We start from the raw sequence: 121,896 nt of genomic DNA on the forward strand, positions 1-121,896 counted from the left end.
CATATTCTTGCAATATTTCTTCTGTCCTGATAAGCAAGATTTGTATTTTATCTTTCAGAAGTTATATGAATTTCTTGAAGTTCAGAAACAGCTTGTTCCAGAAAGGAATTTAACACTTGCTGCAAAGTAAATCAAGACGTATGTCTCTCTCGCTGCGTGTGCTCTTATCTGTCCATCTCTCTCTCCTCTTCTCTCACTCTGGCAGTCTGTGCAGAGTATCTGAATGGGATGTAACATGGTTTGGAAAAGAAGAAAAATTCTCAGAGGCAGAATAAAAAATCATTATTCTCTTCTCAGTCAGATTCACAGCTTAGACTCACATTCAGACAGAAGCTCAACTCCATACTTCTCTCTATCCTCACAATCCAGAACCAGAGGACATTCAGACAATCAGTGCTGCTACATGAATAGTATCAGACAGAACAGCCTGGACTCAGGTCACATCTCCCCCTTTTCTCCTTCCTCACAGCCTCTTAGAAACACAGAAGAGCTCCTGGTTCTCCTCTCTGTGAACTGGGCTCAGGGGTCACTGACCTGGCAGCTGTGGGCTCTGTTCCAGGTCAAGAGGCTTCTATTAACCCTTTCCAGGACTTCCAGCCCTTCAGTATTACTTTCTTTACTGTATGTCAGCCGCCAAACATTTTTTTATAAATGTTTTATAACGCAGGTGAGTGTGGAATTATCTTAGTATTTATTTTATTAACACCAGTAGTGACACTCTGATCAGTATATTGATTATCAGTAGCGAATGGTCCGATGGTCATGTCTACAATAATGACTCGTTAACCAGTCTGTGCAGTAGCTCTGAGCAGCGGGTCTCAGATCACACAGAAGAAAACCTGTCTGTGTGTGATTCCACACCAGCCCTGGGATTCAGCTGCTTTCAGTGTCTCACAGTCTTATAAGTTTACAATTAGATGAAGTAACAGTTATACAGTTAATTTAAACCATCAGACCACCTATGGAACTGAGAGCTGGGTGGAAATGAAACCAGGATACACATTTTAACCTCTAGAATCAGGAGTCTGATCCTCCTGGCTTCTATACTCTGAAGATTCGTGTAAAACCCTTAAAAGCGCTTATTACAGGGACTCGTGCTCGTTCTCTACTGCTACTCTCTACTACTCTCTGCTACTCCACACGGGTACGCTTTATAACGCATTAATCTGTGAAGTAAACTATATATTTTTTCTGTTTAATGAATTAAATTCCTAGGTTTGTTGCTCTCCTTCTCCAACTGTTATGAATAGCTTCTCTTCACAGCCCGGTGTGTTTTGGAGATGTTATATCTGTAAGAAAAGCCCCCCGGGCTCTGGACAGGAGTCTCCTCCAGCGGAGACGCGCTCTGCTCTGTCAGAAAGAGCGCTGTGACGTCACAGACAGCAGCCAGAGCGCCGGGATCAGAGAGCGAGACCGCGGGAGGCGCGCAGAGCGCACGGAGAGTTATTGATCACTTATCTATCGACAACCAATTAATCCAACTGAAGAACCGTAGAATAAACGATTAACTTCACCAATTGGTGAGTACTGAATCTTTTCCCGTTCTTGACCCTGTTTTAAATATCTAGAAAACAGTCAATAAAGACTGTATCAATCAGTTACCATAGTGCATTTAATGTTAATAATGTTTATTCTACGCATTCATAGCTCCCGACACAGATTTAAATGAGTATACGGACGCGGTCACCAGCTACATTAAATACTGCACCGACGTTTGTGTACCAGAAATGAAAATTAGGTCATTTCCCAATCAGAAACCGTGGTTCAACCACGACATTCGCAATAAAATAAAAGATAGATCCACCGCGTTCAAATCGGGGGACAAAGAGCTGTACAAGAAATCACGGTATGCATTAGAAGAAGCCATAAAACGCGCCAAACGGAGCTACAGAGTGCGGCTTGAAATGCAGTGCGCTGACACCCGGAGGCTGTGGCAGGGATTACAGTCAATCACAGGCTACAAGGGCTGCAGCCAGGAGATTGACACGAACAACGCATCCCTGCCTGACGAGCTGAACCACATCTATGCCTGCTTTGATGCTCTGAACACGGGCACTGCTGAGAAGACCCCAAGTGTGCAGGGCGAGTTTGTTCTGAAACTCTAAGAGCAGGACGTGCAGAAGACTCTGAGCAGGGTGAAAATCCGTAAGGCTGGAGGGCCTGATGGGATACCACCTCGCGTCCTGAGGACATGTGCAGCCCAGCTGACCACAGTGTTTACAGACATCTTTAACTCCTCCCTGTCACAGTCCATGGTCCCCACCTGCTTTAAAAAAAACACTATTGTTCCAACCCCCAAAAAGACAAAAGTGACATGCCTGAATGATTACCGCCCAGTAGCATTAACATCTGTGGTGATGAAATGCCTGGAGAAGCTGGTGTTGTCACACATCAACTCCTCCATCACAGAGTCCCTGGACCCCCTGCAGTTCGCCTACCAGAACAACAGATCAGTGGATAATGCTGTCTCCCTGGCTCTGCATACAGCCTTGGAACACATGGACACTAAGAACTCGTATGTGAGAATGCTGTTTGTGGACTACAGTTCAGCATTCAATTCCATCATACCCAGTCAACTGGTGACAAAGCTCAGGGGATTAGGTCTGTGGAACTCTGTCTGCAACTGGCTGCTGGACTTTCTTATCGAGAGACCACAGGTGGTGCGGATAGGCAATAAAACATCAACACCACTCACCCTGAGCACTGGAACCCCACAAGGCTGCTGTCTGAGTCCAAGGTTGTACTCCCTATTTACTCACGACTGCACAGCAAGACACAGCAACAACCGCATCATCAAGTTTGCCGATGACACCACTATAATAGGACTGATCAGTGATGATGACGAGTCCACTTACAGGGATGAAGTTGTACAGCTGCTTAGGTGGTGTCATAGCAATAACCTGGACTTGAACATAAAGAAAACGAAAGAGCTAATAGTGGACTTTCAGAGACACAGGCCACACACTCACAGCCCACTCAGTATTGATGGAACGGAAGTGGAAACAGTCACCAGCTTTAGGTTTTTGGGAATTCACATCTCTAAAGATCTAACCTGGACTGTGAACACTGACTCTATCATGAAGAAGGCTCAGCAGTGCCTTTATTTCTTGAGGTGCCTCAAGCGATGGGGGATGCCAATACATGTGTTGGTGAACTTCTACCGCTGCACTTTCGAGAGCGTCCTCACCAACGGGATCACCGTGTGGTATGGCAACACCTCTTCGCGAGAAAGAAAGGCACTGCAGAGAATGGTCAATATGGCCCAGAAGATCATCGGCTGCGGTCTCACCGAGATTAAACAGCTCTATGAGGACCGCTGCCGTGGTAGAATTCTGGCCATCACAGAGGACAGTCACCACCCCGGGCATGAGCTCTTCACCCCACTGCCCTCAGGCAAGAGATATAAGAGCATACGGACACTTACCACTAGATTCTTCAATAGCTTCTATCCACAAGCAGTGAGACTGGCGAACACATTTAGCCATCCCCCTCGGACCACACCTACACCATCACCATCTACCTCATTGTAATTTATTTATTGTACGTCTCCAGTCATTGTTTACATGTCTGTATTGTTTACATTCAAACTGTCTGCATGTTTACTTGCACATTGTCTATTGTTTGTTTGTACATTGTCTTGATGCACTGTTTGCACTTTGTTTTGTTTTTTACACTTGTTTTACAATCGAGAGACTTTCTGTAAGTAAGAATTCCATTGTACCAGTACCGGTTACATATGGCAATAAAGTTCAAGTTCAAGTTCAATCTGAAATTAAACAATGATTATTCATATTATTATTTAGGTTACTGTATCCTAGAGCTTAGAAAATTATATTCCAAGTTGATAATTGTATGTAAGTAACAGTTTAAATGCATTTTTTCCAGTGTTTATAAATCATAAGTATGGTAACCATGGCGACAGGCGGCATGTCACTGTGCATGTCTAGGTGTCTCGCCTTCGTCACAAAGAGCGATGTGACGTCATGGGTAGCAACAAATTCTAATACAATGTTTGTATTACAAGTGTAATACAAGTGTATTCATGTCAATATTAGAGAGTACAACTGGTAGTTTTCATGCTAGTGTTCATGTGAGTATTAATGATGATAGCGATACTGATAGTTTTAGTTTTAATGTTCATATTCATGTTAATATTAATTATAATTATAGAGTTACTAAGTTAAGTAACTTAAGTTAAGTTAAGTTAAGTTAAGTAAAGTAAAGTTAAGTAAGCGAAAGTGTTCAAAAATTCTTTTGCCCAGTTCTGAGGGCCTGTCCCCATCCTATTCCATAATGTAATTATATGTAATATAATACCTTACAAAAGTGTTACTGTTAGAGTATTAACAGTAGTAGTAGTGTTTGTTTTAATGATAGCTTTACTGTTATTATAAGTAGTTTGTGTCAATGTTATTGATAATGATAGTGTGTGTCTTAGTGATAGTGTTACTGTTGTAATATGAGGAGTTATTTGTGTTAATGTTAGTTATCGTGTATCTGTAGATACCTGTGTATGTGGTGTCTGTGCATGTGTGTCTATAAGTGTGTGGTGTTTGTTAGTGTGTAAGCATGTGGGGTCTCTGAGTGTGTGGTGTCTATAAGTGTGTCTGTGAGTATGTGTAGTGTCTCTTTGTTTCTGTGAATGCATGCCTGTCAAAGTGTGTGTATGGTGTGTGTCTGTGAGTGTTTGGTGTCTATCAGTGTGTAGTTCTATATTTGTAAGTGTATGTGTGGGTATGTCTGTCAGTGTGTGTAGTGTCTATGTGAGTATTAATGATGATAGTGCTACTGATTTGAGCATTAATGCTAGTATTCATGTTAATATTAGTGATAATTATACTGTTCGTGTCAGAGTATTAACACTCATCATCATGTTAGTTTTCATGACAGTATTACTGTTATTATAAGTATTATTAGTCTAGTAGTAGTTTGTGTCAGTGTTAGTAACAATGATTGTGTATGTTTTGGTGATTGTGTTACTGTTGCAAAATTAGCAGTATCTGCATTAGTGTTAGTTATAGTGTATCTGTACCTAAGAGTGTATGCGGGGTCTATGTGTGTATATAGTGTCTACAGTGTATGTGTGTGTCTGTGCATGTTTGTGAGTGTGTGAGTGTCTGATTGTTTGTTTAAATGTGTGTTGTGTCTGTGAGTGTGTGTGAGTATAAATGTATGTGAGTGTGTAGGTGTATATCTGTCTGTGTGTGTGAATGTTTGTGGAGGTGGGCTTGGGCTCCACTGATGGGCTCACACACCTGAAGACACTAACGTTTCTCTCCATTAGAGTATGTGAATAACAGTTTAACCCAAAATGTTTGTAATTGTGATTTTGTTAAAATGCAATTAATCGTCTATCAGCAGTAAGTTTACAGTTCGTATCCTTCGCTTTGTCTTTTAACTTAAGTGTTCAGGATCCAAGCCCATGAGCGGATGGTTGTGTTTCTTGAATCTCTTGTAATCATCAAAAGTCGTTGTTTGAGTCCTTCAGTTTTTTCTCAAGTTGTACCATGGATATTTTATGCGATCCATACTTTTCATGATCTTTTGAATATTCCTTCACTTCCTTCCTTCATGGAAAAAGTTCAAGGTGTTCTTGTCGCTGTGCTCCACATCTACACGAGAGCACTTATAACAGTACAGGACACGCAGTGAGGAGTTTGTGCAGCTTTCAGCTCAGTGCGGAGTCCAGAGGGAGGACTCGCTCACTGAATGATCTCTCAAGAAATCCCGGGTGAGATTCAACAGGTGGCTTCTTCAACAGCCACGACAAGTCTGAAGACTTTCTTCTGAATTTCCTGAATATGACGTTAAATTAGTTCAAATAATTTGGTAGTTAACACAACTAAATGCTGTGGCGGTATATTTAAAGTTAAATTAAGTTAAAAGACAAAGCAAAGGATGCAAACTGTAAACTCTCTTAACGTCTTACAGTTTATTAAATAAAATAATTTCTTACTTTCTTAATTATTTCTTACTGCTGATAGACGATATATTGCATTTTAACAAAATCACAATTACAAACATTTTGGGTTAAACTGTTATTCACACACTCTAACGGAGAGAAACGTTAGTGTCTTCAGGTGTGTGAGCCCATTTCTAAAAAAATAAAAAATAAAAATTATATGAAATTAATTGTTCTACTTTTTAGCTTGCATAGCCTTATGAATATTTCGGTTAAATCTTTTTTTTCTGTTGTAATTTCAGTTGATATTAATATTAGTCATGATTTACAACTTTTGGACATGGTACATCTTGAATAATTTTGTAATTAGTTTCAATTTTGGAAAATCGCACCCAGAAGATACCAAAACTGATAATGTTCATATAATGTGTAATGCAATAGCAGCATTTTGGGTGGGAAAACAAAAAGTATTTCTTGGTATGAATCCCAACACTTCATAAGTGGGGTTCTTGCTTCAGATAAAGCTGTCAAAGACATCATAGATTTTTACTCAATCAATAGCAGTGTTATCGCTACCGAATGCTAAATATAGATCCTGGCAATACTTCGTGAGATCTTCGTAAGAAAATCAAAAATACTACAGAAGCATTCAAATGTATACGTTTCTTTTGGATCTAGAATAATCTAGGATAATTATGAGACTCAAAACATGCCCATCTTTTCTTTTTTCGAGGACAAATGGATTATTGAGGTGTAAAGATAGGTTCAAAACCAAAATCATCTGCTATTGCTGCTGTTTCTTTGATAGTTTCTTCAAATCCTTCAATTGATCATCGATATCAAGGAATAATATTATACAAATTGTGGTTTTCTGTTAATTGCCAATTTTATTGTAATTACATATTTTTTTACAGATGTCTTGCATGTATCACAAGGTATAATAGTCGCCGTGCGTCCTCAGCTAAAATGTTTTAAAAATTACGACAAAAGTACAATTTGCTTAACAACATTCATGGTTATATCTATATTAAAATGAAGGTAAATATACAAAGATATTAAAATACAATTTTACATTCCTAACCTAATAATGCTTGTGAAGTTTTCCAATACATCCAAACTGTAATTTTGAGATCAAATTCAATGAATGAAAATACACAAGTAGTTCACTAAACTGAGTTTCTTCCCCGAAATGATTTGCTTGCGAAGCACTAAGCAGCTTTGAACGGATCGCGGGAATCAAATATACAGATGGGTTCAGAGTGTGCTTTCCAACTTTTGTGTAACATTTTCCTTTGATAGGGCAGATTGTCTTCACAATCTGGGTTAAATAAAAAGGAGTGACATCAGTGTAAAACAGCTTTCCTTCTTGGAGAACAATGGTTGTGTTCAAAATTTCTAATTATTTTGGTTTCAAGATCGCAATTTAGTGTGAAACATAGAAGCCAGCTGGATAAATCTGTTACACGTCATTTACAATGGCCTTTTCAACTAATAGCCTGTGCAGGGCTCAAAGCCCAGCTGTTGGTATGAGTTGCGTAAGGCTCTGCAACATGCAGATGAGAAACTAACCTCTGCTTCTTCATTATAGACACAGTGAGCTATATTTGCGAGCCTACTGCTCCCAACGGGCTCTGTATTTGATTGCGGTACAAGACCGGCCATGGAGAAATGAAGTGAGAAGGGTGTGTACATTAAAAGGCTCATAGCGTTCTTGGAAAGGCTCAAAACACCACCCTTTGGGTTAACAACTGACCCACAAAGACTCATGTACAGCTTAACACTCCTCGGTCTCAGTAAAAGTGATACACTCCGTAAAATTTATGGAGATTCAATTGTTTTTAAAGGAAAATCACCAACATCTACTGGAGTTTTTCATTCTATACTGCGGTTTCTGAATGGTACCCTGTGAAAATACGAGTTTTGACGAGAAGGGATTGACATATAAGGTCAGCAGGCTTGGGGAATTTGACCTTATGATTAAAGCTGTGGGTTCAGCAGCATCAGAACCTGATCAATATCAGTTGACTCCGATATACTTTGAAAATTAACTTTGGGATTTAGAGTCAGACGTGTTACAGTTGCACCATGGGGTACTTAATTAAAAAAATAGAAAACAATCAGTGTTCCTGGATCTGTTATCGAGAACAACACCTGCACAAGAGCTGCGCAGGAAAAATAAAATTTGGTCTGGGAAGAAGAGACTCTCTTCAGAAGAGCGGCGCTACTCACAGGAGGAAAAAAAAAAGTCTTTTTTTTGTGAAGCTGATTTTTCTCCTTTGGGGAATTCAAATCCATAGACAGCTGTTACCTTGTGTGCAGATGTCTCAGACCGGTGTGTCCAAGTGGCTATAGTGGCTATAGAAGGTAATGACCATCCTGTCACTGTGCCTTAGTCGGTTAAAGCGCCTGTCTGTCAAACAAATGAATTCAGGTTCAAATTCAGGTTCAAATCCCAGCCGTGTCTTTCTTCCTATCTTGTGGTACAGAACGTACCATTTCGGGCAACCACAAAGGGCTTGATTTTGTTAAATGCATGTGTTTAGTTCCTTTCTGGAAAACTTGTTTTTCAAGAAATTCACACAGTTTGCAAGAAAATTCAATTCAATTCTTGGTTATCAGTGCAGAAGAAATATTACTTGAAAAGCAATCAGTGGAATTGTTTGACAGTCTCTTGAGAACCTAAGCTAAGTTTTTAGAGATACTTTGTCAGCTTGACATCAAGGCAGAAAACAAAAGCTTTACTGCGTCCTCTCAACCCAAATGCGCTTTGCCACCTAGCGTTATGCAGGGAACAACGTCTGCTGAGATCACTTTTGAGTCAGTGGAAATCGTAGTGTTTTAATGTTGGTTGTGCTGGCGTACTGCTTCTGTCTGTGAAACTTCAATGTTTTGCTTCTTCACGGCAAATCGTTGGCGGGAGTTGAGCTTGTTAAATCTTTGCACACAGCTCCATCAGAAATAACAAATAGAACATTTTTGGAACAACAATAATAATAATAAAAATCTTTCAATCCCTTGATTGCATAAGAGTGCAAACCCTTTACAAAGGGGGTTGTAACTGTTGAAATGTAACCAATCACATCCCAAATCATGAACAAAGGTTATTTGCCTTCGCCAGACATCAATTGTTATATCAATGATTATTCATATTTAATATCAGTTCATCTCATATAACGAACCAGATTTCGGAGAACAAACGTTAAAACTGCACAACAGAACCTGAATCCATCTGCTGATTGTCACCAAAGAATGTCGTTACAAATTATCCGCTGAGCTGTTTTAAGTATCCGGCCACCTCTGTCCTTCCTACTTTGCAGTGGGCACAATTCTTTCAGTTTCTTCTCTTGCACTTTCCTTGCTATTTTACTGTCTCTTTCTTCCACGAGGAAATGGATCCTGTGTTTCTGCAGTGTCAGTCAGTGTGGAGAGAAATACTCGCACAGCTCCAGTGCACCACTGCACCAATCGTTCTCAACAGCAGTGTGCACTGAAGTCATGCCCAGGTTGTGAGTTTCCTGGAGAAGTCTCGCCTGTGTTTTCAGCTGCAGAAGATCGCTGTTGAATTTATGCTGGTTCTTCTGTTACTTTTTCTGCTCGATGGCTTCTATTAAATCAGGCACACCTGCTTCCTCGGCAAGTTACTTTATCGCTTCTCACAAACCAACATACTGCAGGCACCTCTAATACCGTCACTGCTTGTGGGCCACGTGTTCCTGCTGTCAGCCTACTATACCACGTTCATGCACATCTAGAAACATTACTACTCTAGAACAAGAGTGAAAAACGAAACGAAAACACAGCCACTTAAAAAAGGGTAGTGCTTTGCTGTGGCTTAGTTGTTAAAAGTTCTTGCCTAGTAAACAGGACATCCTGGGATCAAATCCAAGTGGTGCCTTTATTCCTGTCTTTTTGTACCATTTATCATTATACACAAGTTTAATGGAGGTGTTCATTTAGTTTTTAGCACAACTTGTTTTTAAAAAAATCCACACATTGTGAAAGATAAAAGCTAATCTTTCTTATCAGTGCAGAAGAATTACTGCCGGCTGGCAAGAAAATGACAATGATTTTTTTTTGCTTTAGTCAAAAATCTGTGAATGTAGAAAAAATACACCATGTGTCAGTGTCTATGGCACACTCAGTCAGGGTGTGCTTCAGTTAAACACAACGTTGGTAGATCAAATGCACCCAGGAACACACTTTGAATTAAACCGATCTAAACATGACCTTCTCTAAATGTGATTGAGTTTCTTTACACATCCTTAGCCATCCTGATGTTTGCAGAGATTTTAAACTTTTGACACAAGTCAAACTACAAGTAAATAGTTGAGTATCTAAGCCAAGATCACCAGGAATGTAGATATAAATGTCTACATGTCTACTTGTTTACTTGTACATTATCCACTGTTTGTCTGTATATTATCTTTAAGCACTGTTTGCACTGTGTTTTTACACTTGTTTTACAATCGTGAAACTTTCTGTAAGTAAGAATTCCATTGTACCAGTACATGTACCGGTTACATATGGCAATAAAGTTCAAGTTCAAGTAAATATCAATATTTCTGCTGTCTCCTGAGAAACACAAGTGTAGAGTCAAAACACAATAAATAATACTATAAATCTATTCAGCTAACACCCAGATGTGACAGAACACATGTAAGACTTACACCCGCTTTAAATATGTATTTCCTTAATATCAGTTCTCTTCCGTCCCCAGGATACCTGCAAATTCACTATCGCATATTAAAGGCTGTGTGTAGGTCTTACATGTGTTCTGTCACATCTGGGTGTTAAATTATTAGATGTGTTGTGTTATTTAATATGATTTGACTCCACACTTGTGTTTCTCAGGAGACAGCAGAAATATTGGGGATTTGCGGTTACAGCGGTTATAAGTTCATATAAATTTGCGGTTATATGAACTTTACGGGCAAATGTAAGGTTACGTTAAAGAAAAAAATATTGTCACTGATGAGAATGGGATTCAAACCCACGTGTGCAGAGCACAATATATTAGCAGTCAATCACCTTAACCACTTGGCCACCTCACCTAGAAACCCACTCCCTTCAGACATGATTTGGCGTCCTTAAGATAACCATCTTTCTGCATTCTTGAGGGTCATTTTCCTCTTCCACCTGTAATTTTACTATTTTCCTTGGGAGATGTCAAGCCACCAAGCCTGTGCTATGCTTCGGTGGCGGGTGTAGAGGACACCCTATTGTACACGGAAAGCACATTGATCTCCTTGGACATGAAAAGTGCCAGATAAAAGCCATTTCTCATCCTGTCTCTTAGTATGGGGGCTGCTAGTGCATTAAAGGAGGCAACTTGCTCGGTGAGTAGGCTCAACGCACACCGAATGCAGATGTCTCATGGCGGTGTGTCCAAGCTGCTATAAAAGAAGAGCGCTCTGCTGGCGCCATGACAAAGTTGATTAAAACACCTGTTTAATAAAGAGGAGATACTGGATCCGAATTCCAGTGGTACCTTTCTTCCTGTCTTGTTTTACAGAACGTGTAATTTGGGACACTCACAGAGGTCTTGGTTTGGTTTAATGCGTGTATTCATTTCCTTTTTGGAACCCATCTTGCTTTTTTTAACCATATAGCTTACAAAAGATGAAATGTGAGCGAATTTTTTATTCACCAAAAGCATGTAAATGAAAAAAAAAAGCAAAGTGCAAGCATTTCTGTGGTGCAATCGGTTCGCGTGTTCGGCTATTAACCCAAAGGTGGGTGTTTTGAACCCACCCAGGGACGCACTTCTTCCTGTAGTAAACAGCATCACCGCAAAAATTTTATTTTTCCGCAAAACCTTAACTATTGTGATATTTGCAGTAGTAAACAATTGAGAAATTGAGTCAACATTACCGGGAATTTCCAATAATTACCGACATCGGCAACTTCCAAGCAGATAATATTCACCCATGTTCATTTATGTTCCAATGGGTGGCGGGAGAATTCTCTTCTACTCCCGTTGCATCTTCAGCTAAAGTAATTTAAAAAACAATGCAAAATTGTTCGAGAACTTGACAAGCAAAAACAACAGATCGCCAGAGTTCTATTTTACTATTTTCGTATATTTACCTTAATTTGAATATAAATGTTAACCGAAGTGCTGTTCAATATAATGTAATGTTGTTGTACTTTTAAAATATTTTAGCTGAGGGTGAGAGGGGGGATATTACACCTTGCCAAACATCTAAAATAACTGTAAAAGGGGATGGCATTTTAATAAAACTGGCAATCAAAAGAAAGTTACAATTTGTATGGTATTATGCTCAATATCCCTCGATATTGAAGGTCAGATGAGGAATTTGAAGAAACTATCAAAGAAACAACGGCAATAGCAGAGGGTGTTGATTTTGAACCAGTGTTTGCACCTCAATAATCCATCAGTCTTCGCTTGAAGGGCTTCCTCAAGATATCCGGTGTTATATACAAAAAATCGACAATTAAGCGCAAATGTGACAAGAGGCAAAGACTGCGGTAGAGGAGTAATAAACTCCACACGATGACTGTATGTATACGTCTGTCTAATATTCGGACCCTGCAAGGGCATCATATTCGCTGAACTGCCTGTCAGCGTGTGTACGGGCTTGTACAGTGCCTTGCGAAAGTATTCGGCCCCCTTGAACTTTTCAACCTTTTGCCACATTTCAGGCTTCAAACATAAAGATATAATTTTTTTATTTTATGTGAAGAATCACCAACAAGTGGGACACAATTGTGAAGTGGAACGAAATCTATTGGATTTTTGAAACTTTTTTAACTAATAAAAAAATGAAAAATGGGGCGTGCAAAATTATTCGGCCCCCTTGCGTTAATACTTTGTAGAGCCACCTTTTGCTGCGATTACAGCTCCAAGTCGCTTGGGGTATGTCTCTATCAGTTTTGCACATCGAGAGACTGAAATTCTTGCCCATTCTTCCTTGCAAAACAGCTCGAGCTCAGTGAGGTTGGATGGAGAGCGTTTGTGAACAGCAGTTTTCAGCTCTTTCTACAGATTCTCAATTGGATTCAGGTCTGGACTTTGACTTGGCCATTCAAACACCTGGATACGTTTATTTGTGAACCATTCCTTTGTAGATTTTGCTGTATGTTTGGGATCATTGTCTTGTTGGAAGATAAATCTCCGTCCCAGTTTCAGGTCTTTTGCAGACTCCAACAGGTTTTCATCCAGAATGGTCCTGTATTTGGCTGCATCCATCTTCCCCTCAATTTTAACCATCTTCCCTGTCCCTGCTGAAGAAAAGCAGGCCCAAACCATGATGCTGCCACCACCATGTTTGACAGTGGGGATGGTGTGTTGAGGGTGATGAGCTGTGTTGCTTTTACGCCAAACATATCGTTTTGCATTGTGGCCAAAAAGTTCGATTTTGGTTTCATCTGACCAGAGCACCTTCTTCCACATGTTTGGGGTGTCTCCCAGGTGGCTTGTGGCAAACTTTAGACGAGACTTTTTATGGATATCTTTGAGAAATGGCTTTCTTCTTGCCACTCTTCCATAAAGGCCAGATTTGTGCAGTGTAAGACTGATTGTTGTCCTATGGACAGACTCTCCCACCTCAGCTGTAGTTCTCTGCAGTTCATCCAGAGTGATCATGGGCCTCTTGGCTGCATCTCTGATCAGTCTTCTCCTTGTCTGAGCTGAAAGTTTAGAGGGACGGCCAGGTCTTGGTAGATTTGCAGTGGTCTGATACTCCTTCCATTTCAAGATGATCGCTTGCACAGTGCTCCTTGGGATGTTTGAAGCTTGGGAAATCTTTTTGTATCCAAATCTGGCTTTAAACTTCTCCACAACAGTATTACGGACCTGCCTGGTGTGTTCCTTGGTCTTCATGATGCTCTCTGCGCTTTCAACAGAACCTTGAGACTATCACAGAGCAGGTGCATTTATACAGAGACTTGATTACACACAGGTGGATTCTATTTATCACCATCAGTCATTTAGGACAACATTGGATCATTCAGAGATCCTCGCTGAACTTCTGGAGTGAGTTTGCTGCACTGAAAGTAAAGGGGCCGAATAATTTTGCACGCCCCACTTTTCATTTTTTTATTAGTTAAAAAAGTTTCAAAAATCCAATAGATTTCGTTCCACTTCACAATTGTGTCCCACTTGTTGGTGATTCTTCACATAAAATAAAAAATTTATATCTTTATGTTTGAAGCCTGAAATGTGGCAAAAGGTTGAAAAGTTCAAGGGGGCCGAATACTTTCGCAAGGCACTGTAATTCAAGAATATCAATGGTCAGACGCTTACAACGGGTGTTTGTGTTTGTATTATTTAGAGAATTGAAAAAACATTTTCAAAACTACAGCTCGAATGAAATTAAAAAAAAGTTTATTTGTCTCTTTGCTGTAACAACTGTGCCAAAACTATTCAGATACATCAGAATAGCATCAGAATGTAATTAGATTGTATTGGATTTTAGGAAATGTATTTTTGCGCATTTCTCTATACGATCAGAATACCTTCCTATTTTCACCGTGTTTATTGTTTCTGCTTATGATCTCGGAAAGAAAGACCCAGTATCTGTTCACCGAAATATTCCAGGAGTTTGATGTGGTTTGAGAGGAGTGTATGAAGGTAATGAAGGAGGGAGGACACGCGCATTCCGCACGGGGAGCGCAGAGCAATGAGTCGCGCCTGCAGCTCTCCGAGTCTTTTCTTATACAACCTCTGAGTCCGGACACAGCGTCTCCAGCCAGTGTTGGAGATTTACAGTTCAGAAAACGGCTGTCTCGAGCAGAAACTGATCTTCCTGCTTTAGTTAAGGTTTGGTTATTGTGGGGGTTTAGCGCTTGTATCTCTCTTCTCTTACTAAACACTATCTACTGTAAAGTATATAAATAGAAGCTAAAATGCAGCTAAAATACTTCAGTAAGGCCGAGCAGATAGGGAAGTTTAATAAAAATGTTCTATGATCTATGTTCTAGTTGCCCATATTTTTTTAACTCTCTGTTCGAGCTCTGATTTAATCCTCTCGGCTCCTGCCGCTGTCACCGGGAGAGTGTCTGCATTCCATAGGGCTACAGGCTGATTTCACAATGCCACATTTAATGAAATACAGGGGAAACCGCAGGGAAAACAATATGTTTTAATACATCTTCTTCTGGATTTATATTTCGGTCTTTCACCTTTGAATGCATACCTTGACCGTAAATCTTTACTCGATTACAGGCACCCCAAACAGTTCTTAAGGGAGAAATCGAAGCCTATTTGACTTTCTGCTAATCACATTGAAGTGTTCACGAAGCATTTCCCTGCCCATCATTTGCCCGCAAGCCGGTTTCTCCATTTTCTTCTTTCTGTCGTTGTCAGCGAGCACAAGAAGACAGGAAAAATGCAAGAGAGGGAAAAGCTGTCAGGAGTGGGATTTGAACCCACGCCTCTATGCAGAGACCAGAACACCCAAGCAATGGAAAGACAGGAGTCCTTGAGTCTGGCGCCTTAGACCACTCGGCCATCCTGACGAGGTACGTCAGTTGGTGTGATAAAAGCACCAGTAGTTCACAAAACTGAGAAATGCTTTGCTGGAGAAGCGCCACGTTGCCTAATGTTGCCTAAACGGATCGCGGAAATCAAATATTCGGATCGATTTAGAGTGTGCTTTACAGCCTTTGTGTAATATTTTAAATTGTTTTAAAAAAGTGTGTACTGTGTACTACGTTTAGGACTAGTTAGTGTGGTAGAATATGGAGATCATCTCCAGCTCTGAGCTCAACTGCAACAACAAGTCGTGCTGAACAAAGTCAGAATTCAGCTGAACCTTTGCTCAGTGTGGTGCTCAGGACTCAGGAGTATTATTGTGGTTCTAATTAGCACGAACTGCAGGGGTCCTGAATCAGAACATTTCAATTTATCTGTTCAGTAAGTTAAAATGCAGGACACATTAAAATCGGATTATTACTGTGTCTCTGTCCCGTTTGTATATAACCGAATGTTTAAAAGATACCAGTAAGGACACACAACTACTAATGCGGTACTTATTGGAAATAGTCCCAAAACAAGTACGTCCGGCAGCTGGTAATAATTTTGCAGTGACACTTTGAAGATTTACACTCTATTTAAATATTAATTTACTAAATTTCAGTTCTCTTTTCTCACACTCCCTGGCATAACTGAACTCTCACTCTCGCATACTAAAGGCTTTACATGCATTAGCTATGATACAGATTCTAATAAAGACAGAATGAAACTGCTTGTTTTGTGTCTCATGGTGATCCTCTTCTCGATCCAAATGAAATGTTTAATATGATCCCTCGAGAAAGAAAGGTGTCAATTTTCGCCTGGAATGATTGATGCTCCATCAAACATTTTGTAATATCTCCAGAAGTTTATACAGTAGAATCCTGGTTTGTGGCTTAAATTCAAGGTAAACAAGACTAAGGAAACGAGTTGGAAACAATGTCGATCTGGGATTTAGATCATCCGGAACATTTCACTACATTGGGCAGTATGTGCCAGGGAGCAGCTCCTGACAACTGTTGGTAGAGTGGAGGATTGTAGTGGAAACAAGAGGGAATCCTTAGGTTGCTGGCTTGACTCCGGCTCGAAGGAAGGTGCCCTTTGTGTATTTCATTCAAACAGTTAAAATAGCCGATCTTTTTTTCACTCAGACTTTGATCAAAAGCTCAATAAACGATGAAGCAGAGGCTCTTGTTCCGAATTCAGCTCACGTCTGATTGTCTTGTTTTGGCCAAGATCTGATCTTTGAATTCAGGGACTACTCTGTCTGCTTTGTACAGTAATTCAAAAGTAGATACAAATGTCACATTTTTATTGTAGATATAAAGGTGTTCTCTGTTTTCAAAGGATAGGTACTTAATTGGCTTTATGATTTGTTTTGATTTTGTATCGTTGTATTATTAAGTTTGTGCTTTTTGTGTTTTTAACATATTGTGAACTAATTTTTGAAATAAATGCTTATAAAGGCAGACATGGCACACATCTGTTTATACCAGCGGTGAATTGTATATTTTTATTAAGTAGAAGCTACTGCGCACTTCTGGGAGTATAACAGGTTCGATATAAAGTGGCAAAAATATATAAGGGGAAAATACCCCAGACTGGGTGTAAAGGCCTCGTTGTGACTGTTGCTTTATTGTTGAATACGGCATACTGTGCACGAAATGTTGCAGAAACACAATCTGATAGTTAAATAATTATTATTTTAATAATTTTGATAAGTATGAGGCCCCGGATCCAAATATTCAGTTCTGAATTTTTTTAAGTTATATCTTCCCTTCCTCTGGTGGAAGTAACACGATGTGAGCAATTGTTTTTTGTTCTTTTTTTTTCACGTTGCGATCCAAAAAGCCTCAGATGCACAGTCTGACAGCAACCAAACCAGAATGGATTCTGCTGGGAGCCGGACTGAGCTCATTCTTGCTCCCTGTGCTGAAAACAGAATTAGCTCTTACCCGAGCACCATCTACAGCTGCTGGATGGTACTCTACGTCCTGCTGCTCCAGCAATTATTTTGACGAAAGACAGATCACTTGTACGCTTTTAACCTTCTCGCAGCTACAGGCGAGACTGAAGCTGGCGATATAAAGGCACGCGCTGGTACACCTTGTCTAACTTTCACAATCGCGATAAACATTCTTTTTAGACCTTTGAAAAACTAGATATAGATATAGATAAAACTAGATAAAAAACATGAGCTTTATCGGTTTTTACATTAATCGATTTTGAATCAAATTTGATCTTTTTACATTGCATTTTACATTGAAATGTAGCATGCATACCTAATCCACCAACGGACAGAGCAATATTTTACGTTGCCTTCCAACGTGTGATGGATTTGTATGGGTGTCTGTATGATACCACTACAGCACTGGCGCAGGTGCAAAATCCACTTTCACACAACTTTTTCAGTGTCTTCTCTCTCAAATGGACCGAAGCACAGGAGCCAATATTAGAGAGAACGACAGGTGTTTAAACAGAGGATGTTCCAATGTCTGGGACAACGCATTGTGATTTTGTATACATGCAAATGGTTTCTCATTTAAAAGCCAACAATATTCTTTTTCTCCCTGGCGCTAATAAGCTACCACACATGCGAGCTGTTGTGTGAAAGAAAATTCATATGTCCATAGGAAGGCAGAATAAAATCCAGAACTATGTTGGTGATATCGATAAACAGGGCTCATGTTCACAACAAAACTTTACTGTATAAAAAGTAAAAAGTCGTACATATATTTTTTTTTTATTATCCAAAGTGTCTGTTAAACCATTCATGAAGGATTTTTAGACAAAAAAACACACCATTATATGAGAAAATATATTTACTATATGTGCATTTAACTCACTTTATAAATTGTGAGCCGATATAAATTGTTGCCCCGCTTTTTTGTCATAAATACACAAGCTTGTTATGTCTTGTGTCAGAAATAAACTGCATGAAATTTGCTAAAGCAACAAAAAGTACGCGCCACAAAGAAGACAAACATTTGCGTTTATAGTGCAATGTTATCTCGAGCCTTTAAAATTACTTTAAATGCAATTTGTTTTTCTCTGTGGCTCTAAGGCTTTGTCATTTACTGTAGTTATTCAGGAGAATATTATGTTAATCGTATAGATGAAACGTTTAATATATTCAGGTGGGTAGCTACGTCAGCATGCGTATCTGCAAAGAACAAGTAATACTGTAGGTTTATTCCATGCTGAAAAGAGAAGAGAGAAAACAAACCTGAAGAAGGTTTCACAGCTGAAACGTTGTTTTTTCTCTCTTCTCTTTTCAGCATGGAATAAACCTATTACTTGTTCCTTTAATATATTGTTCGGTTTGACTCAAAATGCTTTACTACTACAAGAGAGAATTATAGTATGGAGGATGAGACAAATTTATGATTTCTTGGAAGAAAATGTTTTTTCTTTGCATTCGAAATGAATCGAAACTTTAGCGCGACACACAAAACCTTTGCCTTTTTTAAAGATATAATATTTTTAAACAGACAAGTATAGAAAATGTTTTTTTTACTAAGCAATTTTGGCCGGGGGCAATGTATTACTAGTAGTGGCGCTGAGGTCACTATGGTACAGTTGAGCACCGTAAGATTAGGGCCAGTGATGTAATGTATAACGCATCTGACTTCGGATCAGAAGATTGTAGGTTTGACTCCTGCCTGGCTCATGTTGCTTTTTTAAAACGGTACTGTCTGAAGATCAGCTCCTGCTCTGAGCTCAATAGCAATGCAAAACTGTGCGTAACAAAGCTGGCGAGCAGCTGAAGTTGTGCTCAGTAGTCAGTACGGTGCTGAGGGTTCAGTACTGGCGTTGTTCTAATTAGCACGAACTGCAATGGCTCTGAATCTGATCATTTCTATGGAAGCCCATTTCCGCCAGGGAGTAAAAATAAAAATGCACTATGGTATCTCAGAATTCCGACTTACTGAGAATTGCGACTTAAAAACTCAGAATTCCGACTTTATATCTCACATTTGGGACTTATATTTCATTGTCTGTCCTTTTGTTATTGTAATGGATTCGGGTTCCAGGGCTTGTGCCCTCACCGCTCCCACCCTAGTTTGTGCCTCACTGCATTGGCTCGAACCCAGGCCTTGCCAGCTGAGCTAAAGAAGAGTTTCTTTTTTAAGTAAAAAAGGACATACAATGGAAATATTTAAAAAGTATAAGTTTCAGCTTTTATAATTGTGAATTCTTCTGGATGTGAAGTGTCTATTTCTGTATCTTATTTCATATTCTGTCTTCGTTTTTGTATTTCTGGTGTTTAAATAAAAAAAAAAATTAAAAGCCCACCGTCCACTATTCCATCTGTGTACTATGGAAGCCTCACTACCGACAATGGGATTCCATAAAAATTAGTGTAATTAATTTGATTTTTATCAGGTCACTGTACAAGACAAGTCTTCAGGCTTATAGATCCTATGATCTTGTACGATTCATCAATATAGTGTAACGGAACGGCCAACATACAATTTGTAGTTCAGGTGGGTAGCTGCGTCAGCATGCGTAGGCTGCAAAGGAACAAGTAATAGGTTTATTCCATGCTGAAAAAAGGAAGAAAGAAAATATGTTTTGGCCGAAACGTACCAGTAAACTTTACATTAACAATACCAGCCAAAGATACATTATCATTTCACACCGGTTCTACAGGAATCTACAGCAGAGCCCTGAGTTGACTCCCAGAGTCCCACTGAGCCCATAGAATTCCACATCACCCATCACTCCTGCACACAGTCTGCTGAGAGCGCCTGTCCATAAACTACTGGATTGAGAATGGGTTCAAATAATTCCCCATTTTCTTAATTCTACATCAAAGGACTGTTAAAGGTCTATTTGAAGGCATCGATTCGTATTCTTAAACCAGATGAACGACTGGAATAAGTTAATATTACTTATAGTCATGCTACAATACTCCAGTTGAAGGCATGCTTCTAGCTTTGTGGTACTCTGGTGCGTCACAAATTTATGTTTGAATTTCTGTGGATGAACTACTATAGGTGTACCCTCGCTCACTTTCTTTAGCGACAGTCGTTGCTCTTCATCTGAGTGATGTATTTGCCTGTTTTTCAGTTCACTTCCCTGCAAGGAATATTTACCTCAGAGCTCTCTTTCACAGACTGCAGGCACTATGTTTGTTAACAGGTATTATAGTGATGACATCTTTCTGTATGATCAGGACAGGAGCTGCAAGTCCACTGTGTTGTGGCTGCAGTATAATTTTAGTTTATTATTATAATACTTTTTAACAGCGACAGATTCTTAAGATCACGAGGTGTTTACGATATTATTTCAGTATTAAGCTGTTACTACATTCGTTACTGTCCCATAGGATTCAGTGTTCCATTAGTTTGGCACTAAACTGCTTAGTCTATTGCAGGAATTGTACTTAGTCCTGTCCTGTAGTGTCCTCTAGAGAGCAGCAGCTGTTTCCTTGGGCTCATTGCAATTGGGAACATTGTGATTACTGAGCAGGGGACTAAAGTCAGCAGACAAGCGCGTTGCAAATCGGTATTAATCTGGCGTACAGAGCTGCATGCTAATCTCTGGATCATCTCCAGTTAATGTGATGCTGTTCTTACTTTGCAATTGACCCAATCTGACTACTGGCACCAACACCCCTGTTATTACAAATAAACTTTTTATGTACATACAGTGATACATAAGTTTGGTGGAGAGGTTTGGCAGCCCATATTCAGTCAAAGGTGTGTGTGCAGATCACTGTGATATACAGGCATCAACAAACTGACAAATACAATATTAAATGTTTAACTGATAAAACCCAAATGAACCAAACCTGAATAAATTAGTGGTGGAAAGGAGTCTTTTTATATAGCCAAAGGTCTCTGAGCCTTTGGTAAGAACGATGGGTATATAACCCATTGTCCTCAATATTAGAAATGAATCCTTGAGCACTGCTGTTGTACCAATGGTCCATAAAAGCCTAACATTACCCTTTCTTGCATAAATTGTAGAACATGCCGTCACATTTCAGTTGCACCTCAGTAGCAGTTTGATCTATTATCACCCTACTCCCCACCTCATAACCTTCGCTCTTCTTATTCTGGTCTCCTAACTGTCCCCCAAGCCCGTCTACACTGTATGAGTGACAAGGCCTTCTCCTGTTATGCACCCAATCTCTGGAACTCTCTCCCCAAGGATACCAGAGTCACCTTCCCTAAACTCCTTCAAATTCAGACTCAACACCTTCTTCTGTAGAAGAGCCTTTACTGAACTGGTTCCATTCTTTACCACTCTGCTTCTACTTTTCTTAGTACCACCATCCATGGTCTCCTCTGTCTATTGGAACTGTTTTATCCTGTGTATTCTTATTATAATTATGTCAAGTGCTTTGAAAAGCCACCTTTGGAACCATTATATAAAATAGTTTATCCTAAATCCTTGAAGCTTTAATAGGGCAGTGCAGTAGGGCTAAAAATTGACAGTGTTATTGGGCCAGCAGGATTTGTGCAAATTATACAGTGCCTTGCGAAAGTATTCGGCCCCCTTGAACTTTTCAACCTTTTGCCACATTTCAGGCTTCAAACATAAAGATATAAATTTTTTATTTTATGTGAAGAATCACCAACAAGTGGGACACAATTGTGAAGTGGAACGAAATCTATTGGATTTTTGAAACTTTTTTAACAGATAAAAAAATGAGCACCACACTGAGCAAAGGTTCAGCTGAATTCTGACTTTGTTCAGCACGACTTGTTGTTGCAGTTGAGCTCAGAGCTGGAGATGATCTCCATATTCTACCACACTAACTAGTCCTAAACGTAGTACACAGTACACACTTTTTTAAAACAATTTAAAATATTACACAAAGGCTGTAAAGCACACTCTAAATCGATCCGAATATTTGATTTCCGCGATCCGTTTAGGCAACATTAGGCAACGTGGCGCTTCTCCAGCAAAGCATTTCTCAGTTTTGTGAACTACTGGTGCTTTTATCACACCAACTGACGTACCTCGTCAGGATGGCCGAGTGGTCTAAGGCGCCAGACTCAAGGACTCCTGTCTTTCCATTGCTTGGGTGTTCTGGTCTCTGCATAGAGGCGTGGGTTCAAATCCCACTCCTGACAGCTTTTCCCTCTCTTGCATTTTTCCTGTCTTCTTGTGCTCGCTGACAACGACAGAAAGAAGAAAATGGAGAAACCGGCTTGCGGGCACATGATGGGCAGGGAAATGCTTCGTGAACACTTCAATGTGATTAGCAGAAAGTCAAATAGGCTTCGATTTCTCCCTTAAGAACTGTTTGGGGTGCCTGTAATCGAGTAAAGATTTACGGTCAAGGTATGCATTCAAAGGTGAAAGACCGAAATATAAATCCAGAAGAAGATGTATTAAAACATATTGTTTTCCCTGCGGTTTCCCCTGTATTTCATTAAATGTGGCATTGTGAAATCAGCCTGTAGCCCTACGGAATGCAGACACTCTCCCGGTGACAGCGGCAGGAGCCGAGAGGATTAAATCAGAGCTCGAACAGAGAGTTAAAAAAATATGGGCAACTAGAACATAGATCATAGAACATTTTTATTAAACTTCCCTATCTGCTCGGCCTTACTGAAGTATTTTAGCTGCATTTTAGCTTCTATTTATATACTTTACAGTAGATAGTGTTTAGTAAGAGAAGAGAGATACAAGCGCTAAACCCCCACAATAACCAAACCTTAACTAAAGCAGGAAGATCAGTTTCTGCTCGAGACAGCCGTTTTCTGAACTGTAAATCTCCAACACTGGCTGGAGACGCTGTGTCCGGACTCAGAGGTTGTATAAGAAAAGACTCGGAGAGCTGCAGGCGCGACTCATTGCTCTGCGCTCCCCGTGCGGAATGCGCGTGTCCTCCCTCCTTCATTACCTTCATACACTCCTCTCAAACCACATCAAACTCCTGGAATATTTCGGTGAACAGATACTGGGTCTTTCTTTCCGAGATCATAAGCAGAAACAATAAACACGGTGAAAATAGGAAGGTATTCTGATCGTATAGAGAAATGCGCAAAAATACATTTCCTAAAATCCAATACAATCTAATTACATTCTGATGCTATTCTGATGTATCTGAATAGTTTTGGCACAGTTGTTACAGCAAAGAGACAAATAAACTTTTTTTTAATTTCATTCGAGCTGTAGTTTTGAAAATGTTTTTTCAATTCTCTAAATAATACAAACACAAACACCCGTTGTAAGCGTCTGACCATTGATATTCTTGAATTACAGTGCCTTGCGAAAGTATTCGGCCCCCTTGAACTTTTCAACCTTTTGCCACATTTCAGGCTTCAAACATAAAGATATAATTTTTTTATTTTATGTGAAGAATCACCAACAAGTGGGACACAATTGTGAAGTGGAACGAAATCTATTGGATTTTTGAAACTTTTTTAACTAATAAAAAAATGAAAAGTGGGGCGTGCAAAATTATTCGGCCCCTTTACTTTCAGTGCAGCAAACTCACTCCAGAAGTTCAGCGAGGATCTCTGAATGATCCAATGTTGTCCTAAATGACTGATGGTGATAAATAGAATCCACCTGTGTGTAATCAAGTCTCTGTATAAATGCACCTGCTCTGTGATAGTCTCAAGGTTCTGTTGAAAGCGCAGAGAGCATCATGAAGACCAAGGAACACACCAGGCAGGTCCGTAATACTGTTGTGGAGAAGTTTAAAGCCAGATTTGGATACAAAAAGATTTCCCAAGCTTCAAACATCCCAAGGAGCACTGTGCAAGCGATCATCTTGAAATGGAAGGAGTATCAGACCACTGCAAATCTACCAAGACCTGGCCGTCCCTCTAAACTTTCAGCTCAGACAAGGAGAAGACTGATCAGAGATGCAGCCAAGAGGCCCATGATCACTCTGGATGAACTGCAGAGAACTACAGCTGAGGTGGGAGAGTCTGTCCATAGGACAACAATCAGTCTTACACTGCACAAATCTGGCCTTTATGGAAGAGTGGCAAGAAGAAAGCCATTTCTCAAAGATATCCATAAAAAGTCTCGTCTAAAGTTTGCCACAAGCCACCTGGGAGACACCCCAAACATGTGGAAGAAGGTGCTCTGGTCAGATGAAACCAAAATCGAACTTTTTGGCCACAATGCAAAACGATATGTTTGGCGTAAAAGCAACACAGCTCATCACCCTCAACACACCATCCCCACTGTCAAACATGGTGGTGGCAGCATCATGGTTTGGGCCTGCTTTTCTTCAGCAGGGACAGGGAAGATGGTTAAAATTGAGGGGAAGATGGATGCAGCCAAATACAGGACCATTCTGGATGAAAACCTGTTGGAGTCTGCAAAAGACCTGAAACTGGGACGGAGATTTATCTTCCAACAAGACAATGATCCCAAACATACAGCAAAATCTACAAAGGAATGGTTCACAAATAAACGTATCCAGGTGTTTGAATGGCCAAGTCAAAGTCCAGACCTGAATCCAATCGAGAATCTGTGGAAAGAGCTGAAAACTGCTGTTCACAAACGCTCTCCATCCAACCTCACTGAGCTCGAGCTGTTTTGCAAGGAAGAATGGGCAAGAATTTCAGTCTCTCGATGTGCAAAACTGATAGAGACATACCCCAAGCGACTTGCAGCTGTAATCGCAGCAAAAGGTGGCTCTACAAAGTATTAACGCAAGGGGGCCGAATAATTTTGCACGCCCCACTTTTCATTTTTTTATTAGTTAAAGTTTCAAAAATCCAATAGATTTCGTTCCACTTCACAATTGTGTCCCACTTGTTGGTGATTCTTCACATAAAATAAAAAATTATATCTTTATGTTTGAAGCCTGAAATGTGGCAAAAGGTTGAAAAGTTCAAGGGGGCCGAATACTTTCGCAAGGCACTGTACATTTCAATTAGTCTGATCAGTGCAGGACAAGTTAATGTAGAATCATTACTATGTGTGTCTCTTGTTTGTATATAAATGAATGTCTTTGACAACTTAATGTTAGTTTTTAATTTAGTTTTACGATGTAGGTCATGCGTTAACATATGCACGAGCATACGAAATGTCTCACTCCTGATTCAGCTCATGCTCCATAGGAGAGAAGAGATTCCTCCTGCTTTTCGTACAATCATATCAGAACAGAAGCCCGTGTCTCCAGTCTCGATCCTAATACTTCTCATGACTGTCCAATACCACTGCTGTGAAACCAACACCCATAAGACAAGACCTCCGAGATTCTAACTGTACCATTATTCATGGATGTTCACGCACCAGTATTGTTCCTCTGCTAAGGAAGGGAAGGCCTACTTTATAGCAACCCCCTGTTGACAATTCCTTCCTTGTGTTTCTTTTAGTCAGTTAGTGCAGCCTAGAATATGACACATCTCACTCTTACTGGGCACTACAGTAGCAACTCACACTCCATAAGCACTACCCCTCTCGGAAATGGGAGGACTTCCAGTATATTGTCTCTCCCACCGTAAAAAAAAAAAGTCACACTGCCCTGCCCAAGGAATAGTGCGGCCATCTTCCCCCAGTACAATGCTTTATTACTCCAGCCATTTTCAGTCCTCCTTGGCAGCAAGACAGGAAGCATTCTTGATAGGGGAACCCCCACAAACACTTCCATTTATTAATGGGTCTCACTTCCCTTGAATTCCTCCACCCCATTCAAACCTGTAAACCATAAAGAAACAAGGGCAGGCAGAAGGGTCTTTCACAGCTTTGAGATGTTGCCATTACAAGGCGAGTGGAGGCAGGAGAGTCACAAGGGCCAGGCTGGAGCCTTCATTCAGGCACCTGGGGAGGAAGAAGGAGAACAATCAAGCTGAACTGCAGGACACCCACCCCTACAGGAGCTCCTCCTGCCAGACCCTACCTGTCCACTGGCCAACATCTCCAAAGTCTTCTGCTCCCTCCACATCCTCACTGGTGCTCTCAGCATCTTCACTGGAGCTCTGAGGGTCTCCCTCCTCATCCTCAGTCCAGTCAGCTCCCACAGCCAGAGGACCCTCTACTGGTGCCACAGCCACCTGACTGCTGGTCACCAGGCTCCTGGTACCTGTGGACAAGCAGCACCCAGGAGTGAGGGATCCGCTATACCCAGAGTCCCACAGTGATGCTACTCATCTAAACAGTCCCTTTGTCCAGCATGGGATTATTCCTCAGTTGTCCAAGCATGGTTGTCTCTTGGGCAGAGATGCATCCACAAGGCATAGAGAACCAGACCCACCTTCATTCCGGCTGCCAGCACACCTGGACTCACAGCAGGCACAGACCTCATGGTCACCATACAGCTCCTCCCACCTGGAGGAGAGGAGGACAGGTGAGGCCTCCACCTGGCACCCTCAGCAGGCTCCTTGCAGAAGTACCTCTTCGCCTCCCTGTTGTAGGTGCAGGACTTGGTCCCTGGTGTTGCTTTAGCAGGAGCCACAGCCATGACACAGTGCATGTACAGCTCAGTCACTTCATGCTGCAAGAGGGAAGGTCACATCATTAAGGGATCATTCCAATAGAGGGACAGAGAAGGACCTTCTACCATCTGTGAAGTCAAGCTGGCAGCTCTAGGCACTACAGCTGCCACAGTCTGGTTCACATCTAGATCATGGATGGAAAAGCAGACAATGGATCAGTAGAGCAGGAAGGCTGAGCTGCCTTTGAGAGTGGTACCTTCCTGGACAGCTTCTTCTGGAAGAGGAAGGCATCAACTGTGAAGCGAAGCACATCCTTCTGTTTGTAGGGGACAAACCTGGACAGGCAGCCATCTGCCTTGCTGTCCACCATGCACCTGGGGACAAGGACAAGGATGAACCCCTGCAGGCTCTCGGGGCTCCTGCCCACCTCTCCTCCCAGAAGAGGCCATACCCCAAGTTGTCGATCACGGGGAAACGGGGCTGAGAGTGCTGGTCTGGTTTCTCCGTTACGTAACACGAGTGGATGTACAGCCTCTGCTCCGCTGTGGCAAAGTAGGCAGTGGCCTGGAAGTACATGGGCTGACCAAGGAAATACTCATCCTTGGGAGAGAGCCGGACCCAGCGGGCTGGAGAGAGAGAGGCAGCATTACAACTGTACACAGTGCCCCCTGCAAGCAGGAGGAGCCACTTGCTCAAGGAGCTTACAGTTGGTGGTGAGCAGCACAAAGCTGTGCTTGTTCTTCAGGTCCTTGAAGAAGGTCCTTCTCCTGGCCCACGTGGGGACATAGCCAACCTTGTAGGAGTAGTGGAACCTGCAGGACAGAGGGGATGAGGGTCTTCTGGACACTTTCCCCAGCAGCTTCTCAGCAGCAGCAGAGCCCTGCCTACCTGTTGTAGGAGCACTTGACCGGCACAGAGAAGGGAATGAAGCGATGCACAGGTGCACTGGAGGAGGGAGGGGCATAGCGGAGAGTGTTGGAGTACACCAGGCGGCCCTGGACAACCTGCAGGGTCACAGAGGAAGGGATATTCCCAGGAAAGGCAACCCTGACACTAGCCCTACAGTTCACATCGATACACTGCCTGTAGATGAAGACCCGCTTACCGATCGCTCGGTGCCGCACTCGTGGAGCCCGTAGATGAAGTAGAAGTAACTGCGTGTGGTTCGGCTGACGCTGCAGTTGCCCAAGGTCACCTCCGATGGCCGACAGCTGAAGCCGAACAGGAGCCGACTGACCCTCACGTACATCCTGCTGGAGTCGCACCACACAGCCACTCCTCGGGTGCCCCCGATGGCCGGCCGAGCCGGCTGCCGCCCTCGCTGGGGAGGAAACAGGACGCTCTTGATGTAGGCGGGTAAGGGGCGGCTGCCGGCTTCGGGCTTCATCTTCTCCTTGTCGAGGTAGGGCGAGTACGCGTCTCTGGACACGGGAAGGCGGCGGAAGTCGGGAGCCAAGGACTGCGAGTCGTTCTCGCTTGCAGACAGGTCTTCGGAAGGCGCATCTGACAGGTTCAAGTCCTCCGACTGGGCTGCGTCTTCAGGAGCCGGGAAGTCGGCCTGGAGCGCTAATTCCCGAGAGTCCCAGCCAGCCGGCCCGGCGGAGATCAATGCGGGGAGCCCAGCCCCAGCGCACAGGCACAGCACAAAGAGAAACGAGCGCATCGCCAAATTAACGTCCCGCTAAATTGCTACAGGAGTAAAATAAGTAAACCAATAAACTGTGTTGAAGCAAGAAAGCATAAAGTGTGAATGCGGTGAATAGGTTTTTATACTGGCAGGACCTGCTACCACACACCTGGTCACACTACCGCTCAATCAACACAATCAATTACACACAGAGACTCGGATTGTTCTCAGGGTCTAATTAGAACCTGCTTCCAGTCTGAGGCGGGACTCCGTGAAGCCTCCTGAACACTTTCCCGTGTGTATCTGACCTCAGCGGAGGAGTTCCACGCAATTTCGACAGAATTAAATCACCCACACGTGTAAAATTTGCTCAGATTAATTTATTGTTCAATTAGTTTCTAATTTCCGAGGACAGTGTGTTAAACTCGCTGTCAGACAGAGTACAGAACATGCGACATGTCCGTCCACACTTTCTTTTATCGAGGGGGCTGTTCTATCAACATGTACCAACAATAATTTTACTATTTTTCATGTGTAATTGCATGTCATATTAAAATGTGTAATACAAGCATTTCTTTGTTTTACAGTAAAGAAATACTGATCAGCTTTTGACATGATCTGCTAATAATTTGTCTGATTTTCCAGAGATTGCTTTTGTTTCGCAGCACTGAGAACCAATGGAAGCCCGTTTCCGCCAGGGAGTAAAAAAAAACGCACTATGGTATCTCTGAATTGTGACTTAGAATCATAGAATTGCGACCTAAAAACTCAGAATTTTGACTTTATCTCTCACATTTGCGACTTCGAAATAGCCCATATTTCATTGTCTGTCCTTTTGTTATTGTAACGGATTCGGGTTCTAGGGCTTGTCCCCTTGCCGCTCCCACCCTACTTCGTGCCTCACTGTATTGGCTCGAACCCAGGTCTTCCTAGCTAGAACCCGAATCCGTTACAATAACAAAAGGACAGACAATGAAATATGGGCTATTTCGACGTTGCAAATGTGAGAGATAAAGTCAAAATTCTGAGTTTTTAGGTCGCAATTCTGAGTTACTTAGTCGGAATTCTGCGGTACATTACTACAGTATGTAGGACAAGTTAATGTAGAATCATTACTATGTCTGTCTTTTGTTTGTATGTAAATGAATGTCTTTGACAACTTAATGTTAGTTTTTAATTAAGTTTTACGATGTAGGTCATGGGTTAACATATGCACGAGCATATGAAATGTCTCACTCCTGATTCAGCTCATGCTCCATAGGAGAGAAGAGATTCCTCCTGCTTCTCGTACAATCATATCAGAACAGAAGCCCGTGTCGCCCAGCTCTGATTCAAGAGCGACTCGCATCTTCAGCCCTTTTTTTATTCGTGATCCTTATTTTCTTTAGTTATGATCAATATTGAACTTTTTCTAAATAAAACGACAATAATCAATCATGCAGGCAGACTTTTAAAAAGTATTAGGAGCTGACAGGGTGCCCCTTTGGAATAGTTGTCAGAAAATGTGAGAAAAGGAAAGGTACGTAAGCTCTCACACACAGCATTGGAGATTGGCATCTGATTGAAAAAAAAACTACCTGTCTCCCCAGCATTTAACGGTGCTGTTGTTTTGATTTTACATATTGTTAGCATTTTAATGAATTGTTAAAAGATTGATATACAAATCTCTAAATAAGAAAACGTAAAAACCCTAGCTGTAAGCAATTGGCCATTCATATTCCTGAATTTTAAATCCCTGTGTTTTTCTGTATCCGAATGCCTGGTGCAGCTAATTTGAAAGCAGAGTCTACCATTTACTGTATTGCAAAAGCGTATTGTTCCCACCAAGGAAAAAAAATCCTGAGTTTACAGGAGTAAAAGAGGAAACAAATGCAAACACCGTTTAGAAAAAACACACACGTCTCAGGCCTTAACCATGACAAGGATGGGATTTGAACCTAGACGAGCAGAGCAAAATGAATTAGCAATCCAAAAAGTGACTCCTGTTTAATTTTCTTTTCGCTTGCTCGATTTATAGTACGTTCCTAAATCCTTATAACCGATAAACTAAACGGCTTCATGTGCCACAGCATTCTGCTGCAGGTACGGTTTGCACCGTGTATTGGGCCCGAATGAAATATTTAAAATATGTGAAGAATTTCATGAAACCTGAAAAAAGAAGATCACAGCCAATGTCAACAATTCGGAGCCTGTAGGCAGCTTCAACAGAACAAAACGATCTGAAGCCGCAATTTTTTCATTGAGTGTATTGTGACACTCTACGCTGCTGCTTTTACTGCTACTTCTGCTGCCGTTGCTTTAAACTCTACTCAGCGGGCAAGTAAAGTTGTACAAGGAATAGACTACTTTGAGCCGTCCAAGTTCCATTATGTGAATTTAAGCTTTTTTTTATTAATAACAGCATTAGTAATACAATGCGTGCTCAGAAACCTTACTTATTAGCTTATGAAGCAACAGTGTTTCGACAATTTGCGGTCTTCAAAAAGTAAACGCTGAAGTTTTTATACTTCCTTGTGAGCAGATCACCTTTGATTTAGAAAAGGAAAACTTACTCCCCTGTTGCTTTCATCTGAATCGAGACCCAAGCCCTAAGAAAGCTGAAAAATGCAGAAGTCATAAACCCGATTTTAATTTAGATACACATTTTCTAATGCAGCCTTCATTACAAAACAGTCTATTTCTCGAAAGCGTTTTATGTAAAAAAGAGAAAAACGAAAATATGTGGATGACAATATTTAAAAGCTGAAGATTTTACTTTTGAGAAATTGTCATTTTATGTATCTAGACGCTTTTCAACCACTGCTTTTAGAACTTTGCTGTGCTTCCTGAATCATTTTCAGTGTTATAAACTGGGTGTGGAAGTAGCGATCACTTTGTAGAGCAGTTGATAGACTGGAGCTGTTCAGACTACTCTTCTTATTTCTCAAATGCTTCCATCATTTTTCTTTGGTTTTCGTTTCACTGATTCTCATTGAAGATTCGTGAATTAACGACGAAAGAATCAGTTGCCTCGGAAAGCAGAAGGTTTGGTTCTCAACGATCTTGAAGACACGCCCATGTAGTGCAGCGTGTGATATTTGTACTATAAAAGACCAAGTGCTCAAAGTGACGTCTGCGTTTACCGTTTAGACTTTTCATCTCGGGCGCACTTTTAGAAAGCAAAGATAGAGACCGGGGTAAAGTTAGCTCGAAGTTCGAAAACGATTTTGGCACGCCTGTAGCGCTTTCACGAAACCTCTTAGAGTTGCGAGAATGCTTGTTTTGTGTATAAAATACATTGTAGATGCTTTCTCAGCCTTTACTTTTTCGATTTTATGACATTTTTTTGACCATGCACGAATATTCTTTTGTCCATATCTTCGCAATGGAAGCACAGAACGCCGTCAAACCAAATGCATTTTAAAGACCACGACTTGTGGATATTTTCACAGCCTTTACATCAAACTATCAGTGAGCTAATTATCTTTTTTTAAACCTCCGGTTTTTCATCGATGCGTAATTACGCACGAACTGGAACCCGGGGGACCGCTGTGTGCACACGTTCACAACGCGAGAAATACTGTTCAATACGGCTTCATGCGAAAAACCCGTATATGACCATAGGAAGCAGAACAGCGCAGTCTCCCATTACCCAGACTATAAGCACGGGAATAAAGCTTTGTTTGATTTCTGAAACCCTTCCTTTACGCCCTGTTTTCATTCAGGTAAGGGTCAACTATATTCACAATACTACTGACAGCAGGAAGATTAAAATATTCTTTTCTCAGCAGCTTATTAAAAACAGCTCCCATGATGTTCAAACCGATTTTTTACACAGAACACTGACACAGCTTTGCATTCTGAATCTCTTTTTCTCATGCTTTTATTTAATATGGCACAATGCACTGGGATAGGGGTATTCTGTTCACAAACCAATAGCATTTAAACCACAGCACCCACAATGCAGCAAGTGTTTTGCACACTAAGCAGGTCCTCTGACTTTTCCCAGCTTTGTTTTGGGTTGTGGAACCTTTCTTTACATTTTTTAGGATTTTTTGAAGATAACACTACGGGTAATACACTGGGACAGGTGGGTCGTCTTCATGGCTCAAAAGCATTTCAAATACAGCACCCACTCTGCTGAAACCAAGTGTTTTACACACCAGACAGGCCCCCGGACCTCGTACAACTTTGCTGTGGCTGTGGCCCCTTTCTTTAATTTTTTATGATTTTTTGATGATAACACTACAGGTAATACACTGGGATAAGTGGGTCGTCTTCATGGCTCAATAGCATTTCAAATACAGCACCCACACTGCTGAAACCAAGTGTTTTACACACCAGACAGGCCCCCGGACCTCGTACAACCTTGCTGTGGCTGTGGCCCCTTTCTTTAATTTTTTATGATTTTTTGCTGATAACACTACAGGTAATAAACTGGGATAGGTGGGTCGTCTTCATGGCTCAATAGCATTTCAAATACAGCACCCACACTGCTGAAACCAAGTGTTTTACACACCAGACAGGCCCCAGAACCTCGTACAACCTTACTGTGGCTGATGCTCCTTTCTTTATTTTGTAATGAGTTTCTGAAGATAACACTACAGGTAATACACTGGGATAGGTTGGTCATCTTCATGGCTCAATAGCATTTCAAATACAGCACCCACACTGTTGAAACCAAGTGTTTTACACACCAGACAGGCCCCCAAACTTTATATAACCTTGCTGTGGCTGTGGCCCCTTTCTTTAATTTTTTATGATTTTTTGAAGATAACACTACGGGTAATACACTAGGACAGGTGGGTCGTCTTCATGGCTCAATAGCATTTCAAATACAGCACCCACTCTGCTGAAACCAAGTGTTTTACACACCAGACAGGCCCCCGGACCTCGTACAACCTTGCTGTGGCTGTGGCCCCTTTCTTTAATTTTTTATGATTTTTTGAAGATAACACTACGGGTAATACACTAGGACAGGTGGGTCGTCTTCATGGCTCAATAGCATTTCAAATACAGCACCCACTCTGCTGAAACCAAGTGTTTTACACACCAGACAGGCCCCCGGACCTCGTACAACCTTGCTGTGGCTGTGGCCCCTTTCTTTAATTTTTTGTGATTTTTTGATGATAACACTACAGGTAATACACTGGGACGGGTGGGTCGTCTTCATGGCTCAATAGCATTTCAAATACAGCACCCACACTGCTGAAACCAAGTGTTTTACACACCAGACAGGCCCCCGGACCTCGTACAACCTTGCTGTGGCTGTGGCCCCTTTCTTTAATTTTTTATGATTTTTTGCTGATAACACTACAGGTAATACACTGGGATAGGTGGGTCGTCTTCGTGGCTCAATAGCATTTCAAATACAGCACCCACACTGCTGAAACCAAGTGTTTTACACACCAGACAGGCCCCAGAACCTCGTACAACCTTACTGTGGCTGATGCTCCTTTCTTTATTTTGTAATGAGTTTCTGAAGATAACACTACAGGTAATACACTGGGACAGGTGGGTCATCTTCATGGCTCAATAGCATTTCAAATACAGCACCCACTCTGCTGAAACCAAGTGTTTTACACACCAGACAGGCCCCCAAACCTCATACAACCTTACTGTGGCTGTGGCCCCTTTCTTTATTTTATAATGATTTTCTGAAGATAACACTACAGGTAATACACTGGGACGGGTGGGTCGTCTTCATGGCTCAATAGCATTTCAAATACAGCACACACTCTGCTGAAACCAAGTGTTTTACACACCAGACAGGCCCCCAGAACCTCGTACAACCTTGCTGTGGTTGTGGCCCCTTTCTTTATTTTTTTATGAGTTTTTCAATATGGCACCATTAGACAGGCGGTACATGGGGATAGTACATCGTGCTCTTCACGAGTCAATAGCTCTTCAAGCACAACAGCCACAGTGCTGCAACCAGGTGTTTTACACCAGACATTTCCCCTAACCTTATACAACCTCGCTTTGAGTTGTGGAACATTTCTTTATTTTTTAATGTTTTTTTTGACTGTAATCAAGTGTTGTGCTCACTAGGCAGGCCTCCTGACCTTTCACAGTCATGCTTTGTTGTGTGCAACTTTAATTATCTTTTTAGGATTTTTTGAACATGGCAACTTCCACCGAGACGGGTGGGGGGTGTGGGGGTGCTCTTCAATAGCTTTTTCATCTATACACACAAACGGATGTAACCAAGACACTCAGAACCTGTCACGCAGGGGCTGACTGCTGAGGATAGGGATCCAATGCGGTGCCCTTGGTAGGGTTGGCGCGAGACGCAGGCGTAGTCGGAGTAAACAGGCAGGGGCCCGAGTCCGGGAAGGCGTAGAAGTTGCGTCTGTAGGCAGAGGCGTAAATGAAGAGACAGGCTGGGGTCAGGATCCGAGAAAGCGTAAAACAGGCGAAGGTACAAAATCGAGTGGCTAAAGCAGTTGTCGGAAAAGCGGGGTCGAGGTCCAGGGGAGAAGTCATAGTAAGGCAAAAGCGAGGTTAGTAGGTAAGCTCCGGGAGAGAATCTCAATCGTGAGCAATGACCGGGGGACAGATGAGGGTTTAAGTAGAGGACTGATTGACATGTGCACGTTTGGTATGGGGAGAGCTCGAGGGAATGCGGGAGCGCTTGCCTGCGTGAGGGAGATTCATGACAGAACCAACAGAATCAACCTGAACTCATAGAAAAACAAGAATGCCCCCGAGACACCTGAATCCCCCTCCTGGACCACTCTGGTATCAATACCCCCAAACCCATCCATACCAGCTAACAAGATTCAGAATCGGTGCAACCCTCCAACCTGGACCAAGAGCAGGATGGGACAAGAACCTGCACCACACTACGTACACAGGTTTGTATTTTTGGCTGAAGATGAAAATGTCTAACATAGATTGTTTTGGTTCTGGCAAACAATAAAAATAGTTGTTAAAATCCAAACACACATAATGAGATCACTCTCTGTCAGTATGTGTAACATTCTGGGTCTGGGCTCCTCTGTATTTGGGCTAAAGAGAGTTCAACAACATTTATTAAATGCACTGACATCATAATCTGACAAGATCCATTGTTTAGGGGAGACTTGACCACCCACTGTCCCCCTGGTATCGTGAAGCTCATTGTCCTTTAGCTTTCCAAAACCAGAATCACTTGGGACTCCGGGGGGATCGGTGTATGCAAAATATGAATTCCTTATGCAAGAAATTGTATATGGTCAATATAGCGATCATATCTTATCAGCAGATGGTAATCTCCAAGGAACAAGTAATAGGTTTATTCCACGCTGAAAAATGATAAAATGATTGATGAACCCAAGTGATTTGAAAGAAATGTTAAACAACTCAAAGCGAGGTTGTATAAGGTTAGGGGAGCTGTCTGGTGTGTAAAACACCTGGTTGCAGCACTGTGGCTGTTGTGCTTGAAGAGCTATTGACTCATGAAGAGCACGATGTACTATCCCCATGTACCGCCTGTCTAATGGTGCCATATTGAAAAACTCATAAAAAAATAAAAAAAGGGGCCACAACCACAGCAAGGTTGTATAAGGTTCTGGGGGCTGTCTGGTGTGTAAAACACTTGGTTTCAGCAGAGTGGGTGCTGTATTTGAAATGCTATTGAGCCATGAAGACGACCCACCCGTCCCAGTGTATTACCTGTAGTGTTATCTTCAGAAAATCATAAAAAATTAAAGAAAGGGGCCACAGCCACAGCAAGGTTGTACGAGGTCCGGGGGCCTGTCTGGTGTGTAAAACACTTGGTTTCAACAGTGTGGGTGCTGTATTTGAAATGCTATTGAGCCATGAAGACGACCCACCCGTCCCAGTGTATTACCTGTAGTGTTATCTTCAGAAACTCATTACAAAATAAAGAAAGGGGCCACAGCCACAGTAAGGTTGTATGAGGTTCGGGGGCCTGTCTGGTGTGTAAAACACTTGGTTTCAGCAGTGTGGGTGCTGTATTTGAAATGCTATTGAGCCATGAAGACGACCCACCCGTCCCAGTGTATTACCTGTAGTGTTATCTTCAGAAACTCATTACAAAATAAAGAAAGGGGCCACAGCCACAGTAAGGTTGTATGAGGTTCGGGGGCCTGTCTGGTGTGTAAAACACTTGGTTTCAGCAGTGTGGGTGCTGTATTTGAAATGCTATTGAGCCATGAAGACAACCCATCCATCCCACCTGTAGTGTTATCTTCAGAAAATCATAAAAAAATAAAGGTTCCATAACCCAAAACAAAACTGGGAATAGTCAGATGACCTGCTTAGTGTGCAAAACACTTACCTGCAGCATTGTGGGTGCTGTGGTTTAAATGCTATTGGTTTGTGAACCAGTGCATTGTGCCACATTAAATAAAAGCAAGAGAAAAAGAGATTCAGAACACAAAGCTGTGTCAGTGTTCTGTGTAAAAAATCGTTTTGAACATCATGGGAGCTGTTTTTAATAAGCTGCTGAGTAAAGAATATTTTAATCTTCCTGCTGTCAGTAGTATTGTGAATATAGTTGACCCTTACCTGAATGAAAACAGGACGTAAAAGAAGGGTTTCAGAAATCAAACAAAGCTTTATTCCCGTGCTTACAGTCTGGGTAATTGGAGACCGCGCTGTTCTGCTTCCTATGGTCATATACAGGTTTTTCGCATGAAGCCGTATTGAACAGTATTTCTCGCTTTGTGAACGTGTGCACACAGCGGTCCCCCGGGTTCCAGTTCGTGCGTAATTACGCATCGATGAAAAACCGGAGGTTTAAAAAAAGATAATTAGCTCACCGATAGATTGATGTAAAGGCTGTGGAAATATCCACAAGTCGTGGTCTTTAAAATGCTTTTGGTTTGAAGGCGTTCTGTGCTTCCATTGCGGAGATATGGACAAAAGCATATTCGTGCTTGGTCAAAAAAATGTCATAAAAACGAAAAAGTAAAGGCTGAGAAAGCATCCACAATGTATTTTATACACAAAGCAAGTGTTTTTGTAACTCTAAGAGATTTCGTGAAAGCGCTACAGGCGTGCCAAAATCGTTTTCGAACTTCAAGCTAACTTTACCCCGGTAGATAGAGCAGTTGTGTTGAATCAACTACAACAGCTGTTAGCAGAGTGGCGCAGCGGAAGCGTGCTGGGCCCATAACCCAGAGGTCGATGGATCGAAACCATTCTCTGCTATACACACCGTCATTCTAATGAAGTGAATTTAAGCTTTTTTTTTTTCTCTCGTGTGTGTGGAAGCTTCATGTATCTTTGGTTGTTCTGTGATCCTTCATAGTTTCCTCAATTCCTTCAAATTAACATCCATATCAAAGCAATTATATATATATTACAATTAAGGTACATATTAAAAATATCAACGCACATTTGTATAATGCTCATTTAATAATGATTGTCAAGGATTGTCAAGTTCTCCAACAAATCTGTGTTCTAATTTTAAAATATTTTTGCTAAGGATACAACGGGTGTATAAATGAATTCTCCCAACAGCCAGTTAAAAAAAAAATCCACACGTGAGGATGGTTTTCTTGGACATTGACTTAGGTACTGAATTGTTTACTTGTTTTAGTTGCACACGAGTAAAACACGAAGATTTCCTGCAACATTCAAGAGGGTTTGCGAAGAAATCACTTCAATTATTAGCGCAGATTATGTTTACATCATCACAATCTGAAGCACGTCCCTAAGTGCGTTTGACCCACCAGCCATTTGTTTAACAGCTGCACAGGGACACATTCCCGTTGCTTTTCACAAATCACTGGCATTTTTTGCAGCATTTCTTCTGTCCTGAGAAGCAAGTTTTTGTATTTTATCTTTCAGAAGTTGTATGAATTTCTTGAAGTTCAGAAAAAACTTGTTCCAGAAAAGAAATGAACACTTGCTTCAAAGTAAATCAAGACGTATGTATCTCTTGCTGTGTGTGCTCTTATCTGTCCATCTCTCTCTCCTCTTCTCTTACTCTGGCAGTCTGTGCAGAGTTTCTGAAGGAGATGTAACACCACTTGGAAAAGAAGAAAAATTCTCAGGAAAATTCTCAGGCAGAATAAAAAATCATTATTCTCTTCTCAGTCAGATTCATAGCTCAGACTCACACTCAGACAGGATCTCAACTCCGTACTGCTCTCTATCCTCACAATTCAGAACCAGAAGATATTCAGAAAATCAGTGCTGCTACATTAACAATATCAGACAGAACAGCCTGGACTCATGTCACATTTCCCCATTTTATCCTTCCTCCCAGCCCTCTTAGAGACATAGAAGAGCTCCTGGTTCTCCTCTCTGTGAACTGGGCTCAGGGGTCACTGATCTGGCAGCTGTGGGCTCTGTTCCAGGTCGAAAGCAAGAAGGTTCTATTAACGCTTTCCAGGACTTCCAGCCCTTCAGTATTACTTTCTTTACTGTATGTCAGCCTCCCAAAATGTTTATAAATGTTTTATAACACATATGAGTGTGAAATTATCTTATTATTTATATATAGTATTTATGTAATAAACACCAGTAGTGACACTATGATCAGTATATTGATTATTTGTAGCCGATGGTCCGATGGTCATGTCTACAATAGTGACCATTTGACCAGTCTGTAGCTCTGAGCAGTGGGACTCAGATCACACAGAAGACCTGCCTGTGTGTGATTCCATACCAGCCCTGGGATTCAGCTACTCTCACAAATGTCTCACAGACCGTCTTATAAATTTACAATTAGATGAAGTCATGTAACAGTTTTACAGATAATTTAAATAATCAGACAGCAGTTTTGGCAGTGGATACATCTCCACATGGGAGAAAGGAACTGAAATATATGTGCTCACTGTAAAGTAGGAAGAGGTGGTCAGACAAGCAAAACAACTTTGCAGATAATGTGAAGTGACATTGTTTTGTGTTAATCAGCTCACAGATTTCGCTTCATGTGCCTTAAGCTGTGCAATTTGTATGGTTGTTGAATGAGATTGATTTCTTCACAAGCCCAGTCAATTGCCAGTGGAGAGCTTGCCAGCTCACACCTTCATGAAGACTCTCTTTAAGATTTCATTGTCAAGTCGCCTCCTTTGCATACAATAGTAGCACCGACACTAAGAGAAAGGATGAGAAATGGCGTTTATCAAGCGATTGCAGTGTTTGTTTGACTGAGGATCCTTGTGTGCTGAACTGGCCTCTGGAGAAGTGTAGTGCAGTAAAACAGAAGGTTTGTGTCACTCAAGATTGTTACAGAACAGAACAATACAATTACAATACTTTTATGAGAGTAAATATTACTGGTGCATCACAGTTCTTATAATGGTGAAAACAGGAGCACCTTCTCTACATTTTTGACTGAAGTATTTAAACGGAAAGAAATACTATCACTATGCAATGTTCTAGTCTGATGAAACAATGTATAGAATTAGGTGACAATATCGGAATTCATTCAAATGCACAAGATTAATTTTCAGCAACAAAAAAAGTGCTTGGAAATATTTTACAAGAATGAAACCTTACATTCACCCTCTACATTAGCAGAGAACAGTAGGACAGAAGGTTAGTGTCACTGGACACTGCGTCAGAGAGGCCGATCTCTTCTCCCTCATTATGCAGGCTTACCCACTCATGATGAACTGTACTCCAGCGATACTCAGCTGCCATCATCGACTCAGACATGACGTTCATGTACATATTATACCCTAATATGTCACTGCGTTACAATAATTTGATCAAAACAACTGGTGAAAAAATAATAATCAAATATTTCTTTCCTTCTTTTAGTAGATAAAGACTTTATCCAAAAAAGAAGCATTTATTCCTTTCCTCTCCTACCAGCCCTTACAAGTCACCCAGTTTTTAATTTAGAGCTGGATTAAAGCTCTAGTCTCTTGGTGTGAGTTGGAACCCCACTGCTGCCAAATATCTCCAACTATCTCAGTGTTAAGAAGCAAAAAACACACATTTGCTGCAGAAGTAACAGGAGAATTTGTGCCATTCAGCCTTATAGCGTGATGTCATTTTCTCATGCTCATTTTTAGATGCTTGTGATCGAATCTATGATTCTTATGAGTGTGCCCTCCATAAAGGTAGCACAGATATAACGTGCCAAGTTTTCAGAGAACCGCATTAAATACAGGTCAGAAGAAGGCGACAAAGTGTCCGCTAGGCAGTTCAGCGATTTCAACGGTGTTCTCTGTTGACACCCGACGTTCTCCAAAAGAGTAAGGTGTTGGGAGTGTGGCTGGGTGGTCTAAGTGCTGGGGTTGTGCTCCATTTTCTTCGCTGGGTTAGGTTTGAATCTTGCCGCTGCTAAGTGTTGGTGGGTTAAGACCTTCCTTCTATTGCGACTTCAATGGGTAAAAGCTTTGCTTGACAGTCTATCGAGAGACTGAACTAGGTGTTTCAAGATAGTCTTTGTCAACTTAACATCAAGGCATAAAAAAGCCTCATTTTGTGTTCCCAACAGCAATGCTCTTTGGTCCCTTCAGCATTATGCAGGGAACAACATCTGCCGTGATCACTTTTGAGTCAGTGTGAATCGAAGTGTGCCGCAATTGTTTTTAAAATTGGTACTGTAGGCATGGTGCATTTGTCTGTGAAACTTGAATGCTGTGCTTTTTCACGCAGAATCATCGGCAGGAGCAAAGCTTATTCAATCTTTCCGCACAGCGCTCCATCAGAAATACTTTGTCCAAGTTTTGAAGAGATTGTGGGATTCTCTGCACACGTTCACATCGCGTACCTCAGACAACACCACCATTCGATGGGAAATTGATTCTGCTTCTTGCAGTTGTTCCTGTGGTTGCAGTAGTTACAAAGTTGCACTTTCCTCCACCTTCTGCTATAGTATTCACTGGGTGAGCTTCATCATTTGGCTCAGAAAGGTCAACTGTGCTTCGGAAAAAATCAGCTGCAGTGTCGTTATTTTGTCGGTGAGTATGGCTGTCTTTTAAAGCAAATGAAAAACACGAGTTTGTGGATTTCTCCAAATAGCAACGAATTCAGTTGTGCAGTGCTTTACTGCTTTCAGAGGGTCTTTTATCGACGCTGCTATAGTAGAGAAACGACATAATCACAAACGCAACCATTTGTGCTGGCTGTTTCACTAAGTATTAAGCTTTTTCAACTATCACATGATTTTAACTAATTTAACATCATCTCCAGGAGAGCACCTTGCACTGCTCACTGAGCTGATGTACAGTATGTGCCCATTTCTCAAAAATTAAATATCATCTAAACTGATTTTTTCTATTTTAAATGCTTTCCTACTCTTTTAATATTTCAGTTAAATCTTGAAGTAATTTCCATTGATATTAATCCTAGTCCCGATGAACGATTCTGGGACATGGTGTACCTTGAATAATGTTCTTATAGGTTTCAGTTTGGAAAAGTGCGCTCTCCAGAAGCTACCGAAACCTCTAATGGTCGCACAAAGCTTAATGCAATAGCAACGTTTGGGGTTGAAAAAGAATATTACTTGCTATGAATACGAACACTGTTACATGAGGCACGTAAGGACTATTTTAGCTCAGATCATCAATTTATCTTATATTTCTACTCCATTAATATCGCTATTGAGTGCTAAAGGTAGGTCCTGGCAATACTTCATGAAATCTTCTTAAGAAAACTTAAACAAATATATTTCCAGTGCTGAACAAAAAGTAAAAAATACAGATTATGTGCAACTGATAAAATCTCTCTTCCAGGGATGTTGTAGCCACATGCAAATTACTTCATCAGCTTTAAAAGTTTCTTTTGCATTTATAAGACGATCAGCATGACACTCAAAACATACCTGTATTCAGTAAGCGCTGAGTCTGCTGGCTGAGCAAGTTGCCTCCTCACACACAATAGCAGCCCCGAAGCTAAGATAAATGAAGAGAAATTGCTTTTATTGGGCACTTTTCATATCCGATGAGCTTGACATCTCCCAAGGGTGATGGAGTTCTTTTGCGACACTGCTTTTCCCTTTTTTCTTCTTTCTGTACTCTGATGGAAAAAAAACGAGAAAGCATGTAAGGGAAAAATGTATTTTTTTTCATGGAGAAAATGTGCACCAGGAAATGTTTTGTTTTGAAGAAGTGATTTAACATGATACATGACCTAATTTACTGTAGCAAATGCTCACACTGCAAGGTCTGCTTTACTATAAGAGAGAAGTAGAGTGAAGATGTCATAATTTCACTGCCTTGTTGAAGAAAACATTTTTTCTTTGAATTCTAAATCAATCAGAATTTCAGAATGACACACAAACCCTTTGTCTGTTTTAAAGATATGATATTTTAAAACTGATAAAAATGTAGAAAACACGTTTCTCACTAAGAAATTTTAGATGGGGTGGTATATTACTAGTTGCAGCGCTAAACTCACCATGGTGCAATTCGGTTACATGATTGGCCAGTGGTTTAATGGAAAACGCATCTGTTTTTGCATCATGAGATTGTAGGTTCGACTTCTACCGGATTCGTGTGATTTTAAATCAGGCTCCTCAGAAATAGATGTCCATTATGTGAATGAACCGCACCTGAAAGCAAACGTTGGGTCAGGTTTCCTTTCTTTCCTGCATGAAATAGCAAATTGTTACAAAAAGCGTTGTCCAAATGTCCAATAGCGTTGGTCATTTTAATTAACATGAATATACTGTAAGGTCTTGGTCTTGGTACATGGGAGTAGATTTCATCCACAATTTAAAAAAGGGCAAATAATATTTATTTTATTTAATACAAAAGTGACCTAAAACTCTGTAACTTTCAGGTTAGCTTGAACCTGTAATAAAAAAGGGGCCTGAAACTTTCTGTGATGTAACTGTCTTACGTATGTGATGTTTCACAGATGTGCAGTGTGCCTTTTCTCTTGTCGTGTTCAAAATGACTTGCTGTGCAATCTCTTGAATGTGTGTTCTGTACTGCTCTGTTATTTCATTTAGATTATCTATGTGGTATACAGATAAAACTGGACTGTATGGTGTAATGTCTGGGTTCAGCACCAGCTGAACCTGAAAACACATCAGCCGATCTCGACATTATTTGAACACACAACCTTCTGAGGTGGTGTCAGATGTGCTACCATTGCACCACCAGGTCACTCCGTAGAAGTGCTTATAATTCCCCCAAGGAGAAAAATCAGCGTCCCTGAAAAAGTGTTTTTTTCATTCTCTCCTGTGTGGAGCGCCGCTCTTCCAACGAGGGTCTCTTCTTCCCAGACCACAGATTATTCTTCCTGTCTGGCTCTCACACAGAGAGCAGACACACCGACTCCAATAATGTGTTTACTACATCTGTAGATCTGACCCTCTACAGCCCTGATATTCCTGGACAGGATCCCATATTGAGCAGTATTTATCGTGTTGTGAACTTACAGTGTGTACACAATGCACTTTATACACAAAGTAAGTGTTTTTGTAACTCTAGGACGTTTTGTGAAAATGTTACTGGCATGCCAAAATTGCACCCTCAACTGAACACTCCCACCCCCCTCAGTTTTGGATAAAAGGTTTGGATAAAAAGTTTTTGAACACTTTCACTTAACTTGCCCCGTAAAAAATAGTTGTACTTTGTCAATGGTCAGATAACTACACTAACCCCGAATTCACAGTTACTACATCGGACTGTTTGATGTGCAGGAGGGCTATCCGTCCAGGAACAGCATGCTACATAGTGTCTATGTTTTGGGGTGTCAACATTATTACGACCTTATTTGCTCAGGTGGACCACTGCCTTGCAGTAGTTTATCCTTATACTTACAATTGTTATATAACTAGGACTGTAGTTATAGAAGTTTGTACTTTCTGTTGGTTTTACAATGATTTCTTAATGATTCAGAACCTCGTTACTGTTGATGTTGTTGCAAAAATGAACACATATGGTTGATGCTCCAGACAAAAATAATCACGTGAGTTCTGATGAACGTGGAACTGTTCTTCATCACTAAATACCAGATTGCTTGTCGTTATCTTCTAACATGAAATACTAATCTGTGGCATGCTTGTGAGAATTCACTTGGATGGTTGCAACGGCTCCGTTTAAACCAAAATATCACTGCCCCCCTCAGGATTTCAGATGCCCCCCTACAGATCATTCACCTGGCGCCAGTCCTGGGTATAATGTTGAACATAGCTGCCTTGAAAGCAGTTAATCCGGGTGTGATTCCCACCTGATCCATCGACAAACCTTTTCCAATGAATCTTCGATCGATTTAAAAAAGTCTTGAAACTGGTAGGCTAGGGAATAAGCACTGTTTGAGTGCACTAAGGAAAATGTGCTACTGTGCTGTGTTGCTCCAGTAGCGCAATTGGTCAGGTTGGGGTGCTTTTAAAGCGTAGTTATGTTGAGGTTGTGAGTTAAATCATCACATGGAGTAGTTTCTGTTTTCAGCTACAGAAACTCGCTGTTGAATTTAAGTCTGTTCTTGTGTTGCTTTTTCTGCTCGATGGAGCTGTGTTAATGCAGGCACACCTGCTTCCACGTCAAGTTATTTTATTGTTGCTCACAAACCAACACACTGCAGACACCTCTGATATTGTCACTGCTTGTGAGCCACATGTTCCTGCTGTCAGCCTACCATGTTCATGCACATCTAGAAATATTACTGTTACAGTATAGGAGCGAACAAACGAAACGAAAGCACACCAAGTTTAAAAAGGTCAAAACATGTCAAAGCCCTTCCTCGACGAGGATGGGGTTCAAACCTACTTGTGCAGAGTATCATGTAGTAAGAAGTTGTTGCTTTAACCACTAGGCCACCTCCATACACACTTTAGCGCCTTCCGGACATGAGTTGGCTCTTTCCCCATGCTCGAGGGTAATTTTCCTCTTCCACCTACAATTTCAACATTTACCTTGGGAGATGTCAAACCACAGAGCCCGTGCTGCGTTTCAGTGCCGGCTGTAGTGGACACCCCGTTGAACATAAAAAGCAAATTGAGCTCCTTGGACATAAGCCATTTCTCGTCACTTGCTCAGCGAGCAGGCTCAGCGCACACTGAATGCAGGTGTCTCAGAGCAATTGAGATGTGTCCAAGTGGCTGTAAAAGGGATATTTGATGCCAGTGCCGTGGCTTAGTTCTCCGACAGCAGGCGTAGCGGCGCGCCGGTTGGAGTATTCTCAGTCGCATTTAATGGGAACGTCATGGCAGCGTCAGCTCAAACCACCAAATGGAGACAGGCGTGCCGACAAGCTGACCCTGCTGATGCGGGATTAACACTAGGATGCGAGAATGCTGTGGCTTAGTTGGTTAAAGTGCCTGCCTAGTAAACAGGAGATTGTGGATTTGAATCCCTGTGGTGCCTTCCTTCCTGTCTTGCTGCATAGTTTATCATTATGGACAGCAACATGCTTCTACATTAAATTTAATGGATGTGTTCATTCAATTTTGGAACAACTTGTTTTTAAAAAAATCCATACAAATTGCGAAAGATAAAATACTCATCTGTTTTGTCAGTGCAGAGGAATTACTGCCAGCTGGCAAGGAAACAAAAATGATTTTTTTGTCTTTAGTCAAAAACCTGTGAATGTAGAAAAAAGGTGATGTGCGTTAGTTTCTATGGCACAGTCAGTCAGCATATCCTTCAGTTAAACATAACGTTGGTAAATCAAAAGTCCCCAGAGACGCATTTCAAATTAATCTGACCTCAACACCGTCTCCCCTAAATGTGATGGGGTTTCTTTGGATGTCCTTAAGCATTCTGATAGTTGCAGTGATTTCAAACTTTTGGCTAACTACAAGAAGTTAATAGTTGAGTGCCTAAGTCAATATCACCGGGAATGTGACTATGTAAACTTAAATAGTATTCAAAATATTGCAATTTTGTTGTAGTTTAAAAATATATTTTAGCTGGGGATCCTCAAATGATGAGGGTAGAAAAGAGAACTATTCGACACCATCAGGAGTGCTTAACGTGTGATAAAAGTGTTTTTTAATCACAAAGTGAAAATAGTGAATTTGTCTTTCACTTAGGCGTTCATCAAAAGCTCATTAAACAATGAAAGAGAGGCTCGTGTTCCGAATTCTCTTCTTGTCTCATTGTCTTGCTTTGATTTTTAAAATGTACACTGTTGGCTATTCACTCTTCCTAACACGATTAAAGAGCCGAGTTTAGTTCAGAGGTAAAGCATCTCATGCATCGTATGAAGCTCTGTTTTCTATCACCAGCGTCTGCACTCTGGATTTCTTTTTAAGCGCGATATCTTTTCTGTGATTTCTTTCGTTTGAATTCCCTCATGTGTGAATTTCAGCGCGACACATAAACTCGTTTGTCTGTTTTTAAGAGATGCAATTTTTAAAACAGACAAAATGAAAGACTGTTTAACTAAATACACATAGAAAACATGCACCTTATTGAGAAAATTTGGACTGGGGCGATTTATTATTGTAGCGGCGCAAGCTCACAGTGGTGCACTTGAGGAATGCGGTACAAGGGCCAGTGGTGCATTGGATAACGCATCTGATTATGGATCAGGAGACTGTAGGATTGTAATGCTCTTAAACCCAGTACCATAACCGTAGTGTGTTCAGTCCTACACAACCTTTCTATCGACTGAATAAGCCTCCTGTTCCATCTCCATCTTCTTCCCAGACATTCCGGCTATTTCAGCACCGTTATTGTTGGACTGCAGTCACAGATACGTAAGGGACACTATTCCGAAAAACTGTCTTAAATAAATAACGTTGCAAAAGGTAACAATAAGGGTTTCTTAATGTAACGTTACATTTGGCCGTACAATACAATTTTCTGTACCCTCAAATAAAACCCTCAATTACTGCTTTCTCCTGAGAAACACAAGTGTAGTGTCAAATCACAATAAATAATACAACAAATATACTAAATTAACACCCAGATATGACAACACACAGCTATGACAGAACACATTGAAGACTTAAAAGCCCTTTTTTTATTTCCTTAATTTCCATTCTCTTCCCTCCCCAGGATAACTGAAAACTAACTATAATAAAGACTGTATATGCATTACTTGTAATACAGCTACTAATAAAGATATACATGGAACTTAATTATTAATAAATAACATTTGTATTACTAAAGATGTGTTATGATAACATTCATTGTGAATATTTGTGGTGTCTGGAAAGCAATTTTAGTTAAATATAATAATAATTTTCAAGCAAGTGGTGGATAAGCTTGTTAATTAATGAGTACATTATTTCCATTACATTCAAGACAGTTCTAATGTGATCAATTGTTCTGCTTAGTCCGCTACTGAGTTGCTTAAAACCTATGAAGAGGTGGTTTAAGCTAGACTCCTAATGCAGTAACATCTAATGGGCAGCAGCTGTTATTTTAGGTTTGTTGCAATTGAGAACAGGTTTAGTACAGAGCTGCTGATAAATTTCAGTGGAGTTTATTGTAAATAAGTTTATTGCAATTGACCCATTGTAGCTACCAATCAGCAGCAAGGAAAAACAAACTTCACTTGTGCCTTTTAAAAGAAGGGAAACAGAGTAGTAGTTTATGTGGTAATTTCAGGTGCAATGTAAGAACTAAAGTTAACTACTCCCATAGTAATGCGTGGGGTCCTATCAATAGAAAAAAAAAATGTTGTAACCCGAAAACACAACAAACACAAAACGAGAAGTCTTCCAGGAACCTAGGTAAATCCCTGTAGTAGTCTAACAACTATGAAAAAAAAAACAACCAAACGCAACAATTTCAAAAGAAAAAGAAAACAAAACATTAAAAACAAATCTGGGGAACAACAAAAACACAGAATCTAATGCGAGAGCTTTTTCAAGTCTTCAGTGCTCCTCTCGTCTCAGTATACCTCTCTCATATATTTGTTTACAGGTCAGCTGGAGGTACACAGCTGATGGTAATTTAAGTAGTCACAAATTATAGTACATTATATACAATATTGTAATCAACATATGGCTAATCATCAACTACTACTAGATCTTCACAAATCAACCAATCAGACATACCCATTACACATTTTCACATATTAACTGCACTTTTCTACAGTATTTGCTCAGTCATAGAATACAAAGTGACCATATTTCAAAGTTCAAAAGTTGTAGTAACTTTTTAGAACATGGAGCTTTTTGTAAAACTCTTTATTTTGGCATTAAAAGATCAGCAAGATTATACATTATAAACTAAAAAAAGAAAGTATGCCAGAGGTGGATCCTATTAATCAGATGTAAGCTGTCATATAATGACCTATCTGTAACCTAGAATACTAGTAGTGAATATTTTCCACACCACAGAGAGAATATAATATCATACCAGTAGGTTTTGATTGTCCATGTTGTCAAAGACTTGCTTGTGTGTACAGGACTCTTCCATTGTGCTCAGCCTCTTGATGTGGAATTGGGAGTCCACCTGTTCTGTACACTTTCCCACACGCCTCAGTTCATCTCTGATCTCTATCAGGAGACCCAATACCCGAAACTCTGAAATCATTCACATTTTGTATCAGCATTTGAAAGGAATTAGGTCAGGATTTTCTTACACTATTGTTACATTAGCATAACTATAGTGTTGTTAATGTGCTACATGCAATTTATAATCCTAAAATTGTTAAATTTCCACATTTGTAGTTGATGTTGTATGATCTTCACCTTCACAATATTTTGATGTGCCATTTATTGCTTATTAACGTACTATTTTTAATCAAAATAATATTAAGTAAGACCTGTATGTATTTAAATAGTATTATTATTATTTAGGAACAAGTAATAGGTTTATTCCATGCTGAAAAAAAGAAGAAAGAGAACACAACGTTTCGGCCGTGGACCCTTCTTCAGGTGTGAGAGAGACAGGGCAGTAGGCAAAGGTATGACGAAGAGATCTAGAAAAAGATTTGGAGGAAGGCATAGTGGGTCGCAGCAGCTGTAGGCGGTAATAGTTCAGGTGGGTAGCTGCGTCAGCAGGCGTAGGCTGCAAAGCTGTCCTTGTTGTTTGCCATTTAGGTTAAATACTGTCACGTTTTTCTCAGCAATCCTCTTTTGATGAGTAAGTATAAATAATAATGCTGTCTGCATTAGCCACCCACTGTTCCAGCATGATTGCACAAAGAGGAGTGGTAGCGTGTTACTGAGATGTCATTCAGAAGGGAAGTGATCCAGCTCAGCTCTCTGAGGTCTGGTAGATACATTTTCCATATGAGTAATGTAGGATCAACTTCTTCAGGCTGGAGGAAGGGCTCGCATTTCGGCAGCAGTAACTGACTGAGAAGTGACTCCAAGGACCTGGTCTTATCAGGTTGCTTTGGCACGTTTGTCAGTTCTGCTGAAATGGCCTGATATAGGGATATTTAGGAAGCAGAGGAATGACTATCTGAAAGGTGCCATGATCTTCTGGCTGTTTGGCGTAATCATGAATGACGCGGTAAATGCGTGTTCTTGCAATAAGAGAAACAAGATCCATAAAACACTGGCAGAAGTACAAAACTTGAGCGGATAAAAAGACACCTGTTTCTGCCTGATTTCAAACAGGGGATCTTGCGCATGTGTGATGAATGTGATTGTTACGTCCCAGTGTGTGGTCTGTGTGTGGTTTTTTTTGTTATGTTCCACACTGCTGACCTTTGATTGTTCTCCCTTCCCCATTGGCCCACCATTACAGCACTGTTCCGTATGACATCATCAATCAGCCTCTCAGCCAATCAGACTGCATCTTATTCAGCATATAACATGGAGGTTTTCAGGAAGGAGACAGTCAAATAACCACAGTCAAATACCAGGAATACTACAGAAGCACACAGCTATATCAAGATATCCAAATGCAAGACCCTATTTATATTGTTTGCAGCAGTGTTCTTGAAACTATCATACAAGATCTTTTTATTCATAAAAGTCCCATAAATTGTTTGAAAATTATTGTTAAACACATCTATTTTTTTACCAGAAAACAGGCTTTCTGACTTCAGAAGCCTTCTAAACAAATACTAAAAGAGCAAAAAATCCAGTTGGTGAAAAAAACAAAAACACATATACCCTACCAAACCTCGAGTACAGGCCATTCAGGGTGATAATACAAAACAATTTAAAATTAAACAAATAAAAGCTGTCAACTGGTAATCACAGCTACTCATAAAAAAAATGAAGTGGCAATACACAGTAGGTGACTCTTGAGTGTAAATTAAATCCACTAAATTTAGTGTTATATTTCCAAATCTGATATGCAAATTATAGATCTGGGCCAGCCAATCACAACGTTCCCATGGTCTGGAATAGCGCTGCTCCCCTCTTCTAGTTATTCACACTGGTGTTAGGTTGCATATTAGCACACTTCATCTAATTCAGTTGTTTCAGAAAAAAAAGTAAACAAATAAACTGGATTTATTTGTTGGAGCTTCACCAATCTGTTTTTCCACCAAATAAATTGGCTTTCTGACTTCAGAAAAACCTTCCATTTATTTTTTAAGAACTATTTTAATTTCACAAACAAATACAAAGAATCACAAAATAGGAAACTTTAATAAATATACCCAAAACAATATATATGAAACCATCTATTTAGGTTATAGTGCTCTAATAATGGACAGGGCCAGGCTACCTGCTCCCTTGACTGGAACCTCAATGCCTTTGAACACCCCCGTGTTCCTCAACCTCCTGTTTTTATTCCGTCAGCACCTCTGAACTCAGTTCCATGAAGGACTATAGAATACTGGCTTAGCCAGGTGCGAATGTCCTCCATCTTTGCAAACTCTGAGAACAAAACAACATGCACAGTTGAATGTGGATCTTCCCATGGGCCTGAACTATCACTCTTTTTGACTCAAACAACTCCACACATTGTTCAAAGCGAGGGGAGGTAGCAGTAACAACTTCAAACGTTTTCTCCACATTCTACAGATCTCTAGAAATAGAGGTCAGGCTGTAAAAGTGGGGGAATGGAAAATATCTCCTCTCCAGAATGTGGAAATATTTTCCTGGATTGAGTCCTTTTCTCTGCAAGTCACTCCTCCCCACCTTGTGCAGTGTAGTGATTGTCACGTTCTCTTAACACACTGAAGGGTTTCAGTTCGAAAGCAGGAGGAAACAAGCAATCTCTTTTATCAAAAGTTTAGCTCTCCTGACAGTGCTTAACGGGGCTCTTTTCTACACTAGGCTGCTTATTTGGAAAACATAAGGGAAGAGAAAAGTTTCCCTTATTGGGAGTTTAACCCAGGCCACCTGGGTGAAAATCCAGAATCCTAACCACCTGACCATACAGGAGCACACAGCCTCACAAACAATGTGTAATTTCTGTCTTTATAGCGCACTTGTTACATAGCTAGCTGGCACTCAGAGTACTGCAAGATCTATTTACTGAGAATTAGTTGAAGTATAACGTCAGGACTATAACCCCAGCTTTCAGGGGGACTGCAACCTTAACACAGAGCCTTAGACCACTCAGAAAAGGTTTGTTGGCTTACAAGTAATTACATGTGTGAAATCTATGTCTCTCAGGCCTGTGAGACTACATCACAGAAGTGCAAACTTGGAGGATGGGCTTAGTAGATAGGGCAACAATTGCGACACGCGCCAAGCCTCTTATGTCCACTGCACATGCAGACTTTGAAAGGGGTCTCAGATTTTATGGGTACTCAATTCTATACGACACTGGCAAGACGGAGTAAAGGAGCAGACCCTTTAAGAGACAAAAACAACACATTGTTACAGCCAATGTTAATTAAAAGGGCAGCACAGCGTTGGAACTGTCACGGATGTTATAAGGGCATACCGTTGTTGTAACAGAACGAATAAGGTTCTTGATCCGAGATGAAGTAAAACAGATGAGTTTATTGCATGCAAGGAACAATAAAGCCAAAGTCTTGTTTCCCGCAAGAAACAACAAAACCGAAGTATTGTTCCCCGTACTGTTACAAACTTTTGGGTTATATAGTGTCTTCTTCTCCGTTTCTGACGTCACTCGGTCTGATGATAAAGAGGGGGGTTCATGGTATTTGGCCAGTTTACGATGTTCTGGACAAATGGTCAGTTTAAGATTACACCCAGGGGGGTTCCTAGCTTTCATCTGCAATCCTTATCAGTTAACCCCCTTTCCTGCCATAAACCCCAGCTTGTGACTTAGAAGTCTAAACCCCCTACAGAAAGGATTAAATTCAAACCCCCGTCTTCACATCTTTCTTCATTCCCCCTTATAAAATATGGCATACGTCAGTGTAGCCTATTTTTATACATACAATGTCAGGGCAGATCTTTCCTTTCTTGGCGAACAGGTATGTATTGCCATGACATTGTACGTTCCACGGTTATAGCAATATGTGATACATGTTTTTGTGCACGTGATGATTACAATTATACATATAAACAATACTATTCCTACAAATAAACACTGTAAAAAGGTTCCACCCCAGGCCCCAAACACAGACTTTACCCAAGACCCAATTCCCCAATTTTCAGTATAATAGTCCTGATATTTCTGTCCCTCATTGTAAATGTGTTGGGCCAGATCTGAGATGTGCTCAGAATTATCAGGAATATATGTGCAGCATCCAGTGCCAATTACTGCACAAGTTCCTCCTTGGGCTGCCAGTACATAATCTAAAGCTAGTCGGTTCTGCATGGCCACTGTTCTGAGGGCTACCATCTCATCATTAACAGCCTTCAGACTAGATGAGGTAGAATTTGCTAATTCTTCTAAAGTCGAGGCCATTTGAAAACTCTCGACTCAGAAAGTTCATGCTGGCTTGTGGAAATATTATACCTAGATAATATTCCCAATCAGCCAATTTTCTTTGTGGTCTGTGGTTAGGTCCGAAGGGGCTGTGGGTTTGAACGCGGATATGAGGAACCACATATCCTAAATAACATGAGCCAGACCACTGGGCTGGCAACCATGGGTAGGCTCGTTTTCCACAAATGAAATATGTTCCGTTTGGCGCTCCCCATGCCTCTGAAAATAAGAAGCTTATACCGAATTGTGGGGTGTGCCGATCCCATCCTGGAATTTGGAAGGTAGAGGTGGATATATTTGCAGCAATGGTAAGGTTGCAACAACTCCATCCAACCAAGTGCAGACCATTAGTGTGCTGAAAACATATGTTTCCCTCACGTTCCTTATTTAGAGTCAGGTATGGTGGTGTATGGCTTCTGTTATATTTAGGAGCGTAAGAGCCTGTGAAACTCGTGGGCTCTAAGCCTCGCTCCTGTAGATATTGTAATGTTGTGCAGGTTAAAGTCGTGTTATGGCAACCCCCATAGTTTGTCATATTAAAATCTCCTAAATTATCCCTCCAAATGATCATGCCTATGACTTCCTCGAGACGCCAAGGAATGGCCCCCATAGGAAGTTCTCCCTGTACATATTTGGGTAATGCGGCACACACCCAGCAGGCACTTTGGTTGGTTTTCTTAGCTGTCAGATAGCAGAGGCCTAAAAAGGAATTAATTCCATGTTCTCCTTTGTGGGAGAGATGATCATTAATCCCTGCGGAACATAGTCCTACAGCAACAATTATCGTTTTGACAGAAATGATTTCATTCTGAGTCTGTAAATGGGGATGAGGCTCGTCGGCAGTGTGACGCGTGGATCCAGCGATCTTTTCCTTCCACTCGAACCGCAGACTCGGTTGTCAACAGGATCTGGTAGGGTCCGTCCCACCTGGGCTGGAGAACCTGTGAAGGAAATTTCCTGATCCACACCCACTCTCCTGGGATGAGGTCGTGCCCTCCTTCAGGTGGTGGTCCCCACGCCTCCAGGACCTGCTCGCGGGCTCCTTGGGTGGCCTCTGTCAGCAACTTGCAATACTGTAACAGAGAATCAGTTAGTATACTCAAGCCTACTCTGTCATGTCCTGGAGAGTCACTCAGTCTCATGGGACGCCCCGTGATCACCTCAAACGGGCTCAGCCCCACTATTCGATTTGTCCCAGCCCGGATGCTGCACAGTACGGCGGGCAATGCATCCACCCAGGGGATCCCTCCCAGGTGGTACTTTGTCAATTTAGCTTTCAAAGTCCGGTTCACCCGTTCCACCATGCCGGAGGACTGCGGGTGATGAAGGCAATGCAGGTCCCATTTGATCCCCAGTAGGTCTGCCACCACCTGACACACTTTTCCAGTAAAATGTGTGCCCTGGTCTGAGTCTATGCGACACGGGAGTCCCCATCGGGGAATTACTTCTGTCACGAGATATTTGGCAGTTGTCTGCGCAGTCTCTCGTTTGACAGGGACAGCCTCCACCCATCTAGAAAACTGGTCCACCATCACTAGGAGGCCTGTTTTCCCTTTACAGGGTGGCAGTGAACAATAGTCTATTTGCCAGTGTCTAAAGGGCCCCTCGGGTGCAGGACGTCAAAGATTAGGAGCCCGAACCGGCGGTGCTCCAGAGGCTTTTTGGCACTCTCCACAGCGTTGTACCACATCAGCTGCGAAGGGTGTGAAGCCTGTGCCCACCCAGCTCTGAGCAAAGTGTCGAGTCATTTGGCTAACACCTGGGTGCCCTGTGGAGTGTATTTGCTGTGCTAGGTAGGGCATTAGTTGCTTGGGACAGGCGGGTCTGCCTGTACGCTGGCACCTCCAGGTCCCATCCTTCTGCAGCCCCACATTGCGTTCCATCCAGGTCCATTTCTCAATCCTTGGGGCCTGGGCCTGGAGCTCGCTGAGCTGTTCCGTCCAGAGTGCCTGTATGTTCACTGTGCAAACTGAAATAATCTGAAGAGGTTTTTCTATAGCCCACTCCTCTCATTGCCCCAGGGCAGCTTGACGTGCTGTCCAGTCTGCCAGCTTATTGCCCCTGGCCTCGGGTGTGTCCTCTCTGCTGTGGCCCTTACATTTGACTACAGCTACCTGCTTTGGGAGTTGGAGAGCCGCAAGCAGCTCAGACACCAGATCTGCATTCTTTACCGGAGTGCCAGCAGAGATGAATAAATCCCTATTACTCCATAACCTTCCAAAGTCATGGCATACTCCAAATGCGTATCGTGAGTCTGTGTATATTGTGGTGGTCTTGCCTTTTGCTAATTTACAGGCTTCCACCAAAGCTTTCAGTTCAGCTCGCTGTGCTGACGTGGGTACCTCAAATCTTCCCCCACATTGGATATCATGTTCTGTAGTCACACCCCAACCCGCTTTCCTCTCCCCACTAGAATTTATGAATGAAGTTCCATCAGTGAAGAGGATGAGGTCTTCATTCTTTAGTGGTTGCTTGGCTATTTTGATGCCCTCATCTTCTCCCATTGCCCAAACATCACAGCTGTGTTCTAACATATAGGCTTCTGATGGGTCAGGTAACAATGTGGCTGGATTTAGAGCTCCTTCACGTTCAATGGTAATATTTGGAGCCTCTAACAAGACCTGCCACTTGCTCAATCGTATCGCATTAACCTGACTGACCCGATTCAGGGACATGAGGGTGTGTACCGCATGTGGGCATCGCACAATCAGTTGTTGATCTAGCACTATGTTATTGACTGCCTGTACTGCTAGACAGACGGCCTGAACGGCTCGTAGACATGGTCCCCAGCCCCTGGCTACCTCGTCCAAGGATCCAGAGTAATACCCTACCGGGCGGTACCTACCCCCATGTTCCTGTGTTAGTACAGCTGTCCAAAATCCATTCTTTTCACTTATGTAGAGGTAGAATGGTTGATCTGTCTGAGGAAACCCCAATGCAGGAGCCTGTAACAGAGCTTGTTTTAAATCATTAAAAGCATGTTCAGCTTCAGGACTCCAAGCAATAGGATCAAGGGACCTCCCTCCCCCCTTTAATAGGTCTGTAAGTGGTTTGGCCCTTTCAGAAAAAGCATCAACCCAATTTCTATTGAAATTGCACAGACCCAGAAATGATCGGAGCTCTCTCACCGTATTGGGACTAGGGTGTGTTCGGATTGCCTGGGCCCGATCTTCTGTCAATTCCCTTTTTCCCTGACTAATCTTCTGTCCCAAGTAAATTACGGTGTCTAGGCATAAGTGTGCTTTGCTATAACTAGCCTTGTGTCCTTTTTTAACCAAATGGTCGAGAATAATTTGGAGGTCCTTCTTGTGGGTTTCCTCGTCAGGAGACACGATTAAAATATCATCCACATATTGGATAACAACGGAGGACACTTGAGGCAGCTCCCGGAGATGCCTCCGAAGTGCCATGTGATACACAGTGGGGCTGTTATGAAACCCCTGTGGTAACCTGGTCCAAGTATATTGTTCTCCATCTACAACAAAAGCGAACCAATCTTGTACCTCTGGGTGTAGAGGAACAGACCAGAACCCATTAGCCATGTCAATTACTGAAAACACCTGGTGCTCAGGGGTCAGTAGTTGAAAAATAGCAGAGGGGTCTGCTACCAAAGGGGTGAGACGGTTGATGTGTTGATTAGCTTTTGAGTAATCAACTGTGAATCGCCATGCTCCGCTGGCTTTCTTTACGGGCCATATTGGACTGTTGCTTGTACTATGTGTTTTTCGTACAATGCCTTGAGTCAATAGTTTTTGTATTACTGGTCGAACCCCTTCCTCCGCCTCTTTGTTGATTTTATATGGCTTTGTGTATGGCGGGGATTTCCCAGTAAATGTGGCGGGTTCCATATCCAGAAGCCCGCATTCATCCTTATCCATAGTCCAAATTGAATGCCCTTTTAGTTCGTCTTTTTGGAGGGACCAGATGTTTACCTCCACCCTCTCCTCATGTACAGTTAATGTAACCCCTTGTAGGTATTTCAGAGTATTTCAGAGCATCCCATCCCAACAGATCTGGGGTAGATCCTACCCACATGACAGTGTTAAATGTTACCTCCCCATCTCCTAGTCTTATCTTGAGTTTTGAGTTTTGAGTTTCTCTGAGTGTTATTCGATTGCCCCCTACACCAGTGGCCTCCAGCTCCCTCCCTGTGAACATGACACCACACCGTTTGGCTGACTGTTCAGATAAACAAGATAATTGAGCCCCAGTGTCCCATAAAAGTGACATTTGAATCCCATTAATCGTGCATTGTAATTTGAGCTCTTTTTCACTCAGTTCCTGAGATAGGCGTACGGAGGCCACTAGGGGGAGTCCTAGTTTAAAAGCTCCCTGATAGCGCGTTTGTCTGCTTCACTCAAATCCTGTAATTGTGACAACAGGTTTTTTTGCCCCTCTCGATTCGAGGGATTGAAAAGGGGATCTCGGTATCTTCCAATCCTGCCTTCACTGGCTAATCGCGCTTTGCAATTCTTTTGCCAATGTCCGAAATTTTTACAATAATGGCACCGAGTTGTAATTTCGCCTTTTGGATTTAGTCGGGTGTCAGGGCCAGCTCCACCCTTCAGTATGGGGGGTGTCCATCCTGTTTGTATTGCCCGCACCTTAGCATACATATTTCTCTCGATTTGCCGTGCCATTTTAACTATTTCCTCAAATTGTTTGGTCGTATCTTGCCCTATTTCAGGCTCTTTTAACTGAAGGGCTTTGGCTATATCAGGCTTAAGACCACCCAAATAAATTTGTTTAATCACAGCAGAGGCGTTGCTATTCACATCATCTTCGTCACTTAGTCCTGAGAATTCCAGCCAGAGTGTGACGAAGCGGTCAGTGAAGTCCGCCACATCCTCGCTTTCTTTTTGCTGACACGGAGATATCTTTTTCCAGGTTCGCTGCATCCCTAATTTTGGGTGCGGTACTTCTCTAGCCCACCGGTCAATATCCTCCGGTTTTGGATTTGATCGGATGGGGGAATCAGGGAAGGTAGGTGCGAGAACGGACCCCCTCGGCGGGGTGCGAGACGGAGTTAGAGTGCCCCTGTCATCAACGGCGCCAGCCCCTGCTGCATCAAGTCCTTTCCCACTTCGAGTGAGAGTACAGATCTGCGGGCGCCCTCCCTCTAACAGGGGAGACCCTGATCCGTCTTTATCACACTCATACCAAGTGTTATCCCAATCAGACCCCCCATCTCCATATGGCCACTGTGGGAATTGATCCCAATTATTTTCATTTCCTGCCTGTTTGTTCCCCTGTGGGAGAGCAGGATATAACTTAGTCGCCGGCTGTAGCACATTAACCAGTGCAGCGTGACCAGGAGTTAATTCCTTCTTTAGTTTCTCATTCTCCTGTACTGCCTCTTTTAGCTTTTTTTCTAGTACCTCTTTTGCCGCGAATAAATTATCTTTTCTCTCATTTAACGCTTTTATTTTTTCTGTGAACTCCTTCTCTTTTTTATCCCATTCTGATTTCTCCTTCATGCTAATCTGCCACCTCAGGTGTCGGCCGATCACCAGGGCTGCAGCTAAATCTTTGTTTTTGTTCCAATGTTCATACGCTTTTTTACAGGCATCTTCGCCCCAAACTCCTTCTGACAGACTCAGCTTCTTCCTATATTTCTCTTCCCTTTCAGTCAATTTACACTTTTCCGATATGTAATCAGATACTTCCACCACTTTCTCAAACACCCAATTAGCACACATGTTTGGTTTCTTTAAGATTTACTTTTGTCGTGTGTGAGGTAACAGCTCATTCAGTAGGGGGATGTTTTCACTTAGAAAAACCTGTGCATTACTGCACTCATTCAGCTAAGGGCGTCTGTTACCTCCAGATCTAAATGCCTCTCCGAGACTTTAGAAAGGACTTACACCGCACTGTTCACAGGTAAGAAACGAGACCTCGAAAACCCCCTTTCTTGATCAGTAATTCACCATTCCCAGAACGCCAGCATCGCTGCTTTTGCCCTGGGGTGGACTTACGAACTGAGCTCAATCAGGGCGATTCTCGGGTCTCAACGTCCTTTAAATCCTGCTACTTAATGCTTTGCTCTTTTATAATGAGGTGTGTTTATGTTAGTGTCGTGCGTGTGTATATGTATTTCACAAACAAGGAAAACACCAAAAACATACAAACATATATATCTCTTCTACTCCTGTTTCCTTTTAAAACAAAAAACCACGCCACGCCAATCTGTGCACGATTAAGGCGTAGCTAATCTCAGGACCCCGGGCGCAATTAAGGCCCACACCAATCCTGGATTATACGTGCATTTAATGTACCACTCAGCTCCAGAACCCCGGGCGCAATTAAGGCCCACACCGATCCTGAGCCACAGAACTCCGGGCGCAATTAAGGCACAAACCAGTTCTGACCTTCAGAACTCCGGGCGCAATTAAGGCCCACACCAGTCCTGAACTTCACGGTAAGGGTCCAACACCCGTTCAAAAACTCCTCGCGCAATTAAGGCATACACCAGCTTCGAACGCCTGTACACAATACCGCGGAACCCCTGCCAGACCACATTCTGGGCTTACAGCAAACAACCCATTACATACACCAGTGTCTTCCCCGGGCCAGAGGAATTCAGAAACTCACGTTTACTCTGTCATCTCGGGCGATTCTCACAGGGAGCAGAGATTTCCCAATCGGTCAGAGAGAGTCGGGACTTTTAAATAAAAGAGGAGTCCTTACCTCTTAGTTATGTGCGCGCTGACCGTCTCTCCTGCCGATGGGAAATTCTGCGCCTTCTGGAGCATCCGCCGACTACGCCAAATTTGTTGTAACAGAAGAAATAAGGTTCTTGATCCCGAGATGAAGTAAAACAGATGAGTTTATTGCATGCAAGGAACAATAAAGCCGTGTTGTAACAGAAGAAATAAGGTTCTTGATCCCGAGATGAAGTAAAACAGATGAGTTTATTGCATGCAAGGAACAATAAAGCCGAAGTCATGTTTCCCGCAAGAAACAACAAAACCGAAGTATTGTTCCTGTACTGTTACAAACTTTTGGGTTATATAGTGTTTTCTTCTCCGTTTCTGACGTCACTCAGTCTGATGGTAAAGAGGGGGGTTCATGGTATTTGGCCAGTTTACGATGTTCTGGACAAATGGTCAGTTTAACCCCAGCTTGTGACTTAGAAGTCTAAACCCCCTACAGAAAGGATTAAATTCAAACCACCGTCTTCACATCTTTCTTCATCTGGGATACTATCGCAGCTCGTGGTGTCGTAACTCTGCCGTATCTGATATTGGACCAAGCACATCAGGGGAGAGCGAGAACGCAGTCCCCCACTACCAGAAATTATGCAGTCGAGATTCCCACATTTGGGGAGTTCGCAAGGGTCAGCACAGCCGGAGTGCAACGGCCGAGCCTCGCTCTGGGTGAACCTCCTTCTTGATCAAGGTATCTCCCCTGCCAGGTAAGTATGAGCTGTACAAGCCCCTGCAAGCGGCCCGCACCCACAACACAAAGCGCGAAGCCTAGGCCAGCTCCTCGCCCCGCAAACCACCGCCTCCTGCTGGGCCCACTCTTTCGCACACTCACACGCCACTAACACTCAAAAGGGTGGGTAAAACGAGAAAACGAGCGCGCCGTTTCCTACACATCTGCAGTCGCCAATGCGCATTCACAGCATGTCCCGGGACACAATTCGGCCTCATTTGCATAACACCAGACCGGCAGATTGCTACGCAAGCTCTCGTCATGCGCCTGCCACACACCGAACAAACACTGGAGCCTTTTCAGCAATTTCCAAAAAATGGGCCTGCTCGCCTACCCACAAGGCTCCATCTCTTACCCGCTCTCCAGAGCCTGCTGCCTTCTGTGCTGTTCTCTCGGCACCGCTGCAGCGCACACAACTCCTGCAGCGCGGGGAGAAAGTTTCCACGCTCCGCCGCAGGGAAGGCTCGCTCTGTGCGCACACGTCCTTTCAATGCCAGTTCAACAAGTGCTCCGCATTAGCAGCGTCGGGGCTCCGGCGTGTCGCACCTCACCTCACCTCGCACAGCCCCCTCCTTGAATGTCTGGCGCTGGGCATGCCCCGCTCTCCTCCACTTTATCTTATCGCGTGTGACCACCGACAATGGCCACAATGCCGGGGAATGGCACCTGTAAAGTGTTAATTGTCTCGGGGGCCGGCTTCAAAGACAATACAGCAAACTCTCATGGAAATATAACTATCAAGGAAGCCACAAGAGAGAGTTCTCACCTGAGAAAGGTCTTTATTTCAATATTGCAATATTGGGAGCCCTGTTGCCACTTTACAAAGTGTATCAGAGACTCAATTTGTTACAAGCAGTACAGGGTTTTTATAAGATGTTGCGCTGTAAGAGAAAACTCAGCACTTTGTCCCTTCTAAAACTTCCCCTTTCCCTAAGACAAAACAGATTACATCATAAAACGAAAGAAGAAGCACCACTAGATTCGTTATCCAAAGCTTATCAGTTACTTTCGGCTAATCTAACGACCCAGACAGCATATATTGTTTTGGTACATTGTCTTCTAAAGTAACCTAAACAGTGTACTTTGTTGACGCACTGTTTTCTAAAAATCTGCACGTACTGTAGCACAGCAGTTACTTCCTTGAAATATATTTTCTTAAAGCACCAATATATTTTTTCCATAGCTCTCTACATTTTAAGAATCAATTTACTTATTAGATTTCTATTTCAGTTCCCTCCTTTTTATTCTTGAGAATGATTAAAAGTTAGATTCTTCATATGGATTTCCAGGAGGCTCCCATACTTCGGATTCTTGCATTCTTATCAGAATATACTGACGCGTAAACATAATGTGGTAATGTAATGTTCATTACCATATTTCGAAGCATTGGAATAAAACATGTCATACAGCAACATAAAAACAGGAAGACAAGTATCACAGCCTCTATAATCGATGTTAGTAACATAAAGAAAAACACTCCCCCTGGCCCAAAAAATGATTCTAACCAGGAGATAAATGGGCGAGGCTGTAGAATGAGGCATTAAAGCACATACATAACAAGATGCATTTAATTTCTTGAACTTTACAGTATGATTTATAGATTTATACCACAAATTACTCATATCCCCCTCATCATCAGTTTCACCCAGCCAGTTTGTACACAAAGAGGCTTCGCGCCTAGACTTCCTCTCCCCCTGGGCGACGACAGTCCCCCACACAAAAAGGAAAAATGCAGTGCACATCAGTCCCAAGCAGGCAATCCCCATCCGTCCCTGCGGAGACACCACTCCTGCGCCCCGCCCAGTCCGTCCGCGACCCCTCCAAAGTGCTAAGCATGAATCTAGGGCACCTGGCATGGCCCCCTCCACCTGAGCGAACACCACCTCTTTTTCCTGAAGTCTTTCACCAGAATCCAGTCTCCTTATTCACTCATTAGTTCTTACAGCACAGGTAAATCCCTGTGGGCTGGAGCCCAGCATCTTTCTTAGGTTTTTTTTACAAGATTGGTCAACAGCTGGGTAATAACTGGTAATAAATCTACACATTGTTCCCCTGCCTCAGCTGTGTCGTTTTGCAGAACAATTCTAGCTGAAGTTGTAAAATTTCTCTTTGGTCCGTTCCTGCAAAACACCTTATTATGAACAAACAAACCATAATAATAATGTGCATCTATGGGAATCACTCCCAAGGGTAACCCCCCTTAAAACTATATTGTTCTACCCATCAGGTTCTGCCACTAGATAAGAGAACCTTTCCCATGAAATCATTTTTTGACCTTCATGATCCCTTCAGGGCGTACAATTAGCATAGAAGCAGCAGCTTCAGTCCACATGTTTTTCGAGCAGGATATTAATAATATGATCATAATGAATAATACCAGACCCACAAATATGTATTGAACCAGAGACCCTCTAAATGTTCCTAGCACAGACTGTAGCCATGCACCAATGCCCCAATCATCTGGATTCTAATTATGATATATATTTTTTCTTTGCTAAGTCATTAATTTGCTCATAATTGTCTAGAATAAAAGTACTGTTTAGTCTTTGTTCACCTAAACAGCTGTCTATCACCCTAATAGAGAATGGCCTAAAAATGTGAGCATACAGTTCGTTCCATTCTAATACATTTGAGTTACACTCAGACTAAAAGCAGAACTATTTACCCATGCCAATAAACCTAAATAATCACCTCTATCAAAGGGGATTACTCCCATGAGCATCTTTTATAGCAATACAAACCCAACATGAGCTGTGATTATTATTTGTGGCTGACTGATAAAGTATTGATTCCATATCCCCATTTATCAAAGTAAAACTCCTTACACTTAACAAGCACACTGTCAGCCTCCCTCAGGAAGCTCAACAAACACAGAAACGGTAACAACATAATAATCAATGTTCACTCAGTCTCTGGTGCAGTGGTTCGGTGTCAGTGCAACGTGTAGATCCAGCGATCTCATCCTGTCACTCAGATGGCAGAGTCGGAAGTCAGTTGCACTTGATATGGTCCCTCCCCAGCGGGGTTGCAACATCTGGCAGGGTATATCATCCTCACCCACACCCACTCGCCAGGTATCAGGTCACGTCTTCCCTCTACTGGAGGTCTCCAAGCATCCAGCACCTGTTCACCAGCCCCGTGCACCACTTCAATTAACAACCTACAATACTACAATAGAGAATTAGCAAATTCAACAATCCATTAGCCAAATTCGTCCCTCCAGGAAGTTTCGTTGATTGGCCAGTGATGATATCAAACAGGCTCTGTTACACAGTTCCCATGGCGTTCCTTCAGTCTAATGTCTAGTCGATCTTTCAGAGTTCTGTTCCTTCATTCCACTGTTCCAGCAGACTGAGGGTGATCTCAGTCCATCTCACCCCAAATAATCCAGCCACAGCCTGTCCCTTGATCATAACACATGCAGTAGGGCAGTGCCCACCGAGGGCTTATCTCCATCATCAAGTGTTTGGTAGACACAGAGGCAGTGACAGCAACCCACTGAGATTATAAGAGCCAAGGTTTCCCTTTACAATTGTAAATTGTAAACATTTGCTACTGCATGAAAGGTTCCTCAGGAGCAGGCCTTTTGAGCTGTAGCACCCGCACCTGAACTGTGGTTGAGTTCCCTTGATAAGCGTCACATTGAGATACCACATAAGTGGCTACTGCTTCAAACCCGGTTCTCACCCAGTTTTGGGTAACCGGCACACCTTTTGATTCCCACCTGGGTGTCCGACAGAGTGCATTTGTGGGGCTACAAAGGGCATTAGGCTGTGAGGGCATGCAGAGCGTCCAGTGTGCTGGCAGCACCACACCCAATCATCATCAGCCCCGAACGCTTTTCTAACCATGTCCTTTTCTATTTTAGAGGCCTCAGCCTGAATGTCCTGTGGCTGTCCCCTTTTCACCAACAGAGGTTTCACAGGGGTCTCAGACTCCTGTTCTTCAAGTACTGCTCACCTGAAAGCTGCATCTGCAAAGTTGTTCCCTCGAGTTACTGGAAACATTTCTTTATTATGTGATTTACACTTTACCACAGCTACTTCAGTCAGTAGCTGCAAAGCTTCTAACAGTTCAGAGACAAACCCAGCATTCTTAACTGGAGTCCCTGCCATGTTGGGGAAATCCCTATTCCTCCACTGCCATCCAAAATTGTGGCATACATCAAATGTACATATAGAGTCTATATAAATCGCTACAATTTTCCATTTAGCATATTTACAAGTTTCAATTAAATCTTTTCATTCGGTCTCCTAGTTCTATACCAGATTATTCACAGTTCATACAGCCAGGCAGGTAGCCTGCTCAACACATAAACATGGCCCCTTGGCCACAGCATCAAGGGGTCCTGAATAATAATAACCCACCAGACGATGCCTATCTCCATGCTCCTGCACCAGCACAACAGCTCACAACCCATTTCTTTCACTTACAGACAGATTACATACAGATGATCCGTCTGAGGGAATCCAGTCCAGGGCCAGTGCCTGCAAGAAAGCTTGTTTCAAAACATTAAAAACGGTTTCTGCTGCAGGGGTCAAGGCAATTTTGTCTTTAGACTGCACTACCCCCCTTAAGCCAATACGTCACCAGACGAGCTTGTTCTGAGAAGGCATTCATCCTGGCTTTATCATAGTTGGTAGTTGGTTTTATACTCCTTTTTTTCGTCTGAAGATCTAATACTTGGAGTAGCCCGGCCTTATAGATTCCCTCATTAGGTAAAACAATCACAATATCACATAACTCTATTGAGTTAGTTTACATAAATGCTATTTCATACAGTAATTCCTTATAAATGCTGCAGGGCATCCCAGCCCAATAGGTCTGGGGTGTCCCCCACCCACATCAGTAGTTGAAACTGTACATCTTTTCCCAAGCATACTGTGACAGCCTATATTTGCTTTAAACACAACCATTGCCCCCCTTCTCCTGTAGCCTCCTGTTACCCGTTAGGAAACTTTATATCACATCTTTATGCTGTTTTAGTCTAAAAACAGGACAGCTGTGCTCCTGTGTCCCCCAGTTACTGCACACTGTAAGATTATTTCACTTTTATTTAAATCCTGAGATAAATTTAGGAAGGCTACAAAGGGGCTTACTAGATTAAATCTATTAGTTCACGCCCGGCTCTCGTTTCAGCTTCTGACATGTTTTTTAACTGTGAAATCAAGCCTCTTTTCTTACAATTTCTCTAAAAAACAACTGCACACCAGCTTATTAGTAGTTTTAGCTTTGGGGTTTTGTCCCCCTTTAGAAGATTTATCCCAGTTCTCATTATTTTCTTGAAGGGTTCTTATATCTCGGTATAATATTACTATAATATACACTATAATTGCAACAAACTGGCGGCTCCTTTTTCTCCTCCTTGAGAGTTTTTTTACCTCCCATTTGCAGCACTCGCACTTCTGCATACATGCTTCGTGAGTTATTAAATCAAATCTGTCTCCGCTCTCCGTAATATCAGGAAAGCATAGTTGTACATTCACGGCAACATCAGGTTTTAACCCACTCAAGTAAATTTGTTTTATTATTGTGTAAGTATCTTCATTCACTTCCGTTTCATCATCTAACCCCGAGTATACTATCCATAAAGCTATAAACCTTTCTGTAAAATCTGAAACATCCTCACTTCCTTCTGCTTACATGCTGTTACTTTTCTCCAATCAGTTTTAGGTGGGTAATACTCTTTCAAAAATCTTCACACTAATTCCCACCCTTCTCCCAGATTCTCTCTTAAGGCGTTCTATTTCTTCTTTTGCTCTTTCTGCATATATAACTTCATTTCGTTCAGCCATTGCTTTTAGCTTTTCCGTCAGGGATTTTTGCATCTCATCTATGATATTCTGTTGAATCCTCAAATATTCCTCTAAAATAAAACCCTTATCTGTTTATTTTTATCCCAATGTTCATACACTTTTCTACATTCCTGTTCAGCCTAAATTCCGTCCATATTTCTTTTTAAGTTTCACGTTGCATTCATTTAATTTCTTTTTTTTTTTACACCAAACCATGTTCTCGCCTCCCACGCATCCCGCGGAATCCCCCAGTTGAGGCAAACTGACGAACTATCACAATTCGGGACCAATGTCCAGGTTCCAAAACCAGGCTTTAATAACACACATGAATCGAGTTACCAACCTCGGCTCTTTTGCGAGTACAGTTTGAGTTACTACCCTCAGCCGTACTGCAGTCGTGTACCAGGATACAACACATGGATTTTTCCGCGTATCAGGATACAACACCTGACCAGGATACAACACCCGGTTTTACCACACGGGCAGGGCGAGACACTATTCCTTCAGCAATCCCTCTTTTTCTACCCCACCTTCACAAAACAGGCATCTACAAACACATACACCATAAACTCATCTTTCTGTTGTACTCGCTTCAGCTTCAGAAAAACCCTGAACCCACCACAGCAACATGGAGAGGACAAGGGGCTTTTTAGAAAAGAGGAGTCCTTACCTCTTTTTAGAAGCGGCCGACTAACTTTTCCTCTCCATGTCCGTGTGGTTTAATTTAGATGGATACTTCTTCATCATTTGGGTCATGTATCCGCCAATCTGCCTCCTCCTTTTTAGAGGACGTTGTAAATTTTTAGGAACAATATGATCTAGCAACAAGGTTATGTCACTGTAATTAGGCTTAAGACAATCAAGAGCAAGACTTGACTAATGCAAATAATTCACTAGGAGACCAAGGTCAACGTGCATATGCTGGAGTTCCTTCTGGACCTGGAAAAGTGCACATTGGCATTTCACGAACAAGTGAAAAGGCTTTGGCTCCGGACCGCTTTCTAATTTCGGTGGAGACTTTTTCTTTTTAGAAGGCATGGCCATGACTTTAGCTGCAGCTTGCTGTTCTTTAGTTTCAAGACTAGACTTTTTTGAAGCTTCCCATCATTTCTGTGACTCCTCTTTCCTTGACATAAGTTTTCCAATTCACTTTCTTTCCTTTCTTCTCCTTCTCTTCTAAGTTCCCCTTAACATTTCTATTTTATCCCTGTCATCTCATCTTCAGGAAACTTCTTTTTCCTAATTCCACTTTCCCCTGTCCATTCTGACCACTTGCAAAGATCCTTCATAGTTATGGGCCCCTAATTATCATATGTAAATTATGTGCAAGTTCCCTTACACCTATTACCAGTTCATGAACATAAAAATATTTTTCTTCTGCCGGGACTTTAACCCGGGCTTAGTGGGACTCTAACCCACCTACTCCTGCTTTTTCTTTTTTTTCCTTTTTTCTCTGAATTTGTCGTACATGTACTTTGCTGGACCGCTCAGCCCAGCTTTGCCTTTAGAGCTCTCATTACCCATTGTCGACAATGCCTTACTGTTTCTAGAACACTATCACATTAACTACTCCGCAGAGCAAAAACCACACGTCTGTGTTAAGATATGTTCGTTTCACGAGTCCCAGACTCGCCGGGTCCCAGACCCGTTATAAGTCCCTGACTTATCGAAGAGAACACCCCTGTGGCTCGCTTTTCAAATTTTATCAAAGAAGAGCCAGGAGAGGTATTCTCATTCACTCAGTAAGGTCTTTATTCATATTGCAATATGGGAAAAAGCCATCACCCATCTGTGCAGAGAAGTGAAAGCTGATGTAACGCAACAGGGTTCAGGTGGGCGCCTTTGCCGCATTAGGTCGGCCCCCCACCGTCGGGGGCTCGAACCCAAGACTCCCGCGTCACTCAACAGGGACCCAGCCCAGTGAGCTAAAGAGAGATCTCGCTACAGCCCAGTAGCTGTAGTCCTGCTATCACAGGGAAGGGCGGTGACATCACCTCTCTGGTAAGCCGGCTCTTACACAGTACCTGTCAGCCGTAAGCGTTACACTCTCCACTGCTTAACTCGCCGTCCCCGGCGAAGGGCTATCCCGGACGAGCCCCCAAATTGTTGTGGAATTTTATCAAAGAAGAGCCAGGAGAGGTATTCTCATTCACTCAGTAAGGTCTTTATTCATATTGCAATATGGGAGCCCTGCTGTCACTCTGCAGAGTGCGTCAGAGACTCAATTTGTTGCAAGCAGTACAGGATTTTATAAGATGTTGCAATGTAAGGGAAAGTTCAGCACTTTGTCCCTTCTAATACTTCTCCTTTCCTTAGGACAAAACAGATTACATCATAAAAACAAAAGAAGAAGCACCAATAGATTTTTTCCAAAGCTTATCAGTTACATTCGGCTAATCTAATGACCCAGACAGTACATACTGTTTTGATACACTGTCTTCTAAAAGTAAACTAGACAGCGCGTACTTTGTTGACGCACTGTCTTCAAAAAGTCTGCACGTAGCACAGCAGTTACATCCTTGTTATATATTTTCCTAAAGCTCCCTACATTTTAAGAATCAATTTACTTATTAGATTTCCATTTCAATTGTCATGGGAATCCCACTACCGCCACCAGTGTGCAGCCCCACCGTGAATGATGCCCCAGTCCTCTCCCCACACATCAGCTCTCATTGGGGAGGAGAGAAGAAAGATGAAGCCAGTTCGGAGATGGGGGTTACTAGGAGGCCATGATGGGTAAAGGCCAAGGGGAAATTTGGCCAGGACACTGGGGTAACACCCCTACTCTTCTCGTGAAACACCCTGGGATTTGTATTGACCACAGAGAGTCAGGACCTGAGTTTTACGTGTCATCTGAAGGACAGTCTTATTACAGTCTAGTGTCCCCATCACTATACTGGGACATTAGGACCCAAATGGACTTCAGGGTGAGTGCCCCCTGCTGGCCCCACTGCTGAGCTCCAGTGGGCTGCCAGCTGGGAGTTGCAGGGTGATATAGCTCCTTTATCTGTTACCAGTTGTCTGTGTGCCCATTTCTCGAAAAGAGTAAATGTCAGAGAAGCACCGACAGATGATCCGACTGTCTGAAGAGTGGGTGGGGGATGGAGTGGTAGGCATCTTTGATAGAGGTATATCAGTGATTGAGAGTATCTGTACCCCTTGCTGGGCAGGAGACATGCTGGTAAGATTTCAGAAGAACCTTCCATAGGTTGACCTGATTAAAGTCTTCCGCAACAACAGATACAGCATCAGAGTAACTGTTTCACAGCTGTTAATGTTGGCATATAATACACTGAGCCTGTCCTGCAGGACAGTCCCAGCTCTGTGTCACTGTGTGTATTGAGCTCAATATGAAACTGCCCAAGACCATCTCCTGCTCAATGTACACAGGACACCAGTTAAACATCTGTAAGCAACACTTGACATTTTAAGAAAAGAGACGTTGTCACATACCACTCCTGTTTCACTTTCATTCTCAGTGTAAAGGAAGCAGATTGTGCAGCACGTCTCTCTGTGGTTTCTGTGGGCTATTTCTGCGGTACTGTGACCTGCAGACCTGTGTTTCTGTGTTACTGCACGTCTCCACACCTCTCACAGCGTTGTCATTTCTGAGAAAGGTTGTCGTTTCTCAGAACCATGAGTGTGTTTACTCTTCATAAGAACCTCTGTAGCTGCCATTTTGTTTGTCATCTATAAGAGTGGAGATAGACTTGATCCGAACAACTACTGGGGCATCTGTGTGAACAGTAACCTGGGGAAGGTATTCTGCAGTATCCTAAATACACAAATACTGGTCTTCCTTACTGAACACAATGTCCTGAGCAAGAGTCAGATTGGCTTCTTATCAGATCACCGCACATCTGATCACATTTACACCCTACATTTACACCACTAATTACATCAGTAGAGTGCCCTCTGGGTGTACTGTGTGTGACAATACACCGCCCCCCCCCCCTTCAAGGGCGGCTTCTGATGCCCAAAAAAGAGCTGCAAAGCACTGGGGGGAGGAAAAACCTCATTTAACTGAAAGGAAACCTCTGGGAGTCCACGGCTGAGAGCTACCCCCTCCTCCGGGGTAAAACACCTTTATTGTGTAGAAGAAAGGGGGGCCAGACTGGGCTCCGGAGGAGCCAGACAAAAAACCAGACCGAACAAGCAAAAAATCTCAACAATGAAAATAAACCCTGATGGAACAGGAGAACAAATAACACATAAGGCCATGGAAGCCCAGACCAGAGGACATGGGAGCCCAGAGCCAGGGAGACCAGAGGGCGTGGGAGCCAGGGACAGACAAAACACATAAAATAAGAAACAAATCACAAAATAAAACATGACGGAACAGGGCAACAGACCACACATAAGGGCATGGAAGCCCAGACCAGGGGGCATGGGAGCCCGGGACAGAGGTAAAACACGCAACGGATAGAAACCTTGAAGGAACAGGGAAACAAACAACACGTAAAAGAAATAACCCACAACAGATAGGGAAGAGCAGGGAGCATGGAAGCCCAGAACCAGGAGTAAAAAAAAAAAATCTAAAATCAAGGAAACAAAAAGAAAAAAAAAATCACGGGGACGAACCGTGGAATGGCAGGAGAGTGATAAAGACCCTATGCGTAGCGGCCAGACGGGGGTTAGCCCGGGCTCAGCTGCTCAGGGAATGCCGTATAGAAACCTATGCCCTCAGGTAGCGGACGTGGGGCGACCTGGTGCTAAGTGGGTCTCAGGGCAACTGAGTGTTTCAGAACATCCGAACCTCAGTGCAGAGTGAAGGAGCAGAGCAGAAGCAGGAAGTAAATTGGCTACACAACAAGACACACCAGAAAGACATGAATAATCACAGGGAACTAGGAACAGGAGAGAAGTAGAGCGCCCTCTAGGTGTACTGGGCGTGACAATTACAGTTTATAACAAACTTTTGCAAGTTGGAATGATAATGTATTTCCTAATCTAAGCGTTGTCAGTTTTCATTGGCGGCTGGATGGCATTAGCATTGATATTCTTTATTTTCCTTTTATTGTTTTTCTCCATCTATCCTTCTCAGAGGAAAGTGCATTAACATAATTGAAAGCTACCCTGATACATAAATAACGCAGAGAAAGTACATGGATTATGATAATCAGATTCTTTAATTTCACAATTTGTAGATCTTTTGAACATGATTCTCATGAGTTAATTCAGGATTATGGCAACCACAGTTGAGATATAATACAGATAAAATAATGAGATATGTCTTATTCAACCGTTGCTTTACAGTCGGCCGTAAAGTTTTAATGAGGATTTAATGAGGATTGTCATTATCATCCTCACTGCAAGCCCTAATTTAGAAATCCTGGCTGTAGACAAGAGGCGTTACAAACAGGGAGATTCACTTCCTAGTTTATCACTGGAACCTTAACAAAGGAAAATCATCCAAGGGTGGTAGAACACAAAATAAATACAAAGAAAATTATAGGGTAAGGAGGACTGGAGGGAAAAAGGATGAGAAAGATGCATTGCTCGACTTCCTGATATCACAGTCCACCACAGTTACAGCCTGCTGTGGTGAAGTCTAGGTGAAGTCTAGGAGGTCCTTCACAGATCTGGTAGTTTCACAGTTGATTGTGCCCAGTCAGGAGAAACTCACACAGGATTATTTTGTTTTAAAGTTTATCTCTTTAGATAAAATAGAAAAAAACATGGGAGGGTTTCCAGAAATATGTACAAGTCAGGAGTGCAGCAGACTGGCAGCGAGGGTCTAACCACCAGCTTGTGTGAGGTGCCCCACACCTGTGCCCCACATCTCATCACCTTACACATACAGTAGATTGTGCTGTTTATAGAGAACAAATATTTGTATATTTGTCCTTGTCAGATTTATATCTCACGTTAAGTGTTGCTGGCACTTTGTCCAGTACAAACGTTGTTCTTGTCTCTTCAGCCTTAATGCTTCACTCAAAAGACAGCAGATCTGTGTTTTTCTTTCAGGCCTCCTGATGTCATCAAACCTCAAGAATCTCCCAGCAACGATGGCAACTATTCCTCCCTTCTCTCTCTTTTTCTACTCTCTCTTGCTCCATTTTCTTCCCTTACGTCTTCTCTCTTCCTGTTTCTGGTTCAACATCCAGCCTTCTGCACCTACAGTCTTTCCCTTCACCCTAATCCTTCTTTTGCAGTCACTGACTCCTACTCCGCCTTGCTGACAAGGGTGCATGGAGTCAGTCTGCATTTGTTCATCCCTATTTTGTCCCATGCACAGGCCTAGGCTGCTACAGAAATGGGTTCCTTCCCCATCTATCCTACAGCTGGTATCCAAATGGTATCAGCCTTAACTCTTTCACTTCTCAAAGCTTCCAGTTACATATGTAATTAATTCAAACCTGGCTTAAGCCAGCAGCTATATCACCCTGCAATATACACACAACTGACAGCCCACTGAAGCTCAGCAGGAGTGAGCCAGGTCAGTACTCCTGGGAAAGTTAAGGTTGCTAGTGGAAGAGGTATTAGGGGCTGGTGAGATGTGAAACTGAGGTCACAATGTCAATGTTCCCTCTAATTCTTGATGATCTGTGTGCACAAATATTTCCCAGTGAAAAAAAACTTAATGAAGTGTGTACTACATTGGGTAGCAAGAATAATGCACAGAGCCAAGTTGGGCCTCTCGCAGCCAGTCTCAATTTTGCAATTTTCAATTGATGACCACCGTTTTTGTTTTATTATCATCATATTTTTTTGGATTTAGATTTTTTGTCTGCAATTCAAATTCCTTTGTGCACCAATTTTATAACCTTTGTGTGTGCGCACAACTTAGAGGGAACATTGGTCACAACTCTCTGCGGTCATTAAAAATCCCAGGGTGTTTCTTGAAAAAAGAGTAGGTGTTATCCTGGTGTCCTGGCTAAACTTCCTTTTGGCCTTTACCAATCATGCCACCCTTATAATCCCCATCTATGAATTGGCTTCATCACTCTGCTCTCCTCCCCACTGATGCATAGGGTCCTCATTAATATTACCGAACAGGTGGTAACACTAGAACCTAGACTGGCTTGGACTGGAGCTTTGTGGAAAAGCAGAAAAGGTAGTAGGGAGTTGCAGCCTACTGAGTGAAAAAGTATTTCAAGTTAAATCCCACAAAAGAGAAGGAATATTATATTTTTGTTTTGACATTTACTTAAAATAGTAGATAAACCTACCCTCATTTGACATACAACACACAAAAATTCTACTTTGTTATTATTTTTTTTTAAAATCAGCAGCATTCAATGTGTTTGTGTGAAAATACAGTATGCTGTAAGTACACCTTTTGATTCAGTGACTTGAGTGGCACACTCTAGCTGCAATAGCATTAATTAAACATTTAATCACATCGCCTAGAACCACTCTAGCTCTGTAATGTTTGAGAGCTCATATGGACAGTTCTCTTTAGGTCTGGCCATCTGTGGTTTAGGTTTGGGCTTTGATTTAAACATTAAAACATTTCTCCTTTTTGAGCCATGATGTCATTGGCTTGTGTGTTTTGGATCATTGTGCTGTTGCATGTTCAAGAAAATCCAAATGATTTGCTCGTAAAGGCAAAACAAAAATCTGCCAGTTACTCTGCAAATATGTCTAAAAAGGTTAAACCATTAAATCTTAAGGGGTTGTACTTATTTTCTCACCTCAATATATATGATATGTAATGAAGACTTTCTTGGTTGACAAAGAGTTGAGAGATTGAAGCTGTCATAAAGTAGCCTGATGATTATAAGTTCTCCTTTGTTCTTTTTCTCACATTCTCTCATCTGTTTCATGTTTAATTACAGCTGTTGTTCTCACAAATCTTTTGAAATATTGAGCAGAACTAAAAGATGTCCCAAAATAAAATAGCTCATAAGAAAATAAATCTGTAGGTAACTGAGGGACCTCGTTGAAAGCAGACAGAAAAATCAGTAACAGTAACAGCTTAACCTTTTAATGTTTATTAAAATGCTATCTTTGCCTACGGACGATAAACCGAGGTCCTCATTTAGTGGCCTCAGCAGAGTTTACATACCTCTTTCGTCACTCATTCAAAAAATTCATTTCAATTTATTTTTATATCGCGCCTTTCACAACAAGGTTTGCCCCAAGGTGCTTAAAAATGAGATTGACGATACCTTTTGTTAATACAGAACAGAAGACCAGAAGACAAGGGAGGAGAGGAACCAAAAACTCCTTAATAAGGAGAAATAAAACCTCTAGGGGTCCAAAGTCAATTAATAATTAAAAAAAGGAAACGATGAGGGTATTAATCCATCCATCCATCCATCATGTCTACTGTGTGTTAGTACTCTATGCAGATCTCTGAAGACCACTAAATTCCTCCTAAACGATAGCTATATCCATAATGTCCCTCTTGGATACACGGCAGTGATGCAGCATCCAACTCAGATGGTACCCAGCCCGGGCACCATCTGGACATGTTAGGAGGATAGTAGGATAGTTTGGTCAGAACAAATGTATCTACCTGGTGGGCCAACACAGCAACACACAATAGCATGTACAGCAGCACCAGCAGCCATGGTGGCAGCAGGCTATGATGTAAGGTGTGAGTAGGCTGAAGTAATGGGTCTTCAGTCTAGATCTGAATACTGAGATTGACTCGGCATCCTGAACATGGGGTGGGAGACTGTTCCATAACCTCGGGGCCCTGTAACTAAAGGCTTTACTGCCAACTGTTTTTTAATTAATGTGTGGAATATGAAGAAGACCTGCAGAAACCTTCTGTGATCTAAGCAGGCGACTTGGATGGTATACATTAATCAGTTCCATTAGATAGACAGGTGCCTGACCTCTGAGAGCCTTGTAAGTAGAAGGATTTTGAAGTTGTCGTTAGGTGTAAACAAAATGTATATTTCAGTGTCAGCATATGAATGAAAGTTAATATTATGTTTTCGTATTGCAGTGTCAAACAAATGACAAAGTGCAGGTGTCTGTGAAGCAGAAGTCTCTTTATTCATATGCATATGGAAGTCCGGCTTGCAACCACCAGACTTAAAAAATAAGTAGCTGAAGATGGTCCTTCATACCTTAAAACAAAAAGAGTTACAATGACACATTCTAAACAAATGATAAGACAGCAACACCTGCCAATTAATTATATCTAAGTTGCAGACTAGACAACAGTTAGTTCTTTTCATATTCTGGGCGTACAGCCAGCTTACCAAATACATGCCCTTATCTTACTGACCAAGGACAGGCAGCATCTTTATATATACTTGAGCACAAAGCCTACTTCAAGACACTAGACTGCATAGTTTGAAAAAAACTACAAAAACAAGAACTTATATTTTTATCTCACTTCCCGGGCAATTCTCTTATCTTCTTCATTCCCCCCTTTGAACCATATTGTTCTACCAATCAGGTTCTACCACTAGATAAGAGATGTAGAAACCTTTCCCAGGAAATCATTCTTGACCTTCGTGATCCCTTCAGGGCGTACAATTAGCACAGAAGCAGCAGCTTTAGTCCATGTGTTTTTCAAGCAGGATATTAACAATATGATCATAAAGAATAATACCAGACCCACAAATATATATTGAACCAGAGACCCTCTCCATGTTCCTAGCACAGACTGTAGCCACGCACCAATGTCCCAATCATCTGGATTATAATTATGATATATTTTTATTGTTCTTCATCATAAATGTGCTGTGCTAAGTCATTAATGTGCTCAGAATTGTCTGGAATACAAGTACTGCTTAGTCTTCGCTCACCTAAACAGCTGTTTATCACCTTAATAGAGGATGGTCTAGAACTGTGATTATAGCGAGGAGCATACAGTTAGTTCCATTCTAACACATTTGAGTTACACTCAGACTAAAAGCAGAACTATTTACCCATGCCAATAAACCTAAATAATCACCTCTATCAAAGGGGATTACTCCCATGAGCATCTTTTATAGCAATACAAACCCAACATGAGCTGTGATTATTATTTGTGGCTGACTGATAAAGTATTGATTCCATATCCCCATTTATCAAAGTAAAACTCCTTACACTTAACAGGCACACTGTCAGCCTCCCTCAGGAAGCTCAACAAACACAGAAACAGTAACAACATAATAATCAATGTTCACTCAGTCTCTGGTGCAGTGGTTCGGTGTCAGTGCAACGCGTAGATCCAGCGATCTCATCCTGTCACTCACATGGCAGAGTCGGTAGTCAGTTGCACTTGATATGGTCCCTCCCCAGCGGGGTTGCAACATCTGGCAGGGTATATCATCCTCACCCACACCCACTCGCCAGGTATCAGGTCGTGTCTTCCCTCTACTGGAGGTCTCCAAGCGTCCAGCACCTGTTCACCAGCCCCGTGCACTGCTTTAATTAACAACCTACAATACTACAATAGAGAATGAGATAGCAAATTCAATGATCCATTAGCCAGATTTCGTTGGTTGGCCCGTGATGATATCAAACAAGCTCTGTTACACAGTTCTGTTTGATCCAGCCCGCAGGCTACACAGGACAGCAGGACATCTACCCACGGTCTTCCTTCAGTCTGACGTTTCGTCGATCTTTCAAAGTTCTGTTCCTAAGTTCCACTGTTCCAGCAGACTGAGGGTGATCTCAGTCCCTCTCACCCTGAACAGTGCAGCCACAGCCTGACACACTTTCCCTGTGAAGTGCGTCCCTTCATCAAAATACAAGTGGCAGGGCAGTGCCCACCGGGAAAACAGATTGTAAGAGCCCAGGTTTCCCTTTACAATTGTCAATTTGCCACTGCATGAAAGGTTCCTCAGGAGCAGGCCTTTTGAGCTGTCGCACCCGCACCTGAACTATTATTGAGTTCCTTTGATAAGCGTCACATCGAGGTACCACATAAGTGGCTACTGCTTCAGACCCGGTCCCCACCCAGTTTGGGTAACTGGCACACCTTTTGGCTCACACCTGGGTGTCCGACAGAGGGCATTTGTTGAGCTACAAAGGGCATGAGGCTATGAGGGCAAGCATGGCATCCAGTGTGCTGGCAGAACCACACCCAATCATCATGCAGCCCCACATTCTTTTCTAACCATGTACTTTTCTCTGCTTTAGAGGCCTCAGCCTGAATATCCTGTAGCTGTCCCTTTTCACCAACAGAGGTTTCACAGGGGTCTCAGACTCCTGTTCTACAAGTACTGCTCACCTGACAGCTGCATCTGCAAAGTTGTTCCCTCAAGTTACTGGAAACATTTATTTATTATGTGATTTACACTTTACCACAGCAACTTCAGTCAGTAGCTGCAAAGCTTCTAACAGTTCAGAGACAAACCCAGCATTCTTAACTGGAGTCCCTATTCCTCCTTTTCATTCGGTCTGCTGGTTCTACACCAGATTATTCACAGTTTATACAGCCAGGCAGGTGGCCTGCACAACACATAAACACAGCCCTGTGGCCACCACATCGAGGGGTCCTGAATAATAACCCACCAGACAATGCCTACTTGTACCACCATGCTCCTGCACCAGCACAACAGCTCCCGTTAGAAAACGTCTCTATCTCCATCATAAGAAGTGTCTTCCCAATCGCGACCCCCCTTCTGGATATGGCCAGTTGGGATATCTGTCCCAGACCTAATTTTTGCCGTTTAAAGGTCTCAGATATGGATATAATTTAGGTGTTACGTTCACATTACTGCATTTCCCTAATTCGTTCTTGAGGCGTTCTATTTCTTATTTTGCCTTTTCTTTTTCAGTATATATAACTTCATTTTGTTCTGCCAAAGCTTTTAGCTTTTAGCTTTTCTGTCTTATCCCATTCCATTTTCTCTAAGATATTCTTTCGAATTCTCAAATGTTTCCCTAATATAAGTCCTGTCTCTGTTTACTTATTTTTAGCCCATTGTTCATACACTTTTCTACATTTCTGTTTAGACCATATTCCGTATTTCTTTTTAAGTTTCATTTCACATTTATCTTATTTCTTTTTCTCTGACACCCAGTCAGACACCTCTACTAATTTTTCTTCACACCAGACCATTATCTATCCTCTGCGACCACCCATGTGTTCAGCAACCTTTATGCTAATTACAGTATCACACGAACCAAGTTCTTTTCCTTTAGCTTTAACTGACCAAGTTACCGTCCCCGGCTCAACTACACATACAGCTCAGGTTACCACCCTGAGATCACAGCTTCTCCACAACAACTAAAGAGAACACAGTGTATAGCAAATACCAGGTGCATCAGTCCTGGGTTTACTGGGTTTACCACACTAACTGGGCAGAATGATATTTCTCAGCAATTCCTCTATCTTGACCCCACCATCCTCTGCCAGTATCTTTCAACTGGGAGACTACATCCAGTATCTTTCTTCGCGAGTTATTAAATCAAATCTGTCTCCGCTCTCCGTAATGTCAGGAAAACATAGCTGCACATGCTTGGCAACATCAGGTTTTAACCCACTCAAGTAAATTTGTTTTATTATTGTGTAAGTATCTTCATTCAATTCTTTTTCATCGGCTAACCCCGAGTATTCTATCCATAGAGTGTCAGAGTTCCCTCTGCTGGGAGTAATAAACAAATGATGAAAAAGCAAAACCTGCCAATTAATTATATCTAAGTTGCAGACTAAACAACAGTTAGTTCTTTTCATATTTTGGGCGTACAGCCAGCTTACCAAATACATGCCCTTATCTTACTGACCAAGGACAGGTAGCATCTTTATATACATTTGAGCACAAAACCTACATCAAGCCACTAAACTGCATAGTTTGCAAAAAACATACAAAAACATGAAAATTATATTATTATCCCACCTCCTGGGCATCTCTCTTATCTCTTCATTCTTCAGTATTTTTAAAATGTAGTTGAAACATTTATTTTAATTCTATAAAATTTTAAAAAGTGCAAAAGCAAGTTAACATAAGAGATCTTTAAGTAAATCCTTAAACAAAACATATCATATCTTTAATGAGTGGCATTCTGAAAATGAACCTAGCGAAATCTGCAACAATAGAAATATATTTGCACTTCCTGGGATCGTGGTCTTATTAACTACAACTGGCAAAGCAAAATATCTGTTGAGGGGCCTGTTCACACCAGCTCAGGCGGTCAGAAACTTGATGACAGATCTGGAATAGTAGGATGGCTGTGATGCCAGATTCTAGCTCATAGATCGTTGACAGAACTTTTGAAGTCACTTTTAAAATTAAAATGTATGTGGCCTTTTAGAGCTTCAGTACTGTCAAAGCCAAACATAAAATCAACATTGTGCTGCTCAAACACTACAAGCTTCCTATCTATTACAACTGCACTCATAAGAAATGCCCGTGAAACTGCCCATAACGAGGCCTAAGAAATTCAGCACTCCAGTCCTTCTACGGTATTTCTTCTTGGAGCAAGTAGAGTGATAATAACCAATGTCCAGGAGTGTTCACTCAGGGTATGGATTGTTACCCTGCTGATATGATTCTGCCTTTAACTGATTTACAGTTTGAAACTGGATAATGTTTCTCTTAACATGGTATAAATCTCAGGAATGAACTTGCATTTTCTATAATAATTATCATGTTGATTTTAGCCCAAAATATAAAACTTTCTTTATTGAATGTTGTTTCTGCAGTCTGTCTTGATCTGTTATTTTCCATGTTTTAGTCTCATCTTGCTTTCTGGCGATCCTGCACACTTCTGCTTCTGTTCCTGCTCCAGTTCCTGCTTACCTGGTGGTCTGTGCACTTTTGGTCATTTCCAGTCTCCAGTTCCTGATTGTCCTGTCCAGTCCTGCTGTGCTGCACAGTCACCTGCCTGCATCTCTCCCACTGCTCCTGTCCATTATTGCAGATCCGCCTCGGAGTCTTCCATCATCGCTTGCCTCGGCTTCACATGTTTCCATGGCACCTCATCCTTTCAGGAACATCAACTCTTGCTCACATTAATGCCTCTTTTCAATAAACTAGTCTTTATCTCATGTATGAATCCTCTCATTACTCAATAGGTTGCAGGATTTCTTCCACTTTGCCACAGTGTAACACATACAGGATTCCCAGCTTGAAGAGTCAGTCTGAGAACAGAACTCAGACAGCTCTCTGCAGAGTACATCTTTAACCTGGAATCAGTGAGTCATTTTCCTAATTCCCCTGTTGTTGTCAACTAAGGCTGACTTGTGACACATCTCAAGGGCACAGGGGATATTGGGAAATTGCAAGGATGAGGCACTGCATATGTGTCACTCTGTCCTACTAACACATGGAGAATGTTACGCTCTTAAACCTCTCCTCTCAAGGACGCTCCAGCCCTTCCTAGTTTTATTCTTGATCCCCTGCACCTGCCTCCAGTTCTTGCCCCCCTCCTATAAAGGCCAGGCGTTCCCGCCAATCTGGGCTCAGCTTTGGAAGATGGATGCCTGGAAGCCTGCGAGTCCAGGAGCGACTCAGCGGCATCGGCTTCACAACAGTGTCCTGACCTTCTGGGTCCTGGATTAGGGAGCATCCTCTTTTATTCCCCTGTCCCTCCGCCAGATCTCGCTCCGGTTTTTAACTTTATTCGTCTTTGTCAGGATGGATCACCAAGTCTTGGACTATCGCTACTCATGGATTTGCCTCAGACTGCCTTGGACTGTTTGCCCTGGACACACCTCCCCTGAACACTAGCGCACTGTGGATACACCCCCTGTTTTCCTTCCAGCCCCTTGCATGCCTTTTTCCCCGTGTTTTCCTCACTCCTCCCTGGATTGTGTTGTCTGCATAGGGTCCTGAAAGAACACTTCATGACACTGCGCTGAATGAAATGAACTACACTGCCAGACTGGAGGTTCTGGGTCTCTTTAGATTGAAGGGAGTGTCCTACACTGATAGGCTGAAGGAACTGAGTCTCTTTCGTCTAAAGAGAGTGTCCTACACTTACAGATTGAAGGATCTGCTGGTCTTTGGGGTGAAAGACCAGCAATCTTGGTGTCTGCAGTATCAAGGAGGAGATTCAAAGTAGCATTTTAGTGGATGATTCCAGAGATGATTTTACAGCAGAGCAACAGACATTGAGAGTATGTTGACTGGTGTGCTGCTCGTTCTAGTGTGGAGCCAAGTATATTGGTGTGAAGCTTATACTGGTGATGAGCCAACTGTACTGGTGCATTCAAGTATGTGGACACTATGACATTATGTGTTGTGACACAGCAGAGTACATTTTTTTTTCTAAAAACTTCACCGGTAACCCATATAAGGAGCCCATTTTCAAATTTTCATAAAGTCTAGAGGTGATACTGGTTTGGAGCCAGGGTACTGTCTGTCTATGTACAAAATCTATTGTAGAAGAGTTTGAGGAGGAGTTTACTGAAAGGATGGGGAACATAGTGAAGTCTAAACAAAGCACATTTCCTCCTTTAGAAATGTCAAAAGTAGCTATATGTGTCATGAGCTGAGGTGTGTGATGATTCACAAGATTGTGGGTGAGTGCTGTAATCTAACGTTTGTTCTAGGACCTAAAATACAAAGTTAGCTTGAAACAGCACCACAAAAGTGGAAGATTGCACTGTTGATTCTATTAGTTTCCAGCATTATGGTGATTTTAGACATTGGTTATCCCAAATAGATTAAAGCTCCAAAAGGATGACACTGTCACGATTATAGTCCCCCCTCCTTAAGGGTGCTCCAGCCCTTTCACTCAAGACTTTATTCTGTGCACCTGTTTCCCATTCCCAGCCCACCTTAAAAGCCAGGCGCTGACGCTCATCCGGGCTCTGCATCTGATTTCCATATCGTGCGAGTCCGGGACCTGGAAGCGCCTGGTCCCGTTAAGGTTTTAACCTCTGTTCCCGTTCCTGTTCCCCGTCCGCCGGTTCTGACCCGGCCTTCGTGGTTTTTAATTCCTCGTTCTGATGGATCTTCTGGTTTTGGACTTACCCTTGTGTTTTGGATATTCCCTAAGGACTTCTCTTTTGGATTGTTTGCCTCGGCCACACCTCCCCTGTGCACAAGCGCACCTTGGACACGCCCCCCTGTCTTCAGCCCCGTATTCCTGCATGACGTTTCCCCAGTGTTTCCCCACTTCGTCGGATTGTGTCGTCCGCATAGGGTCCGGAAAGAACTGTTCGTTACAGACACTATTACTGTTACATGTTCAATTTGGGGTACCACAGGGATCAGTGCTGGGACCAATATTGTTCTCTTTCTACATGTTGCTACTAGATAGGATAATACTGAACAAGATTAGAGAACCACCCGGGAAATAAGATAATAATATAATTTCTTGTTTTTGTAGTTTTTTTCAAACTATGCAGTCTAGTGTCTTGAAGTAGGCTTTGTGCTCAAATACATATAAAGATGCTGTCCTTGGTCAGTAAGGTAAGGGGCATGTATTTGGTGAGCTGGCTGTATGCCCAGAACATGAAAAGAACTAACTGTTGTCTAGTCTGCAAGTTAAATATAATTAATTGGCCTGTGTTGCTGTCTTATCATTTGTTTAGAATGTGTCATTGTAACTCTTTTTGTTTTAAGGTATGAAGGACCATCTTCAGCTACTTATTTTTTAAGTCTGGTGGTTGCAAGCCGGACTTCCATATGCATATGAATAAAGAGACTTCTGCTTCACAGACACCTGAACTTTGTCATTTGTTTGACACTGCAATACGAAAACATAATATTAACTTTCATTCATATGATGATGACACTGAAATATACATTTTGTTTACACCTAACGACAACTTGTCTATTATCACTTTATTTAATTAAGTAATTTAAGTAAAGACTTGGATGTGTGAAACATTTTTGTTACTCAACTCTGATAAAACTGAGGCTCTGTTGTTTGGAGGCTACAATACTGATCGGACTACTATAACTTCAGCACTTAACTCAGAGGAGTTAAAAATTTGCCTCAAAGACTCAGCACATAACCTAGGCATCATATTAGACGCAAGACTCTCGTTTAACTCTCATGTTAAAACAGAATCAGAAACATGCTTCCTACAGTAAAGAAATATTGAAAAAGACAGTTTCTCTCCGCTCAAGACAGAGAAATTAATACATGCTCTTGTATACAGCAGGTTAGACTACTGCAATGCCCTACTATCAGGGAGCACCCATCACTCTTTCAACACATTACAGTGAATTCAGAATTCAGCAGCTAAAATTGTTACTAGGAGCAGAAAAAAACAACCATATAACCCCCATACTTAGCTCTCTTCATTGGCTTCCTGTCAGGTACAGGGTGGACTTTAAAATCCTTCTACTTATTTACAAGGCTCTCAGAGGTCAGGCACCTGTCTATCTAATGGAACTTATTAATGTATACCATCCAAGTCGCCTGCTTAGATCACAGAATGCAAGTCTTCTTCATATTCTACACATTAATAAAAAAAACAGTTGGCAGTAAAGCCTTTAGTAACAGGGCCCCAAGGTTATGGAACAGTCTCCCACCCCATATTTGGGATGCCAAGTCAATCTCAGTACTCAAATCCAGACTGAAAACCTATTGCTTCAGCCTAGCCTACTCATAACCTTACATTATAGCCTGCTGCAACCATGGCTGCTGGTGCTGCTGTACATGCCATTGTGTGTCGCTGTGTTAGCCCACCAGGTAGATACATCTGTTCTGACCAAACTATCCTATTCTCCTCCCCACATGTCCAGATGGTGCCCAGGCTGGATAGCATCTGAGTTGAATACTGCATCACTGTCATGGATCCAAGAGGGACATCGTGGATATAGCTATCGTTTAGGAGGAATTTACTGGTCTACAGAGATCCGCATGGAGTACTAACACTCAGAAGACATGATGGATGGATTAATACCCTTAATCATTAATCACTGCTGGATAAGTGTGGATAAGTGTGGAAACAGGTATCACACCCTCAACAAGGACAGGGGCAGCACTCAGGTCACAGAGCTGCTGGAGAAGATAGAGGAGCTGGTAGCAGGATACAAGGGCAGCAATACAGCAGTGAGATGTACCAGGAGGCAGAGACCAAGATCAGACAGAGACAACTGCGGATCCTGAGGGACAGAGAGGAGAGGAAACAGAGGGAGGGGGAGAGACTGAGGGAGAAGCAGCAGAAGGAGCTGCAGAACCACCTCCGCAGGACGGAGGAGGAGATCCAGACACGAGAGGAGAAGATCAGAGCGCTGGAGGAGCAGATAGCAGAGCTGGAGGAGAGGCTGAGGGAGGAGAGGGATGAGGGGAGGAGGAGAGAGAGGAGAAAGAGAGATAGAGGAACTGAGAGAGGAGCAGGAGAGGGAGAGGAGACACACAGGAGGGAGATGGAGGAGCTCAGGCAATGTTATGAGGAAAAGGCCAGAGAGGAGGCAGAGAGACACCTGGACCTGGTGAAGCCACATCTAAGCACAGGAGCAATGATACTGGGAGCAGGACTGGGGGCAGCAATATGGGCCCTAGCAGGAGCCCTGAGGGGCGCAACAGAAGCAGCACAAGGAACAGTGATAGGATCTACAGCAGGAGCTCAGATAAGAGCTATACTGGGAGGAGAAACCAGAACAGCACAAACTCAAACACAAAGAGCACCCACAGTCTGCAGACACACAAGAGCACACACAGCCTGCAGACACACAAGAGCTCACACAGCCCGCAGACACACAAAAGCTCCCACAGCCCGCAGACACACAAGAGCACACACAGCCCTGCTGACACACAAGAGCACAGAAGAGGAAGACTGGATACTTCCTGGACACAGAGTGAGGACTTTCCACTGAAACACTGATCTCTTCCTTGTAAGAGATCTGACTCACTGAAAACCTGTCGTCAGTTTCCCATGTTAAGAAAAGAACTTTTAAATTAATGTTCTATTTTGATCATGTTTGTATTTTGGTATTCTTTGTATATATATATAAATGTCATTAATACTTTTGGATATAATTCTGACATTGTATATGTGTGTGTAACAGAATATATGTATATAATTGTAACAGTGAAACAGTGAGTTTTTATCCAGTTGTGGGTCTGGCGGATCCTGCCAAGAGGGACATCGTGGATGGATATATATATATATCATTTAGGAGGAATTTACTGGTCTAAAGAGATCTGCATGGAGTACTGACATAGAGAAGACATGATGGATGGATATATTAATACCCTCATCTTTTCCCTTCTTTTAAATTATATAATATTTGCACACCCAAAGTGGTTGGGCAACCAGTCGACCTTGGACCCCTAGAGGTTTTTTTTCTCCTTGCTAAGTAGTTTTTGGTTCCTCTCCTCCAGTGTCTTCTGGTCTTCTGTTCTGTATTGACAAAATGTATCATCAATTGTATTGTTAAGCGCCTTGGGGCCTTGTTGTGAAAGGCACTTTATACAAATAAATTGAATTGAACTGAATTATATCTAACTTGTGAAAATTTGAGAGCGTGCGGTTGCAGCACAATTTAACAATCACCTCATTGCAAAAAACTTTGTAACAGAGAGAGGAACCACAGCGAACATTAAATTCCCACGGACTGAATTACCATTTCTGATACTTAAACCTACAGTATGCCCACACTAAACTGTCTCTGCACTCTTAAATTGCATTTATGATATAAAAACCTTCTTGACTTACAATTTCCTTTACAAACTGCCACAAGACAAGGCCCATGAACTCTGTAGGGCCAATGCAGTAACCCTGTGGATTGTACAGTACAGGAGCTTCAATCTAAACTGAAGAATATCCAATCCTTGCTTAATTTTTGTTATTTAAATCCCAAAAACTTCAGTATGACCAGAACTTGGCAGACAGAATCCTGACCAGGCCTAGTGCAAATGATCACATTACTGTCCCTGCACTGGCTTCCTGTCACATTTCGTTACGACTTCAAAATCCTCATGCTCACATACAAACAGGGCTTGGCACCTCAGTACCTGTCTGAGCTACTATTGACCGGCTCCCCACCTCGCAACCTTTGCCCACTGTTTGGGGGTCACAAGTGAGAAACCGTCCAGCAGTCAGAGAGAGTTTGTTTGGAGTAACGGAGCCACTTCCCCTGTTTCTCTGCAAAATTATTCATACTTGTATTTATAAAGTATATAAAGGGTGAATTGAAAAAGCTTTCAGAAGAGCGGAGTGAAAACAGAAAAACCCACTCGTGTGTAACAGTGTTGTGAGTTCAGTGAAGTGCAGGTGCAACTGTCCTGTACAGAGGTGTGTGTGTTACAGAGTGTGAGACAGTTTTTACACGGGACAGCGTAACATCACCTGTAATGAGTGTAGGATGTACGAGACTGAGAGGAAGATCCGCGCTACGAGCTGCAGTACTCCTGTCCTATAGATATCTCTGGAAATGCCCCCATATTTTTTACTAACTTTTAAGAAAATAAACCTTTAAAAAAGGTTTAAAGATCCAGTGTGAGTTTATTCTCGGCGCGCGTCTCTGAGTACAGCCAGCATTGGAAGGGACCTTCGTGACGTCACCACGGCCAGGTTGTGTGGAACTCGCGGTGCAGACGCCCGCAGGAATTCGCCCACGGGGTTTATGGGAAGTGCAGTTTATAACTAGTAGCTATTGTCTGCTGTCGGGAAGCGTTCAGACAGGGTTACACTTAGAGCGAACTACCTGCCTCCATGAATGTATTTAAAACAGGCGTGAGCGAAAATACCAGGCTCATATAACTGCTGTGGTACCGAAATAGAATGTGAAGTACTAATAAATAAATATTTATATATAAACTACAAGCTCAAAGAATCTTAAAAAAGCCGGAAGTGATATTAGAAAACGTAATTCACGCTGACGAAGTACACTCGTTTTTAATAATAATAATAATAATAATAATAATAATAATAATAATAATAATAATAATAATAATAATAAAATAAGTCTCCTCTTAGTAAATTCCCCTGTTTCTCTGGTGAATTCAGCTATTACTGCTCATTTCAACGAGTTTTCATTCTTTACATTTCATTAGTGTGAAAGACGCGACCCTGTACTGGATAAAGAGCATAGAAACTGGACGGACTTCTGTTCACGACTAACTAAACTCAGTATAAAGAGTTAATTAACTGTAATTAATGAAATGAGCAGTAATGAGTCCCGATGTCGGAGTAACTGTAACTGATAACAACACAGACAGTATTATATTAGTGAGAGTAACAGTCAGGAGATAAAATCTTTTTCTAATAAAATGGGACTTCACCCGACTACTCAATTTCTGGAAATATTAACTGTTATTTTAAATTGTTTTTTTGAGAGTGAAGTAACGGGACACTTTAATCAGAAAGTGTTGCTGTAAAAAGCGAAGTTCCCGGTTTTTATACTCGTCCAGAAACTCTCCCCGCTCTGACCTCTCCTCCAGGTCGCTTCTAATGTGTCTGTTCTGGCGGGTTTCTGTCTAAAAACACGTTACAGGACTCCCGGCTCATGCGGAGACATGTGGGGTCGTGTCAGGGCAGAAGTCCCACATTTTAAACCAGTTTAAACTGGGACTGGGTACAACCCGGATCAAGACAAGAACTGAGAGAGATTCATTAATCAGTTTCAGGACTCTCTCCCACTGGTGTCCTTTTCTACTGTATATCTCTGTCCTGTTTCCTAAAAAACCCCACTAATACCCCGTGTAGGGAAGAAGACTCGCTCGTCACTCCTGTTCTGTCCCGGTGTCGCAGTAACTGGGACTGAAGCAGACGGAGAGGAGACGCGCACTTCCAGAACTTTCCTTCCCGCTCGGCTCTTCCCCTCCTGAGGAAAGAGCATCTTCCCACACAAACAGCCCGTTTCTCTCGGAAACACTGGCAGCCCACAACACCCACAGCACAGGGAGCGTTTTCACCAGCTGCGCCGCCACACGGACACCAGGACTCCCCTCATCTGCAGAAACACCAGGGAAGAGCCTCCGCCATCCCTCCCAGCCCACAGGAGATTCCCACTGGAAGGAGCTGGCGGAGGATTCCCAGTCATTCCTGGGATTTCCAGGAAAGAAGCGTCTCCTCACCTGGGAATAAAACAGCACTGAGAGGAGCTCAAGCGCTCAAACTCGGAGCGTCGCTTAGCAACCGGCGCAGCAGCAGTATCTGGAGGACGAGCCGGAAGCGGGTTTTGGCGCCAGTTTTCTTTTATTATCAGCTCATAAGAATAAAGTATATATAAAATATAAAACATAAAAGTCAATTTCTCTCCCTTATCTGTGGAAGCCGTTTCTGCCTGGGAGAAAGAAAAAAACATGCTCTGGTATCTCACCGTTTCAACTTTAGATCTCAACATTATGACTTTTATGATTCGTAATTGCGAGATATAAAGTCATAATTGCCGGACAAGACGGAAGCGGGTTTTGGCGCCATAATTAAATGACTTCTTTCATCATCACATTTGTTTTCCAACAGCGTTTCAACATCCTTCTACACAAGCGAGCGGTGTGTTTCTGCAGCTGCACTCCGGCTGGAAGGAGGTAAAAACGCTCTTTTCTTCCAGAAAGGTCTTTTTGTCCAAGCGATAAGCTGGAATAATGCGCGCAGTGTTGTTGACCATTATGCTAAAGCACCTTTTTCTCTTCCTTAAGACCACACCATGAACAGAACCTCTAAAACAAACACTAGAAACACTTTGAAAATGAGGCACAAGCTCCCGCTGTGATCGCAGACAAAGCCCGGCCACCTCACGGCTGTCCTGGCCCACAATGCCTGTCGCCTGCTGGAACTAAACTGGATAAAAACTCACATTACTGTTATAATTATATACATATATTCTGTTACATACATATATACAATTTCAGAATTATATCCCAAAAGTATTCATGACATTTATATATACATTATAAAACACAATAAAAATACAACATTAATTTAAAATTACTTTTCATAAATTGGAAACAAACGGCTGGTTTTCAGTGAGTCAGATCTCTTACAAGGAAGAGATCAGTGTTTCAGTGGAAAGTCCTCACTCTGTGTCCAAGAAGTATCCAATCTTCCTCTCCTGCTGGGAAAGACTGTGTGGATCAGTGACTGACCTGCGGCAGTGTCTGTCTCTGTCTCTCTGTCACTTGAATAACACTGCCTGAGCTCCTCCATCTCTATTTTGAATCTTTCTACAGTCTCTTTCAACTCCTCAGTCTCTATCCTGTATTTCTCTTATGTCTGCAGACTGTGTGTGCTCTTGTGTGACTGCGGGCTGTGCATGCTCTTGTGTGACTGCGGGCTGTGCGTGCTCTTGTGTGTCTGAGGGTTATGTATTCTTGAGTGCCTTCAGGTTGTGTGTGACTACGTTGTGACTACTGTGTGTTCTCTTGTGTGTCTGCGGGCGTGTCTGCGGGCTGTGCGTGCTCTTGTGTGACTGCGGGCTGTGCGTGCTCTTGTGTGTCTGCGGGCTGTGTGTGCTCCTGTGTGTCTGCGGGCTGTGTGTGCTCTTGTGTGTGAGTCTGTGCTGCTCTGGTTTCCCCTCCCAGTAAAGCTCCTATCTGAGCTCCTGCTGCAGCTCCTATTACTGTCCCTGCTGCTGCTCTTGCTAGGGCCCCTATTACTGCCCCCATTCCGGCTCCCAGTATCACTGCTCCTGCTGTCCTCAGTCTCTCCTCCTCCCTCTGTTTCCTCTCCTTTCTGTCCCTCAGGATCTGCAGTTGCCTCTGTCTGATCTGGGACTCGGCCTCCTAGTACATCTCAGTGCTGTAGTAGCTGCCCTTGTATCCTGCTACCAGCTCCTCTATCTTCTCCAGCAGCTCTGTGACCTGAGTGCTGCCCCTGTCCTTGTTGTTGAGGGCGTGATACCTGTTCCCACACTTCTCCAGGAGCCACTGGAGCTCCCTGCTGCCTGTGTGCACAGACTCCTCCAGCGTCCTGCTGGTCAGCTCATCAGCGTGGGTGAACAGGACCATGGTGTGTCCCAGGGCCCTCTCCCCAAATATCTCCAGGACTGTCTCCAGTGTCCTCCTCTCCTCCCCTGTGTATTGGCCCAGTGGGGTCACCAGGAGGAAGGCATGGGGTCCCAGGGCAGACAGGTTAACACAGGGCCCCACATCCTGTCTCCTGTCCCCCTCAGACAGTCCGGCGTGGAGCCAGTCTGGAGTGTCCACCACAGTCACCCGTCTCCCAAACACTTGTCCTGTCCTCTTCCGGCTCTCCTGAGTGTCCCCGGAGCTTCTGGCTTCAGAGGGAAACTCCTCTGAGCCCAGGATGGTGTTTCCTGCTGCGTTCGACTCAGCACCAGTCCTGCCCAGCAGCACCAGTCTCAGCTCAGAGGGGCGAGGCTGGAGTCTGGGTTTGACTGTGGGGTCTCCTTGCAACAGGAGGAGAGACAGGAGCATCAGGGAGGTGACACATGAGAGGAGACCAACCTTTCCACAGGTAAAAGGAGTCTGATTTGCTCACTCTAAGGTCTCAGCTGCATGTCCAATTGTTGAAGAGCAACTATACCAATTTACTAATTACTATCAGACAGGCAAGATACCTACTTTCAGGACTGATTGATCTGTAGCTCATCTTAGTTGTTTCTAGATCTCAGAGAGTGGATTTCAACAACAGAGCTGTGCAGTTTGTACAAGACACCCAAACCCCTCTGTGTTACAGTCCTATATTTCCATTAATCAAAGGGCTTCGTACACAACAGGGTTTAATGAGTTGTTAATACAGCTCAATTCTACATTATTAACCATGAATTCTAACATTCTCTCTGAATTGTCTATAAGATGTAAATGATGAATCAACACATCCTCAGTGTTTTTCACAAGTTGCCTTTTCTAGCTCAGTGTTTCCCATTTTCAGATCATAGTTTGTGTTCTTAGTACCTGCAGAGAAATCAAAGCTCTGAACTTACATGAATCATCTGCTTTTTGCCAACCTGTGAATTTTATCTAAACCTTTCACTTCCTACTTTTTGATATAAAATAATCACTCATTGTGATTCTGACCTTTTCCTATAGAAATTATTTATTTATTAGTTTGTTTTAGATAGGATTAAGTACTGTGGTGTCTCTGGGGGAAAGGTTTATGTAACTGAGACAAAAGAACTCACACCATACTTTAATTTCTGAGTTTTCTCAGTTTCTCCAGTTTTGTTCGTCTTCCAAGCCAGCCTGCAATCCATTCTCTCAATCCTTATTCAGTCCGAGTTCCAAAGTCCGTAAAGTACCACAAATCCGCGTCATATCCAAATCACAAACCGTAAACCGTAATCCTTTATTTCTTCCGTTAATCCGTTATTCTTCAATCCGTACCAACACCAACCTGATTCCACTATCTCCTCCAAAATGCATTCACCTACTGGCTTCTGCGCTGGTTCACTGTTTCTGGGGCATATATATTGTGTTTCCTGATGAGACACACCTGTGTCTAGTTGTTTTTCGGACTGAGCCCTTTCCATCTGCGGGTCAGCTGACTTCTCTTGGCGGCCGTCTTGCTCAGGTCTAAGTCGAGTATATTGAGCAGGTCGTTCCTGAAATACCTGTCCTGGATGATCCTTCCCCGGTCATCTTACACTGTATATAAAAAGATGTAATGTCCTCTTTGGAATCGTACCAGTTGAGAACCCTAGCCAGCTGTAGATTTTCACAATGGTGACAGTCAATAGTGCCAATGTGACTGTTGCAGTTCTCCACTGCTCCACCCTATCGGTTCGTCTTGCAACACCTGCGACCAAACCCGGGTGTACTGGCGTAATGCAACAGGGAACCAGCAGAGAGAGCTAAAGGAGACCTCCCCCAGCCCAGCCGGCTGAGGTCCCAGCTACGCACAGGAAAGGTGATGACATCACCATATCTGAACTAGCTCCACTACACCCTCCCCTGCCGACTTCGCCTCGGCGAAGGATACTCCCATTCTGGTCATGGCAGCAATGTGATGTCATGGTTCTGCGCTGGCTCTTGCCCTCGCCGCTCCACCTCGCCGGTTTGTCCTGCAACACCTGGGGTGCAAACCCAGGTCTACCAGCATAGCGCAACAGGGAACCAGCCAAGTGAGCTAAAGGGCAGCTGATGTCCCTGCTACGTGCAGGGAGGGTGATGACGTCACCGTGACTGAACTAGCTCCGCTACACCACCACTCCCAGCACCAGCAGCACCGACACAAGTTCCAGTTGATGTACAAAAAGCAGTTCAAAGGATATCCTGCCAAGGAACTGGGCTGTTTATATTATAAACATAAAGCCTCAAGCAATTACCAATCCACAAGGTGCTGGAAGGAGTTCTTGCCTTGTCTTGCCTTCAGATTGGGAGGGGGTTAACGCTGATATTAATTCGCAGTGGACCAAAACTCCAAAACGATAACTACATCAGGACTTGTTTTTTTATTTTTGTTTATTAACCAATTGCTGGTTTACAGGAGAAGTCAAGATTAGGATCAAATACAATTTTGAAGGGCTAGGCTTCTCCAGGACCACAGGATACTCCTTTGATCTCCGCTGAAATTCTCCTTTGCTCGCCAGTAGCCACATCACCCTGCAGCTCACAAATGGCAGCCCCACTGAAGCAGGTGTGAGACTGGTCAGTACATGGATGATTTACAGTGCCTTGCGAAAGTATTCGGCCCCCTTGAACTTTTCAACCTTTTGCCACATTTCAGGCTTCAAACATAAAGATATAAATTTTTTATTTTATGTGAAGAATCACCAACAAGTGGGACACAATTGTGAAGTGGAACGAAATCTATTGGATTTTTGAAACTTTTTTAACTAATAAAAAAATGAAAAGTGGGGCGTGCAAAATTATTCGGCCCCTTTACTTTCAGTGCAGCAAACTCACTCCAGAAGTTCAGCGAGGATCTCTGAATGATCCAATGTTGTCCTAAATGACTGATGGTGATAAATAGAATCCACCTGTGTGTAATCAAGTCTCTGTATAAATGCACCTGCTCTGTGATAGTCTCAAGGTTCTGTTGAAAGCGCAGAGAGCATCATGAAGACCAAGGAACACACCAGGCAGGTCCGTAATACTGTTGTGGAGAAGTTTAAAGCCGGATTTGGATACAAAAAGATTTCCCAAGCTTCAAACATCCCAAGGAGCACTGTGCAAGTGATCATCTTGAAATGGAAGGAGTATCAGACCACTGCAAATCTACCAAGACCTGGCAGTCCCTCTAAACTTTCAGCTCAGACAAGGAGAAGACTGATCAGAGATGCAGCCAAGAGGCCCATGATCACTCTGGATGAACTGCAGAGAACTACAGCTGAGGTGGGAGAGTCTGTCCATAGGACAACAATCAGTCTTACACTGCACAAATCTGGCCTTTATGGAAGAGTGGCAAGAAGAAAGCCATTTCTCAAAGATATCCATAAAAAGTCTCGTCTAAAGTTTGCCACAAGCCACCTGGGAGACACCCCAAACATGTGGAAGAAGGTGCTCTGGTCAGATGAAACCAAAATCGAACTTTTTGGCCACAATGCAAAACGATATGTTTGGCGTAAAAGCAACACAGCTCATCACCCTCAACACACCATCCCCACTGTCAAACATGGTGGTGGCAGCATCATGGTTTGGGCCTGCTTTTCTTCAGCAGGGACAGGGAAGATGGTTAAAATTGAGGGGAAGATGGATGCAGCCAAATACAGGACCATTCTGGATGAAAACCTGTTGGAGTCTGCAAAAGACCTGAAACTGGGACGGAGATTTATCTTCCAACAAGACAATGATCCCAAACATACAGCAAAATCTACAAAGGAATGGTTCACAAATAAACGTATCCAGGTGTTTGAATGGCCAAGTCAAAGTCCAGACCTGAATCCAATCGAGAATCTGTGGAAAGAGCTGAAAACTGCTGTTCACAAACGCTCTCCATCCAACCTCACTGAGCTCGAGCTGTTTTGCAAGGAAGAATGGGCAAGAATTTCAGTCTCTCGATGTGCAAAACTGATAGAGACATACCCCAAGCGACTTGCAGCTGTAATCGCAGCAAAAGGTGGCTCTACAAAGTATTAACGCAAGGGGGCCGAATAATTTTGCACGCCCCACTTTTCATTTTTTTATTAGTTAAAAAAGTTTCAAAAATCCAATAGATTTCGTTCCACTTCACAATTGTGTCCCACTTGTTGGTGATTCTTCACATAAAATAAAAAATTTATATCTTTATGTTTGAAGCCTGAAATGTGGCAAAAGGTTGAAAAGTTCAAGGGGGCCGAATACTTTCGCAAGGCACTGTAAATACAGTGAAAACATGTTGAAGATTTTGCATAAGTATTAATTAAAAATACTTAATAATACTTAATTTATTTAATTTAAAATATAATTTATGACACCTAAATTATGATGCATATAAATTGAATTTTAAACACATTGTTAGGTGTATTATTCATGTTGGTTATATATAGATAGCAGCCATCTTAAAATGGAAAGATTCTGTATTTTTCAAAAGAGTAGTGCAAAATAAATGTAATGTAAATAGTGGTTTGGCATTGATATTAATTGTACATTATTGTAGTAATGTAGATTTTTGAGAATGTTCATTTATGGTATTTGAGAAACATGACACTATGCAAAATAAATTTTAGCAATACTTCACCTCATTGAATGCTGAAGCAAAAGAGATGCAACAGCGAATGTAACATTTAAGGATCTTAAAGTCTCCATGATGATAGATGATGTGAAAGAAAACTATGAGTACTAAAATGTATTCAAATGTCATAATTTCTTTATGTCACTATTTTTGTGCAAAATATTTCATCTTGAACAGAAAATTATATGGCAGGCTATTTGTCTCTGTAGCAGATACAAAATTAATTTGTTATGGAATTATCTTTTCTTAGAAGTAAACAGAGAACACTACGGACCACACATACAAGCCACACATAACTAAAAGCTGTTTTAATTTCTCTTAGTTTAACAGTTCTTTCCTGTCACATGTTTCCTCATCCTGTAACAACAATCTTTCTTGTTTGTGAGCACTTTTTTTCTAGATACTGTAGTACACAGATAGTACCCTATAGTGTTAAGAATCATTAACCGTCCCTTGCATCCAGCTAAAATATAGTTGCAGGTTTGAAAACTGTCATTCAGATCTTTAAGGCACTGAAATCCATTATATCTATTTATTCACAGGCTGTGTTTTTCATCTTTGTATAATTTCCTATATCCATGCATGTCTCTCCCAGTCTAATGTAAAAGCTAACACATGGTTTGTATTTTCTAGGCTTGATTATTTAATACAGCGCTTATTGGCTTATTCAAGCTTTTTCTTAAAAAGTTTCACTGGGAGAAACCGGGGGTTGTGCAGTACAGGAAAGAGGCTCTGAAACTAAATACTACACTATACTAAATAAGAAATCCTTTTGAGTCCATTTTATTATTTGCTTGTTTTAGCTGGGACTGTGCTAATGGTTTTACAGAGTGTGAATGAATAAAAAGTGCTTGAATTCGAACATGAAACTATTGGATTGTTTTGTGTCGAGATCACAAAGTTTTGAATATGTATCTAAAAAAGTTAAACACTTCTTAACTATTTCACAGTAAATTCTTGATAGGGAGACACACCAAATCTGTCATTAAACTGTACTCCTAAGTGGAAAAGCAAAATATTATAATCGACTGACATTTTTTTTTCAAAAGTCTTGTTTGTCATCATAATGAAACTCTTAAGTGAAAGTAAAAGTAAAATGTTATCTTATAAAGCCTCACAAGGAGGAAAAAGTTCATTCCAGTCCTCGATCGTGAAAACGGACAGCATAGATACATCCAGCTCTCTGCTGATCGTCTTATTGAGGTTTGTGAAGCTCTTTTCAATTACTATTCTAGAAAAATATAGATTATACTAGATAGAAAATCCATTTTGTTATGTGTCTGTTTCAGTTGGGGCTGTGCTAATAGTTTTACAATGTGTGAAGAAGTAAAAAGTGCTTGAATTTGAGCATCAAAACTTTTATGGTGGTTTTCTTTTTAGATTATTTTCTGTCTAGATCAAAAACCAGGTTTCCAAAAACATACATTCAATGTAATTCTTTAAAAAAATCAGATTAAAGGTTGGGTTTTAAAAAAAAATGTAACAGATTTCTTTAATGAAGTAAATTGTGACTAATTTATGTTTAGAACAAAACACTGGTTTACACAAAGTATTCCAAAAAGGGCTTTTAAAAAAGCATGGTTTATATCAAGTTTTTAAAAAAAAGCTGAACAAGAACAGTGACCAAGAGACCTTTTATTTAGAGATGATTTTATGATGCTTGTCAAGACCAAAAAAAACTGATTTTCACAACTAGGTTTCCACAGAAAATCCATTCTGAATGAAACTTAAAAGCACAGGTTACAGGTGAAGTAAAAAGTATGCAAATGACCTGAATTAAATGGAATGTGAGATATGACGGAGATCTTTAGCACTCATTTTATGGTGATTTTAAGACTGTTTTATGTCTGGAATAAGAAAAACATGTTTCTATGATGGATTTCAACAGATAAGATTTCAAGGGTGTGCGTCATGTTTTAAGAAGTGCAGTTTATATAGGGTGCACAGAACACAAAATCCCAAAACCCAATGCCCAAAAAACAAAAACCTGTGCTTCTGTCTAAACCTCTTGCAGGTTTGTACTATCGCGTCACACTGCTTACTGGCCTCACCAAACAAACCACAAAGTCGTTTTCCAAAAACTAACAGTCTCTCAGACTCTTCTCCACTCTCAACATTCGAGTCACTTGTTCCGAAACTCTTCACACAACATCCACTCCTTGGGACCAGCGGGGGGTGCCCACTCTGCGGTCTGTGGGAGTCCTAATGCTCCAGTATAATGGCAGGGGACACTATACTGTAGTGGACGCCATCTTTCGGATGAGAGGTTAAACCGAGGTCCTCACTCTCAGCGTTCATTAAAGATCCCCGGGCTTTTCTCGAGAAGAGTAGGGAGTTATCCCGGTGTCCAGGCCAAATTGCCCCCCACCTCGGTCTGTATTGTGGCCTCCAAAATTGTCCCCATGTGTGGTTGGCTTACACTTGCCCTGCGATGGACTAGGGTCCAATCCAGGGTGTACCCTACCTTGCGCTCGTTGCTGGCCAGGTAGGCTCCGGCTTCCCACGACGCCATATGGTAGAAAGCGGTTTGGTAAATGACATGACGTGACACCAAAAACATGTATAAAAAACAGGATGTAATAGAATTATGGGGATGATCCATTAGACTGGCTCTATCCCTATCTGCACAATATATCATGATATATATTAATAATACTGTCAGGGAAGCATTCTTTCTGTACCCTATGCAGCCAACACGATCCAGGGTAGAATGAGGAAACACTGGGAAATAGCCATGCAGGATACGGGAATGAAGACTGTGGGGGCGTGCCAAAGGAGTGCTGGTGGTAGGGGCAAATGATCCGGAGATGAGTCAAAATGGCGCAAAAAGTCCAAGGCCAGGCGATCCATCCGAGACAGATGATTAAAATCCAGAACCGGGTCGGGACCGGCAGGGGAAACGGGAACAGAAACAGAAATTAAAACCATAACAGAGCCAGGCGCATCCAGGTCCCAGGCTCGCATGATTGGTGAATCAATGCAGAGCCCGGATTAGCGTCAGCGTCTGGCTTTTAAGGGGGAACTGTAAAGAGGTGGTTGGAACAGGGAACAGGTGCGGGACATAAAACAAGGAAGGGTTGGAGTGCCTTAAGAGGAGGGGTTGCGATTGTGACAAATACAATGTTCAGCGTTGATACAGCTTTATGATGTCTCTCATCAGAGAGGGCCTCTTTAGCCACATTTCGCAGGATTTAGAGAGAGACCCAAGCTGCATTGGTCAACACACACACAGATTATTAGAAATCTTAATTCCAAGTGCAATGATAGAAGAACGAAACAAATTCATATGAGCTTGGGAAAATAAACACCTTTTTTTTCTCCTCACTTGACAATGTAAAGACCTGATCTAATATTTACAAACAGTTTTCATTCAAATGAGCATCCAGAGACTTTGGGGAGGGGGGGGGGGGGTTCTAAGCTGTCCTTTAATTTGCCATTTTATTTGTACTTTTTTCTTTTTTCTGTCCAGAAAATGAAGAAAGCTTACATAACCTATCGGCAATCATTAATACACATCAGAGTATGCACAAAAACTCCAACTTATTGCTTTGCTTCATTAATTCATTAATTCATTAATTAATTTATTAATTGCTTTGCTTCATTAATTTTTTTTATTTCACATGTTTTGGAAGGATAAAGACAATCATTCCAGGTCCTGTCTTCATGCAGAATTTTCTGTATCATTTCTGTTCACTCTCCATCAGGTATCACCCAGCCACTTCAACAGTACAGCGGACACACAGGTCCAGTCACCCCCAAGCCATGGCCTACTGGGAGCTGGCAGCTCTGCTATTAACAGTGCTGGTCTCATTAGCGTGGCTAAAGAGGATCCTATGGACTGGTAAGAAAGGAATTCACTTCAGAATTCTTTTTAAAAAGTCCTTTCTTCTCCCCTAGAAGCATTTATTCACAATTGTTTCCTAAAGTAACACCCTAAAGTTTCAAAAATATACAATGTTTGACATATTGAGCAGAGTAAATGGATCTAGAGATCTGGCAGTACTGGGACAGTATCATAGAGAATAGTTCCAGCCGATCTAATTTGAAAAACTTGGGGGTGATATTTCATCCAGGCTTGATGTTTGAACCACTTGTGCGAAATAACTTGAAAACATGATTCTTTGTCTTGGAAACATCACCAGACTACATTTTATGTTGTTGTTAACCGTTGCTGAAAAAACTGATCAACACGTTTGTCTTCTCCCAAATTGACTGCTGTAATTCTCTACTCACTGGGGTATCTAAATCCACATTGAACAAACTCCAGTAGATTCAGAATTCGGCAGCTAGAATCCTGACTAGTTTGCGTGCAAATGATTACATTACTCCTATCCTGGAGCACTCACACTGGATTCCTGTCAGGTTTCATGTCCACTTCAAATTCCTCATGTGCACCTACAGGTTCAGTATAAGGTTTTACATGGTTTGGCACCTCAGTACCTGTATGAGCTATTATCGCCCTACTCCCACCCTTACAACCTTCGTTCATCCAATTCCGGTCTTCTGTCTGTCCACCAAGCCTGTCTACACTCTATGGGTGACAGGATCTTCTTCTGCTCTACCCCAAAACTCTGGAAGTCTATCCCTAAGGATATCAGAGAGTCACTTCTTCTTTAGAAGGGCTTTCATTGAATTGCCTTGTTTTCCCACTGTATTCCAAACCCTGAGTGTAATTATGTAATTCTGCTGTCTCCTTTCATTGTGTATATATATATATTTTTTACTGTAGAGTGCTTTGAGAAGCCATTTATTTATTTAGCTCCCCAGCAAGGGAATGTTCTCTTTCACAGAACCCCTAGCATTAAAGCCTTCCTAGCTACTAGCAAGCAGCCACCCTGCAATCTCACAAGAGGCAACCCACTGGAGCTCACCAGGTGTGAGCCTGGTCAGTACCTGGATGGGAGACTCCTAGGAAAAGCTAAGGTTGGTGCTGGGAAAGGTGTCAGTGGGGCCAGTAGGGGGCGCTCACATTGCAGTCTGTGTCAGTCCTAATGCCCCAGTATAGTGACAGAGACACTATACGTTAAAAAGGTGGCATTCTTTAGAGGTCCTGACTCTCTGTGCTCATTAACAATCCCAGGGTGTTTCTGGTAAAGAGTAGGGGTGTTACTCCGGTGTCCTGGACAAATTTCCCCCTGGTCTTTACCCATCATGGCCTCCTAATAACCCCCCTCTCTGAACTGGCTTCATCACTCTGCTCTCCTCCCCACTGAGAGCTGGTGTGTGGGGAGCGGACTGGAGCATCACCCAGGTGGGGCTGCACACTGGTGGCGGTAGTGGGATCCCCATGACCTGTAAAGAGCTGCACACTGGTGGCGGTAGTGGGATCCCCATGACCTGTAAAGAGCTGCACACTGGTGGCGGTAGTGAGATCCCCATGACCTGTAAAGAGCTGCACACTGGTGGTGGTAGTGGGATCCCCAGGACCTGTAAAGAGCTGCACACTGGTGGCGGTAGTGGGATCCCCAGGACCTGTAAAGAGCTGCACACTGGTGGCGGTAGTGGGATCCCCAGGACCTGTAAAGAGCTGCACACTGGTGGCGGTAGTGGGATCCCCATGACCTGTCAAGAGCTGCACACTGGTGGCGGTTGTGGGATCCCCAGGACCTGTAAAGAGCTGCACACTGGTGGCGGTAGTGGGATCCCCATGACCTGGAAAGAGCTTTGAGTGTAGTGTCCACAAAAGCGCTATGTTATTATTATTATTATATTATTATTATTATGGCGCCCTCGCCTGGCATGGTGGTACAACAACACCCAGCTAGTGTGTGTGGAGCCACAGCCGCTGAGCAACTGTGGAACGGGTGTACACAACTGTAAGATCACCCCGGTTTGTGTAAATCGTTCCCCTGGTCGTTGCTTGCTTCTTTCATGAGGCGCCTCATTGTGTTAGAAGGTGAGTGCCGGTTTTCTAGTCGGAGGATCGTGGTGTTCCGCTTGCAGATGGCATCGTGCAGCAGGTGGTTGGAGTCATCCGAGGCTTTCAGTGCAAGGGTGATGCAACTTGCTTCTCTGCGAAGGTTAGGTGGAGAGATGCCGCTGAGAATCGGTAGCATTTCAGTGGGCATAGGTCTAATGCACCCAATGATAATGCGCATACTGTTGCTCAGGGCTGTGTCTACCTTCTTCGTGTGGCTGCTGTTGTGCCAGGCAGGAGAGCAGTACTCAGCTACCGAGAAGGCTAGAGAAAGCACAGAGGTGCGTAAGACGGTGAAATTTGCTAGTGCCAGCTAGTCTTTGCAGGAGGTTGTTCCTTGCTTGGATTTTTGCTGCTGTTTGAGATGTTGCTTGAAGGTCAGTGAGCGGTCAAGGACAACTCCTAGATATTTCGGGCTTTTCTCAAATGGAATAGTTTTGTCTTCGCACTTGACGTTGATTGTTATGTTAGCAAGGTGATTGGCGAGGTGGGAAATGCTGCTCACTGTCTTGGCAATGCTAAGTTTTAACCTCCAGTCTTTGAAGTAGCAGTTCAGCTTGTTCAGGTCATTCGATAGTGTAGTTTCTATTGCTTTGATGTCTGTGGAGCAATGTATAGTAGCAATGTCGTCTGCGTATATGTACTTTTTGGCAGTTGTACATGGCAGGTCAGCTGTGTAGATGTTAAACAGCATTGGCGCCAGCACCGAGCCTTGCAGGATGCCGTTCTTAAGGTAAAATTTCCTGGAGGTGTCATTGCCCAGTGTGTCACTCCTTCTCTGTCCTGTCCCTAGTTTCCGGTCTGCTGTCCTTCCTGTCCCTCTCTTTCCCTTGGGCTATATATTTCCGGGTCTTGCACCCTGTCCTCGCTCAGCATTGACGTTCGGATGTCCTGAGACCCGCCTAGCACCAGGGCGCCCCACGTCCGCTCCCTGAGGGCATAGGTTTCTATACGGCATTCCTGAACTCTTTGCACTATGAGCCCGGGCCTTTTTCCCGTCTCGCCGCTACGCATATGGGTCTTTTTCCGCTCTCCTGCTCCCCACGGTTAGTCCCTTTGGACTTCCGTGACACAGTGTTAAGGTCAATGATCTGTTAGAGATTAGTTCTTGGATAAAGAGGACCATTTTCTTGTTTGGGATGGTACGAAGCAGTTTGAGTATGAGTCCTTTATGCCAGACTGTGTCATAAGCTGCTGTTAAGTCCACAAGAACAACAGCGGCTTTCTTTTTTTCTTGGAAGCATTGTTCGATATCATCAACCATACAGCAGACCTGGTCGGTTGTTGATCTATTTGGCCTGAAACCTGCTTGTTCATTTGGGAGCTGTGGGTCTACGATAGAGCTTATTCTGTTGTATATTAGCCTTTCCACAAGCTTGAAGGTGATGCAGAGGAGGCTGATTGGCCTTTTTGGATCCTCAGGTGGTTTGTTTGGGTTAAGAATAGCAATGACTTTTGCTATTCTCCAGATCTTAGGCATTTTGTTTAGTAATAGGCAATTGTTGAAAAATGCTAGTAGCCATTCTAAGGCAGGTGCAGAGGGGTGGGTAAGCTGTTCAGGGTGCAGGTGGTCAGGTCCTGGAGCTTTCCCTGCCCTGAGGGTGGAAATCGCTGCAATCAGTTCAGGATAGGTGAAGCTGCTGTGACTGTTATCATCTGCTGAGCTGGCTCGCCAGCTGTCATGAATCTCTTGTTTAACTTTCCTGGCAAACTGCTTGTCTATGTGGGTTGGTTTGCCACTGTCAACAAGCACCTTTGCGACGTCTTCGGCTTTGACCTGGTTTTGGGTTTGTGGCTTTGTGGCTTTGGCCGGTCAGTCGGTTGATGGTTTGTCAGGCTCTTCTACTGGAGGTCTTCATGTCTATTTCAGAGACCGTGTTGGTCCACTCTTGTTTCCTTTTGTTGTCCAGGTATTCTATTAGAGCCAAACCGATGGATTGCACTCTTTCTGTTTGTGGTTGCTGACTCAAGTTCAGAGGCTAAGTTTGTACATTCTTTGTCCCAGCCGGGAATGTAGGTCTTTCGGAAACCTCTTGGGATATGATTGTTAGATGTGGAGATAATCATATTGCAGAACCTTGAGTACGAGTCGTTAACATCAGTTGAGTTTGGATCTGGGAGTTTAAGCGGAAAGGAACTGGTTTCTTTGGTGAATTCAGTCCAATTTGCTTTTCGGAAGTTCCAGCAAGCGGATGGACGACTTGGAGTTGATGTCACAAGTCCTGGATGGAACGTGACTACTGGTCTGTGCTGCGAGTTTGGAAATCTGCTCAGCACTGAGCGCTGTGGTGAAGGCATGTGGTTGTTTGTTGGGCTGAAAAACACCAAGTCTGGGTTTGTTCCACTTTGCCACCTTGCAGAGAAGAACATGTTGGCTTGTTTCTTATCAAACAGCAGAGTTAAACCTTGAATGGATGCCCGGTTGGCTAGGGCCTCACCTTCTGGTGTGTTCTTTCGATAGCCCCAGTTGGTGTGTTGACAACTGAAATCACCAGCATAGATGACAGGATGCGTGTAGCTTGGAAGACTGGAGAACAACTGGGTACTAGGTGGTTTGTAGATGTTAACAATAGTAAAACCTTCTATTTCAATAGCAATCCACTGTGTAGTATCTTCGTCCGGTGATTGGGCTACATGCTTTGCATTTTTGTCAAGTTTTACTAGGGTAGCCACTCCATGGTGCGCATGATGGATGGCACCTATGAGGTGGTAGCCATATATCTTGATATTGCTGTCGTCTTTGGTGTGAGTCTCTTGAAGAAGGATCACTTGAGCGTTATGCTCTTGAGCCAGGTGGTTGATGACCACGCATTTGGCTCTAGTTAGGCCTTCCACATTGATTTGCAGGGTACATGGACCTGTAGGTTCTTGAAAGACCCCTAGGTTATTTTCTTCTTGCGGAGTACAATTCATTACTGGTAAGCATTGCATGGTAAGTTCGATTTGAAGAGCTTTTTGCCGTCAGAGACGTTGCCCAGAGTTCACTGCGAGGAAGTAGCTCTTCTTGACCCCCTGTAATGTCTTCAGTGGTCTGTATTGTGCTACAGCACATTTCACATTAAGATTATAAATGTGTTTTTTGTGACAGTGGCCCTGAAAGTATTCAGCAATTATTTTGGTTATGTCCCAGGGTAAAAAACTTTCTGGACTAAGTTGCAGACTTATATTAAAAAAGAGACCAATACTGATATTTGTTTTGAAGAAAAAAATGTTAAGTTTCCTTTGGATGGAAGCCCATTTCTGCCAGGGAGTAAAAAAAACACACGCTATGGTATCTCACAATTTTGAGACTTCATATCTCAGAATTGCGACTGAAAAATTCAGAATTTCGACTTTATATTTCGCGATTATGAATTAAAATCTCAGAATTCCGACTTTTTATCTCGCAATTGCGACTTTTTGCGACCTGGGTTCGAGCCAATGCAGTGAGGCACGAACTAGGGTGGGAGCGACGAGAGCACAAGCCCTAGAACCCGAATCCGTTACAATAACAAAAGGACAGACATTGAAATATGAGCTATTTCGAAGTCGCAAATATGAGATTTTAAGTCGCAATCGCGAGATATAAAGGCGTAATTCTGAATTTTTCAGTTGCAATTCTGAGGTATGAAGTCGTAATTCTTCAATATAAAGTCGCAATTGCGAGATATAAAGTCAGAACTCTGAGATACAAAGCCGCAATTGTGAGACACCATAGCGTGTGTTTTTTACTACCTGGCGGAAATGGGCTTCCATAAGTTTCAGCCCCATCGAAGACAATACTAAAATATAATTTGTAGTAAATTTAATTATTATAATGTTACGTTATCCTATACATAAAATAAAGTGGTCTGGGAAAAATCCTTTGTTAGAACACTTTAAAATGGATGTAAAGAAGTATCTGCAGAGTATTTCAAAATGTAAAACTAGGAAAGCGGTGCGGACGTTATTTTTAATTTGTTGAAACTTTTTTCATAATTTGAATTTATTTTGTCATATGTACCCCTGACGATGTTTTTGTCTTGAAATGTCATATGTACTCTTGCTTGTATTGTGATTTTTGTTATTATTTATGCATAAATAAAAAAAAAACGTTTCAAGCGACGCTGTTCTTGTTGTACAGGCCGACAGCGGAATGTGCGAATGAGCCCGCAGGAGAGAATAATGAACGAAGCCAAAAGGTAACACTTGTACGTGCTGTGTGTGTGTACGATATATATAATAGGCAAAGGAACAAGTAAAGGCCGAAAAGAGAAGAAAAGAACGTTTGGCTGTGGAGCCGTCTTCGGTGTGAATAAACCTTTACTTGTTCCTTTGGGACCTACACATGCTGACGCAGCTACCTACTCAAACTATATACATAGCAAATGCAGTATAAAATATGGTAATGCAACCAGGTTCAGGTGGGCGCCCTCGCCCGCTGCCGCATCAGGTCGGCCCCCCACCGTCAGGGACTCAAACCCAGGCCTCCGGCGTCACTCAACAGGGACCCAGCCCGGTGAGCTAAAGAGAGATCTCCCCCTAGCCCAGCGGCTGTGGTCCTGCTATCACAGGGAAGGGCGGTGACGTCACCTGCTCTGGTAAGCCAGCTCTTACACACTCACTGTCGGCCGTAAGCGTTACAATATATATATATATGTTGTGACGACCGTGGGGTACGGTACGGAGTGGAGCAGGCGTAGGACTCGGGAAAAGGGGTTGAACAACACATTTATTAACCAGAACCGGGGAAAGGTACACACAGGGACAGGGGGGTTACAGTGCTGCACCCGCACTAACACAGACACGAAAGAGAAATGGCCGCCTCACAGCCACTGCCCCCTTACCTTCAGTCCGGTTCTCCCAAGTCCCGCTCCTCAGGCGCTGTTCCCAGGACAAAGCCTACTTATTCTCAGAACTGATAAGTGCCATCTAGAATGCATGTGAAAACGCACATCAGTGGGAAGCCCTTTCCAGCTACCACTTTCTACTGCTTTCTATTGCTCAAAACACATCTCTATGTGGCACTTGTGCTGAAACTGTAGATTCAATAAATGTTTTTTTTTGTTTTCTTAGTGTAATACTCATATTATGTCAGCAGCTATATGACCCTAGAACTAACAACTGGCAGCCCCACTGGAGCCCAGCAGGTGTGAGCCTGGCCAGTACCTGGAGGGGAGACTCCTGAGAAAAACTAAGGCTGCTGCTGGAAGAGGTGTTAGTCCTTAGATATAAAACAGTGGTCTTTAAAAATCCCGGGTTTTTCTTGAAAAGAGTAGGGGTGTTACCCTGATGTCCTGGCCAAATTTCCCCCTGGCCTTTACCCATCATGGCCTCCTAACAACCATCTTCTCTGAACTGGCTTCATCACTCTGCTCTCCTCCCCACTGAAAGCTGGTGTGTGTGAGAGGACTGGAGCATCATCCATGTGGGGCTGCACACTGGTGGGGGTGGAGGGATTACCTGTAAAGTGTTTTGAGTGGAGTGTCCAGAAAAGCGCTATATTGATAGCATGATTGAGAATTATTATGGACAGTTAGCAAATAAGAAGCTGTCCATTTTAAATAATTCATAGATAATAATTCATAGATTTTTATTTTAATTGCTTACTTACTGTTTGTGTGAAACCCCGATACTTTTCTGTATTTTACATTCAACAAAAATGAGTTATTTCTTAAATTGTACTGATTGTCTTTTAGGGTGAAACAAACAATGAAAGTGACACAGAAAAAACTACAGCCTAGGAAAACATCACTGAAAGAAGAAAAAGGCAGATGTGAGCCATCGCTACAGATAGACTTTCAGGGATCACCAGAGGAAGAGAAGCTTAAAGGATTGGCAAAGAAAGAGGGCTCTGATGCATCACCGGAAAAAAATGAATTTGAGGGATCACCAGAGGGAGAGGAACTCGAGGGATCAGTAAAGAAGGCTTATTCTGGTGGATCACCAGAGGGAGAGGAACCTGAGGGATCAGAAACAAAAGATGATGGATTAGCCGAGAAAAGAGAACCCAGGGGTTCCCCAGAGGGAGAAGAACCTCAGGAATCATCAGAGGCAGAGGCTCCAGAGAGATCACCAAAGACAGGAGAACCTGAGGCATTTCCAAAGATAGAAATCAGAGTGCCACTTAAAACAGAAACTAGAACAGAGCTTTCAGGAGTGAGTACACATATTTTATATATATATCCTGTGGCTGTTCTTTAATATAATTGGAAGTAATATATACCTTTTCTAAATTAATTATCCAAACTATGGCATTTTATTTTAAGAACAAAAGGTATAGTTCTTTGCCAAAGCATTCAAACCCTTGTACTTTTCGGTGGTGTTCACCCTTGTTGCTTTAAATCTTGCAATAGTGACACTTTGAAGTAGCAATCAATATCTCTAACATATGCAATGCAGTCCACAAAGTAAACAACAAGAGTAAAGCAAGAAGTAAAAAGACAATATGCAAGAAAAAAATCAACTCATGACGCACAGATATTTAAGTTCTTAAGTATTTAATTTAAATTACCAAATTAATTTAGCAAAAGGAAATTACCATAATGGGCCACAGTTATTTTTATAATTTAATGGGATTTTTATTTTGCGTTTAACAGTAGCAGTGCAGTGTAGGGTCATTTAAAGTTATTAGAAATTTCATAAAAAGGTAAATAAGTTAGAATCATAAAATGCTGAGTTTGGTGGTTAATTGTAGGGTTTTTAAGAAAAGTTTTCATTTCCCCCCAACTATATAAACAGTGGACATTTCTTTCTTTTTGATCATTTTATCTCCATCGTGGAATGCTAGCTTGTTTTGCTAGCTTTTTAGAAAGAGATGTTCTCTCTCTACCCCCACCCCCCCAATCGTGTGATCTGCACACTCCTGTTCACCATTAAAGGACAGTACACCCTGGTGAATTAGCAGTTCTACTCTCAGGTCTCTTTGCTCACTTGCAAGCCCAGCTGGGGGAGGAACACAGCAATTTTATTAGTACAATTCTTTCTACAGAATGTATTCACACTCGGCTAGAAAAGGGTTGCCTCTCAACGTATGGGAGATTTGAGTCACTTAAAGACTTGAGGAACAAACCCCTCGTGTATCATAGGGTGCGATAATTTAATACATTGGTCATTTGAGGAAGAGCCCTCTTTTATTTAGGTAGCTTGGCAAGGGGGGCTTACACTGTAATCCCAGGCAGCAGTGGTAATCGCCTCTCTCGGTCAATTCTGGTTGGCCAGGTGGGCTCATTAACTTGCTTACCTGCATCCCGAACATGGGAAAACGACTGCCATCGATGTTATCCTACTATACTTTATAAAACCTTGAGGGTTGGTGGAACGGCGACCTTGACTGCCTCAGGAACCACTTACATAGAAGGTGTGTCTCCAGCTGTAGCCAATTCGGTGATTTGTGGCTCTCCTGAATACCCTTGACTCCGCCCCTCGATGACTCACCTGTGCTTCCGTCCATAGCTTTGGCTTAGAGATGTCTAGCAAAAAAGTGTAAAAAAGCATTTTGTAAATTAGACCACGAATTGAGACCACAAAAATAACAATTAAATGAATCATTTTTTTTATTTGACATGTTCTCAGTAATTTATTTATTAAAAAATGAATTTATTAGCGGCGGATTAGTGACAGAAATTAGGTTAATTAATCAGTTAATTAACTAATTAATTAAGGTTTGTTAATTAGGTTTGTCAAACATACTAGACAAAAACATGTAAACCATGGTGCTGGAATGCTTTGTTGTGGGTGATGTTACACAGCTTATTGTCCCAACATCCTTCCCACAATCCTCTTCCTTCCTCCCAGTATGCCTCAGTGTGCACTTATAGCCAGTACACCACGTTTGTGCACGTTAATCACTTTCAACCTAAACAAGATTGTTTCTCTCCATTGTAAGTACTTGTTACGTACTATACGTAGCTTCTCTATAAGGATTTCTATGTCAAGTCATCCTGAATGTTAAGTGTCAACATCCCTGTTTTAATGTGTTTCTATTGAATAAAAAAACTCCCTTTCTTACATCATTTCCTTATATACTTTACATGGACTTTTTTGGAATGTAACCTGGATGGAAAATATCTTAGCATGTTGGATTGTTAATTATCACCCAGAAACTCGTTCCGTTTGCTATACCTAGACAATTTACTTTTTTTCTTCTGTCTTAATAAACCCACAGAAGTCCTTCAGAAAGAGAACACAGCAGGCGAGACGGGACCTAACACAGCTTCAGGAACTTTTAGCGAAAGATAAAGAAAACCCCACCCAGGTGAAATCGCTGAAAGATAAGATTCGTTCAGCTCTTGACCTCCCTCAGGAGTTCTGGGTACCGGCTAGACAATCCCTCAAAGAGCTGGTAAATAAGCTGCACCAACAGCTCGGCATCCTGGAAGAATCGTTCATCTCTCCTCCTGGGAACCTTCCTGATGAGGAGGTGTTAAGAAGTGCGTCTGGGGGCCTGGCTCTGGAGGGAGTCTACTGCACTGGGGCTCTGGAGAACATGCTGGAGAAGAGAGAGCAGCTCATTGAGGTTCCTGAGGGCTTCTCACTGCGTGGAGCCCAGCACAGCTCCCTTTACGAGCAGGAGGAGTTTTCATCCAATAAATCACAGGCCCTTTTCCAGAATGTCATGGAAAAGCTTGGTTACTCTTTTAAAAGTTCAGTAAAAGGTGAATTCAAGGGCTTCTCTGCTGCAAACACAGTAGGTCTATCACACTCTACAGACAAGGAGGAACCCCCATCTGCACACCCATGCATATGGAAAACAAAGTACAACTATGTACCACTGGCATCCAGCTTTTTTGAGATGAATAGACTGAAGTTCTCAGGTGCTGCCATGAGAGACCTCCGAGATATAGAAACGGCACTGTTAAAGAGTGAAGAAGATGACATGTTCCCTATGTTAATAAACACAATGGATAGTTTTTTTAAGAGATTTGGCACCCATGCTTACCAGGGTCCTGTTCACTTTGGTGGGGTGTTCTGGTGGAAGGCCTATGGTGAGGGTTTCAGCAGCAATGATCTCACAGGGATGAACAGCCTGACATCTGAAGCTCTAAATATCTATGTTGGTCATGGATACTGTGGATTAACCACATCCTGTTCAGCTGGAGTGAGCATGTCTGCATCAGAGCTGAAAGGACACTTTACTGGGAACTACAGTGAGACCCAGATGAGCAGAGTGAATCTCTCTGTCTCTAAAACTGGGGGTCCTGCTAAAACACACAATCACCTGCAGTGGAAGTGTGCTCTGGTCAGCAGCAACAGGACCTGGCAGGTGATAGACAGAGGAACCAGGCTGATTCCTGTGTGGGACATCATCCTGTCTGCTCACACTCAAGACTTCACAGACCCTTTCAGACTGAGCAGCAGCCTGCTGGAGGCCTACAGAAGGATCACAGGGCAGGACGCAGACCTGATGTCAGGAGAGAGGGAGCTCTCGGCACAGAGAGAGGCTGAGGAGCTGATTCAGACAGTGAAGAACTGGACTGTGTCCAACAGTGAACAGGTTCTGACTGAACTGCTGCAGTTCAAGAGTAAACTGAGAGAAACAACAGGGTCCCACAGAATCTGGTTTCAGACCTGTCTCTCTAACAGGGTCATGCAAGATGTTTTACTGAAAGTTGTTAAAAAGCACAAACATGAGGAAGCTGTAAATCTGAGAAGGATGATGCGCTTTCTCATAGAGCCTCACCTGTACACAGTGAAAAATGTCCCAAACAGAGCTGAAATCATGGAGTGGGCCTACCAGGCTGAGGATGAAATATTCAAAGTTGTCTCTGTTTCCGAGTTCTCTGAACTGGCGGAAATCCTGAGGGAAACTAAAGAGGAACTAGCAGATTCTACATTAGCACTCAGTGACTCTGTAACTGTGCGTGAGGCCAAGATCAAAGCCACCTGTGCTATTGCCTTCTCCCTGAACTCCCTGCGACAGACTTTAACACAGAACAATGAGGGAGAAGCAGAGCTGCTGGTACTTTCGGTCATCACATCTGTAGGATACAGCTTGAAGAACAACAGTTTCAGTCACCCTCTGGACTGGAAAGACATTGACTTTTTAGAGAATGAGCTCCAGAAGGCTTATGACAAATACTGCTTACTGAAAGGGCAACATCCTATAAGAGCTCAGGCCCACTTAGTGCTCACAGCTCTGACTGCATCAAAAAACAAACAGTCAGTCACCTCAAAGGATAAGGAGAGGCGACTACAGTTGATAAAATCACAGCTAAAGGGGAAAATGATCCCTGAAGTCTCCTCAGCAATCACATGTGCAGATGTATATCAGGACTGGAAACGACTTGAACTGCAGTTGACACACTTGGCAAACAGCAAGGAACGAGAAGATTTTATGAATTTGCTTCAGAAACTGGGTCTAAAGTACCTGTGCCTTAAACAGCAAAAAAAACATATTTTTGTCATAGATAGTGCCTCACAAAGTGTGAACAATCCCAGAGAGGAGAGCCAGCTCTGTTTCCACTATCTGTACAAGCTCATGATGCTGGACTACAGTGTCCGTTTTTTTGTTCTTAAAGTTCCGGATACTGACTGTAAGGAAAACAGTGCCACCACAGTGCAGTGTTCTAGTGGTCCTGAAAAAAGCAGTTTTGGCTTCTTCAGTATTGGCGAGGAAGACGTTGAGAAGGAAAAGAAACACAAGACTCACATTCACCCCATGGACCTCCACATGGCTGTGTTCCACTACTCTGATGACTTCCTGAGGCAGTACCTCTACACCAAGTTCTCCACCTGTCAGTTCGCCTTACCCCTCCTGGTGCCCAGCCCCTGGACTGGGGCAGTGGAGCTCCCTCTGTGGGCTCTGAGGCAGGTCAAGAGGTCCTGGTGCAGTAAGGAGCCCTCAGAGAGAAGCAGCTCTGTGAAACACAACTGCAGGGACATGTTCAACACTCCAGTGCCAACTGTGTCCTTCATCAGGCTGGGATCGTCCTCCGTCTCCAAATCCCAGATCCTGAACAGCGTCGTCAGCCCCAAGAGACACAGTGTGTTTTTCCACCGGCACTGCAGGGGCAGCTCCCCACACCGCCTGCTCATGGACGGGGTGGTGGAGATCGCCTGGTACTGCCCAGGAGGCAGGAAGGACGACGTGTTCGACAGCTGTGTGGCTTTCCTGAACCTTCACGGCGACGCCAGCAAACACCCCGAGCAGCTGCAGTTTCTCCAGGAGGTCAGCACTGTCAATGTGCTTCTGATCCCAGAGTCTCCACTGGAGGGAGAAGAGAAGAAGACAGCTGACGCTATTTTCAACTCTCCTGCCCCCCTGATCTGTCTGTTTGCTGGCCTGAGTAAAGTCCCACAAGGAAACAATCCAACCAAGGTGAGACTGGCTGCCAAGAACAGGAACGAAGCTGATCTGACTGATGAGATAGTATTACACGTCAATCACTGCGTCTCCACTGTGAACAAGAGCTCCAGCCTGCAGACATACTTACAGGCAGCGAGACGACAGCAGTTCAGGGTGGATGAAGACAGTGAATTCTGTACAGAAGGGAAGGAAAAGGCCCAGGTTTTGCTGCACCTGTTGAAAGAGGAGAGATTATCAACCCTGAAAGAGACTCTGTTGCCTCTGCAGGGGGAGCTGTGGCACAAGTGGTGTCTGAAGGACAAAGAACAGTATCGTCTGAACAGCAGAGTGAACACAAGTATTGAACAGCAGGTGAGCAATATCAGGGCTGAGAAAAGAGCCCTCCGCCTTGAGCAGCTAAAGAGAGCTTTCCCTCTCCATGACTTCATGAGATCCTTCCTGGAGTGTTTAGCTTCTGCAGATCCACAAGACACTAAACTGTTCATGCTGCACTGGCTGGGGATGTATCTAGATGAACTGACTGCAAACACGCTGAGTGAGCTTCAGGAGAAATACCACTCCACTTGGACAAAACTGAGACTGAAAGACAAGAGTAAGGACAAGGAGCAGGAAATGAAACTGCAGAAGGAACTGAACACCATATCTGGACAGATTAGTGCTGCAACTCTCGGACTCCAACACCTCATGAGAGAAACCGCTCAGCTCTATGAGGCTGTTCAATCAGAAGGAGATGGTCTAGAAGAGTACAGACAGTTTGTCAGTGTCCTTCCTGCTGTTGGAGCAGAGATGCTGATTTCAGGACATCCGCTGGAGCTGATGGACGGAGATGCTGCCCATGTGCCTCTGGTGTGGATTGAGGCCGTCCTGGACAAGCTCACTGAGAGACTTGGAGACAGAAAGGTGTTTGTCCTCTCTGTGCTTGGAGTCCAGAGCTCGGGAAAGTCCACTCTGCTGAACACGATGTTCGGGCTGCAGTTCACAGTAAGTGCAGGAAGGTGCACCAGGGGAGTGTTCATGCAGTTAGTGAGAGTGAGTGAGGAGGTCAGAGCCCAGCTGCAGTATGACTTTGTCCTGGTGGTGGACACAGAGGGGCTTCGGTCACCAGAGCTCAGTAATAAAACCACACTGAGTCACGACAATGAATTAGCAACGTTTATTATCGGGATTGGTGACATGACTGTGATCAACATCATGGGAGAGAATCCCTCTGAAATGCAGGATATTCTCCAAATCTGCGTCCAGGCATTTCTGAGAATGAAGTCTGTTCAGATCAAACCAAGTTGTGTTTTTGTGCATCAGAATGTGGCAGAATCTTCAGCAAACAGCAAGAATATGGAGGGAAGGAGGCGTCTTCAGGAGAAACTGGATGAAATGTCCCGCATTGCTGCCAAAGAGGAAGGCTGTGAAGTTACCGGCTTCAGTGACATTATCCAGTTTGATGTGGACTCACAGGTTTTCTACTTCAAAAACCTTCTGGAAGGAGACCCTCCGATGGCTCCTCCCAACCCCTCCTACAGCCAGAACGTCCAGGAGCTGAAGACGAAGCTCCTCAGTGTCGCTCAGTGGCAGCCAGGAGTGAAGTTTCCCTCACTGTCAGAGTTTAAATTACGGATCAAAGATCTCTGGAACGCACTGCTGGGGGAGAACTTTGTCTTCAGCTTCAGAAACACCCTGGAAATGATGGTTTACAGTAAACTGGAGGACAGGTACGGAGAGTGGTCGTGGAAGATGAGGAAACGAGCCCTAGAGGTACAGAACAGACTGAGCAACCAAATCATCAATAATATAGTTCAGGCTGTGACACTGTCAGATCTGAGGAGAGAATTTCATGAGATCTACAGAACTCTGACAGCTGAAATAGAGAAGTATTTTAAAGAAGAAAAATACCAGGAGATCTTGATTAAGTGGAAGGTGAATGTTGATAAAAGGTTTGAGAGCCTGAGGAATGAGCTCATTGAAGAAACCAGAAAGCAGAGCAATGAACTGATCAGACTGAAGAAATGCCGATCGGAGCTGGACAGGAAGAAATCAGAATATGAAGCAGAACTGATTAAAATGAGCAAAGACCTGGCGTCCAGACTGAAGGAGCAGAAGCTCAGTGATGAGGAAGTGGAGGAGGAGTTTGACAGACTCTGGGAGAACTGGGTAATCAGAGTGTCCTCAGAGCTGCCCCCTGAGGAACAGCTGGACATCAGAGCCACAGTGCAGAACATCCTGCTGGAGAAATTCAAGAACCAGGGAGATGTCCTCAACAAGATTGTGAACAGAGAGAAGATGTTCCAGTTTAATAAGAAAAAACACATCAAACAAAGCTGGACAAGATCTGTATGGAATACAGTTACTTTTCAAGACCCACAGTGGGAATCTCATGGGAATGAACTCACTCAGGAAATACAGAGAGCTGTTAATAAATACATAGACAGGAGAGAAGAGGAGAAAGCTGATTTCAATGACAACTTCATCCATGAAATCCTGGGGCTGATAAAAACTAACATAACTGATTATGAAAAGTCTACAGAGCAAAATATACTCACAAAGGAGTACAAGTTTGAACTGTCTGTCTATCTGTGCACCACAGCAGTACCACGGTTTGAGAAAATACACACAGCCTTCAGGAGAGCCAACGATCCTCTGACTTACCTCGAGAGTAAGAGGGATCAGTACCTCAACTGTTTTAAGAGCTTCTGTAAAGGAGCCTCATCTGTCACATTCTTTGTAGATTTTCTATGCAGATGCCTCAAACCTGCGATCCAGCAGGGGGTGTGTGATAAGACCTGTATCCAGATCACAGATGAAATGAAATCTAACTACCCTGCTTTCAGTGGTAACAGATCCAACCTGGAAAACCACATTCTGAGACATCTCGCTGAGCAGGAGGACTTTGCCTCCTATATGGAATATATTAACTATCCAAAGGATTATTTTGAGAGGTTTATAAGGGAGAGTGTTGAGAGATACTGTGAAGACAACAGTGATCAACTGAGAAGGATGTTAAACACCAATCTGAGTGACCTAGTACAGCAGGTTTTAACAGTGAAGACTACTGTCACTGCTGCTGTAAGAGAGAGACATGGTGGCGCCACCTTGTGGCTGGATGAGTTCTGTGCAGCACTCAGTGATCACATGGTGCTCCCCAGACAGGACTTCAGAAACATTGAAAAGGAAGACATCACAGACCTGCAGTTCCTCAGAGAAACGATGGCCAGATCACTTGATGAGCTACTGAAAAGTCTTCAGAACGAAAGCAGCAGCAAACCTGACCTTGACTTAAAGATGTTCAGACGCAGACCTGATGAGATTCTGTGTGAGGCGCTCAGTGGCTGTTGGGAACAGTGTCCCTTCTGTAAGGCCATCTGCACAAACACCATCCCTGGCCATGAGACTGACCACAGTGTCCAGTTTCATCGTCCTTCTGCTCTGGCTGGCTGGCATTTCCGTGGGACAGATATATTTTATGTTGATATTTGTACCACCTCAGTCAGCAGTGACAAGAGTTTCTATCCTACTTGGAAATCTACTGAAACTGTTCCCTATAAGACCTACAGAGCAGCAGGTGAACCTTACAGCAGGTGGAGCATCACCCCAGATAACAGCGAGCAGTCCTACTGGAAATGGTTCATCTGTGCTTTCAGGTCACAGCTGGAGGAGAAATTAAAGTATAAATTTGAAGGTCATGGTGAAATTCCCAATGAGTGGAAAACAATTGAAAAGAGCTCTGCACTGAATAATCTGATGTAACTTTACAAATGAAAAAGAAAAAAGTACCATTAAAACAAATTTTAAAGATGAACTTTTCATATAAATGTCTTTTTGTATAAACTGACACCTGCAATGGTGTAAAAATTAAGTGATATCAAACAAACAGTCCTGCTGGAAATGGTTCATCTGTACTTTTAGGATAATGATCGAGTAGGAATCTGGAATGAAATTAAAAGATCTGAGTAGATTCCCTGAAGACTGGGACAGAAGCACAAAGAAAGCAATCCTGAGAGATGAGCAGCAAACCCACATCAGTGTAAATATTTAGGTATTCAGGGACACCGATGTTCAACCTGATTCAGTGGGATTATGAATCGATCCTTTCAGGAGCTCACCTACGGATCAAGTCAGTCTTACAGGTCCTCATATCATATCATCATGCTCATCTGTAACAAATCTGGTTATTAATGAACAGATGAGAAGCTCTCTGGGTAAGATATGGTAACATATGGCCTTCAGATTGATTTAGGATTGAGGTTCCAAAAAGAGAACTGTCTCCCAGTAAAATTATTTTAGTACTAGAATGTCGCAGACAGCTCTCACTCAACAGACATTTAGACACTGAACAGTTAATGAATAACTGCAGATTTCTGCAACTATTGAGTTTTATTTTAACCTGAAATTGGTTTCATCTTTAAACTTTATTCTGACATTTGTTTTGCTGTTTGTGAAAAGTCATTCAGAGTTTGGCTGAGGAATTTCATGCTGTATTTTGAAGCTGTGGGTGTGTGTCTATGTCCACAGGAAATCTCGGCATCTGCTCTCGTACTACATCAGGGGTCGGGTTCTCTGTGTAGGTAAATTCTTATGTTTACTGTGCTGATACATTCTTAAATCCTCTGGTGTGTGATTAACGGAAACAGATTAAAATAGGAAAAAAATAAGATATTGCAATAGAAACACAATACATTGAAATTGGTGACAAACCTTTCTTCTGCTCCTGTACTGACAAATGGGATACTTACTGCTTCTAACTAAAATATCTAATAAAGGAAATCACAATCAAATGTGACAAACTGTATATTTTAGCAAGCATAAATGATGTACTGACATTTCACTTTTGTTGTTTTCTTTATTTGGAAATTGTTTGTTGTTAGACAAAATAACACCAATTTAACCTGTCAGTACAGCTCCCTCCTGTTTTACAATCAGCGATTCTCCAGTGTGAGAGAAGACATTAAATACTTTCTTCATTTTCACTCAAATGACACTACAGGTCCAGACCACTGAAACCCCCAAATTATTAGGATCTCTACTTAAAGATCTTAAAGTGTATTAGAGTGTTCCGACAAAGGCTGAAATGAAATAAACTAACATGCACCATACAACTTCAACACCTCAATGGTTCTGTTTTTATCAGCTGACATAGTAGTGAGCACAGAGCTGTAAACTGTAACTGCTCTACAGAGAGCATAAATACACACAATATTAAGTCTTGTTTTCAGCCTTTTAAACCTGTTACACCTTAGTGGCAGGGTAGTGCAGTGGTTAACATCACTGCCTGACTTCAGTTCCTGGGGGACTGTCTGTGTGGAGTTTGCATGTTTGTGTTCACTGGGGTTTCCTCCTACAGTCCCAGTCTCTTGCTGGTGGGTTCATTGGCTTGCGGGAAATACCTACATAGTGCAGATGAGTTTCTTGTTGTCTTGTACAGAGGGCATCTTGTTACTGAGGTCAGGGAAAGATCACCAGTGTGAGAATATGGTGACTGTTTTTCCCAGCTGTCTCGCGAAACCATAGAAATTAAAGTGAAACTAATGATCAAAAATAATTTCGTATAATAGGAACCTTCCCTGGCATATTTATATTTGTGTTCACGTGGGTGTTCACACCTCAGATCGCCTCCGGAGCCAGTTGAGCCCAGCCTCGCATAACCTGTAATTTCGGCCGTATGTGTTACAATATATATTTTAATTAAACTGTTACATTTCTTCAATTCCACTGGTCAAGAAACAAAGTCACTTACCGTACACCTAACTCCAACTCACAAACTCTGTCAGCAACGCAGCTGGCCAGCTTGTTCCCCACCCCCACCACCCTTTGTGTAAAACAGAACATCCTGACCTGGCTGGCTGTGGAGCCTTCTTCACTTCTGCACAGGGAATTAATATGTATTAGAGTGTTAACCTGTTTTCATCAGTGTTATTAACTGGAATTCTGGGATTAGATATATTTTGGAGAAGAATGTTTGTCTAGTCCCAAAGTTTTTCTGGGATGGCAGTAAAGTGTAGCAGGAAGTGCACCTCTCTGGACAGCCGGGTCTGCCTGTGTCCAGTTTCTATGTCCAGGCTGTGGTCACTGAGCCTGTCCTCTCTGGACAGCCAGGTCTGCCTGTGTCCGGTTTCTACATCCAGGCTGTGGTCAGTGGGCCTGAGCCCTGACCCGGAAGCAACTCTTTTCACACTTTCCGACAGTGGGCGGCCAGCTGAGTCCTGAAAGCTCAGTGACTGCGTCTCAGACCAAGAAGGGAAGTAAAACAGGAGGCAAAAACGACATGTTTTGGAAGAAATCAAGAGGATGGGAGAAACGGATGTTTTTTTTTTTCACCCCTGGGCATGAATTTGTGGTGAAGGGAGACCAGCACAGCTGCATCCCCGATAGTGAGCCCCACAGTAGCTCCTCCCCTGCAGTCTTGCCCTGCAGCTCTCCGAATGCTAACAATTGCTTTATCAGATGCCTCCCCTCCCCAGGGCACGGGCTCACACACGTCAGGAGAGCCAGACAGGGATAACGGCTGGAGTCTGGAAGTGAATGTTTAAGAGCTGACTGACTGGCGAGACCTGGGGAGACCTAAGAGATCATTCCACAGGCTTGGGGCAACAGAGCAGAATGTCTCCCAGTGCCTCTCCGTGTCTCCCACTGTCTCTCCAATTCTCCCAGTGCTTCCCACTGTCTCCCAGTGTCTCCCACTGCCTCTCTCTCTCAGAGTCTACCAGAGCCTCCCAGTGTCTCTCAGAGTCTCCCAGTGTCTCCCACTGCCTCTATCTCAGAGTCCACCAGAGTCTCCCAGTGTCTCTCAGAGTGTCTCAGTGTCTCTCAGCATCTCGCAGTGTCTCTCAGGGTCTCCCAGGGTATCTCAGTGTCTCTCGGGTCTCTCGGCATCTCCCAGCGTCTCTCGGCGTCTCCCAGCGTATCTCAGTGTCTCTCAGCATCTCCCGGTGTCTCCCAGCATCTCCCGGTGTCTCTCGGCATCTCCCAGGGTATCTCAGTGTCTCTCAGCATCTCCCAGTGTCTCTCGGGGTCTCCCAGTGTCTCTCGGCGTCTCCCAGGGTATCTCTGTGTCTCTCAGGATCTCCTAGTGTCTCTCAGTGTCTCCCAGTGTCTCTCGGGGTCTTCCAGTGTCTCTTGGCGTCTCCCAGTGTTTGTGGCAGTCTCCCTGAAAGTGAACGCAGGCCAGAGTCTGAAGACAGCAGTCACTCAAACAGCCGCCTAGAGTCTCAATAGGAGTCATGCTGAAAGGAGAGCAGTAGGGTTTTCAGTCCTGTTCTGAAAGCCGCAGGGCAGCCAGTGCAGGGGCGCTGTCACAGAGGTGATGTCCATCCACGCCTCTTAGTTCTGGTTGAAACCCGAGCTGCCTAACGCTGACCGCGCTGCGCCTAGGAAAAGACAGGGGCTCCAGTTTCTCTGTCTGAGTGAAGGGGCCTGGTGTCTGCATTTTTGGTCACAGAAATATTGTTTAATGGCATCAGCGTTGGAATTCTTGCTCTCACAGAGGTAAGGGTGCGAGGTTAGGGTGCTGGAAACATGCGGCTGTAGGCCCCATGAGTCGGGGTTACCTGAGGTTTGTGAGACAGGAGGACACGACCTGCTCGTTAAAGCTTTAAGGCCATCTTGGTTCTGTCCGCCTACCCTGATGTAGCTGTGCATTGCGGGCAGCGCAGGTCTGTGGCGGTTCGAGCTGTGGCCTCACGCCTCCCCTGGTCCAAGGACCAACGAGCGGGTGGAGAACATTCTGTGTGGAGTTTGCATGTTCTCCCTGCATTTTCTCCAGGTGCTCCAGCCTTCCAAGTTATAACAATAAACGTGATCTTATATAGCACCTTTAAAGCGCTGTACAGAACGACAACACTTTGGAAGGTTAGAATGCCTTTAGGGTGATTGGTTTTACAGAATTCTAGTGAGAGATAGGAAGGGCTCCCCTTTCCTCATTAGTCAGTCTCTGTGGTGCAATTGGTTAGTGCATTTGGCTATTAAGTGAAAGGTTGGTGGTTCAAGCCCACCCAGGGCCAGATTTTTTTTTTCCTGCGATATAAACATGGTCTCCGCAAAGGTTGATTGGATTTCTTAGCGAAACCTGAGAATTCTTAGGGCAGAGCAGTGGCTCTGTGACTTCGGAAAAAAAACTACCAAAACTACTGCTGATGTTCACAGGAGAGCTGGGGAGAGGCGCACTCTGAGGTCTCTTTCACTCTGAGCAGCAGCTGCTTTATTTAGATGTCAGGCAGTGGAAAAAATGACTTCAAAACTGCATCCTGACACTGGAAACAACTGGGGAAGTGCAAATGGGGAAGTTTCTGCAAGCCCAGTGAGCAGTGAATTCAAAAAAAGGTGTGTTTCAGTTTCATTTGATACCAAGCGATCATGTAAAACAGGTTCAGCTGTGGTTCTCCCAGCTCTGGTCTTTCCTTTTTGATTTTTTTGTTTCTGCAAGGCACCAGGAGGTCACAGCTTGAATCTGGAACAAGCTGCTCAGCCCTGTTGTTGAAGTCGATACCCTGGCTTCTCTCCAGACACAGCTGGGTGAGCTCCTACAGTCAGGACAGGAGGCTCTTCTGTACACAGAGAGCGGTGGGGGTGGGGAACAAGCTGCCCAGCCCTGTGGTTGAAGCCGATACCCTGGCTTCTCTCCAGACACAGCTAGGTGAGCTCCTCCAGTCAGGACAGCTTTCTGTCTGATACATGCTGCTAAGACTAGACAAACAAGTACTGTCACAGCTGCTACAGGGCACGAATTTCCATTATAACTGCGTTTAGTTTTGCACAAAAGTGACCTCTTAGCAGTGTTGGGAACCTTGATGGCAGAAAACAAAGTGATATATAAGGAATAAAATCGGTGTGCAGGTTTTTGCCTGTCCTGCTGATTCTGTGTTTGCTGTTGGTAGAACAAGAAGCTCTTCTTTACACAAAGGGTGGTGGGGGTGTGTAACAAAGCTGAGAATTGTTATGTGTTTTAAAAAACAATAGTTTTGTTAGTCAAGCCGCAATAATCTGGTGTAGCGGAATTGTAGATTCGAGAAAAAAGGCACAAAAAGGCAGTGTCTGGTTCTCTCACTTTCAAACGGTACTTTGTGTCGAGACAAGGTGTGTGTATGCGTGGATGTCATTCTGTAAAATATGCTCCGAGAAACCTGTTTTTATATCCGCCAGTCTCGTTTTTTTTTCTTTTTTGGTATGTCATTTCGACCGACTTACAGGTCACGGTAAAAATATATGTTTTTTATTAAAGCAATCATGCCCGATAAGGACTATGAGGTTTTTTTTTCTTTTAAAAAAACAACAGAATAAAATAAGGATGTCTTCAGAAACAGAACTGAACTCCCATCACCCTCTGGGTAAAGAAGAGCCTCCTGTCCTCCATATTAAATGCTCTTGCAGTATTAAATGTTCCTTGTTCCACTTGTGTCTTCTGTTTCGGCTTCACCTGTTTGATCACTTTGATCAAGTCGCCTGTCGGCCTGACAGACCGGACGTGATTTCGCCCGGATCTCGCCGGATTTCGCAGGGACCACTTCGAGCTGCTTTAGGGATTCACCGTGAGCAAACTGAAGCAGATGCAGATCTTGACCACAGCCACCTCTCCTCCCTCGCCTGCGTCTATAAATAAGCGCGCCGCCCTGCTGCCTCCGAGCTCATAGCCGTGTTGAAACCAGAGGTCAGGGCCGCGTGGTTTTGACACCTGTGGAGCACCTCACGCGGACTTTCCTGCATTTTCCGCTCACCCGAGCGTTGCTGGGATCCAGCTAAAAACAACACCTAAGTGCACATGCAGATTAAAAACTAGACGGGAAATTCCGTGGAGAAATCTAATCAGTAACTCGCTGAGGAGCGATAGGCTTTTGTTGGTGTGATTTGGATTATTCTCTCGCCCGGTGATTATACGGGTTTTGTACATCAAGGCTGCGTACCTTAAGGTTGACTTTAAATACCCTTGTTTTCAAAGTACAATTCATATCTCGAGCATTGAACTTGTCATTCTACTGTTTCTTTAGGGATATCGCTATTAAATCACGTTTTTCCCCACCAATTGTTTTCCAAAACGTGCGATTTAATTGTGATTAAAAAAACATAAACCTACAGAATCGGAGCTCCCTTAGGACCGGACTGTTATTGACAGCAAGAGCAAGGTCACACGTCCTGTCTGAACTGAGCTCCGCTTCATCTAGCAGAGCTGTGTGTTTGAACAGAAACAGCGCGGTAACACACGACTGGAGGAGACGGACCTCGCTCAACGCGTTTGGGGATTTTACGTTATATAATGGAGATCTTCGCGTT

At 42.8% G+C, this 121,896-nt stretch overlaps 2 protein-coding genes, 1 long non-coding RNA gene and 4 other non-coding genes across 7 annotated transcripts; 2 read left to right on the forward strand and 5 right to left on the reverse strand.

Moving 5' to 3' along the window:
• Positions 1-15,271: 15,271 nt before the first annotated feature.
• Positions 15,272-15,382, reverse strand: trnal-caa (transfer RNA leucine (anticodon CAA)). Its single transcript has 2 exons — positions 15,345-15,382; positions 15,272-15,317 (listed from the first exon to the last, which is right to left on the reverse strand). It is a non-coding gene; the product is annotated as a tRNA-Leu (tRNA).
• Positions 15,383-22,354: 6,972 nt separating this feature from the next.
• trnal-caa (transfer RNA leucine (anticodon CAA)) lies at positions 22,355-22,465 on the forward strand. Its single transcript has 2 exons — positions 22,355-22,392; positions 22,420-22,465. It is a non-coding gene; the product is annotated as a tRNA-Leu (tRNA).
• A 3,711-nt stretch (positions 22,466-26,176) lies between these two features.
• Positions 26,177-28,535, reverse strand: LOC148666547 (zona pellucida sperm-binding protein 3-like). The gene is made up of 8 exons (XM_088632918.1): positions 27,846-28,535; positions 27,629-27,744; positions 27,446-27,552; positions 27,192-27,366; positions 26,997-27,114; positions 26,699-26,799; positions 26,560-26,633; positions 26,177-26,388 (listed from the first exon to the last, which is right to left on the reverse strand). The coding sequence occupies exons 1-8, from the start codon at positions 28,401-28,403 to the stop codon at positions 26,177-26,179; spliced, it is 1,461 nt and encodes a 486-aa protein (XP_088489044.1). The 5' UTR covers positions 28,404-28,535.
• A 21,617-nt stretch (positions 28,536-50,152) lies between these two features.
• Positions 50,153-50,209, reverse strand: LOC148666548 (U7 small nuclear RNA). Its single transcript, XR_015939075.1, has one exon. It is a non-coding gene; the product is annotated as a U7 small nuclear RNA (small nuclear RNA).
• A 9,976-nt stretch (positions 50,210-60,185) lies between these two features.
• LOC148666549 (U1 spliceosomal RNA) lies at positions 60,186-60,349 on the reverse strand. Its single transcript, XR_015938455.1, has one exon. It is a non-coding gene; the product is annotated as a U1 spliceosomal RNA (small nuclear RNA).
• Positions 60,350-62,419: 2,070 nt separating this feature from the next.
• Positions 62,420-76,626, reverse strand: LOC148666550 (uncharacterized). The gene is made up of 3 exons (XR_015936621.1): positions 76,209-76,626; positions 75,708-76,156; positions 62,420-62,773 (listed from the first exon to the last, which is right to left on the reverse strand). It is a non-coding gene; the product is annotated as an uncharacterized LOC148666550 (long non-coding RNA).
• Positions 76,627-95,593: 18,967 nt separating this feature from the next.
• Positions 95,594-116,411, forward strand: LOC148666551 (interferon-induced very large GTPase 1-like). The gene is made up of 5 exons (XM_088631742.1): positions 95,594-95,665; positions 98,167-98,303; positions 104,482-104,539; positions 106,037-106,496; positions 108,505-116,411. Exons 2-5 carry the CDS (start codon positions 98,225-98,227, stop codon positions 115,381-115,383), a joined length of 7,476 nt encoding a protein of 2,491 aa, XP_088487868.1. The 5' UTR covers positions 95,594-95,665; positions 98,167-98,224; the 3' UTR covers positions 115,384-116,411.
• Positions 116,412-121,896: the final 5,485 nt, after the last annotated feature.

The sequence above is a fragment of the Lepisosteus platostomus genome, chromosome 5 (assembly GCF_059453375.1).
Source record: "Lepisosteus platostomus isolate fLepPlt1 chromosome 5, fLepPlt1.hap1, whole genome shotgun sequence".
NCBI lineage: Eukaryota > Metazoa > Chordata > Actinopteri > Semionotiformes > Lepisosteidae > Lepisosteus > Lepisosteus platostomus.

Bases quoted from the DNA above. Each gene is read 5' to 3' on its own strand.
- LOC148666547 (XM_088632918.1), bottom strand. From the start codon at position 28,403: ATGCGCTCGTTTCTCTTTGTGCTGTGCCTGTGCGCTGGGGCTGGGCTC. The intron at 27,367-27,445 runs GTAAGCTCCTTG...CTCTCTCTCCAG, and splicing joins TGTGCTGCTCACCACCAACT to CCCGCTGGGTCCGGCTCTCT. The intron at 26,634-26,698 runs GTACTTCTGCAA...CCTCTCCTCCAG, and splicing joins TACAACAGGGAGGCGAAGAG to GTGGGAGGAGCTGTATGGTG.
- LOC148666551 (XM_088631742.1), top strand. From the start codon at position 98,225: ATGGCCTACTGGGAGCTGGCAGCTCTGCTATTAACAGTGCTGGTCTCA. The intron at 98,304-104,481 runs GTAAGAAAGGAA...CTTGTTGTACAG, and splicing joins AAAGAGGATCCTATGGACTG to GCCGACAGCGGAATGTGCGA. The intron at 104,540-106,036 runs GTAACACTTGTA...ATTGTCTTTTAG, and splicing joins ATAATGAACGAAGCCAAAAG to GGTGAAACAAACAATGAAAG.